At 44.7% G+C, this 130,382-nt stretch overlaps 1 protein-coding gene across 6 annotated transcripts; it reads right to left on the bottom strand.

Annotated features, from left to right (window-relative positions):
• Window positions 1–17,351: 17,351 nt before the first annotated feature.
• Window positions 17,352–128,756, bottom strand: KBTBD12 (kelch repeat and BTB domain containing 12). Of its 6 annotated transcripts, none has more exons than XM_040408586.1 (7): window positions 127,283–128,756; window positions 109,839–111,008; window positions 106,573–106,843; window positions 94,817–94,967; window positions 87,769–87,966; window positions 20,586–20,751; window positions 17,352–17,557 (listed from the first exon to the last, which is right to left on the bottom strand). In XM_040408586.1, exons 2-7 carry the CDS (start codon window positions 110,906–110,908, stop codon window positions 17,446–17,448), a joined length of 1,968 nt encoding a protein of 655 aa, XP_040264520.1. In that variant the 5' UTR covers window positions 110,909–111,008; window positions 127,283–128,756; the 3' UTR covers window positions 17,352–17,445. The 6 variants fall into 6 exon arrangements, with proteins under 6 accessions (XP_040264520.1, XP_040264521.1, XP_040264523.1 ...); XM_040408587.1 differs by having other exon boundaries at window positions 127,333–128,756; XM_040408589.1 differs by having other exon boundaries at window positions 127,383–128,756.
• Between the last annotated feature and the right edge of the window lie 1,626 nt (window positions 128,757–130,382).

Genomic DNA, 130,382 nt, shown 5'->3' with positions numbered 1-130,382 from the left:
ATCCGTCTGCCAGCCCCGTGCTCTGGTGAAATCTCGCGCCGTTCGGTATTCGGCGCAGGCGCAGCGAGGAAGCTGGCAGCTTGTGAGCGTCTTTCCCTCACCTCGCCTGCGCCGTTCAGCGCCAGAATTCACCAGAGCACAGGGGGGTTTGTATTAAAGGGGTTATCTGAGACTATAAACTGTCCCCCCCCCCCCCCATATTTCGGACCCCTCAAATTGAATATACTTACCCACGCCTAGTCCCCGCACCGCCGCTGCAGCTTCTCCCTGTGCGCGGATGAAAACATCTGGGGTCGGGCAGCTAATGGCATGCAGGGACGAGCCTCCCTAGCATCGCGGGTGACGCTAGGGAGGCTCGTCCCCGTCACCGCCTGCCATTGGCTGCTCATCCCCCGACACCGGATGTTTTCATCCGCGCACAGGGAGAAGCAGCGGCGGCGGTGAAGGAACCAGGAGTGGGGTAAGTATATTCATTGTGAGGGGCCTGGCATATGGGGGGGGGGCTTTTTCTACTCTTGGATAACCCCTTTAACGTTCTCTACATGATAAATGCCATTTGCTGAAGTAAGACAACCCCTTTAAGCGTTACTATAAATGATGGCGATGCCCACAAAAGGTATTATACTGCGCATGAACGGTCCGGGGTTTTCCCTGTGCATGTGCAAGATGTATGAATGTTTTCAGGTCACTATCAGTGATGGTCAGTTCGCAGTGTTCGCCAACGAACACATGCGGGCTGCCATCTTGACCCGTCCGGCGATGCACAGGTAAGCCCTTACCTGTGTCGGGAGCCGGTCTGAAATCAAATGCGATCACCGGGAGCAGGCAGTTCCGAGAACAGCCCGATGAAGGCACCCGGCGGCTGTTCTCGGAAGTGCCTGCTCCCGGTGACCGCATTTGATTTCAGACCGCATCCGCTCGCCAGCTCCATTAAACTGTATGGGACTGCAGGAAAAAAAACGAGGGCTGAACGGCCTCCAGCCCTTCTATAGAGACGAATGGAGCTGACACGTGCATGTGCGACCGCATTCACTCTGGGGACTTCGGGACGCATTTTTGTGGTCAGCGGTGGTCCCAGCAGTCGTATGCCCACTGATCAGATACTCTAATGTTTTTGTTAGGGGTAAATGCTGTACATGACCCTTTCCACCTCCAGTATTGCACACGGGTGGCATTCACACCAGCGGACTGTAGAAGTGAGATAACGTCAGCACACAGCGGCGCTTTCTTACCGCATAACCTTGGACCTTGATTCCTGCTCCTAGAGAATCTGTTTAGATCCTGTCCACTCGCCATACGCCGGATTGTTATCTACTTTTAAGAGCTGTTTTCATGGAAAATTAAATTGCAGCGCAGTAGCTTTTCCTTTTCCGTGTAAGCTACGACCATAGTGACAGCCGAAGTGCCACCAGTAGCTGCGGCATCAGAGTGACCTCCACAAATAATACGTGCCATAGCACTGGGACTATGTTCTTTGCTGCCAGTAGGTCCAAATATTCTGATCTAGCTAATTTACATGAATATATTGTAAGAAGGAATCATCGTGGATGGAAGGTACGTGTCACCGAGGTTCCTGGCCTCGGAGAAGTAAGAGCCGGTATTTTATGTGTCAGCGGCAGCTATTGCTAAGGGTGCATTCACATCACCGTTTAGCTTTCCGTTCTTCTGATCCGTCAAAAGAAGAGAGAGAGAAAAAAAATGGATCCTGTAAAAAATCGGATCCTGTTGCATCAGTAAGGGCTCATGCATACGACCGTATGCCCTCCGAGACATACAGTCCATGAGCGGCCCATATGTCCCGGAGCGGCATACATCGTGCGCACGGGAGCACACAGCATCATAGCTTACTATGATGCTGTGCGCATCAGGTCGCCCGCAGGGCTATTGTCCCGCACTCATAATATCATATGAGTGCGGGACAATAGTCCCAGGGGCGGGATGATGCGCACAGCATCATAGTAAGCTATGATGCTGTGTGCTCCCGTGCGCACGATGCATGCCGCTCCGGGACATATGGCGCGCTCACAGACCGTATGTCTCGGAGGGCATACGGTCGTGTTTAGGAGCCCTTATGCATAGGATCCATTTTTTTTACATATCCAGTAAAAAAAACGGATCCTGTTGCATCAGTTGTCATCCGTTTGAGCTATTGCCGTCTGAGATCCGTTTTTTTAGATGGAAACAAAAGTACTGCATGCAGTTTTTTCCCGTGTAAAAAACGGATCTCAGACAGAAATGGATTAAATGGATGACAACTGATGCAACAGGATCCGTTTTTTTTTTTACTGGATCCTGATTTTTTTTTCTCTCTTCTGACGGATCAGAAGAACGGAAAGCTAAACGGTGATGTGAATGCACCCTCACTGACACCTTGAGATTTAGCATGGCTGATCCTGGACGGCTCTTACTGGGAGTACTGGGTGGGTGACTACTCCCCATGTTCCAGGCTGGGTTTTGCTAGGCATAAAAACCAGCCAGCACTGCCAGGTGTGGAGGATTTACCTCCCTCAGTGGAGCTCAGGAGTCTGTGTGCTGTGAACTGAAGGCTGTGCTGGGATTTGAGGTTTGAGTCGGGCTTGAGGACTCAGGCCGGCGAACAGGCCGCCTATGGACTTGATGAGGCTGAACTGCTAACAGGGTGTGAATTAACACCCAAGAGAAAAGGTGACTTTTATTGTTTATGGACTTTCCTTGTGTGTGAACAAACACCAAGCCACCTGCGTTTTGTGATAAACCTTATCTGCACTTTGTTATACACCAATGTGTGAATAAATATCGCTGTTTGATTCAAGAACTGTGTACTTTGCCTCTATACTTCATCCGCTAGTCCTAACTACCAGAGCGAATCCCCACAATTGGTGGAGGATGCGGGCAAGCGCAGTGAGGCTGGCGTAAACGCCAAAATATTTTTGGGCACAGTTGTATGTCGTCAAACCAGTTGCTGCTACAACACGTGATGGCTTTGCAGACAGCAGGGGCAACCCCAAGCGTCTATGATGCCCGGAAAGCAGTTTGTGCAGCGATCCCTAAGATGACACCCGCAGACGACATCGAAACCTACCTGGCGATGTACGAGAAAGTGGCCACCAGGGAAAAGCTGCCCCGAGACCAGTGGGCTGAGGTCGTCGCTCCTTTCCTGGCATCAGAGTAACAGCAGGTGTATTTCGACTTGCCCCCCCCCCCCCAGGAGGCTCCCCCTATGGGCCGGACCCAGTTAATCTGCTGGCGGTGTTAGGAATTTGGCCACACAGGGCTGAGTGTTCTCATCGGGTTGAGCCCATGGACACTAATTGTGGTTACCGAAAATCGCTATATGCTAGGAAACTGTGTGCCACAGGTACCCCGGAGGCTCTAGACCACTTGTGCCAGGTGGAAGCGGAGGCGCTGCTGGACTCGGGGAGCTTGGTGACCCTGGTAAGGGCTACCCTGGTGCGGTCCGCTGAGTATACTGGCCGGAAAGTTGGGGTGATGTGCATTCATGGAGACTTGAAAGACTACCCCACCGCGCTGGTGTCTCTAACCACGGTGGCCGGCAGGTGGACCCACGAAGTGGCAGTCGCCACAAATCTCCACTATGAACTCATAATAGGGAGAGACTTTCCAGGTTTCCTTGCCCTATGGCCGGTTGTGAGAGTTAAGGATACCAATGAGACAGGAATAAGCCCAGGAAATTGGCCTTGTTCAGGGGGACGGCCAGAACCCTGGGAACCCAAAGCCAAAGGGCCAGCAGTAGGGGTGACCGCCACTTTGGTGGAAGAGGGGGAGACAACCCCGCGTAGGGTAATGGTGGGTAGACGTGGAGGAGTTGCCACCAGGTCCTGGGTTGGCAGACCTCAATGTCTCCAGGGAAAATTTCGGTACAGCCCAACGCCGAGACCCAACCCTATCCCGGGCCTAGGAGAATGTGCTAATACTTGATGGTGTACCCCAACAACCTGGGGCCAAGTCGATGTTTCCCCATTTTGTGGTCCACCAGAATATGCTATATCGGGTAAACCAGCTGCGGGGTGAACCTGTTGAACAGTTGGTGGTGCCCGGGGCCAATCGAAAACTCGTGTTAGAGTTAGCCCACTAACATGTTCTCGGGGGTCATCTGGGACTGCAGAAGACACAGGACCGGATACTACAACGGTTTTACTGGCCCAGTGTCTTTAGAGAGGTGGATGACTTTTGTAAGTCTTGCCTAACCTGCCAAACCACTAGCCCCCAGCACCTGTTCCGCAGTCCCTTAGTGCCCCTCCAGATTATTGAGGTACCATTTGAGAGAATCGTTATGGATCTCGTAGGCCCAGTACCAAAGTCCGCTAGGGGGCACCAACACATCTTGGTCGTCGTGGACTACGCCACTTGGTACCCGGAGGCGGTGCCAATGCAACATACATCGTCCAAACTCATAGCAAAAGAGTTAATGGAGATGTTTTCCCGAGTGGGGATACGTAAAGAGGTTCTGACTGACCAGGGGACTCCTTTTATGTCCAAGGTCATGCGGGAGCTCTGTAAGTTGCTGAATATCAAACAGAAACGGACATCGTTCCATCACCCGCAAACTGAGGGCCTAGTAGAAAGGCTTAATCAAACGTTAAAAACTATGTTAAAACGAATAGTAGCTAAGGATGGAAAGGACTGGGACCACCTTCTGCCCTATCTTTTGTTCGCAGTGCGAGAAGTCCCCCAGGCCTCTACTAGGTTTTCGCCCTTCGAACTACTATATGGCAGATATTTACATGGTCTGTTGGATATAGCCAAAGAGGCGTGGGAGAAACAACCCACACCATATAAAAGTGTTGTTGAATACGTCACCCAGATGCAGAAAAGTATGGAAACCGTGTTGCCGCTGGTAAAGGAACATATGGAGGAAGTTCAGCGAGCTCAAGTAAACTTCAAGGTACACCAGCCAGGGCAGTGGAAGCCGGAGCAGGTGTTCCATGTGAATTTACTCAAACCGTGGAAGGATAGGGAGACGAGTAATGACGATAGCCCGCGGCCGAGTTTTCTAGCGGGAGAGGTTCCGACCCCTAAGTCTGATGTAAGGAAAGCGGTTGCCACAGTGAAGATTGCTGACAGCCTCTCCTCTAAACAGTCTCAGGAGGCCAGGGAGTTAATCAGCAGGAACACGGACATGTTCTCAGACCTCCCTAGACGCACTTCCATAATCCAGCATGACATTGTCACTGAACCTCAGGCCAAAATCCGGTTGAAACCATACCGTGTACCCGAGGCTCGGCGACAGGCCATCTCTGAGGAAGTACAACTAATGCTGCAACTAGACGTCATCGAGGAGTCTAGAAGGTAGTGGGCAAGCCCTACTGATACCCAAACTGGACGGGACATTGCGGTTTTGTAATGATTTTCGAAAATTAAACGAGGTATCTAAGTTCGACACCTATCCCATGCCCCGGGTAGACGAGCTGATTGAGAGATTCGGACAAGCCCGGTATTTTTCTGTTTTGGACCTCACCAAAGGGTACTGGCAGGTACCCTTAACGGAGGCTGCCAAAGAGAACGGCCTTCATCACACCGGAAGGGCTGTACCAGTATAAGGTGTTACCCTTTGGTTTGCTTGGAGCCCCAGCCACTTTCCAAAGGCTAATGGATATTATGCTGGGCGATATTGTCATTCAGTACTGACTGGGAAAGTCCCCTACCCAAAGTGCAGGCTGTAGTGGACTCCCTTCGAAAAGCTGGACTAAACGCTAACCCCAAAAAATGTACGATAGGGTTAGAGAAGACTAAGTACCTGGGGCATGTCATCGGGCGCGATAAGAAATTGGCCCCGACATGTCACCACTAAACAAGTACAGTCGTTCCTAGGAATGGTGGGCTATTACATGAGATTTGTTCCCCACTTTGCCACTATTGCTGCGCCCTTGACAGAGCTCTTGAAGGGACAAAAATCAGTGATGGTTCGCTGGGATGAGTGGTCGGAAGAGGCTTTTTCCACTTTGAAGTCGGCCCTGTGCGGGTCACTGGTTTTGGTGGCGCCCGACTTCAATAGGGAGTTCGTGGTACAGACAGATGCCTCCGAAGTAGGTCTCGGTGCTGTACTCTCTCAGGAAGTCAACGGGGAGGAGCATCCCGTTGTCTTTTTAAGCCGCAAGCTCACCACCCGGTATAGTATAGTGGAGAGAGAGTGCCTGGCTATCAAGTGGGCACTCGAGTCTCTCCGCTACTATTTGTTGGGGAGAACTTTCCGCCTGGTGACCAACCACTCTCCTCTCAAGTAGAACAAAGGCGGGGGTATGTAAGAAGGTACCTGGAATCATCGTGGATGGAAGGTATGTGTCACCGAGGTTCCTGGCCTCGGTGAAGTAAGAACCAGTATTTTATGTGTCAGCAGCAGCTATTGCTAATTGACACCTTGAGATTTAGCATGGCTGTCATAGCTGATCCGAGACGGCTCTTACTGGGAGTAGTTAAAGTGCTGGGTGGGTGACTACTCTCATATTCCAGGACGGGTTTTGCCAGGCATAAAAACCAGCCAGCACTGCCAGGTGTGGTGGATCTACCTCCCTCTGACAGTGGAGCTCAGGAGTCTGTGTGCTGTGAACTGAGGGCTGTGCTGGGATTTGAGGTTTGAGCCGCTCTCAGCTGATTTGGGTATGACTGCAATCCTTGCAGATCACGTACACCCCTACATGCTGATTGTCTCCCCGGGAAAGATGGGATCTTCCAACAAGACTAGAAATATCCGTCAATGGTTGGAAGAACATCACCAAGACTTCCAAATACTATCCCGGCCCCCTAATTCCTCAGACCTGAACCCAACCCTTATATGATTCTGGGTTTGAAAAGTAAAAGGTTTTCCCATCAGTTTTTTTCTTGTGGGGCAAATAAAACCTTTTAAATTTCAAGCTATGTTCAGAAGTGGTTGCAATTTTCTACTGTGGATACGGTTGCAAAATTTTAGCAAAATCTGTATGTGATACAAACAGCGATTTTTGCACCGATTGCTGTGAATCTGCCATAAATCCTTCAGATTGGAAGACCCCTTTAACATAATTATTATTATATAATTATTCCATAGCGCTGTACATATGATAAGCGGTGCACATACATAATACAGACACTAAGCATAAACAAGACGAGTTACAAACTGGTACAGAAGGAGAGAGGGCCCTGCCCGCGAGGCTTACAATCTACATGGTATAGGAGAAGGACACAGTAGGTGCGGGTGAAGCTGGTCGTGGCGGTATGGAGGCAGCAGGGTCACTGGTTGTAGGCTTGTCTGAAGAGGTGGGTTTTCAGGTTTCTTTTGAAGGATTCCACTGTAGGTGAGAGTCTGATATGTTGGGGCAGCGAGTTCCAGAGTGTGGGGGAAGCGCGGGAGAAATCTTGTGGGAAGAGGTGATAACAGGAGAGGAGAGAAGGAGGTTTTGTGAGGATCGGAGAGTGCGTGTGGGGGTGTATCGGGAAAGTAGCTCAGAGATGTAGGGAGGGGACAGGTTATGGACGGCCTTGTATGTATTTGTTAGTACTTTGAAGTGAATTCGCTGGGCAATGGGGAGCCAGGGAAGGGATTGGCAGAGGGGAGAGGCAGAGGAGTAACAGGGTGAGAGGTGGATTAGTCGGGCAGCAGAGTTGAGTATACATTGGAGGGGTGCGAGAGTGCTAGATGGGAGGTCACAGAGGAGAGTGTTGCAGTAGTCCAGGCGGAAGATGATGAGGGCATGTACAAGCATTTTCGCAGATTCAAAGTTAAAGAAAGCGCGGATGCGGGAGATGTTTTTGAGTTGGAAGCGGTCGGAAGGAGAGGTCAGAATCCAAGGTCACTCCAAGGCAGCGGACTTGGTTGACCGGGGAGAGTGTGCAGCCATTGATCATGATAGATAGGTCTGTTGGGGGGTTGAGCAAGATGGGGGAAAGATGATGAGTTCTGTTTTATCCATGTTAAGTTTTAGAAAGCGAGAGGCGAAGAAGGAGGATATGGAAGATAGACATTGTGGGATTCTGGATAGTAAGGTGGTGTATCGTCAGCATAAAAGTGATACTGAAAGCCATGGGACTCTATGAGCTGTCCCAGGCCAAAAGTGTAGACAGAGAAGAGCAGGGGTCCTAGGACAGAGCCTCGCGGGACACCAACAGAGAGGGAATGAGACGAGGAGGTGGTGTGAGAGTGGGAGACGCAAAATGTCCGGTCTGTGAGGTATGATGTGATCCAGGAGAGGGCCAGGTCAGTGATACCAAGAGATGAGAGTCTATAACCGAAGGGAGTGTTCGACAGTGTCGAAGGCAGAGGACAGGTCAAGGAGAAGGTGGACAGAGTAATGTTTTTTGGTTTTGGCTGTTAGTAGGTCATTGGTGACTTTGGTGAGGGCAGTCTCAGTCGAGTGGTGGGGTCAGAAGCCAGATTGTAGGCGGTCAAAGAGGGAGCGGGAGGAGAGGTGAGAGGACATGATGGAGCTTCACCACAAAATAGCTTATTTTTTGGCTCATAAGACGCACCTCTGTTTACTAAAACAGGAAAGAGTTACTTTGTAACCATTACATAAATTAACCAATTACCGGTAATTAAACAGCGGTTAATAATGGAGGGAGATGGAAGCGAAGGCCAGTGGGGAATCGGTGGAAATTCCAGACTAATTATAACTGAGAGCAATTTGGAGGAATTCTCCTGGGAGGAGTTGGATGTTGGGGATGATGGTGAATGCAGCGACCTGTATTAATCACTCCCGTCTCATTAGAACAGCTGTAATGACATTACAAGGAGATGCATTATTTGCAGGGAGTTAATATTTAACATGCAATCTACAGCCCTTTGTGGGCGGGTTGCTATATACGGGTACCTCCTAGGGGGCGCTGTGTATGTGAAATGCATCTGTAAGTGGCATTGATTGTAGGAATGAATGGCAGCAACTAGATTGCAACCGACAATAGGTCCAACGCCATGCATGCTACTGCAGAGCTTTAGCCATGCTGCATCCGCATACATACAGTTGCAAGAAAAAGTATGTGAACCCTTTGGAATGATATGGATTTCTGCACAAATTGGTCATAAATGTGATCTGATCTTCATCTAAGTCACAACAATAGACAATCACAGTCTGCTTACACTAATAACACACAAAGAATTAAATGTTACCATGTTTTTATTGAACACACCATGTACACATTCACAGTGCAGGTGGAAAAAGTATGTGAACCCTTGGATTTAATAACTGGTTGAACCTCCTTTGGCAGCAATAACTTCAACCAAACGTTTCCTGTAGTTGCAGATCAGACGTGCACAACGATCAGGAGTAATTCTTGACCATTCCTCTTTACAGAACTGTTTCAGTTCAGCAATATTCTTGGGATGTCTGGTGTGAATCGCTTTCTTGAGGTCATGCCACAGCATCTCAATCGGGTTGAGGTCAGGACTCAGGACTCTGACTGGGCCACTCCAGAAGGCGTATTTTCTTATTTTCTTCTGATTAAGCCATTCTGTTGTTGATTTACTTCTATGCTTTGGGTCGTTGTCCTGTTGCAACACCCATCTTCTGTTGAGCTTCAGCTGGTGGACAGATGGCCTTAAGTTCTCCTGCAAAATATCTTGATAAACTCAAGTAATTCATTTTTCCTTCGATGATAGCCATCCGTCCAGGCCCTGACGCAGCAAAGTAGCCCCAAACCATGATGCCCCCACCACCATACTTCACAGTTGGGATGAGGTTTTGATGTTGGTGTGCTGTGCCTCTTTTTCTCCACACATAGTGTTGTGTGTTTCTTCTTCAACTCAACTTTGGTTTCATCTGTCCACAGAATATTTTGCCAGTACTGCTGTGGGACATCCAGGTGCTCTTGTTCAAACTGTAAACGTGCAGCAATGGGTTTTTTTGGACAGCAGTGGCTTCCTCTGTGGTATCCTCCCATGAAATCCATTCTTGTTTAGTGTTTTACGTATTGTAGATTCGCTAACAGGGATGTTAACATATGCCAGAGACTTTTGTAAGTCTTTAGCTGACACTCTAGGATTCTTCTTCACCCCATTGAGCAGTCTGCGCTCTTGCAGTCATCTTTACAGTACGGCCACTCCTAGGGAGAGTAGCAGTAGTGCTGAACTTTCTACATTTATAGACAATTTGTCTTACCGTGGACTGATGAACAGCAAGGCTATGGAGATACTTTTATAACCCTTTCCAGCTTTATGCAAGTCAACAATTCTTAATTGTAGGTCTTCTGAGAGCTCTTTTGTGCGAGGCATCATTCACATCAGGCAATGCTTCTTGTGAAAAGCAAACCCAGAACTGGTGTGTATTTTTTATAGGTCGCGATTTTACTACTTAAAAAGTCTAAGGCGTAACAATACGCCTTAGACTTTCCCTGCCTTTCATCAGCGCAGTGAGCGCTGTGAACGGCACAGGCAGCGCAGCGATGCTGCCTGTGCCTGAAATGACCAAGCAAGGAGCTTTATTGGTCGGATTGAGCGGGCAGCCGGACCATTCGGCACACCGCTCTGAAGTGAGGAGGAAGAGTCCTGCAGCGGTGCGAGATTCTCACCGGGTGGCGCCTGGCGGGGTAAGCGGTCTTGGGCTGTGGGTCACTTCCTCCATGTGCTGACTGCGTCCTCTCCAGTGAAGAATGTGCGCCCAAACTCCATAGCAACTAGATACCAACAAACTCCCCCCAGGGCACTATATGCCTGAGCATGCTTTCCCTGGTCGGATGAATAAAATGATCGGGTCCGTGCCAGGCCAGTCGGGCGCAGCGCATGTTGACATGGAGACTGGGGGGGCTGATGGTGATGTGTTGGGGTGGGCTATGAGTTTGGGCGCACGTTCTTCATTGGAGAGGACGCTGTGAGCACATGGAGAAAGTGACCCGCAGCCCGACCGTCCAGAACACGAAGTGAATGTGACTATTGCAAGACTTATGATTGGTGAGCACATTAAATGAATTTCTCATAATTAGACGGCACAATTTGTGATTGGTGCAATGTTATGTCTCCTGCTGGGATCTGAGAGGGCTTACATTTTTAGGGAGACTTCAGAAAAACCAAGGAGGGTTGGCAAATAGGTAATAGATTGTCCCAGATATACGGACAGCCATTTTGCCTCCATTAGGTCTCATGTACATGACTGTATCTATTTTGAGGTCTGCAAATCGCAGATCCACAAAATATGGACATCCGTGTGCTATCCACATCGCCATGCTGCAAAAGATAGAGCATCTCCTGTTCTGGCGGACCCACTTAAATCAGTGGGTCCGCAGGAAAATGCGGATTGCACACGGACCGCATCCGTGATTTGCGTACTGCAAAATGGATACAGTCGTGTGCTTCAGACCTTATAGTGAAAGCCACAGTGCTCATAGATGTAAAGTACAGAGACGCCAAGTGCACTATACTGTGCAGTAGTCCAATATACCGTGTAGAAGACCTATAACTGACTCCTGTGCATTCGTCCCAGACCGCCAGCCACTGCTCCCTGCCACAACCACCAGACGTCCCAGACCGCCAGCCACTGCTCCCGGCCACAACCACCAGACGTCCCAGACCGCCAGCCACTGCTCCCTGCCACAACCACCAGACGTCCCAGACCGCCAGCCCCTGCTCCCTGCCACAACCACCACAACAACGTCCCTGTTCAATTCTTATTGTGTTTTGCACAGTCTACCGCGCCGATCTCTACGTGACAGATTTGGTGCTTCAAGAAAGGTAGGGATTCAGTCTTCTAAGATAAATTTAAAAAAGGTCAAAATTAGCCATTTCTGCATGGAAGACCTTATAGAGGAGACTGGTAATGGTTTCCTTGCCGAAATAGCAACATCTTAACATTATTTAGGCCTGTGTATTATATATATGAATTACCGCAAATTACGTACTCCTCCTCGGCTAAAAATACTCCTCAAAAATGGTCAGAGGAGTATTTTTACTTTTCCGGAAAAAATGTAGCGCGACCTCTGACCTCCAATCTCATCTCATCGATTGGACTCCAGATGGCCGACACCTCACTCCAATTAGCTCTTGGAGATGTCATTAGTCCAGGGGTTCACATACTTTTTCCACCTGCACTGTGAATGTCTACATGGTGTGTTCAATAAAAACATGGTAACATTTAATTCTTTGTGTGTTATTAGTTTAAGCAGACTGTGATTGTCTATTGTTGTGACTTAGATGAAAATCAGATCACATTTTATGACCAATTTGTGCAGAAATCCATATCATTCCAAAGGGTTCACATACTTTTTCTTGCAACTGTATATCTCAATGGGACCATGGATAATAATAATAAAATCATATAAATATATAATATCTGCACCTCACTATATTGAGATGACAGCCAGGTGTCCAAGGCCTTTGTTTCATAATGGTTTAATCCTCCTCCAATGACGTCATTATCCCAAATAGGCTGCGCTCATATGTTGAATGGAGGGTGGTAAAAATGAATCCACCCAATATGTTGCAGAGACAGGGGACAGCCACTAGATGGCAGCACAACTTTACATTGCAGTCACTGTGCTGGCAGGGAAAACCTAGAATTGTACCTGCTGAGTATTATACCCGTCACTGACCATTTGATTCGGATTAGATTCCCCATTCGTCTGCAGTTTCTCTGATAGGTACCGGAACTTGCAAAACTTAAAGGGGTTATCCAATCCTATAAACTGCCCCCCCCCCCCCCCCCCATATGCCGGGCCCCTCACATTGAATATACTTAACCCGCTCCCTGTGCTGCTCCTGGTGAAGTATATTCAATGTGAGCGGCCCCGAATATGGGGATGGGGGGGGGGGCAGTTTATAGGATTGAATAACCCCTTTAACATTTAATTGATGTTTTAAAAAACACCACTACCGACCAGATGGACGGACGTCACTGCGTCACTTGCTGCTCCATTCTTCTATTCGCAGAGTATATAATTGATCAAGCCTAGTCCGTCCTTTTTGATTGCAGAGAGTTAAAGGGGGTCCCTGACCCTCTGCCTGGGCGACATCGGTCTTCTGCCTGGCTAAATGTTCGACCCTACGCACCTCATTCTTATGATCAGTGGGGGTCTCCGCAGTCATATCCCCACCAATCAGATAGTTATCTCCTATCCTGTGGCACTGTTTCAAGACCAAAAAGTAGGCATCTTTTCCCCCACCCCTTTAAGGGTACTTTCACACTAGCGTTTTTCTTTTCTGGCACTGAGTTCCGTCCTAGGGGCTCAAATCCGGAAAAGAACTGATCAGTTTTATCCCCATGCATTCTGAATGGAGAGTCAGTCCTTCAGGATGCATCAGGATGTCTTCAGTTCAGTCTTTTTGACTGATCAGGCTTTTCAGAAAAACGTAGCATGCAGTATTTTTACCTCCGGCCAAAAAGCCTGAACACTTTGACTGAACGCCGGATCAGGCCTTTTTCCCATTGACTTGCATTAACGCCGGATCTGGCGCTGTGTGTTCAGTCAAAACGGATCCGGCTTTTGCATGTTAAACCCGAAAAATGTGAAAAAAAAGTTAAAGTCCATAAATGGCGGATCCGTTTTTTCCAATGCATTTTTTCATTGTGATCAAAATCCTGATCAGGATTCAAATGTAGTCCGTTTTCACACGTTTTTCCGGATCCGGCGGGCAGTTCCGGTGTCTGAATTGAACGCCGGATTAAAACAACGCTAGTGTGAAAGTAGCCTAAAGAGGTTTTCCAGAAGTACAATATTGATGATGACCTGTTATCAATGTCTAGTTGGTGGGGGTCCGACTCCCAGCACACTTGCCGATCAGCTGTTTGGAGAGTCCGCAGCGGCCTCTTCCTAAGCCAGTCACATCCTATTCATTGGTCACATGGCCAAGTGATTTGGTCTGGGCTGCAATACCAAGCACAGCCACTATACGATGGACGGCGCTGTGTTTTGTTAGCTGCGCAGAGTCGGACCCCTCACTGATCCGATGTTCATGACCTATGCTGAGGACAGGTCATCAGTATTGTACTTCTGGACAACCCCTTTAAATTTAGCTCTTCACGTATTCCATGGCAGGTGATCTGACTTTGTCTGCAGGTTTTTAAAATTCTTGGTCCCCAGAAATAGTCCAGCCCCACGGGGCGAGCGCCTGAACTGTCACATTGATATTTTTGCCGTCACGTTAGCACATCCGCCATCATCGCGGCGGCATCCCACCAGGCTGCATCTGTGTCACTGTTTATGTGCAACAACAGAACCTATATTCTCCTCTCCTAATTACATAGCAGCAGCGTATGGAGAGTTTTCAAGAATCAACTGGCAAGACGCTTCTGTACCACGCACCCCGCCAAGAAGATCTGCGAGCTGTCATTATTCCACCGGCCAGTTAAAGGGAAAATGCTCCTTCAATGTAAGAAACGTGGATCGAGATTCTAAGAAACAAACGTGCAAATACAGATGGAGCAGGTTTTGTTGCACACATTCTGTTATTTTACACATAGGTGTGCCAACAGGGAGGCTTCGAAAACTATCTTTCTTTTTTTTAAGCGCAGGTTGTTTGGGATCTGGACTACAACAAATGCTGCTCCACCTGTACTGTTTTTTTTTTTTTCTGTTGCAAACCCATCCTCTAATGTTCTGTCTTATCTAGTTGAGGCTGTAACATGTTCACCATCAGTCTCCTGACACCACAACCAGGTGCGATATTGCTGGGCCCCTTCCAGAAGGTAATACAGTGGTGAGGTTCTCCAGTTCGGAGCCCCCCTCTTACCCCTGTGGCTGTAATATGGCCATATAAGACCAGACTCGGGGACATTTATAAGGGTAATATTACCAATGCACAGTTGTGTTCAAAATAATAGCAGTCAGACATCACTAACCTGATCAATCACTGTTTTCGGTAGAAATTATATTTCTACATGGCAAATAATTTACTAGCAGGTGTAGTAGAGTAATAGAAATCCAACAGTCATGACATGCATGCTACTGATTCTCTGTAATTCAATCACTAATTTAAAGGGGCATGTTCAAAATAATAGCAGTGTGAAGATCAATGAGTGAGGTCATTCATTCTTTGAAAAACAGGTGGCAATTATTGCCCTTAAGGCAGCACATGTCGTACCTGCCGGTTACAGCGCATTTCTCTCTGAAATTCTGAGGAAAGTGGGTCGTTCCAGACATTGTTCAGAAGAACAGCGTAACTTGATTAAAAAGTTGATTGGAGAGGGGAAAAGATATAAAGAAGAGCAGAAAATGATAGGCTGCTCAGCTAAAAGGATGGCAAATGCTTTAAAATGGCAACCAAAACCTGAAAGACGTGGAAGAAAGCGAAAAACTACCATTGGAAGAAAACGGATGGATAGAAGAATAGCCAAAATGGCAAGGACTCGGCCAACAATCAGCTCCAGGAAGATGAAAGAAGGTGTAAAGTTCCCTGTGAGTCCTGTTACAATGAGAAGACGCCAATGTGAAGCCGAGCGATCTGCAAGAAGCCCCCGCAAAGTCCCACTGCTGGAAACAAGACGTGTGCTGAAGAGCTTACAATCTGCCAAAGAGCACATTGACGGCCTGAAGAGACATTGTGTGGACTGATGGAAGTAAGATGGTTCTTTTTGGGTCTAGTGGCCGGAGACAGTTTGTCAGACGACCCCCAAACACTGAATCGAAGCCCCAGTGCACTGTGAAGACAGAGAAGCATGGTGGACAAGCATCATGAGATGGGGATGTGTCTCATACTACGGTGTTGGGCCTATTTATCACGGACCAGGGATCAGTGTGAACACATCAGAAGACGTGAAGAGGTCAGGCTGCCTTATGCTGAAGAGGAGATGCCCTTGAGATGGGTGTTCCAACAAGACAACGACCCCAAACACAGCAGTAAACGGGCAACATCTTGGTTCCAGACCAACAAGATTGACGTCATGGAGCGGCCGGCCCGATCCCCGGATCTTAATCCAATAGAAAACTTGTGGGGCGACATCAAAAATGCTGTTTCTGAGGCAAAACCAAGAAATAGAGAAGAACTGTGGGATGTCGTCCAATCATCCTGGGCCGGAATACCTGGTCACAGGGGCAGAAGGTGGTGACTCCGAGCAACACAGACGTCCAGCAGTTCTCACAGACAGCGGTTATACAACTAGATTCAGAGGAAAGAAAAGCTTCAGACATTTCTCAGTTTATATGGTGAGTGTTTGAGTTTGTAAAGAAGAAGACAAACACTGCTACTTTTTTTGAACAGTCTAATATTCACTTTTCTTCATTTTTATTTTTTTTAGAGGAACAACACAAATTTGATATATTTTTCTTCATGTTTTGATTTAGAATAGAATGTGTAGTGTTCCCAATGCATCTGTGTGGATGGAAATAAAAGCTATTAGAAGGATTTTTCAGCTTGAGATTTTTTAAACACACTGCTATTATTTTGAAAACAACTGTAAATCCTGAAAAAATGGGAACCACTATTGTCAGCCATGTTGGCTTTCATTAGAAGGCTTTGCTTTGACTTTACTCTCTTAGCTCCGAATCCTTCCCCAAAGATTAATTTTAATGATATGGTCACATCCGAGAAATGTGGTGCTGGCTATACTGGGGTGCAGAGTCCAAGTGATCCCCTAGTCTTCACCCTTAAAGGGGTTTTCCGAGACCTTATAACTGATGACCTATCCTCTGTATACGTCATCAGTATTTGATTGATGGGCATCCAACAATGCTCTACAATGTACGGTGCTGTGCTTGGCGGGGTCACGGGTGTCAGACCCCCACTGATCAGATACTGGAGGATAGGTCATCAGTTATGAGAGACCTGGAAAACCCTTTGAAAGGAGTTGTCTCATTTTAGGCATTGGTGACATGCCACAAATGTCAGATAGGAGGTGGGACCTGAACAGGACCCCCCGAAGTAAGTGGAGAGTGGATGTGCAAGTATAGCCGTAGAGCCGCCCTCCATTTATTTCTACGGGACTGCTGAAAATAGCCAAGCACTAGCTTGGCTATCTCCAGCAGTCCCATAGAAGTGATTGGAGTGGTGGCCGCGCATGCGCTGTGCGCTCTCCATTCTTTTTTTCGCTATCTCGGCTATTTTTAGAACGGTCATAAAAATGAATGGAGAGCATGCCGCGCACGCACCTCTGCTCGCTTCCAGAGACAGGTATGGTTCCCAGAGGTGTGACCCACACCTGACATTGATGGCATATCCTAGTGATATTGTTAGAGATGCTCTCAATCAGAGTTAAATGTATTTGCTCTACTGCTCCAAATTGTCTTAATCCTAGGATTTTACATGCATGAAATAGACAACACTGACACCAAGCGGGGTCAAAGAAGTTCTCATCTATTACAGGAAGACAAGCAGTATATATGTACATCAGAGGGGCATCCCCCCCGAGGCTCGTGGCATGGTTCCATTGGCTAGAATACATAAGCAAAGAAAGAGATAAGACTTAGCTTCTGCGCACTGTGTGCATTATTTTACAACCTCTTTAGTATGTGGATAATGAAAATATCTAGGGTACCAGCGCCATATTGTAATGGCTTCACAATAACAGCAGTGCAGCATACGTCATACACGACACATCAGTGAGGAGAGTCCTCTTAGATAGGCAAACCCTTTGTGCTTTGCTTCCAACTTGAATAAATAAGGCGTTGTCCGAGAGCTGAAGACAATGGGGACCATCTTGACTTCTGAAGAATGATATCCACATCTCTATCAATAAAATGAGACAAGCCCCACAAGGAGGTATGGATTTAGCTACAGGAAGATCCTGAAGGTCGCCGCTCCAAAATAGTTATGCCTTGGTATTAGTAGTGCTCAGGCTGTAGTCGGGAACAGAGCCAAGGGTTGTTACAAGGAGAGTGGTCAGGATGCAACAGACTCAAGGATGAGACAGGAGCCTGGACAAGGAATAAAGCTAAGGGTCAGGGCTTGGAGTAGAAGAACAAGTACTAGGCAGATAGACGCAATGGTGAGGCAGAAGCCATGTCCAGAAACTAAGCTGAGGTCAGGATCAGGAGAACCAGGAACAATAGCACAGGAAGACAGGGCAGGATGATGCCCCTTTAAATATGCCACCAGGCCCACCATCATCTTTGGGTGCATTTGCAATGTGAGGCTGCCATGCAGACAGAGTAGGAGAGCCAAGACCTAATCCAGAAGGACCGCGGCAGAAGAAGGGGGCTAGAGCGGCAGAGAAAGAAGCTTCTGGTTGCAGAAATTTGGCTCTAGACTTGGGTAACAGTGTCATTTCATAGGGACATAAGTGAGAGAGGAAGTAGCTGTCTTCTCATATGTGAGGGAGGAGGTAGCTGTCTTCTCATCTGTCAGGGAGGAGGTAGCTGTCTTCTCATCTGTCAGGGAGGAGGTAGCTGTCTTCTCATCTGTCAGGGAGGAGGTAGCTGTCTTCTCATCTGTCAGGGAGGAGGTAGCTGTCTTCTCATCTGTCAGGGAGGAGGTAGCTGTCTTCTCATCTGTCAGGGAGGAGGTAGCTGTCTTCTCATCTGTCAGGGAGGAGGTAGCTGTCTTCTCATCTGTCAGGGAGGAGGTAGCTGTCTTCTCATCTGTCAGGGAGGAGGTAGCTGTCTGCTCATCTGTCAGGGAGGAGGTAGCTGTCTTCTCATCTGTCAGGGAGGAGGTAGCTGTCTGCTCATCTGTCAGGGAGGAGGTAGCTGTCTTCTCATCTGTGAGGGAGGAGGTAGCTGTCTTCTCATCTGTGAGGGAGGAGGTAGCTGTCTTCTCATCTGTCAGGGAGGAGGTAGCTGTCTTCTCATCTGTCAGGGAGGAGGTAGCTGTCTTCTCATCTGTCAGGGAGGAGGTAGCTGTCTTCTCATTTGTGAGGGAGGAGGTAGCTGTCTTCTCATATGTGAGGGAGGAGGTAGCTGTCTTCTCATCTGTCAGGGAGGAGGTAGCTGTCTTCTCATCTGTCAGGGAGGAGGTAGCTGTCTTCTCATCTGTCAGGGAGGAGGTAGCTGTCTTCTCATCTGTCAGGGAGGAGGTAGCTGTCTTCTCATCTGTCAGGGAGGAGGTAGCTGTCTTCTCCTCTGTCAGGGAGGAGGTAGCTGTCTTCTCATCTGTCAGGGAGGAGGTAGCTGTCTTCTCATCTGTCAGAGAGGAGGTAGCTGTCTTCTCATTTGTGAGGGAGGAGGTAGCTGTCTTCTCATATGTGAGGGAGGAGGTAGCTGTCTTCTCATCTGTCAGGGAGGAGGTAGCTGTCTTCTCATCTGTCAGGGAGGAGGTAGCTGTCTTCTCATCTGTCAGGGAGGAGGTAGCTGTCTTCTCATCTGTCAGGGAGGAGGTAGCTGTCTTCTCCTCTGTCAGGGAGGAGGTAGCTGTCTTCTCATCTGTCAGGGAGGAGGTAGCTGGCATCCCCTCCTACTAAGATTTTAATAGAAATCAATAGAGTTGGCAGCCTGGGGTGTGAACATGAAGGTAAGACATGGGATTTATATCAAACACATGAAGCAGTTTTATTATCCGTTCTTTGGAAATACACTTTGTTGGGCTGAGTTTGACATCTGGATGATGACACACAGACAATAAGGGAACCTGTCATAAGGACATGTCTCCTCCATCTTACTGAATTGTCCTTGGGAAAATTCCAGCAGATGTTTCTACTTTGTATTAAATTACAGAACACAATGCTGTAATCACAATGTCCACATGATGTCACATCTGCGGTAGGAACCATGAATGAATGCAAGATGAATGACCGCCATGTGACTACTTAACTATCTGCCATCTGCACATGGGAAGACGTAGTTTTAGAGGAACTTAAACCAAAGCCTACTATTTCAGGAGAGGTGCCGTTATGTGTCTTCTCCTCCCTGTCTTTATATCCTTATAATATACTGTTTTTGATTGAGGAGTTCCAACGGGTGGTGTGAGTCTCGCAGGCAATGCCCCATGGGAAAACAGTATGCAAATTAGATCTTCTCCAGAAGGAAGAAACCTGTCTCTAGTGCTACCTGTTGGTACCGTAGCTATGTGAGATAATGCCTGATACATGATTAGGGATATTAGCCAAACCAGAGACACCACCTGTAGACAGATGTTTCGGGAGTTCTTGTCCCTCATCCATATAGAGCAAGGTACTGGTTGGGTAGATGCGATGCCTTTCACGGAGCTCTAGTGGGGTACTGGTTTTTATTGAGGAGATCCAGCAAGTGTATGGAGTCTTACAAGCAAAGCTTCGTGGAAAAAAGTATGCAAATGAGCTAAGAGGGGTGTATCTGTCGACAAGCTGTTGACAGCACCTGTAGCAAACAGCAGAATATTTTGCATGCAGGCTGCAATTCAGTACAAAGTTAAATAAGGCAAATTATTTGCAAAATTTTACGTAATTTGTAAATGGGTGTCAAACGTACATATTCAATCTAGCGTTATATAGGTTTTGCAAGCCATGTGGTATGTGCATACACCCTGGGGTCAGCCATAGATGTCTCACACAAAATAAAGAGAACCGTTTGATGGGCAGGGTGTAGCTATAGCGGGTCCAGAGGTAGCGGTTACATCCTGGCCCTGCTGCCTAAGAGGACAGTAACGCCCCTCTACCACATAAGAATACAATAGCACATGGCAGAAAAAATTCTGCATTAGTCTTCACAGCAATGGGTCACGCTCACTAGAAATTGCCATTGCTAAGAACACTACTCATGTGTCCTCCAGCAATCCTGCTACTTCTCCAAAACCAGAAGAAAGCCATCGCCCATAGAGAAGGCTTATCTGTATGAGATGTCACCTCTCCAGTAGGTCCCGTGGAGGAGGGAGCAGGTCTCGGGGGTTCAGTGTCGCAACCAGACAGACATCATAGGAGTCATGCATGGGGGCCCGGGTGCAGACTGTGTTCCATTGGTTTTCCCATGGGTCAAGCTCCAGAATCTCCTTTGTGATCACCTCGTGTCGATCTGTGATATAAATAAGAAGAACTTGTCTTATATGAAAAATGGGTCGAGGGGCATCAATATCTGACAATTACTATTAGCAGACGTTTTTTAAAGGGTAACTCCATCACACATGCATAATTCTTAGCTTTATCTTATCCCTGGTTTGTGACAACCATTCTGGCTCCTGATTTCTCAGCAGAGCCGTCAATCATCTTCAAGCCCCACCTCCTTGTGCCCTTTCTGGTCCTATACAGTGTGCCTATAGGTGACGTGTGTAGCTGTGTGCAGGCGTCTGGCGTAAGAAATTCAAGGCTCTGTTAGATGATGGGTGATGTAGCAGATGGGGGAGGTTGATCAGAAAAATCTCTGTAAAAGGGTCATCTAGTTACAACAACCTCTTTTGGGGAATACAAACAGTCCAAAGAAGTAGGTCCTTCATACCTCAGCAGGAGTGTCCTTTCTGCTGCAGCTCTTTCCCTATCGCAGCTCATCGGGCGTGCCTTTCCCTGAAGCTCTCTTCCTATCACTGTTCAGGGAGTGTGTCCTTTCTGCTACAGCTCTTTCCCTGTAACTGCCACAACTTCTAACAGTAGATATAGCTGGTGGCAGCTCTAGAATGGAATTGAGTACTTGCGACCACCTCAGGTGGACGTTCACATCACTATACAGATTAATCGCCAGGGGGCGCTGTTATAATTAAGTAAAGAGAATATCTCACAACTGGAGCATTTTTATAACAGACAGTAAATTACAAGAGTAACTAATTTTTAATGCTGAATTATATTGAAATAACATTTAATGGTGGCACAACCCCTTTGAGGGGCTTTTATCACCATAGGAGGTAAGGACACATTGCTAGGATATACCATCACTGATTAATCTGTTTATGGAACCGCCAGTCCACAATCCAGGGCCACCGGCCGTCTGCACTCCGTGCTGCAGATACGGACCCATTGACTTAAATGGGTCTGCAATCCGCAAGATATGACCGAAGATAGGACTTCTCCTGTCTTTTGCGGAGTGGAGGCATGGATCGAAAGCACTACGAAGCGCTTCCGTGGGCTTTCGGGTCCGTGCCTTACAGAAGATGTTCTACCTTTTGCCGGATGTTGCACGTGGACCTATTCAAGTCAATGGGTCCGCATCTGCAAATGGAGTGCACACGGCCAGTGCCCGTGCATTGCAGACCGCAGAGCAGGCACTGACCTATTACGCTCGTGTGTATGAGCACAAACGTAATTTCTTTCTGTGTCCGTCCCGTTTTTGTTTTTTTTTGCGGACCGTATGCGGAACTATTGATTTTAATGGGTCCGCAAAAGAAACGGAAGTTACTCTGTGTGCATTACGTTTCCTTATGTCCGTATTTACGTTCTGCAAAAAAAATAGAACATGTCCTATTATTGTCCGCATTATGGATAAGGATAGTACTGTTCTATTAGAGGACAGCTCTTCCATTCCGGGAAAATACAGAATGTACATAGACATCATCCGTGATTTTTGCAAATCCATTTTTTGCAGACCGCAAAATACATACGGTCATGTACATGAGCCCTTAAAGGGGTGGTTTCCGCTGTACAAAAAGTGGCTTCTTCTTCATTCTCAAGATCAATGGGGGTCCCAGAAGTAAACCCCCCCATTAATCATAACGTGATTATATATCGTACTAATATACCAACGCTTCTTAACATTCCGGGGGGTGGTGGGAGGATCGTAGAAATATGAAATTAATTAGAGTAATGTATCCCTTTAATTGACAAACAGCAGTAAGTTCCTATGTGACATGGATATCATCGCTTCTTAATAACACTGATAATAGTTACATTGTATCTGATGCCAGTGTCACTTTCTGCCTTCTGACCCTTAAACAGTCACCGTGTTTGTCATATACATAACTGAGCTATGGATAATTCCTTCTATTAAGAGTAGATTTACTTGGCAGGGAGCGGAGATGCTTTTCTCGGGAATGTGTAGGCAGATGTGCCCAGACATCCAGACAGGTGTGCTTATTACACGTGTTAAAAATAAAAAGAGAAAAATACATTTTAATTGCGCTAAGATTAGAATGTTCAATTTATATCAACTTACATCTCCAAATTACAGGTTCACATCGCTGCTTTATAGAGAGCACCGACTGCAGAAATACACAACCCACAATGCTGAACTACTGCTATCCGTGATGGAGAGGGCGATTTATAACCTAACAGGAAGACACCACAATCCTGTATATGCTATAGTATTCACATGCTTGTACATAGGAGCAGTATTATAGTAGTTATATTCTTGTACATAGAAGCAGTATTATAGTAGTTATATTCTTGTATATAGAAGCAGTATTATAGTAGTTATATTCTTGTACATAGGAGCAGTATTATAGTAGTTATATTCTTGTACATGGGGCAGTATTATAGTAGTTATATTCTTGTACATAGGAGGCAGTATTATAGTAGTTATATTCTTATACATAGGAGCAGTATTATAGTAGTTATATTCTTGTACATAGGAAGCAGTATTATAGTAGTTATATTCTTGTACATAGGAGCAGTATTATAGTAGTTATATTCTTGTACATAGGAAGCAGTATTATAGTAGTTATATTCTTCTACATAGGAGACAGTAGTATAGCAGTTATATTCTTGTACATAGGAGCAGTATTATAGTAGTTATATTCTTGTACATAGGAGCAGTATTATAGTAGTTATATTCTTGTACATAGGAGCAGTATTATAGTAGTTATATTCTTGTACACAGACACACCACGGATGGCGTCCATTTTTTTCACTGCAGACTGATAGGAGATTCTTTGGAAATGAATTTTCAGCTGAGCAACTTCACTGACTTACGGATGACACATGGATGGTAAAAACGGGCACACAGACCAACCACAGATCCTTTACGAACATCTTCATGGATGAAACACGTACGCTTTTTTTCACGGACGTGTCACTGACACGGAAATGTGTACGAGGCTTTAAGCAGTATCTTGACTTATCGGAAGGTTATTGTCACGGGGCGCCAAAGGCAGACCTGCTGCTTAGCTTCGGGAGCTAGGACCTGTGTTTGGCCTCGTTCCCAGGGCGGCTTTGCTAGCTGGGAAGCTCCCTGCTCCTAGGTCTGCCTTGAGCGCAGAGCTGATCACTCGGTGCTCGACTTGTCTGTCTGTCGGTCATGTGACGCTGGCCACGTCACATGACCCTTAGACCCTACTATAAATACAGGCAGCCTGCTGGCCACAAGTTGCCTGTTAATTCTAGGTTCCTGGCTATTTGTTGGACTACTGATTACTACCTGATCCTGTTCCCTGACGATCCTCTGCCTGCTCCTCCTGTACTGCGCATCCCTCCTGGTATTGTGACCTCGGCTCCCACCTGACTCCTCTTTGCGGACTCCTCTGTTTCTTCTCTACTCTCCTGGTATTTGACCCCGGCTTCTCCTGACCATTCTTTGCTTAACACTTTGTACTGTGTAGCTCTCTTGGTTCTGACCCGGTCCGTTCGCATTCCGTTATTTGTCTTGTCTGTCTCCCCAGCATGTATCCTAAGGGACTGCCGTCTAGTTGTCCCCTGTCATCAGGACTCGTTAGGCAAGTAGGCAGGGCCAGGGGTGAGGGTGGAGCGCAGTGGTCACTATCCTCCCCCCTGTGTGTAGTGTACGTGACCGTCACAGATTAACAGGCTGTAACCTAACCACTGTATCATGAATCCTCTGGTGACCCTGACTGACCATGTCTCTAACCTGACGCAGATGATGCAGGAGCTAGGTGAGAAACTCTGTTCTTTTGAGCTAGGACAAGGTACTTGCACTCCTCAGGCCTCCAGTCCACATTTAGAGCCCCAGATTAAGCTTCCTGAGCCCTTTTCTGGAGATCGGAAGAAGTTTCTTTCCTTTAAAGAAAATTGTAAACTTTTTTTCCGTTTGCGCCCCGTATCCTCTGGCCCCGAGAGTCAACGCGTGGGCATTGTCATTTCCCGTTTACAGGGTGAACCCCAGGACTGGGCATTTTCTTTACCTGCTGACGCCAGTTGTTTAACATCAGTGGAGGGTTTTTTCAGGCCCTGGGTACTAGGGATCGACCGATTATCGGTTTTACCGATATTATCGGCCGATATTCAGGATTTTGACAGTTATCGGTATCGGCATCTATTTTGATAACGTATTGGGAACACAGATTGCGCTGCTCTCGGCGCTCTCCGTGTTCCCTCAGCAGCACAGGGGAGAAGGAAGCAGTGTCTCCCTCCCCCTGTGATGCTGCTGCCGCTGCCGCCAATTAGAGGAGAGAGGACAAAAGAAGGGGAGGGGCTGTGGCCACCGCTCCACCAATGAAGATAAGTCTTTCATTAATTCATATACAGGAGGCGGGAGCTGGCTGCAGAATCACATAGCCGGCTCCCGACCTCTATGAGGGGTAGCTGCGATCTGCGGTAGTTAACCCCTTAGGTGTTGCGGATCGCAGCTACCGCTCATAGAGGTCGGGAGTCTGCTATGTGATTTTGCAGCCAGCTCCCGCCTCCTGTATATGAATTAATGAGAGATTTCTCTTCATTGGTGGTGCAGTGCGCCCCCCCAAGCCCCCCAGTATTAATCATTGGTGGCGCAGTGCGCCCCCCACCCCATCCCAGTATTAAAAACTTTGGTGGCGCAGTGCGCCCCCCACCCAAGCCCCCCCCCCCAGTATTAATCATTGGTGGCAGTGGCCACAGGATCCCCTCTCCCCTGCTCCTCCGATCGGAGCCCCAGCTGTGTAATCCTGGGGCTCCGATCGGTTACCATGGCAGCCAGGACGCTACTGAAGCCCTGGCTGCCATGGTAAGCTCCATGCTGCTGTGTGCACAAAGCACAGAGCAGCAGGGACAGTGTGAGATCCTACTCCTCTATCAGGGTGAATAGGACAAGAGTTCTAGTCCCTAAATGGGCTAAAAGTTAGTAAAAAAAAATAAAAAAATATTAAGTATAAATGAAAAAGAAAGATTTACAAAAAAAATAAAAAATACACGTTAACAATAAACATATTAATTTTCAGAATATTTGTGTAGGATTTATTTTTTTTTCAAAAATTAAAATTCCCAGAATATCGGTATAAATTATCGGCTATCGGCCTGAAAGTTCACAAATTATCGGTATCGGCCCTAAAAAATCAATATCGGTCGATCCCTACTGGGTACCCTGTATGATGAACCAGACAGGACACTGGTAGCCGAGACTGCTCTAAAGGTTCTGGTTCAGGGCGATCTACCTGCGTAGGAGTATTGCACCCAATTCAGAAGGTGGTGTGTTCCCTCAGGATGGAATGAACCAGCACTTAAGAGTCAGTTCAGGTCAGGTCTGTCTGATAACTTAAAGGATCTTCTAGTGAGTTATCAGCTTCCAGAGACTCTTGTAGTCCGACTTGACCGACGGGTTAGAGAGAGACGACAGGAACGACAGTTCTCTTCTAAGATGGTGGTCCAGCCTGAGGTCTATCCCAGAAACAACGCTGAGGTCTCTACCGAGGAACCCATGCAGGTCGGCATGACTCAAGGGAATCTGCGCCGCAGACGTGGAGTGTGTTTTTACTGCGGAGATCCTGACCATTGGATCAACCAGTGTCCTAAGAAGACCCTCTCCGTTAAGTCTCCCAAGGCAAGGCAACATAAAGACCAGGTACACCCTGATATTACAAAATGTAAGCTTTTGGTACCTATAACAATATCTCTGGGGGTTAATAAATGGCCGGGTAAGGCCTTTATTGACTCTGGTTCAGCGGCCAGCTTTATTGACTCTGAGTACGCCATTAGACTGGGTATTCCAATTTTTTCTCTTCCTACACCTATCCATGTCATTGCTATGGACGCCACTCCCCTGGTAGGTGGTATGGTGAGGTCATGTACCTGAGAGATTTCTTTAACCGTGGGGGTGTGCCACTCTGAGAAATGTTCCCTCTTAGTCCTGGAGAACCTACCGGCTGAGGTGGTACTAGGGTTGCCTTGGCTCCGATTACACAACCCCACTATTGATTGGTCCAGGGGGGAGTTGGTGAAATGGGGACCTAAGTGTGACTTGTGCTTGTCTGTGGTACAAGCTGGGGTCTCAGTAGAATCTGATATATTACCCACGGTCATTAGGGAATATTCTGATGTGTTCTCATCACCAACCCCGGAGGTTCTACCACCCCATAGACCTTATGATTGGTCCATAGAGTTAGTAGAAGGTGCCAGGTTTCCTAAGGGGCGTGTTTATAATCTAAGCCCGAACGCAAGGCCATGGATGATTATATTAAGGAAAGCCTCGGTAGGGGGCACATTAGACCTTCTGTCTCTCCTATGGGAGCGGGGTTTTTCTTCGTTAAGAAGGATGGTGGTCTTAGGCCTTGTATCGATTACCGGATATTGAATAAGATTACTATCCAGAATCGATACTCTCTCCCATTGATTCCGGATTTATTTAACCAGGTTCTTGGGGCAACCTGGTTTTCTAAGATTGACCTGAAAGGGGCATATAATCTAATCCGAATCAAGGAGGGAGACGAATGGAAGACTGTGTTCAATACTCCGGCAGGGCACTTTGAATATCAGGTTATGCCTTTTGGACTCGGCAATGCCCCAGCTGTGTTCCAAAACTTTATGAATGATATTCTTAGAGAGTTTTTAGGTAAATTTGTCATTGTCTATCTTGACGACATTTTGATATTTTCTCCTGATTTCAAATCTCATGTGTCTCATGTTAGACAAGTATTAGAGGTGTTGAGGGAGAATCAGCTATCCGCTAAACAAGAGAAATGTGTCTTTGGTGTACAGGAGATACTGTTTCTAGGGCATGTTCTGACTCCTCACGCTTTGAAGATGGATCCTGGTAAGGTACTAGCTATTAAGGAATGGGTAAGGCCTTCATCCTTAAAGGCCTTACAACGGTTCTTAGGTTTTGCCAATTACTACCGTAAGTTTATTAAGAATTCTTCAGTAATTGCTAAACCATTGACCGACCTTACTAAGAAAGAGGCGGATTTGGAGAACTGGTCTTCTGAGGCCATTACTTCGTTTGAAACACTAAAAAAGGCATTCAGTAGCGCTCCCATTCTGATCCAGTCAGATCAGGAGAGACCTTTTATTGTGGAGGTGGATGCGTCTGAGGAGAGCGCAGGAGCAGTCCTTTCACAAGGTCCTGCTAGTCTAACTAACCTGAGACCGTGTGCCTTCTTTTCCAGAAAATTTTCTTCCACCGAGAGAAACTACGACATAGGGAATCGGGAGTTGCTGGCCATTAAGTGGGCATTTGAGGAGTGGAGGCATTTTCTGGAGGGGGCAAGGCATTGTGTAACTGTTGTCACTGACCATAAGAACCTTATGTTTGTCGAATCTGCTAAGAGGTTGAATCCCCGTCAGGCTAGATGGGCACTGTTTTTTACTCGTTTTGAATTCTCCATTACTTTCAGGCCTGGAAGTAAAAATGTGAAGGCTGATGCATTATCTCGGAGCTTCCATGCTTTTCAGCCTACAGAGGCACCGCCTGAATCCATCCTACCAGCAAATATCTTCGTAGCAGCCTTAACCCAAGATATCTCGGCTCGCATTAAGGCTGAACAACATCTGGCACCGGCAACCACCCCAACAGATAAGTTGTTTGTCCCCATACAATTTCGTCTCCAGCTGTTTAGGTCAGTGTCATGATTCTGCCTTTTGTGGACATCCGGGTGTTGAGGGCACTAAGGATCTGGTTTCTAGATCTTATTGGTGGCCACTCTATTTAGGGATGTCAAGTCCTACGTGTCAGCCTGTGAAGTTTGTGCCAGGTCTAAGACACCTAGGACTCGCCCTGCTGGTAACCTACGACCCCTACCCATTCCCAGTAGACCCTGGTTCCATATCTCGATGGACTTTATTGCTGACCTGCCGCCGGCGGAGGGTAAGACTGTGGTTTGGGTAGTGGTCGATAGGTTTAGCAAGATGGTTCATTTCATTCCCCTGTCTAAACTTCCGAATGCTAAAACCCTGGCGTCTATTTTTGTGAGAGAGATTGTTCGTTTACATGGCATCCCGGAAAGTATTGTTTCTGACAGAGGTGTGCAGTTTGTGTCCAAATTCTGGAGGGCCTTCTGTCAAAGATGTAAAATTTTGTTGTCTTTTTCTTCCGCCTACCATCCTAGAGTAATGGGCAGACTGAACTCCTTAATCAGTCTGTGGAACAATTCCTGAGGTCGTATGTTGCTGATGACCAGCAATTATAGGTTAAATACCTTCCGTTGGCAGAATTTGCTTTGAATAACCGTGTCAATTCTTCTGCTGGGGTCTCCCCTTTCTTTTGTAACCATGGTTTTTATCCCCGTTTTCATTCTGGGTCGTCCGTCTCCTCTTCTAACCCTGAAGCGGATAAACTCTCCTCCGAACTGTGCACAGGAACCTAGAAAAGGCTCAAAGCTCCCAAAATCTCAAGGCCGATAGGAGACGTTCCAAGGGGGTGAACTTTCAGGTTGGGGATAAAGTATGGTTGTCCTCCAAGAATCTATCTCTCAAGATAGCTTCTAGAAAATTTGCTCCTCGTTTTATTGGACCGTATAAGATCACAGAGGTGATTAATCCGGTATCGTTGAAAGCCTCGCCTCCGCCGGTTCTTGTTAGTGATGCTGTCGAGTATGTGGTGTCTAAGATAGTGGATGTCAGGAGAGTGCGTAATTCCTTACAGTACCTGATTCACTGGAAGGGGTATGGACCCGAAGAGAGATCTTGGGTTCCTGCTAGGGAGGTTCATGCTCCTAGACTGGTTCAAAAATTTCATTAAGAACACCCTGAAAGGCCATTGCCTGAAGTCTTGAGTCCGGTGGCCCCTCGTAAAAGGGGGGGTACTGTCACGGGGCACCAAAGGCGCACTCGGTCTCCCATCAGCCGCAGACCTGCTGCTTAGCTTTGGGAGCGAGGATCTGTGTTTGGCCTCGTTCCCAGGGCGGCTTTGCTAGCTGGGAGGCTCCCTGCTCCTAGGTCTGCCTTGAGCGCCGAGCTGATCACTCGGTGCTTGACTTGTCTGTCTGTCGGTCATGTGACGCTGGCCACGTCACATGACCCTCAGACCCCACTATAAATACAGGCAGCCTGCTGGCCACAAGTTGCCTGTTAATTCTAGGTTCCTGGCTATTTGTTGGACTACTGATTACTCACCTGATCCTGTTCCCTGACGATCCTCTGCCTGCTCCTCCTGTACTGCGCATCCCTCCTGGTATTGTGACCTCGGCTCCCACCTGACTACTCTTTGCGGACTCCTCTGGTACTTCTCTACTCTCCTGGTATTTGACCCCGGCTTCACCTGACCATTCTTTGCTTAACCCTTTGTACTGCGTAGCTCTCTTGGTTCTGACCGGTCCGTTTACATTCCGTTATTTGTCTTGTCTGTCTTCCCAGCACGTATCCTAAGTTAGGCACTGCCGTCCAGTTGTCCCCTGTTATTAGGGCTTGCGAGGCAAGTAGGCAGGGCTAGGGGTGAGAGTGGAGCGCAGTGGTCACTAGCCTCCCCCCTGTGTGTAGTGTACGTGACCGTCACAGTTATTTCACTGTATTTTCCCTTTAGGAAGTCAGAGTCTTCCCTGGCAGCTGCGGCAATCTACAATGCACTCCCTACAGTACAGAGCTATAAGCCAGAATACATGGACAGCCTTGGACCACAGCTGCTGGATGTTTCATGGGATGTCGTCAGACCAAGGCTGGAGGTTAATTAATGCCTGTTCCTAGATATAAAAACCCCAACAGAGGAGGACGCATGCAAATTCCCACATGTTCCAATTCTTCTGAGAATCGGAAGCAAGGCTTGTAAACATAAACATACACGACTGTTAAATCCTGCAGGATTCGCAGATCAGTCCTTGATGTCCAACAAACAAGTAAATCTGCCTATACACCACCATCATTAGGAATGATCCTTCCAGAAAATCATGTCAGATGGAACTGCCCATTATAAAAATATAAATATAAAATAATAATTAAAAAAATAAAAAGTTTATGAACGATCTTATACTCGTACTTTGACCTTTAAAAAAAAAGTGCACTACAAATTCACGTAACCGTATTCTGAGGGTATGTTCACATGGTCGTAATAGCATGCTGGGAAAAAAAATAATTCCGTGTCAAAATTTCTTGTGTTCTCCCAGCTATTTTTTATGCGATTTTGAAATTTCTGCAACAAATCTGCCACATGTGAATAACCCTTAAGGGGCTGTCTAATGTGGGAAATCTATTTTTAAATACCATATTAAAGCCTGTACACAGACAGATCATTGATTCCTGTAGGATCTGTGTAATGCCTAATTTCACCTCTGGGGGCGCTGCAGGAAAATAAACACTTGCCAGTAGATAACAGATTATATCTGATTGCTGGAAGTGCCAGCAATTGAGCATCTTATATTCAGCTTATATCGTAGATCCCTTATAACATAAAACAGAGAACCTCTTTAAGGATTAATTATACCTTATTATATTCACATGAGACAGGCCCAGTGGCGTACCTTTAATGGAGGCAGACCACGCAACTGCTATGCTATGATGCTGAGCTCTTTCTTCTTTGCCCTGAAAACAGAACACTGCATTTGCATGCAGCAGCCACTAGGGGGAGCGCAATACAAAGAAGTGATTTTAGCTTCCATTCAAGTAAATAGTAACTGTATAAATTCCTATGCACTGAGCTCCCCTAGTGGTAGACATAAATTAAAATGTATTCCGTTTAAGGGCACTTTCACAATAGCGTTATTCTTTTCTGGTATAGAGTTCCGTCCTAGGGGCTCAATACCGGAAAGGAACTGATCAGGTTTATCCTAATGCATTCTGAATGGAGAGCAATCCGTTCAGGATGTCTTCAGTTCAGTCTTTTTAACTTTTGAGGACGGAGATAATACCGCAGCATGCTGCGGTTTTATCTCCGTCCAAAATTCCAGAACACATGCCGGATCCTGCATTTTTTCCCATTGAAATGCATTTATGCTGGATCCGGTCCCGAGTGTTTCGGCAAAACGGTTCCGGCATTCCGGTCTGCGCATGCTCAGACCGCAAAAAATGTGAAAAAAAAAAAATGTCGGACCCGTTTTCCGGATGACTCCGGAGAGACAGATCCAGCATTACAATGCATTTGTCATACTGATCAGGATCCTGATCCATCTGACAAATGCCATCAGTTTGCATACGTTTTGACGGATCCGGCGGGCATACGTATCCGGAATCCTCTGCCGCAAGTGTGAAAGTACCCTAAAAAAAGCCCTACATTTGTCAAGAATCTGGGGTGCGGTGCTTTGTATTGCCTCTGAGTGATTGTTGCAGCGTTTTGGCGAACTGAGTGGGACAGAGGAGCTCATACTAAGTTTTCCAGCGGACTCATGATGATATTGCCAGGGCTGGGAAGTGGACAGAATAAGAGGATGGGAGGAGTGGTGTTCCATTCTGATGGGTGCTGCCGCACTCCAGTGCCCATAAGTACAGCCCCCTGGGTGCTTTTCACCTAATTAGTATATTTATAAAAACGTGTTTTTCAGGGGCTACAAAATATTAATTGGCACATAAAGGTATATTTGTAAAAGACTATACAGGGAGTGCAGAATTATTAGGCAAATGAGTATTTTGACCACATCATCCTCTTTATGCATGTTGTCTTACTCCAAGCTGTATAGGCTCGAAAGCCTACTACCAATTAAGCATATTAGGTGATGCGCATCTCTGTAATGGGAAGGGGTGTGGTCTAATGACATCAACACCCTATATTAGGTGTGCATAATTATTAGGCAACTTCCTTTCCTTTGGCAAAATGGGTCAAAAGAAGGACTTGACAGGCTCAGAAAAGTCAAACATAGTGAGATATCTTGCAGAGGGATGCAGCACTCTTAAAATTGCAAAGCTTCTGAAGCGTGATCATCGAACAATCAAGCGTTTCATTCAAAATAGTCAACAGGGTCGCAAGAAGCGTGTGGAAAAACCAAGGCGCAAAATAACTGCCCATGAACTGAGAAAAGTCAAGCGTGCAGCTGCCAAGATGCCACTTGCCACCAGTTTGGCCATATTTTAGAGCTGCAACATCACCGGAGTGCCCAAAAGCACAAGGTGTGCAATACTCAGAGACATGGCCAAGGTAAGAAAGGCTGAAAGACGACCACCACTGAACAAGACACACAAGCTGAAACGTCAAGACTGGGCCAAGAAATATCTCAAGACTGATTTTTCTAAGGTTTTATGGACTGATGAAATGAGAGTGAGTCTTGATGGGCCAGATGGATGGGCCCGTGGCTGGATTGGTAAAGGGCAGAGAGCTCCAGTCCGACTCAGACGCCAGCAAGGTGGAGGTGGAGTACTGGTTTGGGCTGGTATCATCAAAGATGAGCTTGTGGGGCCTTTTCGGGTTGAGGATGGAGTCAAGCTCAACTCCCAGTCCTACTGCCAGTTTCTGGAAGACACCTTCTTCAAGCAGTGGTACAGGAAGAAGTCTGCATCCTTCAAGAAAAACATGATTTTCATGCAGGACAATGCTCCATCACACGCGTCCAAGTACTCCACAGCGTGGCTGGCAAGAAAGGGTATAAAAGAAGAAAATCTAATGACATGGCCTCCTTGTTCACCTGATCTGAACCCCATTGAGAACCTGTGGTCCATCATCAAATGTGAGATTTACAAGGAGGGAAAACAGTACACCTCTCTGAACAGTGTCTGGGAGGCTGTGGTTGCTGCTGCACGCAATGTTGATGGTGAACAGATCAAAACACTGACAGAATCCATGGATGGCAGGCTTTTGAGTGTCCTTGCAAAGAAAGGTGGCTATATTGGTCACTGATTTGTTTTTGTTTTGTTTTTGAATGTCAGAAATGTATATTTGTGAATGTTGAGATGTTATATTGGTTTCACTGGTAAAAATAAATAATTGAAATGGGTATATATTTGTTTTTTGTTAAGTTGCCTAATAATTATGCACAGTAATAGTCACCTGCACACACAGATATCCCCCTAAAATAGATAAAACTAAAAACAAACTAAACTACTTCCAAAAATATTCAGCTTTGATATTAATGAGTTTTTTGGGTTCATTGAGAACATGGTTGTTGTTCAATAATAAAATTAATCCTCAAAAATACAACTTGCCTAATAATTCTGCACTCCCTGTAGGAGAGCTAGGCCACCATACAAACAGTTACAAATGGTCCCAGTCAGGGGCGGATTGGCTATAGACGTTACAGGGAAATTTCCCGGTGGGCCGATGCCCAGGGAGCCGCCTGGGCCCTCCTCACGGCCGACCAGTCGACGTTTTCGGGGATGTATATTGTGCTGCTGGCATTTTTTGTGATGGACTGTGGTATTTGGCTCTGTTGAGGTGGTATAAGGCTCCATTCACACGTCCACAACGTGTTTTGCAGATACACGGAGCCGCAGATCCGCAAAACACGGAAAGCGGCAATGTGCGTTCTGCATTTTGCCGGCACTAATAGAATATGCCTGTTCTTGTCCGCAATTGCGGACAAGAATAGAACATGTTCTATTTTTTGGCGGAACGGAAGTGCGGATCCGCAATTTCGTGTCTGGGCAGCACATCGTGCTGCCCCATAGAAATTAATGAGTCCACAATTCCGTTCCGCAAAATGCAGAACGAAATTGCGGACGTGTGAATGGAGCCTAATGTGCCGCAATATGGTATTGCTGGCCCTGCCTTCTATCAATTTGGAGCCGACTACAAAACGGGGTCACTTTTAGTATTTTTTTCCAGGGCCAATTTAAGTTCCCAGTCCGCCCATAGTCCCAGTTGGTGACACGATAAGAAATGGTGTGGATTCACTCTAATGACGGTAACGCACATTTCTTCTGGAGGGGCGAGACGTATTTCTATTTTTTACATCACTAATTCAATACTAAGTAAACACGAGGAGGAGAAGATGTCAAACATTGAGCTCAGCAGCTCGATGCTCGGCATGATTTGTTATAGTCGGTGTTGTTTTTGCTTGATCTCCTTGTATACAGTATAACTTTTAGACCATTTCCTTCTGGTGGAGTCGGCCATGTTTATGAGCGTTGAGGAAGTCTGCACTGTAAGCACTGAGGGCCACATGTTACACACTATTGATGACCTATCCTCAGGACAGATGATGGCAGCATCTCCAGATGTTCCTTTTTATTCTTCGTACTTGCAGGAATGTGTACAAACAGAGCAAAAATGCAACGTTTCGGCTACAAATTTGTCAAGCATAACAACAAGTGATAGATCACAGACCTACATAGTGCGTATATATGTCTGTGATCTATCACTTGTTGTTATGCTACTTTGTAGCTGAAACGTTGCATTTTTGCTCTGTTTGTACACATTCCTGCATGTACGAAGAATAAAAAGGAACATCTGGAGATGCTGCCATCATCTGTTGTTTGATTACTAATCTATGTGCTGCTGTGGATCTGCGGCCGTGGTTTGGCTGTTGCATTCCGGAAAGGTCGATTAGGCCCGTCAGGGCTGCTCTTCACTAGTTTTTTTTTGCTATCCTCAGGATAGGTCATCAATATCAGATCGGTTGGGGTCTGACACCCGCCACCCCGCCAATCAGCTGTTTGAGCAGACGGCGCGTGCAGTGTGCACATGCCGCCTCCCTTCTCTCTGTCTATGGTCTGTGCCATGGACCTCATCGGTGAACAGGAAGGGAGGCTGCATCTGCGCACTGTGCGCGCCGTCTCCTCATACATCTGATTGGCGGGGGTGGCAGGTGTCGGATCCCCGCCGATCTGATATTGATCACCTATCCTGAGGATAGGTCATCAATAGTAAAAGGCTGGGCAACCCCTTTAAGGTTGGAAAAAGACAAAATTCTATCAAGTCCAATCTGTAATCCTGCTATATTGATCCAGGGGAAGGCAAAAAAAAAAACCCTATGAGGGAAAAGAATCCCCCCCCCCCCCCCCTCATGATGTGGCAATCAGAACACATTCCTGGATCAATGTCTATCTTCCTTTTAAGGAAGGGGTGAGCCAAAGGGAAAGGGTGTGTAGAACATGATTTCTATACATTGTCAGAAGCCTCAATGTTATTTTCAAGTAAAAAGTCATCTAAACCTTCTCTGACGCATCTCCTGTATTTGCTGTGACCGCTCCGGCTGCTATTCCGGAGATTCACCGCTCTTACTGTAAGGAATGCTTCTCGCCTCTTACTACTGATTCTTTTTTTCCCCAGGTGTAGGGACTGTTTTTTTTAGGGGATTCAACTCATAATAGCTACTCTCGATATTTTTTATATGGTCCGTTTATGTATTTATACAGGTTAATAATGTCCCTCTGAGAAAACCCCCTTAAAGGAGTCCTCCTGGTTATTTCTCCAGTAATAGTGTCACTCTTGTATATGGGTTTGCCTTAGAGCGCTGGGGTCCTAGGTTCGAATCCGACCAAGAGTTTTTATGTTCTCCCCGTGTTTGCGTGGGGTTCTCCGGTTTCCTCCCACACAGACTGATAGGAAACTTAGATTGTGAGCCCCATTGGGGACAGTGTGATGCTAATGTCTGCGCTGCGGAATATGTCACATAAAATAAATAAACTCTGCAGCTCAGCCCAATTCACTCCCTCTCCATTCGGCTCTATGGGACTGCCTGAGATAGCAGAGGGCTTGTACTCTGGTGTCTCCGGCAGTCACACAGAGTTGGATGGAGAAGCAGATGCGCATGCGTGGGGAGGTCCCTATTCTTGTGATCGGTGGAGGCCCCAACGGTCGGCCCCTGACAGTCAGACACTTATCCACAATCCACTAATGGGACGACCCCTTTAAATGTGGAAAAGTTGCAATACCTCACACGCCCTACAGACAAGAGTGGCGCTGTTTCTGGGAAAAAGAAGCAGAATCTTATCCTGGACAACCCCTTTAGAGGGATTTTGTACTGATGGTCACTAAGACCCCCACAATGCCTACAATTAAGGGACCGCAGGACACTCTCTGACACCTCCAATCAGTTGCTTTGCCTGATGCTGCCTAAACTCATGCAGTCTATGTCATAGTTACATCTGTTTCCAGGAAAGTTGAGTGACAACCAATGTCCACAGCACTGCTTCAGCATGAGTAGCCACCTAACTTTCCCTGACTCCAGAACAGCTCGGGAGGATGCAAAGCTTAAAGGGTTTCTGTCATCAGAAAAATGGGTATTAAGCTGGCTGACATTAGCGATGTGCTAATGTCAGCTGAACAGAACTATATCAGTCCCATGTCACTAAGTGCCGCCGTTATTTAGAAAAACGAACTTTTATAATATGCAAATGAGCCTCTAGGAGCGGGGGGGGGGGAGCGTTGCACCTGCTCCTAGAGGCTCCATTCGCTTACCTCTTTCTACGCCCTTCTACACTTGATTGTCAGGGCCAGCGTAGCATTGGTCTATTGTCTGCCGGGGAAATCTCGTGCCTGCGCTGTCCCGTTCAGTATTTGGCGCAGGCGCAGTGAGGGAAGGACGTTTGCCGATAGCTGGCTTCCTCACTGCGCCTGCGCTGAATACGTCGCAGTGAGGAAGCCGGCTGCCGGCGAACGTCCTTCCCCCACTGTGCCTGCGCCGAATACTGAACGGGACGGCGCAGGCGTGAGATTTCCCCGGCAGACAGGAGACCAAAGCTGGCCTGGCCCTGTCAATCATGCGTAGAAGGGCGTAGAAAGAGGTGAGCGAACGGAGCCTCTAGGAGCAGGTGAAGTGCCCCCCCCCCCCCGCTCCTAGAGGCTCTTTTGCATATTATAAAAGTTAGTTTTTCTAAATAACGGCGGCACTTAGTGACATGGGACTAATATAGTTCTGTTCAGCTGACATTAGCACATCACTAGTGTCAGCCAGCTTAATACCCATTTTTCTGATGACAGAAACCCTTTAAGTTTTGCATCCTCCCGAGCTGTTCTGGAGTCAGGGAAAGTTGACGCCCCCCCCCCCCATAGGACTTAAAATAGACACCTACAGTATTCAGTATATGTACAGTATATTGATAAGAAATAGTTAGTTGGTAAAAGTTGACAGATATGGACGACTAAGAAATTTTATGTACTGCTGCCCCTTAACAAAAGCCTCCCATGTTGGAGGCCAGAGTCGGTGGCTGGAAGCCTGTGATACTATTGACTGTAGGAGTGATACAATAAGATACAATGTATCAAGACACTGACTCTCATCTCTGTCAATGAGAACAGAATGGTGCTTTGTAAATTCCATACGTTTCATCTTTGTGTAGTAATTCATCTCTATATTCAGCCCAGTGTCAGCAGGTATCTTGCCGGCCTCTTTATGTCACCATGAATTGCCGAGGACCCGAGAAGCAGGGCATGCTGGGAGCACCTGAGCTCCCTATTATGCCTTTTGTTTTCTTATCAAAACTTATGCCTCATTTGTAGCTCATTGTTCTTTGCAGAAGGAAACTCATTCAGGAGGAGCGTGAATGGTAAAATGACCTCTATTCAGTGGCAAATATAGAGGTTATTTTAACAGTTATATCTGATGAAAGTCTCCAATAAAGTGAGACACAATAACAGCAGGCACGAGAATATAAAACGCCGCTGTCACTTGTCTGTGGTGTGAAAAGGAGGCAATGGTGACAGTAAATACGACCATTAGAAAATGCACTATATTTATCCTCATAATGCACCACAATCCAGAAAGAACAGCTCCTACAGATTACTTTGTATGTTAAATCATGTGACTAACCTTCAACGTCATTTGTCACCATTTATATCACCTCGATACAACACTTATTCTTAGATGTATCATCGGGTAAACTGCTGTATTCTACTTTCTACAATTTTATATTTATTTATTTATTTATGCACTTATATAGCGCTACTATATTCTGCAGAGCTTTAAAGACATTAGCATCCAACGGTCCCCAATGGGGCTCACAATCTAAGGTCCTGATCAGTATGTCTTTGGAGTGTGGGAGGAAACTGGAAAACCTGGAGGAAACCCACACAAACACGGGGAGAACATACAAACTTCATATAAAGATTTTAGTCACTGTGTACATACATTACATTACTTATCCTATATTGATCCTGAGTTACATTCTGTATTATACTCTAGAGCTGCACTCACTATTCTGCTGGTGCAGTCACTGTGTACATACATTACTTCTCCTGTACTGATCCTGGGTTACATCCTGTATTATACTCCAGAGCTGCACTCACTATTCTGCTGGTGCAGTCACTGTGTACATACATTACTTATCCTGTACTGATCCTGAGTTACATCCTGTATTATACTACAGAGCTGCACTCACTATTCTGCTGGTGGAGTCACTGTGTACATACATTACTTATCCTGTACTGATCCTGAGTTACATCCTATATTATACTCCAGAGCTGCACTCACTATTCTGCTGGTGCAGTCACTGTGTACATACATGACTTATCCTGTACTGATCCTGAGTTACATCCTGTGTTATACTCCAGAGCTGCACTCACTATTCTGCTGGTGCAGTCACTGTGTACATACATTACTTCTCCTGTACTGATCCTGAGTTACATCCTGTATTATACTCCAGAGCTGCACTTACTATTCTGCTGGTGCAGTCACTGTGTATATACATTACATTACTTATCCTGTACTGATCCTGAGTTATATCCTGTATTATACTCCAGAGCTGCACTCACTATTCTGCTGGTGCAGTCACTGTGTACATACATTACTTCTCCTGTACTGATCCTGAGTTACATCCTGTATTATACTCCAGAGCTGCACTCACTATTCTGCTGGTGCAGTCACTGTGTACATACATTACTTCTCCTGTACTGATCCTGAGTTACATCCTGTATTATACTCCAGAGCTGCACTCACTATTCTGCTGGTGCATTCACTGTGTACATACATTACTTCTCCTGTACTGATCCTGAGTTACATCCTGTATTATACTCCAGAGCTGCACTCACTATTCTGCTGGTGCAGTCACTGTGTACATACATTACTTCTCCTGTACTGATCCTGAGTTACATCCTGTATTATACTCCAGAGCTGCACTCACTATTCTGCTGGTGGAGTCACTGTGTACATACATTACTTTTCCTGTACTGATCCTGAGATACATCCTGTATTATACTCCAGAGCTGCACTCACTATTCTGCTGATGCAGTCACTGCGTACATACATTACTTTTCCTGTACTGATCCTGAGTTACATCCTGTATTATACTCCAGAGCTGCACTCATTGTTCTGCTGATAAATGTACTGTGAACATTAAGATCACTGCACAGTGCCTGTTGTACACTGAGTGCAGAATTATTAGGCAAATGAGTATTTTGACCACATCATCCTCTTTATGCATGTTGTCTTACTCCAAGCTGTATAGGCTCGAAAGCCTACTACCAATTAAGCATATTAGGTGATGTGCATCTCTGTAATGAGAAGCGGTGTGGTCTAATGACATCAACACCCTATATTAGGTGTGCATAATTATTAGGCAACTTCCTTTCCTTTGGCAAAATGGGTCAAAAGAAGGACTTGACAGGCTCAGAAAAGTCAAAAATAGTGAGATATCTTGCAGAGGGATGCAGCACTCTTAAAATTGCAAAGCTTCTGAAGCGTGATCATCGAACAATCAAGCGTTTCATTCAAAATAGTCAACAGGGTCGCAAGAAGCGTGTGGAAAAACCAAGGCGCAAAATAACTGCCCATGAACTGAGAAAGGTCAAGCGTGCAGCTGCCAAGATGCCACTTGCCACCAGTTTGGCCATATTTCAGAGCTGCAACATCACTGGAGGGCCCAAAAGCACAAGGTGTGCAATACTCAGAGACATGGCCAAGGTAAGAAAGGCTGAAAGACGACCACCACTGAACAAGACACACAAGCTGAAACGTCAAGACTGGGCCAAGAAATATCTCAAGACTGATTTTTCTAAGGTTTTATGGACTGATGAAATGAGAGTGAGTCTTGATGGGCCAGATGGATGGGCCCGTGGCTGGATTGGTAAAGGGCAGAGAGCTCCAGTCCGACTCAGACGCCAGCAAGGTGGAGGTGGAGAACTGGTTTGGGCTGGTATCATCAAAGATGAGCTTGTGGGGCCTTTTCGGGTTGAGGATGGAGTCAAGCTCAACTCCCAGTCCTACTGCCAGTTTCTGGAAGACACCTTCTTCAAGCAGTGGTACAGGAAGAAGTCTGCATCCTTCAAGAAAAACATGATTTTCATGCAGGACAATGCTCCATCACACGCGTCCAAGTACTCCACAGCGTGGCTGGCAAGAAAGGGTATAAAAGAATAAAATCTAATGACATGGCCTCCTTGTTCACCTGATCTGAACCCCATTGAGAACCTGTGGTCCATCATCAAATGTGAGATTTACAAGGAGGGAAAACAGTACACCTCACTGAACAGTGTCTGGGAGGCTGTGGTTGCTGCTGCACGCAATGTTGATGGTGAACAGATCAAAACACTGACAGAATCCATGGATGGCAGGCTTTTGAGTGTCCTTGCAAAGAAAGGTGGCTATATTGGTCACTGATTTGTTTTTGTTTTGTTTTTGAATGTCAGAAATGTATATTTGTGAATGTTGAGATGTAATATTGGTTTCACTGGTAAAAATAAATAATTGAAATGGGTATATATTTGTTTTTTTGTTAAGTTGCCTAATAATTATGCACAGTAATAGTCACCTGCACACACAGATATCCCCCTAAAATAGCTAAAACTAAAAACAAACTAAAAACTACTCCCAAAAATATTCAGCTTTGATATTAATGAGTTTTTTAGGTTCATTGAGAACATGGTTGTTGTTCAATAATAAAATTAATCCTCAAAAATACAACTTGCCTAATAATTCTGCACTCCCTGTAAAGTGGGAAGCCCACAAGTCTCCTTAGTGCATACATTGAACCTGCAATGAGTGCGGGGAGATTTCAGTTCTGAAGCATGCAGGATATAATACAACTTGTATTGCAGTGTTATGCCTCATTCACACGTCTGCGTTTTGGTCAGTGATTTCGAGCCAAAACCAGGTGCGGATCTTTCCCTTATATCTTATGTCTGTGGAGGCTCCAATCCTGGCTTTGGCTCACAATCACTGATGGAAATCACTGACTGAACACTGACGTGTGGATGAGGCTCTGGGCCGCTTTATGTTTGATCAGTGGTTTCCAATAATGATTGTGAACCTGAACCAGAGATAAGGTATAAAGGATAGATTAGCATTTGTTCTGTGTATCTGACCCACATCTGGTTTTGGCTCACAATAAGGCCTTATGCACACAACCGTATGTATTTTGCGGTCCGTAAACATACGGATGACATCCGTGTGCTGGCCCTTCATAGAACAGTCCTATCCTTGTCCGTATTGCGGACAATAATAGGACATGTTCTATTTTTTTGCGGAACGGAAATACGGACACACAGAAACGGAATGCACACAGAGTAAGGGTCCATTCACACGCCCGTAACATGTTTTGCGGATCCATGGATCCGCGGATCCGCAAAACATGGACACGGCATTACGCGTTCCGCATTTTGCAGACCGCACATCGCCGGCACTAATAGAATATGCCTATTCTTGTCCGCAATTGCGGACAAGAATAGGACATGGAGGTTAAAAGGGGTGGTAATGGTGAGGTGCTACTAACTTGAATTGAGGACACCCTGCCTCAATCAACAAAGTAGATTGATAATAAATGGAGTAAGCGAGCACTCACACTATGGCATCAACTATATATGTTTATTATTATAGATATAAGATATAAAAAAGGACTGCAATTGATCAGCCAAAATCCTAGAATAGTAGCAGCATATATACAGGAAACCGCAGTATAAATTAGTAGCAGCAATATGATATTACAATGATAGCAGCATATAGAAACTGTCTGGATAGAGTCAATAGTGATCGGTAGGATGATAAAAATATAAAAATAATGTGTAGAAGAGAACAATGAAATCAAAAAATTGTGAGAAGTGTCCAACAAAAATGCATAAAGTCTATGACTCTCTTGGTCATTAATATCCAGAATCTTCTGATAACGTGCAATAGGTGAGACGCTCCAAAAATAATAGAACAAAAAATTGTGTGTCGAACTTAGGGCTCTTGATAATTAGCTATACGCCAATAGATGCTGGGTTTTGCTTCCTTCCGTATCTAATAGATACAACCGCTGATAGCAAATCGTCCCAATGAGTGTTGGGTATATAAAACCTGTAACTCCTCGTTTCACAATATGCTTATATAAGTTCATCTAGGTATTCAATGTAGCAATTCATCCAGTGTATTCCAAATGTAGCTGGTAGTGGAATATCGCAGTGGTAATAGATACAAGAGATCTGTGCCGTCTCACTTAACAATGCGCTTGTGTGAAGAATGTATCATAGACACAACACCTTCATCTAAATGTTCCAATTGTCTCAGATATTGAGCCAAACGATAAAGTCACTTTACCTCCTGTTAGTTATATCAGAAGGGGCTGTTGGTGGGGTGTCCCGGGAGACGAGCTGAAGACGCCTCGCTCCTCGTGTCCTCCGTCGACCGCACCAGGTATCGCGATACTTCAGGTGAGACTTCCGCTTGGTAAGCGTAATCGCCTTAGTAATGAGTGATGATAGTTGGAACAAATGAATTCAATATTTGGATGGTATGAACTTTAAAATTGCATGGCCATGCATATAGAGCTCTTTATAACGGAGGCATTTGTCGAAGTGTCCAATATACCAGACGCGTTTCGAGATGATTCCACATCCCTTCCTCAGTGGTCAAACCTGGAACTTCAAACCTCCCGCTTTTAAATCCTTTAAGCTCCTCCATAAACTGTGGTCACTGGATTAAAATGCGATTTTGTTGCGTTTTTTTTCTTTTAGATGCGTTTTTTTGTGTAATCCATAGATCACACTGCGGTACATGACTGTATGTAATAAAAATGCGATCTAATGTTTAGAACCACACAGATACCATATAATCAGTATACAACTAAAATGATATAAAATAGACAATCTAAAATCAATATAGGGGATTTGACTTGTTTATATTGTTTATCCTTTTTTAACTACATCTTAGCAATATTTTATATCATTTTAGTTGTATACCGATTATGTGTGGTTCTAAACATCAGATCGAATTTTTATTACATACAGTCATGTACCGCAGTGTGATCTATGGATTACACAAAAAAAAACGCATCTAAAAGAAAAAAAAACGCAACAAAATCGCATTAAAGCGAAAGTTTGTAATTACAATCCAATCTTGGATTTTAATCCAGTGACCACAGTTTATGGAGGACCTTAAAGGATTTAAAAGAAGGAGGTTTGAAGTTCCAGGTATGACCACTGAGGAAGGGATGTGGAATCATCTCTGGTATATTGGACACTTCGACAAATACCTCCGTTATAAAGAGCTCTATATGCATAGCCATGCAATTTTAAAGTTCATACCATCCGAATATTGAATTCATTTGTTCCAACTATCATCACTCATTACTAAGGCGATTACGCTTACCAAGCGGAAGTCTCACCTGAAGTATCGCGATACCTGGTGCGGTCGATGGAGGACACGAGGAGTGAGGCGTCGTGGCGTCTTCAGCTCGCCTCCCGGGACACCCCACCAACAGCCCCTTCTGATATAACTAACAGGAGGAACTTATATAAGCATATTGTGAAACGAGGAGTTACAGGTTTTATATACCCAACACTCATTGGGACGATTTGCTATCAACGGTTGTATCTATTAGATACGGAAGGAAGCAAAACCCAGCATCTATTGGCGTATAGCTAATTATCAAGAGCCCTAAGTTCGACACACAATTTATTGCTCTATTATTTTTGGAGCGTCTCACCTATTGCACGTTATCAGAAGATTCTGGATATTAATGACCAAGAGAGTCATAGACTTTATGCATTTTTGTTGGACACTTCTCACAATTTTTTGATTTCATTGTTCTCTTCTACACATTATTTTTATATCACCTATTTTTATATTTTTATCATCCTACCGATCACTATTGACTCTATCCAGACAGTTTCTATATGCTGCTATCATTGTAATATCATATTGCTGCTACTAATTTATACTGCGGTTTCCTGTATATATGCTGCTACTATTCTAGGATTTTGGCTGATCAATTGCAGTCCTTTTTTATATCTTATATCTTATATTTTATACCTATAATAATAAACTTATATAGTTGATGCCATAGTGTGAGTGTCAAGAATAACACATGTTCTATTTTTTTCGGGAACGGAATTGCGGACCCGGAAGTGCGGGTCCACAATTCCGTATCCGGGCAGCACATCATAAAAATGAATGGGTCTGCAATTCTGTTCAGCAATATGCGGAACGAAATTGCGAACGTGTGAATGGGGCCTAAGGCCTTTTTCACACAACCTTTTTTTTTTTTCTGTTTACGGGCCGTTTTTTGTGTTCCGTATACGGTCGAGTCAATGGGTCCGCAAAAAAAACGGAACACATACGGAAATGCATCCGTATCCGTTCCGTTTTTGCAGAACCATCTGTTGAAAATGTTATGCCCAGCCCAATTTTTTCTATGTAATTACTGTATGCTGTATATGCCATACGGAAAAACGGAACAGAAACGGAAACCAGAAAACGGAAAAACGGATCCATGAAAAATGGACCGTAAAACAATGAAAAAGCCATAGGTCGTGTTGTGAAAGAGGCCTAACTTCCATTTTTTTGCGGACCCGTTGAAATGAATGGTTCCGCATATGGTCCGCAAAAAAAACGGAATGGACACGGAAAGAAAATACGTTTGTGTGCATGATCCTAACTGATGGAAATCACTGATCAAACACTGACTGTGTGAAAGCGACCTCACATTGGATGACATAAACATTGCCACCCGCCCTATAGATTGTGCCATACGGCGCCCTTCACTGCTGGCATGGGATTACACACCGGAAAGGTTAACCCCGTACTGCTCGCGGCTTGCAGGTTGCATCATCGATCTCTTGTTTCGGTCCGTCATTGGCATTGATTTCTCCCCAGAGACTGAACGAGTAAAGCACGGAAGGTCCCCAGGGAATTTAATTGTGCACTGAAGCGAGTACATAATTACCTGCAAAGCTATTACTACGCCTGGATTGTGAGCAAAACAACCGAGCCCGCTGCTGGCCAAGTAACCCCTCCCTGGCCAGACCACCAGCACCCACAAATACCACCGCAATCACCAGCATGTAGGGCATGCTACTGGAGCAAAACATTTATATTTTTTATTTTAACCCAATAAGTTCTGGATGGGGTATAAGTTATATCATCAAGGTTGTTTGTAGTTTGTTAGGAATTAAAAAGACACAGTTTATTTTTTTCCGATATAGCGCCGCTCTAGTCTGTAGGCTGTGAATGGTATTGCAGCTCAGTGCATTCACTTGGATCAGTCTGAACTGCAATACCAGACACGGCACATTGACAAGGGTGGTGCTGTTCCTAGATAGAAATATAGGGGGGGGGGGGATACTGCTAACAATTGTGTGTATGGACGCACTATAGAGCCCATATATATGTGTGTATCCTGACAGTATTATTTTCACTGGTGTGAATGGGAACCATTTCTCTGTGTGCTTGTTGTAGACTAAAAGATGATTCACACGGCGGTGCTCATTCCAGGAAACACGGCCTGTGTGTCGGCTGCACCTCCTGGACCGATCCTGGCTCCCCTGACGTGAACTGACTGCATTATAGTCATTTACAATGCAGTCAGTTGCTATCTGAACATGAGTCCATCGCACTGTACTCACAATATCGTGTGAGTACAGTACAATAGACGCGCCATCAGATAGGAACTGACGTAACATAAATCACTATGATGCAATCAGTTCGGAGCCACAGTTGGTCCAGGAGATGCGGCCGACACACAGGTCGTGTTTTCTGGACTGAGCACAGTCATGTGAATCAGTCCTTATGCAGGAAGCAGAGATGCAAGAAAGAGCAGCCTGAAAGTAGAGAGTCTGCATGTCTATAACTAAGGGTCCATTCACACGTCCGAGAGTGCCGCACATCGTCGGCACTCTCATAGAAAATGCCTTTTCTTGTCTGCAATGGCGGACAAGAATAGGACATGTTCTATTTTTTTGCAAATGTGTATGCGGACAACACATTCCGGCCCCATTTAAAATGAATGGGTCCACACCTGTTCCACAAAATTGCGGAACGGATGCGGACCCATTTTGAGGACGTGTGAATGGACCCTAAATGATGACTGCTGTCACTCCCTGGCAGTTATATTCTTGTACATAGGAGGCAGTATTATAGTAGTTATATTCTTGTACATAGGAGCAGTATTATAGTAGTTATATTCTTGTACATAGGAGCAGTATTATAGTAGTTATATTCCTGTACATAGGAGCAGTATTATAGTAGTTATATTCTTGTACATAGGAGCAGTATTATAGTAGTTATATTCCTGTACATAGGAGGCAGTATTATAGTAGTAATATTCTTGTACATAGGAGGCAGTATTAAAGTAGTTATATTCCTGTACATAGGAGCAGTATTATAGTAGTTATATTCTTGTACATAGGAGGCAGTATTAAAGTAGTTATATTCTTGTACATAGGAGCAGTATTATAGTGGTTATATTCTTGTACATAGGAGGCAGTATTATATTAGTAATATTCTTGTACATAGGAGGCAGTATTATAGTAGTTATATTCTTGTACATAGGAGGCAGTATTATAGTAGTTATATTCTTGTACATAGGAGGCAGTATTATAGTAGTTATATTCTTGTACATAGGAGCAGTATTATAGTAGTTATAATCTTGTACATAGGAGGCAGTATTATAGTAGTTATATTCTTGTACATAGGAGCAGTATTATAGTAGTTATATTCTTGTACATAGGAGCAGTATTATAGTAGTTATATTCTTGTACATAGGAGCAGTATTATAGTAGTTATATTCTTGTACATAGGAGCAGTATTATAGTAGTAATATTCTTGTACATAGGAGCAGTATAATAGTAGTTATATTCTTGTACATAGGAGCAGTATTATAGTAGTTATATTCTTGTACATAGGAGGCAGTATTATAGTAGTTATATTCTTGTACATAGGAGCAGTATTATAGTAGTTATATTCTTGTACATAGGGGCAGTATTATAGTAGTTATATTCTTGTACATAGGAGCAGTATTATAGTAGTTATATTCTTGTACATAGGGGCAGTATTATAGTGGTAATATTCTTGTACATAGGAGCAGTATTATATTAGTAATATTCTTGTACATAGGAGCAGTATTATACACTGCTCAAAAAAATAAAGGGAACACAAAAATAACACATCCTAGATCTGAGTTAATTAAATATTCTTCTGAAATACTTTGTTCTTTACATAGTTGAATGTGCTGACAACAAAATCATACAAAAATAAAAAAATGGAAATCAAATTTTTCAACCCATGGAGGTCTGGATTTGAAGTCACACTCAAAATTAAAGTGGAAAAACACACTACAGGCTGATCCAACTTTGATGTCCTTAAAACAAGTCAAAATGAGGCTCAGTAGTGTGTGTGGCCTCCACGTGCCTGTATGACCTCCCTACAACGCCTGTGCATGCTCCTGATGAGGTGGCGGACGGTCTCCTGAGGGATCTCCTCCCAGACCTGGACTAAAGCATCTGCCAACTCCTGGACAGTCTGTGGTGCAACGTGACGTTGGTGGATAGAGCGAGACATGATGTCCCATATGTGCTCAATTGGATTCAGGTCTGGGGAACGGGCGGGCCAGTCCATAGCATCAATGCCTTCGTCTTGCAGGAACTGCTGACACACTCCAGCCACATGAGGTCTAGCATTGTCTTGCATTAGGAGGAACCCAGGGCCAACCGCACCAGCATATGGTCTCACAAGGGGTCTGAGGATCTCATCTCGGTACCTAATGGCAGTCAGGCTACCTCTGGCGAGCACATGGAGGGCTGTGCGGCCCTCCAAAGAAATGCCACCCCACACCATTACTGAACCAATGCCAAACCGGTCATGCTGGAGGATGTTGCAGGCAGCAGAACGTTCTCCACGGCGTCTCAAGACTCTGTCACGTCTGTCACATGTGCTCAGTGTGAACCTGCTTTCATCTGTGAAGAGCACAGGGCGCCAGTGGCGAATTTGCCAATCTTGGTGTTCTCTGGCAAATGCCAAACGTCCTGCACGGTGTTGGGCTGTAAGCACAACCCCCACCTGTGGACGTTGGGCCCTCATATCACCCTCATGGAGTCTGTTTCTGACCGTTTGAGCAGACACATGCACATTTGTGGCCTGCTGGAGGTCATTTTGCAGGGCTCTGGCAGTGCTCCTCCTGTTCCTCCTTGCACAAAGGCGGAGGTAGCGGTCCTGCTGCTGGGTTGTTGCCCTCCTACAGCCTCCTCCACGTCTCCTGATGTACTGGCCTGCCTCCTGGTAGCGCCTCCATGCTCTGGACACTACGCTGACAGACACAGCAAACCTTCTTGCCACAGCTCGCATTGATGTGCCATCCTGGTTAAGCTGCACTGTAACGGTCACGTCCACACACACACAGGGGGAAGGATAGTGACCACTGCGCTCCACCCTCACCTCTGGCCCTGCCTACTTGCCTCACGAGTCCTGATGACAGGGGACAACTGGACGACAGTCCCTAACTTAGGATACGTGCAGGGAAGACAGACAAGACAAAATACGGAACATGAACGGACCGGGTCAGAACCAAGAGAGCTACGCAGTACAAAGGGTTAAGCAAAGAATGGTCAGGAGAAGCCGGGGTCATAAATACCAGGAGAGTAGAGAAGTACAAGAGGAGTCCAAAGAGAGTAGTCAGGTGGGAGCCGAGGTCACAATACCAGGACGGAGGCACAGTACAGGAGGAGCAGGCAAAGGATCGTCAGGGAACGGAATCAGGTGAGTATTCAGTAGTCCAGCAAATAGCCAGGAACCTAGAAATTAACAGGCAACCTGTGACTAGCAGGCTGCCTGTATTTATAGTGGGTAGTGAGGGTCATGTGACGTGGCCAGTGTCACATGACCGACAGACCAACCAGTTGAGCACCGAGTGATCAGCTCGGCGCTCAAGGCAGACTTAGGAGCAGGGAGCCACCCAGCAGTAAAGCCGCCCTGGGAATGAGGTCAAACACAGATCCTCATTCCTAAAGCTAAGCAACAGGTCTGCGGGTAATGGGGGACCGAGTGCACCTTCAGAACCCCGTTACATGCTCTACCTGAGCCACTTGTGTGGGTTGTAGACTCCGTCTCATGCTACCACTAGAGTGAAAGCACCGCCAGCATTCAAAAGTGACCAAAACATCAGCTAGGAAGCATAGGAACTGAGAAGTGGTCTGTGGTCACCACCTGCAGAACCACTCTTTTATTGGGGGTGTCTTGCTAATTGCCTATAATTTCCACCTGTTGTCTATCCCATTTGCACAACAGCATGTGAAATTGATTGTCACTCAGTGTTGCTTCCTAAGTGGACAGTTTGATTTCACAGAAGTGCGATTGACTTGGAGTTACATTGTGTTGTTTAAGTGTTCCCTTTATTTTTTTGAGCAGTGTAGTAGTTATAATCTTGTACATAGAAGCAGTATTATAGTAGTTATATTCTTGTACATAGGAGGCAGTATTATAGTAGTTATATTCTTGTACATAGGAGCAGTATTATAATAGTTATATTCCTGTACATAGGAGCAGTATTATAGTAGTTATATTCCTGTACATAGGAGCAGTATTATAGTAGTTATATTCTTGTACATAGGAGCAGTATTATAGTAGTTATATTTTTGTACATAGGAGCAGTATTATAGTAGTTATATTCTTGTACATAGGAGCAGTATTATAGTAGTTATATTCTTGTACATAGGAGCAGTATTATAGTAGCTATATTCTTGTACATAGGAGGCAGTATTATAGTAGTTATATTCTTGTACATAGGAGCAGTATTATAGTAGTTATATTCTCGTACATAGGAGCAGTATTATAGTAGTTATATTCTTGTACATAGGAGGCAGTATTATAGTAGTTATATTCTTGTACATAGGAGGCAGTATTATAGTAGTTATATTCTTGTACATAGGAGGCAGTATTATAGTAGTTATATTCTTGTACATAGGAGGCAGTATTATAGTAGTTATATTCTTGTACATAGGAGCAGTATTATAGTAGTTATATTCTTGTACATAGGAGCAGTATTATAGTAGTTATATTCTTGTACATAGGAACAGTATTATAGTAGTTATATTCTTGTACATAGGAGCAGTATTATAGTAGTTATATTCTTGTACATAGGAGCAGTATTATAGTAGTTATATTCTTGTACATAGGAGGCAGTATTATAGTGGTTATATTCTTGTACATAGGAGGCAGTATTATAGTAGTTATATTCTTGTACATAGGAGCAGTATTATAGTAGTTATATTCTTGTACATAGGAGCAGTATTATAGTAGTTATATTCTTGTACATAGGAGCAGTATTATAGTAGTTATATTTTTGTACATAGGAGGCAGTATTATAGTGGTTATATTCTTGTACATAGGAGGTAGTGTTATAGTAGTTATATTATTGTATTATTCTTTTTACCCTGTGATTTGGGAATATTTGCTTAAGAATTGGGTTTACTATCACCTCTGGATGAACTTATTCTTTAAACGGTTTCTATGTCCTAAACCTGCCGCCTCCTGGAGTTCATAGTCCTTGTTGCTCTGTTTGTGTACATATATGCTTCTCCTTGCAGTTGAATGATGGCTGGAAACGCTGATGTGACTGTTCTTATGTTTTCCAGCTGTTATAATTTCAGCCTTTCCTGTTTCTAGCAATGGACGGATGGGCTGAGGCGTCTCTGTATAATTCCTGCAGTAAATTGCTATGTCTCCAAGACTATGTCTCCTGGCTGACATCCTTCTCTGTTCCTCTGAGAGATCAATCCTATAATGCCGTAATCTATAATAACCTCTCAAGGTCATTGTGATTGCTTTACTGCCACCTAAGTGAGCATGCCACCACCATCAAGATGATAGAGGCTATGAAAGTAGGTAAAAGGTTACACCAACGAAAAAAAGCTCTTGGTATGTGAGCAGCTTATCCGGCTCTCCGCCAAGGCTTACAGAAGGCTTGGTCTCACAATCATATACATCTATAGGCATGCGGTTTATAACCCAGGATTACATAAATACTGCATTATTGGGATTAGCATGGAGTGGATCGATTCATCAAAAATTCTCAAATGATGTAAAACAGGCTCTAAAGTCAAAAACATCTCCCCAAACAAACTAAACCCTCAAGTTCTCCATATAGAAAGCTTCAGTTCAGCCATTTGTTATTTACTAAAGTTGGGTGGCAACAAATGTAACCACTTTATTGGGAGTCTCCATCCAGTTTTCCCCATACTCCTACCTTGTAATTTAGAGATATATTCCCTGCTGCTGTGTCACTATATGACTGGGTACATTGCTTGTTCAGGACCCTAGAAAACTTTGCATATGACTACTGGTTGTCACCCGCCAGTGATTGGCTGATCAGGGATCTCAGACATTTCTTGTGTGTCGAGACAGGTGCGGGAAGCATTGCAGAAACCAATGGTGACCCAGGAAGCATTGGAAAGGGGTCAGAGGAGAATCGTTGAGAGTATCTACGAATATTCTTTCATTTTTTGTTTATCCCGCTCTAAGGCATTTTTTCACAAACAACCCCTTTAAAGCCAGATCAAGGCTTATATTGGTCTATAGCAAAATATCATGTGGAGAGAAATGCTCAGGTTAGAGATATTATTTTCCAGGTTTAGAAGGATTGGCAGCAATGCAATAATGCTCCTTCACACAATGCAGTCCCCTATTAATACCACCATACAGCGTTCCAATAAAGCGACCATATAATGTATGCATACCACCACATAATGCTCTGCCAAACTGTGCTCACATAATGCCATTATATAATGCCTGAATACCACCATATAATTATCCAACAATATGACCATACATTTCTATGATAATGCTACCTAAGGGCACTTTCACACTAGCGTTTTTCTTTTCCGGCGCTGAGTTCCGTCCTAGGGGCTCAAATCCGGAAAAGAACTGATCAGTTTTATCCTAATAAATTCTGAATGGAGAGTAATCCGTTCAGGATGCATCAGGACGTCTTCAGTTCAGTTTTTTTGACTGATCAGGCTTTTCAGAAAAATGCAGCATGTTGTATTTTTACCTCTGGCCAAAAATCCTGAACACTTTGACTGAACGCCGGATCCGGTCTTTTTCCCATTGAATTGCATTAACGCCGGATCCGGCGCTGTGTGTTCAGTCAAACCGGATCCGGCTTTTGCATGTTAAACGCGAAAAATGTGAAAAAAAAGTTAAAGTCCATAAATGGCGGATCCTTTTTTTCCAATGCATTTTTTCATTGTGATCAAAATCCTGATCAGGATTTAAATGTAATCAGTTTTCACACGTTTTTTCCGGATCCGGCTGGCAGTTCCGGTGTCGGAATTGAACGCCGGATTAAAACAACGCTAGTGTGAAAGTAGCCTAATAATGCTTTTATAGTATCACCATATAATGCTAAATTATGTTACCTTACTGTGATCAGATAATACCAACATATATCATGCCTAAAGGATACCAGCATATAATTCTTAATTATACCACATACTGTGATCAATTTATACCACCATATAATGCCTAAATAATACCACCATATAACACTCCAATAATATCATCATATAAGAGTCCAATAATAGCACTATATAATTCCTGAATACCACTATATAATGCTCAATAATACCACTATACTGTGTTCTGATGCCACCATATAATGTCTGAATAACACAATGCAGTGACTTGAAAAAGCATTTATACTCCTTGAACTTTTCCACATTTTTTTTCACCTTTACGCCCTCAAACTTAAATGTATTTTATAGGGATTTTATGTGATAGACAATCACAAAGTAGCAAGTATGTGTGAAGTGAAAAGAAAATGATACATGGTTTTCAACATTTTTAATAAATAGAAAGTGTGGCGTGCATTTGTATTCAGCCCCCTTTACTCTGATACCCCTAAATAAAATCCAGTGTGACCAATTGCCTTCAGAGGTCATCTAATTAGTAAATAGTGTCCACCTGTGTGTAATTTTTTCTCAGTATTAATACAGCTGTTCTGTGAAGGCCTCAGAGGTTTGTTAGAGAACATTAGATCATGAAAACCAAGGAACACACCAGACAGGTCAAGGATAAAGTTGTGGAGAAGTGTAAATCAGGGTTAGGTTATAAAAAAATTTCCCAAGCTCTGAACATCTCATGGAGCAATATTCAATCCATCATCCGAAAATGGAAGGAGTATAGCACAACTGAAAACCTACCAAGATATGGCCGTCCACCTAAACTGACAGTCCAAGCAAGGAGAGCACTAATTAGAGAAGCAGCCAAGAGGCCCGTGGTCACTCTGGAGGAGCTGCAGAGATCCACAGCTCAGGTGGGAGAATCTCTCCACAGTACAACTATTAGTCGTGTACTCCATAAATCTGGCCTTTGTGGAAGAGTGACAAGAAGAAAGCCATTTTAGAAAGCAAGCCATAGGAATTCCTGTTTGCAATTTTCCACAAGCCATGTAGGGGACAAAGCGAACATCTAGAAGAAGGTGCTCTGGTCAAATGAGACCAAAGTTGATGTCTGGCGGAAAACTAACTCTGCACATCACCCTGAACACACTGTCCCTACCACCATGAAGCATAGTGGTGGCAGCATCATGCTGTGGAGGCTTTTCTTCAACACGGACAGAGAAGCTGGTCAGAGTTGATGGGAAGATGGATGGAACTAAATACAGGATAATCTTAGAGGAAAACCTAGTAGAGGCTGCAAAAGACTTAAGACTTGAGTGGAGATTCACCTTCCAGCAGGACAACAATTCTAAACATACAGCCAGAGCTACAATGGAATGGTTTAGAACAGGGATGCTAAACCTGCGGCCCTCCAGCTGTTGCAAACGACTCCCAGCATGCTGGAAGTTGTAGTTTTGCAACAGCTGGGGGGACTCAGGTTGGGCATCCCTGATTTAGATCATAGCATATTCATGTGTTAGAACGGCACAGTCAACATAGACCTAAATCCTATCGAGAATCTGTAGCAAGACTTGAAAATTGCTGTTCACAGATGGCCTCCCCATCCAATCTGACTGAGCGCAAGCTATTTTACAAAGAAGAATGGTCAAAAATGTCAGCCACTTGATGCACAAAGCTGGTAGAGACATTACCCCAAAAGACGGAGCTGTAATGCAGCGAACGGTGGTCCTACATCAAGTACTGACTTAGGGGGCCACACTTTCCAGATTTTTATTTATTGAACATTTTGAAAACCATGTGTCATTTTTTTTTCATTTCGCACATACTTGTTAATCCCACAATCTAGCACCTTAATAATGCCACCATACAGTTCCTCAATAATATTCTCATATGATGCCCTAATAATGGCATTATGCAGAGCTAAATTAGTCTGGGTTCACATCACGTTTTATGCCACTGTTTGACGTATACATTAGTTAAAAAAAAGTATACAAAAACGCAGCATACCATGTTCTGGTATCCTGCACAGTCCAGCAAAAATAAAATAAAAAAAGTACGTTTTTTTTATACAAAGGAACTTTATGGTGAACGGATGCCACTGTATGGAATCAGTCTGAGGCATTCGTTCAATGTACACGTTTTTTTGTATACGTTAAACGGATGGGAAAAACGTGATGTGAACCCAGCCTTAAAACATTTAATGCCCTAATAATACCACCATACAGTGCTGACCTTCTACCATGATCCTGATGAGATTTTTCACTCTGCACACTCTATAGTTACTTCAACAGGTCCCCTATAAATGGTGAAGGGGTCCGCGGTTTTCCCCTTTGCTTCTCTTATAATCTGGCCCTGTGAGATATACTCATGGATAAACTACTGATCACATTGGCACAATCTCCGGTCAACTCATCAAAGGGTTGTGCCGCCCCTTTAATACTTGCTGGTTGGGTATAGTAAAAATACCAAAAAAATTGCCTTTTGGTTCTATTTAATAATGTACAAGGAGATATATAACACATTGAGAACAGGAAAAGGCCTTGACATTGGGAAACCTGGAACGGCTTCCCCGACTGACAGTGACAAATGGAGGCTATAAAATGAGGAGGTGCCACCCTGCAAATCATTCTCGGAGGATATAGCCGGGACTTTACGTCTGCAATATTATCATAGACAGTCCTATGACAGCTCAAACAATATCAGCGGAGAGAGTGAGGGCAGATACAATGTAGCCACATAGCTCTGCCTGCACCCCATAATTGTTCTGGCAGGTCACCACATCATGCCCACATTTAGTGCCCTGTAAAGACCTGTCCTGGGGGCTAAAAATTTAAAGGGCCACTCATACGGTATATAGATACAAGCAGCATCCCTGTATAAAGTATGGGGAAGGGGACTTAAAGAACATTTCCAGGTGCCCCATACACTTCAGTGACACACATAGCATGGCTGACTATAATTACACAAGTAGTATAGGGAGGGAGTTCTCGTTAAACTCAAAGTGATAGGTGGCCATGCCCCTTTTCCCATCCATAATCCCGCCCACTATGCCCATATATGGCTCGTCAAGCTAAAAGTGGCAACACGCCCCTTTCATTGCCCATAACCCCGCCCACTCTGACCATAACCCCGCCCCAAACCATGCTTAATTTCCACCCATTCAATAACCCTTTTATTCTTTTAGATCTTATAATGTGTCAGTAATTAAATTAAGTTTTAAAATGTTTAAAATAAAATGATATTAAAGCTTGTATTAAGCGTTTATTAACCGCTTATTAAGTTATTATAAATATTGGCAATAGCTATTTTGTCCGTCTATCTAACTATCTATCTATAGGACCTTCGATGATGTCATCGCAGGTCCTAGGTACATTTCTATCTAGCCCAAATCTAACGTTTTAATAGATAGAATATTTAACTATCTATCTATCTATCTATCACCTATCTATCTAATCTATCTATCTATTAGCTAAACTGGACCTTTGACCCCCTTTCCCCAGCCCATAACCCGCCCACACCTCCCAAAAACCCTCCCAGCCCCGCCCAAAGCTGATGTCACGGCAGGTCCTGTTAGATCTGATATGACGTCAGTAATTCAATTAAGTTTTAATATCTTTAAAAATAAAAATGCTATTAAAAACTGTATGAATCTATTAAAAGCTTAACAAAGTCTTACAATCTTTAATAATAAAATCATTAAAAACAGACTATGACAAAGTACCCAACTTTCCTGGGATCGACTATCTAGTTTCTAACGATGCTGGGTATGTTTGGACATGTCCTAAGACATTATTTAAGAGCGGCGAAATCATTTTGTATCGTTAGGGAAATTAGCTTCGTTACGAAATTATGTTTAATAAAAAGCAAAAGCGTACGTGATTTAAGCAAAATGTCTTTATTTACGACGCATCACGGTACATTTTTCAATAATGCAGTAGGATAGGCACGTTTGTGCTAATTACAGCAACATATACATCATTGTTTCATGCGCTTTTGTTACAAAGGAGCGTACAACACGGTCATTTTTTCCCGGACACATCTAATATCTTTAAAAATAAAATGATATTAAGGTTCTATCCTAACTATCCTTAATTTTGACAGTTTAAAAGAACTTGTGTTGGATTACTCGCGCAATTCCGATCCCGAGACGCGGAAAACAATAACTATAGAGCAAGTCGGCATTTTCAGAAATAGGAAGCCTTGGGACATAGAGACAAGAACATTACTTAAAACGCAAAAGTGCAGCTACACAAAGAAATGGCTGACGACGGACTTTACGACGTTACTTTTCAGCTATTAAACATGACCGCGCAATTTCAACACCCGTTTTCTTGTATTTTAGCTAACCCGTTTGTTTACAAATATTAGGTTTATCGAGGGAATACCGCAAAATTTTACAGGCGATGACCTATTCCAGATTTTCCGGCGACTTAATGTGTGCAAAAAGAAGCTCTAAAATGTGATATTTCGCATCTCGACGGTTATTCTTGGTAGCGTCGCCGCTCCTGTAAAGATGTCGAACAGGATCTGATGTAATTGGAATCTTTTAAAAGCGTTGGTCAAAACAAAACCGACGGTCCGAAAATCAGCTATTGGCGAGATTGTTCTCAATATCCTTAAAGGAAAGCTACCTCTTAGGCTGCGTTCACACGGGCGAGATTTCCGCGCGGGTGCAATGCGGTAGGTGAACGTATTGCACCCGCACTGAATCCCGACCCATTCATTTCAATGGGGCTGTTCAGATGAGCGATGATTTTCCTGCATCACTTGTGCGTTGCGTGAAAATCGCAGCATGCTCTATATTCTGCGTTTTTCACGCAACGCAGGCCCCATAGAAGTAAATGTGGTGTGCGTGAAAATCGCAAGCATCTGCAAGCAAGTGCAGATGCGGTGTGATTTTCACGCATGGTTGCTAGGTGACAGTCTATTCACTGTATTATTTTCCCTTATAACATGGTTATAAGGGAAAATAATAGCATTCTGAAAACAGAATGCTTAGTAGGTGATCAATTGAGGGTTAAAAAAAATGAAATAATTAACTCACCTTCTCCTCTTGATCGCGTAGTTACCGGTCTCTTCTTTACTTCTTTAATGATGAGCTGTGGGCTAAAGGACCTGTGGTGACGTCAGATCACATGCTCCAATCACATGGTCCACAACCATGTTATAAGGAAAGATAATAACATCTACACAACACCTAACCCAAACCTGATGTAACGGGGTTCCGAAGGTGCACTCAGTCCCCCATTAGCCGCATACCTGCTGCTTAGCTTCGGGAACGAGGATCTGTGTTTTACCTCGTTCCGGGGGCGGCTTTACTAGCTGGGTGGCTCCCTGCTCCTAAGTCTGCCTTGAGCGCCGAGCTGATCACTCGGTGCTCGACTGGTTGGTCTGTCGGTCATGTGACGCTAGCCACGTCACATGACCCTCACTCCCCACTATAAATACAGGCAGCCTGCTGGCCACAGGTTGCCTGTTAATTTAGGTTCCACCTGTGATTTGGTCTTTCCTGGCGTACTTACCTCCTGCTGAATTCCTGACGATCCTCTGCCTGCTCCTTGTGTACTTTGCTGCTCTCCTGGTATTCTGACCCCGGCCTCCTCCTGACGATCCTCTGCTGACTCCTTTGGTACTTCACGTCTCTCCTGGTATTTATGACCCCGGCTTCTCCTGACAATTCTGTGTTTGCTCCATTTGTACTTTGTAGCTTTCCTGGTATTGACTCGGTCCGTTCACGTCCTGTTGTTTGTCTGTCTGTCATCCCTGCACTTATTCCAAGTTAGGGATTGCCGTCCAGTTGTCCCCTGTCATTAGGACTCGCAAGGCAAGTAGGCAGGGCCAGGGATAAGGGTGGAGCGCAGTGGTCACTTCCCTCCCCCCTGTGTGTGTGTGTACGCGACCGTTACACCTGAACTTCTGTGAAGAAGTTCGGGTCTGGGTATTACAGTCGGTTTTTTATCACGCGCGTGCAAAACACATTGCACCCGCCCGATAAAAACTGAACATCGGAACGCAATGGCAGTCAAAACTGACTGCAATTGCGTTCCTACTCGTGCGGGTTTGCCGCAATACACCGGGACGCATCCGGACCTAATCCGGACACGCTCGTGTGAACCCAGCCTAAGAGAGCGGCAAAAAAATATACTAAAAGGAGGCGCAAGGCTATAAAGAAATTACGCAATAAAAGCCACCCTATTAAAGACAAGAAGCGCATTGTGAACCAGAGCGGCGGTTTTATAGGATCGCTGCTCGGCTTTGCAATACCTTTAATCACTAGCTTGATAGCTAATAGAGTCGGCGGGTCATAATGGAGTATGTAGGGAAAATGTTCCTGGTTTCCAAACACGAGCTGGACCACCTAAAAAAAAACATCCGTAGAAACATCAGACATATGCCAAACCCTTACGCAGCGTTTAGACGCCAAAATTAGTGAAATACTACACAGAAATTACCTTTCAGATGATGAAAAAATTAAGAGATACACTAATGTGTTACAGAGATACTTGACGCTCAACAAACAGGCCGGTAAAGAAATGTCAACCTTTACTTTGATTACGCAGCCGCAATCCGATCAGCAACGATTGACAAAAGACGCTTCTAGCGGAGACGATGTTAGAGATACTTGACAATGTTAATATAAGGTATAGGAAAAATGCTGAACTTTTGTTGAACAAACTGCAACGATCGGGTAACAAGCCGTACTGGAACGCTAGGGGTGAATTAATTTTCAAAGATCAAGTTATACCAGGATCCAACATCATCGACCTGAATCGCATCGCGACGCAGAGCCGCGGTTTGCTTAAGACTAAAACGCCTCGCGGGTGGGACTTCTTCATGGAAACCATTGCCGAACTAAATGTGCCCTCAGCTGTGATCGGTAATACAAGACCGAGAGAACTTTACAATAATTTAAAAAGGGGGTCACCCGACGAAGCTTTTGAAGCGGTTCGTACCCCTATTAGTCAGCAGCCGTTCATAACAACAACACCGTTTTATTACCTAAAAAGAGACCACCGAGTTTGTTACAGACGTCTTGGTTAACGTTGTAACTTTTACTTTGAATGTATTTGTACATAGCGCCTGATAATGTTTTATATAAAATGACTTTTAAAAAAAAATAGAAATGTAGTCCATTTTTCTTTTTTACAATAAATACACTATCTTGATTAAATAAAATTGCATAAACCGTGATCCAATTACGTCTGATACTGTTCGACATATTTACAGGAGCGGCGACGCTACCAAGAATAACCGTCGAGATGCGAAATATCACATTTTAGAGCTTCTTTTTGCACAAATAAGCCGCTGGAGGATCTGGCCGGAACAAACCGGTTCTTAGCCCTAGTTCCTCGGGCGAATTAGCTCTTAAATCTACGAGTAAATATCTGTAAGGCGCGTGTGTAGCATCTTCAAAAGCTTAAACGTGTTTTACCGGGGTACATTTGCCAAGCCTGTAATTTATCACGAGGGTTTATAAAAGGACCATGTATTTAGTGTTTCAATTTATGGTCCGGCTTTTCTTACCCTGACAAAAAACATTTTGAACGAGATACATGATGATCAAATTTCTGTGGTGCACGTATTTGGTGAAAGCGTTTTGTATTTCAAGATTTTCGCAAGTCGCCTCCATAATATCATCAACAACCGCCAAATTTACCTTGTCCTGCGGGAATAGGTCATCGTCTGTAAAATTATGCGGTATTCCCTCGATAAACCTAATATTTGTAAACAAACAAGATAGCTAAAATACAAGAAAACGGGTGTTGAAATTGCGCGGTCATGTTTAATAGCCGAAAAGTAACGTTGTAAAGTCCGTCGTCAGCCGTCTCTTTGTGTAGCCGCACTTTTGCGTTTCACGTAACGTTCTTATCTCTATGTCCCAACGCTTCCCATTTCTGAAAATGCCGACTTGCTCTATAGTTATTGTTTTCCGCGTCTCGGGATCGGAATTGCGCGAGTAATCCAACACAAGTTCTTTTAAACTGTCATAATTAAGGATAGTTAGGATAGAACCTTAATATCATTTTATTTTTAAAGATATTAGATGTGTCCGGGAAAAAATAACCGTGTTGTACGCTCCTTTGTAACAAAAGCGCATGAAACAATGATGTATATGTTGCTGTAATTACGCACAAACGTGCCTATCCTACTGCATTATTGAAAAATGTACCGCGATGCGTTGTAAATAAAGACATTTTGCTTAAATCACGTACGCTTTCGCTTTTTATTAAACATAATTTCGTAACGAAGCAAATTTCCCTAACGATACAAAATGATTTTGCCGCTCTTAAATAATGTCTTAGAACATGTCCAAACATACCCAGCATCGTTAGAAACTAGATAGTCGAGTTGGGTACTTTGTCATAGTCTGTTTTTAATGATTTTATTATTAAAGATTGTAAGACTTTGTTAAGCTTTTAATAGATTCATACAGATTTTAATAGCATTTTTATTTTTAAAGATATTAAAACTTAATTGAATTACTGACGTCATATCAGATCTAACAGGACCTGCCGTGACATCAGCTTTGGGCGGGGCTGGGAGGGTTTGTGGGAGATATGGGCGGGTTATGGGCTGGGGAAAGGGGGTCAAAGGTCCTTTAGCTAATAGATAGATAGATAGATAGATAGATAGATAAAAATGGAAGATGGAAGACGCAGCACACTAACAGTCGGGTGCAAAATCAGGCCAATACGAACCGGCACCAAGGTCCCTTTCAATAGAGAAAATTCAAAAAGCCAGCAGCCCTCCAGTAAAGTCAAAAAATCAACGTGGTTTATACACCCAGTCAGTGGCGTAGGGCTCACCATAGCAACCATAGCAGTGGCTATGGGGCCCTACGCCACTGGGGGCCCGTCCGGGCCGCCTTCTGTTGATTTTTATTATATTTTTTTTTACATACACACTACACACAGGCAGCCAGGCCCGAGCCGCGGCTCGGGCCTGGCTGGGGAGGAGTCAGGACTGGAGCAGGGCGCACGCAGGGCCGGGCCGACACAGTGGCTGGGGAGGCTCCAGCCAGGCCACTGAGTAACTCAGAAGATCCGATGGTATATTCTAACCCCCAGGCGTTCCCATGGTGACGGGGACGCTTGCCTGGGGGTTAGAATATACCATCGGATCTGAGTTTTCACTAGCTCAGTTAGATCGTAAAAACTCAAATCCGATGGTATATTCTAACCCCCAGGCGTTCCCATGGTGACAGGGACGCTTGCCTGGGGGTTAGAATATACAGGGCCACGCCGCTCACAGCAGTATATTTATAAACTAATCAGTAACTACTTTAACTTTAATCATTGCTCATTGCTGATCTCTTTACTTGGATTATTTGGATATCTTACTCTGTCTTAGCTCCGGTAACAGCAGGCAGTGCGGGCGGGCGGCGCTCACTCCCACTAGGCGGCGCAGGCGCGTGACGTCAGTGAGTGCGCGCCGCCCCCCCGCACTGCCTGCTGATACCGGAGCTAAGACAGAGTAAGATATCCAAATAATCCAAGTAAAGAGATCAGCAATGAGCAATGATTAAAGTTAAAGTAGTTACTGATTAGTTTATAAATGTACTGCTGTGAGCGTCGGGGGAGGGGGATCTGTGGATGGCACTGTAGGGGGATCTGTGGATGGCACTGTTTAGGGGGGATCTGTGGATGGCACTGTTTAGGGGGGATCTGTGGATGGCACTGTTTAGGGGGGATCTGTGGATGGCACTGTTTAGGGGGAATCTGTGGATGGCACTATTTAGGGGGAATCTGTGGATGGCACTGTTTAGGGGAGGGGGGATCTGTGGATTGCACTGTTTAGGGGAGGGGGGATCTGTGGATGGCACTGTTTAGGGGAGGGGGATCTGTGGATGGCACTGTTTAGGGGAGGGGGATCTGTGGATGGCACGGGGGGGCCCATAAATTTTTTTGCTATGGGGCCCATGCATTTCTAGCTACGCCCCTGCACCCAGTGTCAAACAGCAGCGACGTTTTAACCGCTTGTTGCGGTCTTTCTTAAGCTATGTGAATATGTGTTACTACAGCAGTATATAAAGGTGTACCAATTAATTGCATAAAATATCCAATTGAAATAAAAACTATCACAATTCATAGGAGCTATGTTTAAATGAATACATACTCATCAGCATCAATGTGAAATTACATATAATACAAATAAAGTGACAGTGCTTCGAGCAAAAATACATAATACATGACAAAAGTACATGATCAAATATAATTGATAATTAAAAATTAATAATTAAAAATACAAGTGTTCCCAATGTTTGGTGTTGATTAAAAACTTACAAAACCAGTTGGTAAACTGTGTCAGCCGAGCATCACGGTCTCGAGAGTGTCCACATTCAGTTAGTGCGCATGCGCGAGATCGCTAGATCCCGCGATATCCCAGGCGCAAAGGAACTCTATGGAAACCTCATCAAAGATGGCCAAATCTAAGGATACTTACATGTGCGCATGTCTGAGCAATGGTTGCCACCCAGAACAAGGTAAAAGATCACTAATGCACACAGGATCACAGCGACTGACATCGAATCTAGACTGTGTCAACAGTCAACGATTCACTAATGGTAGGTGGTGGAGACTCCGCCATGGGTCCCCAGGTCTCCCCAACATACCGCACCTCACATGGGCATGACAGTAGGTAGACCACGTGGGACGAGTCACACGTCAAGTATTGAGCAATCTTGATTGTTTTATTTGTCACTGGATTAAGGAAGGAGTCCCCCTTGAGCATGAGGCAACAATTCACACAGTGGTAGCATGGATAGCAACCAGTCCGTGTGGAGCCACAAAGTGACCTCACCGTGGTCCTGTTGCTGCCAACATTAGACCTGACTAATCTATCACCCAAATTCCGCCCCCTACGGTAGGAAAAAAGTGGGGGTGTCCAAAACTCCGGGAAACTGTTCCCAATAATCTTCCAATGTTTTCTGATGACAGACGCAATTTGCGGACTGTCAGCAGAATACTGTGAGATAAAAGGAATGCGTGGGGCTACTGTAGTTTCATTGCAGGGAGTCTGCGCCTGGTTATTATCAACCCGCACCCTGCTCTCTGCAATGAGTTTCTTGGGATACCCTCGAACTGCAAACTTCTTGCTCATTTCCATAAAACGTACTCCCTATAACAGTGATGACCTGACTGCTGACCCGGTCGGTTTTGACTGTGAGACATTTCCAATCCTGCGTTTTATATTAGTTTACTTTGATCACTTTGGGTGTTTACAGCGTGAAGGAAGTTGGGGGGGACGCTTGGCTAACTGTCACGAGGGTATCAAGAGCCACGTCTGACTCCGTTATACCCGGGGTCAGGAGGTCGCAGCGGGTGGCTGCGCGCTCTATATCTAAAGATCACGTTGTTTCTTAGTGATTGTTTTCTGTGTTTGCCTTGCTATCCTTTTTGTCTCAATCAGGGATCCGTAGCTTCTCCTCCTCAGCTGTTTCTTGTCTGCCACTCCCAACCTCCTTATATTCTCCCCTCACTCTTCTCTAGTTGCCAGTTATAGAGCTTCCTGCCTGGACATCTATACTGACCCACTGGAGTTGTGAATCCTGGTTGTCGTTCCAGAGTGCTACCCTCCGGATCCCTGTTGGGCTTCTTGTTGTCTCCTGTTGTCGCCCACCTGGGACTATATGTTGAGTTTGTATTGTCTGTCCTTCCCTTGGTGTTTTCCTTTAGAGCTAGTGGTGCGGACTAGTGTTCCCACCGCCCTGTTCACTATCTGGGGCTAAGCTTAGGGAAAGCCAGGGCTTTAGGCACGTGATCGGCGTACGGGTGAGGAACCCGTCTAGGGACGTCAGGGCAGCCAGGTGCCAGCCGCTAGGTGAGTCAGGGGTCACCACCTTCCCTCTCACTTGGGCAGGGCCTTCCTTGTTCCCTCCCTCTGTGTCACGTATGTGATAGTCACGCCGACCGTGATATTATAACTGGCCTTTACTTTTTGAGAAAAAAAAAAAAAAAAAAATTCTTTTTGTTGTTTTTTTTTTTTCTCTACTTAGGGCTCTTTCACACCTGCGTTGTTGTGTTCCGGCATAGAGTTCCGTCGTCGGGGCTCTATGCCGGAAGAATCCTGATCAGGATTATCCTAATGCATTCTGAATGGAGAGAAATCCGTTCAGGATGCATCAGGATGTCTTCAGTTCCGGAACGGAACGTTTTTTGGCCGGAGAAAATACCGCAGCATGCTGCGCTTTTTGCTCCGGCCAAAAATCCGGAACACTTGCCGCAAGGCCGGATCCGGAATTAATGCCCATTGAAAGGCATTGATCCGGATCCGGCCTTAAGCTAAACGTCGTTTCGGCGCATTGCCGCATCCGACATTTAGCTTTTTCAGAGTGGTTACCATGGCTGCCGGGACGCTAAAGTCCTGGCAGCCATGGTAAAGTGTAGTGGGGAGCGGGGAGCAGTGTACTTACCGTCCGTGCGGCTCCCCGGGCGCTCCAGAGTGACGTCAGGGCGCCCCAAGCGCATGGATCATGTGATCACATGGATCACGTCATCCATGCGCATGGGGCGCTCTGACGTCATTCTGGAGCGCCCGGGGAGCCGCACGGACTGTAAGTATACCGCTCCCCCGCTCCCCACTACTACTATGGCAACCAGGACTTTAATCGCGTCCTGGGTGCCATAGTAACACTGAACGCATTTGGAAGACGGTTCCGTCTTCAAATGCTTTCAGTACACTTGCGTTTTTCCGGATCCGGAGTGTAATTCCGGCAAGTGGAGTACACGCCGGATCCGGACAACGCAAGTGTGAAAGAGGCCTTAGAATCCAATATGGATCCTATTGCTGCCTTGGCAAAACAGCTTCAAAGCCTGTCTTTGGAGGTGGCAGGATTGAAGGCGTCTGTCCTCCAACAACAGCAGCAAATGCAGCAGACCGCACCCCCAGCGGTTGCTATGGGTAACCAGGTTGTTACAGAACCCAAGGTTGTTCTTCCTGACAGATTTTCTGGGGGAAGGGACAAATTTGCGACGTTCCGTGAGGCCTGCAAATTATACTTTAAGTTGCGCCCTTACTCCTCAGGTAATGAAGAACAGCGGGTTGGGATTGTCATTTCCCTGCTTCAGGGGGACCCACAATCCTGGGCGTTCTCGTTACCCCCTGGTTCCCAGGCTCTCCGGTCAGTGGAGGGATTTTTTGGGGCTTTGGGTCTCATATATGATGACCCTGACCGAGTCGCCCTAGCTGAGTCGAAGTTACGGAGACTCCTACAGGGAGATCGGTCAGCAGAGGAATATTGCTCAGAGTTCCGTAGGTGGGCTACGGATACTCAGTGGAACGACCCGGCTCTCAGGAGTCAGTTCTGCTCTGGGTTATCTGAAAGGGTTAAGGATGCACTGGCGCTGTATGAGACCCCCCTTTCCCTTGATGCTGTTATGTCCCTCTCTATCAGAATAGATAGGCGTCTTAGGGAGAGATCGAAAATTCCTGAGCAATTGGTTACCTCTCCCAAACAACAATTAGTCTGTACTGACTTAGATGAGCCTATGCAGCTAGGCGGAACTTCTCGTCAGGTCCGTCCTCCTGAGGTTCGCCGTAGGGGGGGGGCTTGTTTTTTCTGTGGGGGGAAGGGTCATTTCATTAATGTCTGTCCCTCCTTTCTCAAAAACAAAAGACCGTCGGAAAACTACTAACCCCAGGCTGTGCGGAGGATGTCAGCCGGGGGGTATACGTTTCCTCCATACGAACATCTCAATTTGTGTTTTTGGTGTTAAGACGGAGTCTATTTCTGTTTTTCTAGACAGTGGAGCAGGGGTAAATTTGATAGATGCCCATTTTGCCCGCACTATTGGTTTGTCTCTCTGTACGCTGCAGAGACCTATTCCCGTATTCGCTATAGATTCTGCTCCTCTGTCTCAGAGAAACCTCACCCACATTGTTCATAATTTACACCTTCGGGTAGGGGACCACCATAATGAGTGTCTTTCATGTTACGTTCTGGAGGGCCTTCCCTCTCCTGTGGTATTGGGTCTTCCCTGGTTGGTAGCGCACAATCCAGTGGTGGATTGGCAGGCCAGGGAGATATTGGAGTGGAGTGAGCATTGCAGAGAGAATTGCTTAAATAACAATTGCTTAATCGCCTCCATAGCTTCCCTACCTACATTTATTTCGGACTTTGAGGACGTTTTTTCTGAAAAGGGTTGTCAGAAGCTACCACCTCATCGTCCTTATGATTGCCCGGTTAACCTGATTCCCGGTGCAAAATTACCCAAGTCCAGGTTGTATAATCTTTCGGGTCCCGAGAGACAAGCCATGAAAGATTATATCTCCGAGAGTCTGGCTAAGGGACACATCAGACCCTCTTCTTCACCCGTGGCTGCAGGGTTTTTCTTTGTTAAAAAGAAAGATGGGGGCCTGCGTCCTTGCCTAGATTTCCGTGAGCTAAACCAGATAACCATCCGAGACCCATACCCTCTTCCTCTCATTCCTGACCTGTTTAATCAGATTGCGGGTGCTAGGTGGTTCTCCAAACTTGATCTTAGGGGGGCCTACAATCTGATTCGTATCAGGGAAGGGGATGAGTGGAAGACAGCTTTTAACACCCCTGAGGGGCATTATGAAAATCTAGTTATGCCTTTCGGTCTGACCAATGCCCCCGCTGTCTTCCAACATTTCGTTAATGATATTTTTAGTCATCTCATCGGCAGGTTTGTAGTCATATACCTAGATGATATCTTAATTTATTCGGCTGATCTGAAATCACATGAGGTGCATGTCAGGCAAGTACTGCAGGTCCTACGGACGAATAAATTATATGCGAAAATTGAAAAATGTGTCTTCGCCGTTCAGGAAATACAGTTCCTGGGATATCTATTATCTGCTTCAGGTTTCCGTATGGATCCTGGGAAGGTCCAGGCAATTTTAGATTGGGATCTTCCTGAGAACCTTAAAGCCCTACAACGGTTTTTGGGTTTCGCAAATTTCTATAGAAAGTTCATTAAAAATTATTCAGTGATCGTTAAACCCCTTACCGACATGACTAGGAAGGGGACTGATTTTTCTAAATGGTCTGACGCCGCTAAAAATGCATTTTCCTCTCTAAAGGAGAGGTTTACCTCGGCACCTGTTCTAATTCAACCTGATGTCTCTCAGCCTTTTATTGTTGAGGTAGATGCGTCAGAGGTAGGAGTGGGGGCTGTATTGTCTCAGGGTCCGTCTCCTGGCAAATGGCGCCCTTGCGCTTTCTTTTCCAAAAAATTATCTTCTGCAGAGAAGAACTATGATGTTGGAAATAGGGAACTGTTGGCGATTAAGCTGGCGCTTGAAGAGTGGCGTCACTTCTTAGAGGGAGCAATCCACCCCTTCACGGTGATTACGGATCACAAAAACCTTCTGTACCTAGAATCGGCTAAGCGTCTCACCCCTAGACAAGCTAGGTGGTCGCTATTCTTTACCAGATTTAACTTTGTAATCACCTATCGTCCTGGGGCAAAAAATACCAAGGCAGACGCGTTATCTCGTAGTTTCCCTGGAGGGGGTAATGCTAGTGATCCGGTACCTATTTTACAAAGAGGAGTGGTTGTCTCTGCTGTACACTCTGTTCTAGAGGGAAAGGTGTTAGAGGTCCAGGGGGACGCCCGGCCTCTTGCCCCTCAGAGAAATTGTTTGTACCGTTAAACCTGCGTCTTGAATTATTAAAAGAACATCATAATTCACAAGGTTGCGTCAGGATGTAATAGATTTCGTGTCTACTTGCTCTACTTGTGCACGCGCGAAAGTCTCTCATACACGTCCAGCAGGGTCTTTATTGCCTCTTTTTATCCCCAATAGGCCATGGACACATCTGTCTATGGATTTCATCACTGACTTACCGTTGTCTGCGGGTAAAACAGTTATTTTGGTAGTAGTAGACAGGTTTAGCAAAATGGTACACTTTATTGCGCTACCCGCACTTCCTAATGCTAAAACTCTTGCTCAGGTGTTTATCAGTGAAATCGTGAAGCTTCACGGGGTCCCTTCCGATGTGGTTTCGGATCGGGGAACCCAGTTTATTTCTAAGTTTTGGAAAGCTTTTTGTTCCCGTTTGGGGGTACACTTGTCCTTTTCCTCAGCTTTCCATCCTCAGTCGAATGGACAGACTGAGCGTACCAACCAAAACCTAGAAACATATTTAAGGTGTTTTGTGTCTGAAAACCAAGAGTTGTGGTCCTCATATTTACCGTTAACTGAGTTTGCCATAAATAATCATTATCAGGAGTCCACTGGCAAGTCACCATTCCTTGGTGCATACGGTTTTCATCCCCAATTTTGTACTTTCAAAGAGGGGGGGTCTTCTGGTGTTCCCGAAGAGGAAAGGTTTTCTTCATCTCTTTCTTCGGTATGGCAGAAGGTGCAAGTTAACTTGAAAAAGATGAGTGGTAAATATAAATGCATGGCCGATAAGAAACGGTCGCCAGGTCCGGACCTAGGGGTGAATGACTATGTGTGGTTGTCTACTAGGAATATTAAGTTGAAGGTTCCCTCTTGGAAACTGGGCCCTAGGTTCATTGGTCCTTATAAAATAGTAGCCGTCATTAACCCTGTGGCTTTTCGCCTGGAGCTACCTCAGACTTTTAAGATCCATAACGTCTTCCATAAATCGTTACTCAAGAAGTATGTTCCACCTCTAGAACCATCACCGCTGCCACCTCCTCCTGTTATTGTGGATGGTAATCTGGAGTTTCAAATAGCCAGAATTGTTGATTCTCGTCGGGTCCGCCGCTCTCTTCAGTATCTGGTGCATTGGAGGGGTTACGGTCCCGAGGAAAGAATGTGGGTTCCAGCGTCAGAGGTAAACGCCAACAGGTTAATTCAGGCTTTCCATGCCTCTCATCCGGAGAGACCTGGTCCTGAGTGTCCGGAGGCCCCTCGTGAAAGGGGGGGTACTGTCACGAGGGTATCAAGAGCCACGTCTGACTCCGTTATACCCGGGGTCAGGAGGTCGCAGCGGGTGGCTGCGCGCTCTATATCTAAAGATCACGTTGTTTCTTAGTGATTGTTTTCTGTGTTTGCCTTGCTATCCTTTTTGTCTCAATCAGGGATCCGTAGCTTCTCCTCCTCAGCTGTTTCTTGTCTGCCACTCCCAACCTCCTTATATTCTCCCCTCACTCTTCTCTAGTTGCCAGTTATAGAGCTTCCTGCCTGGACATCTATACTGACCCACTGGAGTTGTGAATCCTGGTTGTCGTTCCAGAGTGCTTCCCTCCGGATCCCTGTTGGGCTTCTTGTTGTCTCCTGTTGTCGCCCACCTGGGACTATATGTTGAGTTTGTATTGTCTGTCCTTCCCTTGGTGTTTTCCTTTAGAGCTAGTGGTGCGGACTAGTGTTCCCACCGCCCTGTTCACTATCTAGGGCTCAGCTTAGGGAAAGCCAGGGCTTTAGGCACGTGATCGGCGTACGGGTGAGGAACCCGTCTAGGGACGTCAGGGCAGCCAGGTGCCAGTCGCTAGGTGAGTCAGGGGTCACCACCTTCCCTCTCACTTGGGCAGGGCCTTCCTTGTTCCCTCCCTCTGTGTCACGTATGTGATAGTCACGCCGACCGTGATGCTAACTGAATGTGGACGCTCTCGAGACCCGTGATGCTCGGCTGGCACAGTTTACCAACTGGTTTTGTAAGTTTTTAATCAACACCACACATTGGGAACACTTGTATTTTTAATTATCAATTTTTAATTATCAATTATATTTGATCATGTACTTTTGTCATGTATTATGTATTTTTGCACGAAGCACTGTCACTTTATTTGTATTATATGTCATTTCACATTGATGCTGATGAGTATGTATTCATTTAAACATAGCTCCTATGAATTGTGATACGGTAGTTTTTATTTCAATTGGATATTTTATGTAATTAATTGGTACACCTTTATATACTGCTGTTGTAACACATGTTCACATAGCTTGAGAAAGACCGCAACAAGCGGTTGAAACGTCGCTGCTGTTTGACACTGGGTGAATAAACCACGTTGATTTTTTGACTTTACTAGAGGGCTGCTGGCTTTTTTGAATTTTTTCTAGATAAATAGATAGATTTTTTTTTTATCTATTGAAACGTTAGATTTGGGCTACATAGAAATGTACCTAGGACCTGCGATGACATCATCAAAGGTCCTATAGATTGATAGTTAGATAGACGGATCAAATAGCTATTGCCAATATTTATAATAACTTAATTAGCGGTTAATACACGCTTAATATCATTTTATTTTAAACATATTAAAACTTAATAAAATTACTAATGCGTTATAAGATCTAAAAGAATAAAAGGGTGATTGAATGGGCAGCAATTAGACGTCGTTTGGGGCGGGTCTGTGGGCGGGGTTATGGGCGGGGGAGCGGGGTTTTGGGCTAGGAAAGGGGCATGTCGACCTGCCACTTTTAGCTTCACGAACCATATATGGGCATAGTGGGCGGGATTATGGGTGGGAAAAGGGGCATGGCTATCCATCACTTTGAGTTTGACGAGAACTCCATTCCCTATACTACTTACACGCATTATATAATTTTGTAAACTGAAATTACTGACTTTTTATCTAGATCCTCCTACCGCCCTGTATACTGCAGCATGGCAGGAGTGCCAGAACTAATACACAGGCAGAAAGGCAGGAGAGATAGAGAGAGAGAGACATATATAATAATGCATTTATTTGCCCCCCTTCAGGCTGTATAAAGATCTGCACGTCTGACAACCTAATCTGGACAGTCATAGGAAAAGTTACATGCTTGGACATAGGAGCAGTATTATAGTAGTTATATTCTTGTACATAGGGGGCGGTATTATAGTAGTTATATTCTTGTACATAGGAGCAGTATTATAGTAGTTATATTCTTATACATAGGAGGCAGTATTATAGTAGTTATATTCTTATACATAGGAGGCAGTATTATAGTAGTTATATTCTTGTACATAGGGGCAGTATTATAGTAGTTATATTCTTGTACATAGGAGGCAGTATTATAGTAGTTATATTCTTATACATAGGAGGCAGTATTATAGTAGTTATATTCTTATACATAGGAGGCAGTATTATAGTAGTTATATTCTTGTACATAGGAGCAGTATTATAGTAGTTATATTCTTGTACATAGGAGGCAGTATTATAGTAGTTATATTCTTAACCATATTTCTTTTTATTGAAAGAAAAAGCAGAGGCTAACCGCCCATACATGACTACATCACAGTGACAAGGAATCACAATATGAGTCCCACATTTACATCATGCATAGACATCATATACAATCACATTTATCAAACTTAAAATAAAATTCAGTCAAGGGCTGGGAGACAAAGGGGGGGAACACACAAGAGGGGAAGGAACGGGGAGAACAGGGAAATGGGAGATTCTGCTCTGCTAAGCAAAGTTTCTGTATGTTTTCCATGGAGACCATAGTTTTAAGAAGCGGGAACGTGAGTTAGTTTCCCAGTGTGCCAGCTCCTCAAAACGGTAGATCTGGTCTACCTTGTCTATCCACATTAGGGTAGTCGGGGGAGAGTCAATTTTCCATAGAAAAGGAATAAGCAGCTTAGCTGCCGTGAGCAACATGGTCGGGAGGTTATCCTTAGCAGGGGTGAGGGTTGTATTGGGGCACCATAACAAAATAAGTTTAGCATCCAGAACTATCCTAGAATTGCAAATTTGGTTGATCAATGGCTCAATTGATTTCCAAAATGTCTGGATTTTCCGACAGGACCACCAAATATGCGACAGGGAACCAATTTCCAAGCCGCATCTCCAACAAGCTTCTGGAACTTCCGGGTTCAACTTGTGTAAGAACTCAGGCGTCTTATACAATCTACTGAGTAGTTTGAAAGAGTTCTCCTGAATCCTCACACAGCGGTTAAAGCCATGTGAATGTGCCAAAATAAAGGCTCTTTCCGGCTCCGTGAGGCACAAAGAGAGCTCCCTCTCCCAGGAGGTCAGAAAACGGAGCTCCGGGGGGAGTGAGGAGAGTATTTCTTTATACATCTGAGACAGCGGTCTAGTGGCGGGTTTAGTGGCCATGACCTTCTTCTCAAGCCAAGATAAAGAGCTATTAACAGGAAGGGACCTAACACCCCCTGTAATATCTCTCTTAAAGTCAGCCAGAAGGAAAAAAGGCGCAGTCTTGACCTCGGGGAGGCCCAGCAACAAATCCAAATTCAAGCTGCCATCCGGTAAGAGGACATCCCGCAGAAATTTGCCAGCGAGCCTAGACCAAATACCGGAGGGGCTTAAGATGGATGGATGGAGGTAGTTTTGTAGCAGTTGCAGTGGCATACCTGGGTTAGGAAAGTTGAATGTTTGAGATTGGACCATTTTAGACCACTCTACCAGCATACCCTTCCAGACCAGGGAGGATGCATAATGGTTAGCCGAAAAGGCTCGGACACCCCACAGGGTGAGCTGATCTTGGTCAGTGAGCAGCGCCGACTCCAGGCGAGAGCAAGGGGAGTTGGATTGACGAGACATAGTTGCTACGCATCTACAAAGTTGTACTGCAGTATAATAAACTTTAACATCTGGCATCCCAAAGCCTCCGAGCTTCTTATCCCTAGTGAGGACTGAATAGGCAATACGAGGAGATTTGCCATTCCAGAGGAAGCGTGTGAACACCCGGTGGACTTCTGTGAAATATGAGTTTGATAGCCAAATAGGGAGGGCCTGTAGCAGATATAGGAATTTGGGGAGGATAAAGGTTTTAAGGTAATTTTTCCTACCAACCCAAGATACGAAAGGTAGTTTCAAAGTCTGGAGGTGGGTACGAACTGACTGAAGCAGCGGCGTGTAATTGAGTGAGGCCAACTCATGGATATTGGCCGATATACGTGTCCCTAGGAACGTAATGTCCCTGGATGCCCAAACAAATGGAGTATCGCGTTTAAGCGTATTAATCACAGCTTGGGAGCATGAAATATTAAGTGCCATAGACTTCCCATAATTAATTTTAAAATTAGATACGAACCCAAAGTCCTCAAATATATTCAATAACTTAGGTAAGGCCTCTCTGGGGTTAGATATTATAACCAAAAGGTCGTCCGCAAACGCTGCAGTAACATGGGTGCCGGCGCCCACTTGGAGGCCCTTTATATCTGGTTCCGCCCTGATCTTGCACAGAAGAGTCTCCATCACCAATACAAATAATGCCGGAGACAGGGGGCACCCCTGCCTTGTCCCATTAGTGATGCGAAATGGAGGGGACAACGTACCATTAACTTTGACCACGGCAGAGGGGGCCGGGTATAAGGTGTAAATGGCAGCAATAAACTGATCAGAAAGACCAAACCTCGCCAGGGCCCGAGACATAAACTGCCAGCTGACCCTGTCGAAGGCCTTCTCCGCATCAGTGCTCACCAACACTAAAGGTTTCACAGATTTCTTAGCCCTGTGAATAAGGTGAAGAAGCCGAATCGTGTTTTCCGACCCCTGTCTGCCGTGGACAAAGCCCACTTGCTCTCCATGGACAATGTCGGGAAGTACATCCTGAAGTCTGGTAGCTAAGATTTTCGCCCACCACTTCACATCAGTATTGAGCAAGGAGATCGGCCTATAATTACTGCAGCAAGTCGGGTCCTTATTCTCCTTATGTAAGACTGTGATGTGTGCCATTAAGGAATGAGGGGCAAGGGAGCCTCCAGAGAGGAGGTAATTGCACAAATTCTTAAAACGGGGGATTAAGATATCCTGGAAGGATTTGTAGTAAATAATGGGAAAACCATCCGGGCCCGGGCTTTTACCCGAGGGGATGGACCTGAGCACCTTATGGATTTCAGAGTCAGTAACCGGTCTAGTTAAGTGGGCCGCTTTTGTTTGGGATATGGAAGGAAGGTCTAAAGACTGTAGAAATTTGTCCGTGGCGTCTGAGAGGACACCAGGGGTGGCCCCGTTGGGGGGAGGTAGATTATACAGAGCCTCATAAAAGGCGCAGAAAGCCTTGGCGATATCAGGGGTGGATTTATGCACCTTCCCGTTAGGGTCTTTAATAGAGGAAACAAAGGAGTCAGAGAATTGCTTCTTAACTATGGCTGACATCAGTCCGTTACCTCTATTTCCATGGGCGTAGGCCTTAAACCTAGAACGCAGTACCAGCTTTGCCGAAGTGACATTTAGCATATTTTTTAGATGTGTCCTAGCTTCCGTGAGTTCTGCAAGGGTATGAAGGGCCTGTGATTCCTTGTGCGAGGATTCAAGGCGGGCAATTTTTGTCAATAGAGCATCTAAAGCCTGCGTCCTCTGTTTTTTCACATAAGCCCCTAAGGCAATGAGTTCCCCCCTTAACACTACCTTATGAGATTCCCATAATATGGAAGGGGAGGGAGGGGAGTCGGGTGCATCATTTAGCGTAAAAAACTCAGAGATGGAGGCTTTAATCTTAGAAGCGTGAACGGGGTCCAAAATCAAAGTGTCATTTAGACGCCATAGACGTTCCTTTTTCTGTGGGCCAGACAGGGAAAAGTGGATGATAACAGGAGCGTGGTCAGAAAGTGTAATGGGACCTATACGAGCTCCGGAGACATTACGCAGATGTGACTCAGAGAGGAATAAGTAATCTAACCTGTGAAAGGAAGCTTTGGCATGGGAATAATAGGAAAAATCCCGGCCGTTGGGGTTTAGTGAGCGCCATACATCTAAGACCTTCAATTTCTTCAGAGAGATTTTCAACCGTCTCAGGAGCCTATAAGAAACAGAAGGTCTGCCTGTGGAGGTATCAATGGCAGGGTCTAGGGCCACATTGAAATCACCCCCCAGAACAAGCAATCCCTCTGTGAACGAGGAAAGAAGGTTTAAGGTTTGAACGAGCCATGGGACTTGGCCTCTATTAGGGGCATACAAATTGGCAAAAGTCACAGGAGACTCACCTAAAACACCTTTCACAAAGAGGTATCTGCCCTCTGGGTCCACAGCAGTAGCAGAGTGTTTGAAGGGGAGGCTTCTGTGCACAGCCACACTAACCCCCCTGCTGGCGGTGCTATAGGTACTGTGGAACCATTGGGCAAACTTCCTAGGGGGAAGGTTGGGAACCTTGCCCGATTTAAAGTGAGTCTCCTGTAAGAAAGCCACTGAAACTTTGTCCCTCAAAAGGAGGGAGAGAGTCTGGGACCTTTTGCATGGCTCGTTCAAACCATGTACATTTAAAGAAGCAACTACAATAGATGCCATTGCATTAGTAAATCACACAGATGCCTACACAGAATAACCATGGAAATGCTTAGTAGCGCACAGTGGTTCAGAGCAGAGAAAGGGAAGGTAGAAAGAAGGGATAGACAAAACACAACAAAATAATAAAACAGTGAAAAAACAAACCGGTAATAAACTAGCACAGAAAACATGAGATCTGTAGAGAAGTAAATGCTTCACTTATCGTCAGCTCAGACAGGGTTGAGCTGGCGAGGGGGCAAGTAAAGCACCTTGCGGTCTCTAACAATGGACCAACAAAAATATGTCCAGCACAGGGATCTTGCCGGTCCTTGCCCTGCATAGGGGTAGCGATACCTGCAGCAACAGGAGCAATGTCCAGAAAAAACAAAGGAAAGTTTCCTTATCGTCCTGTTGTGTGAAACAGATCAGTGGACATAGAACAGCAGAAGAGGAAAACTCCTCATAGGTCGTCATGCGTTTAGGAAATGGCGATCAGGTGGGGCTCTTATCCATCCTGCCCCTTCCCAGACGGTCAGACTTTCCAGCCGACACCTTCTGCCAGTTAGCAACACGAGGTGGAGCTGGTAGGGGGCCATCCTGGTCGGCCGGGAGCCATGAAGGAATGTCAACAGGGGGTACCCCAAGCGCTTCCCAGACAGAGGCCAGATCCTGAGGAGAACGAACGGTAAGTAATTTACCATTTCTGGAAATCGCCAACCCGAAAGGGTACAACCAACGGAAAGGAATCGCTGATTTCTTCAAGACATCCAGAAGAGGCCGCAACAGGCGCCGTTTGGCCAAAGTAGACGGAGCCAGGTCTTGAAACATCTGGATCGGTGCATGTTCGTACTCCAAGGCTTCCGATTCCCGCTGTTTCTGTAGGAGGGCCGCAGTGTCGACAAAGCTCAGTAAGCCACAGATCACATCCCGCGGTGGTTCCTGCGGCTTTGGTCTAGGGCGTAGTGCCCTGTGTATACGCTCGATCACTATTCCGGCCGCCCTCTCTGCGCCCAGTAGGTTTGAAAATATTTTGCGCGCAATTGACGGCAAGGCCTCTACCGCATGCGATTCCGGTAGGCCCCGTATGCGGATATTCCGCCTGCGACTGCGGTTCTCCTGGTCTTCTAGTTTCAGGAATGCTTCATTCAATAAGGCCTTGTGGGCCGCTAACACGTCTGCGGCTTTACTTTCGTACGCCATGATGTCTTCTTGAGCAGACTCCAGGGAAACGACTCTCTGGCCTAAATGTTTCAAGTCGTCTTTAATGTCAGATAAGCCTTGCTTGAGAGGTGAGAGAGCTGAATCTAGGACTCTCTTAAGGGTCCGTTCAGAAAGCGGTGGGTCGCGTGGACGTCTGTCTGAAATATCAGAGCCACTTCCCGCGTCCGAGAGGTCTCCTGCATCGGAGTCGTGGGTAATGGATGCCGCCATGTTAGGGCCTCTCTGCACAGCGAGCCTCTGAGTTTTCCTGAGGAACTTTTCCATTTCTGGCTGCTTGGAGTGTAGTGGGGTCGTCTCTGAACTGCCTCTAGACTTGTCCTTGCCAGTCTTCCCCATATTAGTGCAAATTATAGCTTAATTTAGGGCAAATGAGCCGGAATGCTGGAGGAGCTCAAGCTCGTGCGGCCATTCAGCAGCGTGGCTAGGCTCCGCCATAGTAGTTATATTCTTGTACATAGGAGCAGTATTATAGTAGTTATATTCTTGTACATAGGAGCAGTCTTATAGTAGTTATATTCTTGTACATAGGAGCAGTATTATAGTAGTTATAGTCTTGTATACAGGAGCAGTATTATAGTAGTTATATTCTTGTACATAGGAGGCAGTATTATAGTAGTTATATTCTTGTACATAGGAGGCAGTATTATAGTAGTTATATTCTTATACATAGGAGCAGTATTATAGTAGTTATATTCTTGTACATAGGAGCAGTATTATAGTAGTTATATTCCTGTACATAGCAGCAGTATTATAGTAGTTATATTCTTGTACATAGGAGCAGTATTATAGTAGTTATATTCTTGTACATAGGGGCAGTATTATAGTAGTTATATTCTTGTACATAGGAGGCAGTATTATAGTAGTTATATTCTTGTACATAGGAGCAGTATTATAGTAGTTATATTCTTGTATATAGGGGGCAGTATTATAGTAGTTATATTCTTGTACAAAGGAGCAGTATTATAGTAGTTATATTCCTGTACATAGGAGCAGTATTATAGTAGTTATATTCTTGTACATAGGAGGCAGTATTATAGTAGTTATATTCCTGTACATAGGAGCAGTATTATAGTAGTTATATTCTTGTACATAGGAAGCAGTATTATAGTAGTTATATACTTGTACATAGGAGCAGTATTATAGTAGTTATATTCTTGTACATAGAAGCAGTATTATAGTAGTTATATTCTTGTACATAGGAAGCAGTATTATAGTAGTTATATACTTGTACATAAGAGCAGTATTATAGTAGTTATATACTTGTACATAGGAGCAGTATTATAGTAGTTATATTCTTGTACATAGGAGCAGTATTATAGTAGTTATATTCTTGTACATAGGAGCAGTATTATAGTAGTTATATTCTTGTACATAGGAGCAGTATTATAGTAGTTATAATCTTGTATATAGGAGCAGTATTATAGTAGTTATATTCCTGTACATAGTAGAAGCATTATAGTAGTTATAATCTTGTATATAGGAGCAGTATTGTTGTAGTTATATGCTTGATTATATTCTAGACGATTGTGGAGGAAGTTGAGTGAGTGCAGACAGGGACATATAAATTATTAAGAGGTTTGGAACATCTCAATTAGGAAGAAAATCTGTATCCGCAGAGTTTATTTACATTGGAGAAGATTCATTAGACAGATGTCTTGCTGACTGTCAGCATTATAGAAGTCCGTACTCCTGGCAGTCATCAATTAAACCTACCTTACAGGCTTAAAGGAAAACAGCACTTTTTTTAGTTTTTATACACCATGTTATAGTTAATATCTATATAAGATGTTAATTAACTAAAATACTTTGCTTTACTTATTTTTATATTATGCCTTATACTCCAGTCAGATCCAGAGCAACAACCAGAAGTTTGGGAACTCTTCACACGGATCGACAATTGAAACGGTCATCGGTAACCAGCGTTACTAGTAATGCTCGTTAGCAATGATCTTTCGGTTTAAATGCACCGCCGATTACCCGATGAACGAGCAAAATGCTTCCCAGTCGCAGTTTGTGCTGTGTAAACACGATCTGCTGCCGGGAACAACGAGACAGTATGGGGAAGAGTGATGGCATTAGTGATTGCTCCTTCCCATACACTGGAGGAGATCGCTGCATGTAAATGCACCGTTCTCCTTCACTAGCGACCAGCAGATTGTCAAGGTGAACGCTTCCTTCCCGACAATCTGTTAGATTGTAGGGACCCTAATAACAGTTCAGATATATTCACACCCCTATTTTATGCTGTAACCCCTACAGCCAGATGTTACATTGTACTTCAGCTTTTTGAATGCTGCTCTGGAGGTGACTGGAGTACAAAACAATATCTTCTATATGTAGATTTATATTGATAAAAGTAGTAAAAAAAAAAAGATAATTGGATTTGGATAAGTGTATCCTTGTTACAAACTCGAGGAAATCTAACTTTAACAGAGTTAACTATAAAATTTGCGCACAGGAGGAGGAGGAGCAAAAACAAAAATTACCACGGGAGTTTGAGTAGTGAATGATGTTGTAATTTCTCATGGCAGATTCCTATTAAATTTAATCCGCCCTCATACATTGCGTCTGGTAACGACTTAGATCTCAGTAACGTTCCTTTGTCTAATTCACATAATGGCTTCTTTGACATGTTGAGAAGGAGATTAACCCCCGGTAGTCCTACACAGACCCTTTCTCATGTTATAATTGGTACTTGGCCCATACACAGAAAAGAGGGGGCCCCCCTGGTACATACCACCACAACCAACAAGGAGGACTGTTTGCTCGCCGGCCCCCTTTTCTTGTAGAAGAAATAGGATAAAATGAGCCCCAGATTGGATCCCCCCTTCCAGGTTTGAAATAATTTTAGAGCCTGTTGAGATTTCGGCTTGCCCACACCACTCGCAAAGACTGTCATTTTTGTTCTATTTAAACAGTGTGAACACTTTTGCAACCACATTTTTTGCTCCAGTCTAAGAAATCTCTATGCTCTTACACAAGTGTATGTATCCATGGCAACAGACTACAAACAAATGTGTGTAGTCTGAGCCTGCAAGTCATAGGCTGCTCTGCTTAGAGACTGTCCTTCACACATCTACACTACATCTCCCAGCATGCAAACATGCTTGGCTGTTCTTCTAACTCCCATAGAAGTGAATAGAGCATTCTGGGAGTTGTAGTTTCAGAACACCTGGAGAACTGATCCTTTCAGTAGAAGATACACATGCCTGCAGCATCAGACTACAACGGGTTTGTAACCATAGAGGCATGTAGGTCTGTAGAGGAGCTGTATGCTCAAAACGGTAGGAGATTTTTAATCTTTTAAATGCCCTGAAGTAAAAATATATATATATTTTTTTTTTTTTTGCAAAAGTATACATATCTCTTAAATATGACATCGGAGAATTGTAGAATTGGTTAAAAAAGCTGGCGGCCTGCTTTCCGATGGAGTGGAGTCATAAGTGAGTATAAGGCCTCCTGCACTCGACCGTATGGCTTTTTCAGTGTTTTGCAGTCTGTTTTTCATGGATCCGTTGTTCCGTTTTTTTGTTTCTCTTCTGTTTCCGTTTCCCCGTTTCATTTTTCCGTATGGCATATACAGTATACAATAATTGGGCTGGGCATCAAATTTTTAATAGATGGTTCCGCAAAAACGGAACGGATACTGGAAGACATTCCGTATGTGTTCCGTTTTCTTTTTTGCCGACCCATTGACTTGAATAGAGCCACGGAATGTGATTTGCGGGCAATAATAGGACAGGTTCTATCTTTCAACGGAACGGAAAAACGGAAATGCGGAAACGGAATGCATATGGAGTACATTCCTTTATTTTGCGGAACCATTGAAAGGAATGGTTCCGTATACGGACTGTATACGGAACGCAAAAAACGGCCAGTAAACGGAAAAAAAAAACGTGTGCAGGAGGCCTAATTCAGATTTTATTTAATGTGATAGATGTATTGGGATCAGGCTGTTCCCTTCTTGAAGATATCTTGAAGAAGGAAGTGGTCTATATAGTGATAATGATAGAATGGGCGGCGCTACGAAGACCTCTGAATCTTCTAATTAGTATTTGCGCAGGTGTATTTCACGAATGCCAGCCTGGCCGAAATGTAAAATGACCGCATAGGTCAACCAATGATAAACTAAAAAAAAAAAAAGTCATTGGGTCATTGCATATTGTGGGTGGAGTTACCCTTTAACACCATCACCGTCGAACCACCTGCAGAACTGGGCTCATATCACACGTGCACAATTATATATATAATTTTCTGTCGAATACCCTGATGTATTTCTCTCCGGACAATCCTCCAGACATGATGATCATAGCGAAGGGATTAGACTCTAATTTTATCAGCGCGCGCAGGATCAGCAGCGCAGACTTAATCCCTTTCAAAGAGGTGAAGCCACATAACAGAATTTCGGGGAAGGATTATTAAAGGTCAAATAAAACTAAAGCAAAAGGAACAGGATGATTGTCCATTACGGTGATTAATAATTGAATATAAACTGAGAGTGAGTGTAGTAGTCATCATCCATTTTTAATACCGTAATACAAAAGGTTATGATTTACTTAAAGGGACAGGATTAACCTCTTCTGGACGCAGCGATTGAGGGCTTGTTTTTTTTATTGGCGCCATTTGCCTACAATGCAGTGGGAAGCTGGAAAAAAAACTTCAAAAATAAAACGCGATTCCGTCATATTTATTATAGGTTTCATTTTTGCAGCATTTCCTAAGCAGTATAACTGGTCTGTTACCTTCATTCTCCGGGTGAGTACGGTTACAGCAAAGCCGCATGTTTATAGTTTTAATACTTGTGAAAAATAAAAACTTTGAAATAAAATAATGTTTTCTTAGCATCACCGTTCTGACCCTCATAAAACATTTTTGTATTTACGTCTATTTTTTTTTTTTTTTTGCAGGACGACCTGTAGTTTTTATTGATACCATTTTGCAGTGTGTGTTTCATCACTTTTTTTATTACTTTTTTGGGGAGGTGAAACAACCAAAAAACAGCAAATCATCCCTTTTCAGACTTAATAGGATGGAAGATTAGTACGGCCATTTACCACCTCATCCCTTTTCCCATTAACAACACACGGAGACCTGTGGCCGTAGCGGCCCATTTATTAACAGAATAACCATCATAACATTTTCTTTGCATAAAACTTACATATATCTGAACCATGTTCCAACGTCATAACCCCCTGATAATGAGGGATCCTGGAAGGCAAGCCCGTCACATTAATCCTCCAGTTGAAGTTTAACCTTACCCTTGGCCGCACTCACCGACCCAAGGGCACCAAACATAAACATCATGCCCCTGCAGGCCTTCTAGCCCAAACAGGAGCCCCCATCCTTCAACGCACCAAACCTCTTAAGATGCACACCCCCAAAGAGTCATGCAACTCTTCCAAATAGTTTTGCCTCCCAGAATCCCCCTTCTACCTGCCTCCCGCTACGACAAGCCTCCCCTCCCAGAATAAACAATACAAATTAAGGGCGGGTGGGCGGGAACTTTCAACCTATCTCCCGCTTAATTAACTAACTCCGCCCCTAACTCCTTTAAATACTTTCCGCCAACCTCCACTGCCCCACCCTCTGCTCCACCAATCCCTACCTATATCCCTTCCTTTAATCTATTTAACCCTTTACCTGCCTACAACTTCCCCCTAAGTCAATACGCCATTCCGCTATGGCTGCACCCCGCTCCATCGCTCTTCTTTATTTTCTGTTACGCCGATCATCGTATGGGTAAAATACTTTTATACAGTGGTCCATCAAGATACAATGGCCTCAGGATACAATATTTTTAACTGACAATGGTCTCTCATGGACCATTGAAAGTTGAAACAAGACTCAGATCCAGCCAATCAACGTGGCCATTTCTCTGGTAGAACACCTGTATTGGTGTCTAGTAGCTTCTCTTCCAGTACAGTGTGGTACTGCATGTCCTATACTGCCCTCTGTCTGTGCCAGGATGAGCTGCTCCTTTGGATGTCAGGTGTGACCAGCTCCTTTTTTTTTTCCGGGTGCACTGTGTACTGTGAGGGACCCTGAAGAAGCACCTTTCGTCATCATAGAATGTGATTTACAGCTTCCAACTTCTATTCCTGAGTCTTATAGGTAAGGAAATTCTATCTTAGTTATCTGCTTATTTTTCCTAAATCATCATTTTTTTCCCCACCATATTTTAGGATACCATTTTGGGGCTTTGGAACCAATTACCAGTTTTCCATAGAGTTATGGACTCAAGCTGCAATGGTTTCAACATACAATGGTCCTCCTGAAACCAAACAATATTGTAACTTGAAGGACCAGTATATTTTAATAGTTTGGGCATTTTGGGATGCGGCAGTACTAATGATGTTTGTTATTTTTAGTGTTTATTTTTATTTGTAAAAGGGGGTGATTTGCATTTTTATCTATTTTTATAGTTTCATATATATATATATATATATATTTTTTTTACATTTTCCTTTTACATTTATTTGTAGTCCCCCTTGAGGACTTTTAGGCCTCTTTCACACGAGCGTGTCCGGATAAGGTCCAGATGCGTTGCAGCAAACCGACGCGATTAGGTACCCAATTGCAGTCAGTTTTGACTGCGATTGCGTTCCGTTCAGTTTTTATCGCGCGGGTGCAATGCGTTTTGCACGCGCGTGATAAAAAACTGAATGTGGTACCCAGACCCGAACTTCTTCACAGAAGTTCAGGTTTGGGTTCAAGGTTGCGTAGATTGTATTATTTCCCCTTATAACATGGTTATAAGGGAAAATAATAGCATTCTGAATCCAGAATGCATAGTACAATAGCGCTGGAGGGGTTAAAAAAAATAAAATTTTAGCTCACCTTAATCCACTTGTTCGCGCAGCCGGCATCTCTTCGGTCTTTTTCTTTGAGGAATAGGACCTTTGATGACGTCACTGCGCTCATCACATGGTCCATCACATGATCTTTTTTACCATGGTGATGGATCATGTGATGAGCGTAGTGACATCATCAAAGGTCCTATTCCTCAAAGAAGAAGACAGAAGAGATGCCAGGCTGCGCGAACAAGTGGATTAAGGTGAGTTAAATAATTTTTTTAATTTTTTTAACCCCTCCAGCCCTATTGTACTATGCAATCTGTATTCAGAATGCTATTATTCTCCCTTATCACCATGTTATAAGGGAAAATAATAATGATCGGGTCCCCATCCCGATCGTCTTCTAGCAACCGTGCGTGAAAATCGCAAAGCATCAGCACTTGCTTGCGGATGCTTGCGATTTTCACGCAGCCCCATTCACTTCTATGGGGTCTGCGTTGCGTGAAAAACACACAATATAGAACATGCTGCGATTTTCACGTAACGCAAAAGTGATGCGTGAAAATCACCGCTCATGTGCACAGCCCTATAGAAATGAATGGGTCCGGATTCAGTGCGGGTGCAATGCGTTCACCTGACGCATTGCACCCGCGCAGAAATCTCGCCCGTGTGAAAGAGGCCTTAGGGTGCATGCACATGTTCAGGATTCATGTGCGGAGAATCTGCACTGAAATCCGCAGGTGTTCGCAGGCAAATCCGTGCGGTCAATCAGCATCAATTGGTGCGGATTTGCATGCGGATTTTACTAAGTTAACTTTACTAAGTTACTAAGATAAAATCCGGTCATGAAAAATAAAATAAATTTACATGCTGTGCATTTTAAAATCCGCACCGAAGGTCATAATCCGCACGAAAAAAATCAGTATCATGTGCATTGAGAGTTTTAAATTCTCATAGAATACAATGTACATGACCTACGGTGCGGATTTTCCGCACACAAATCCGCACGGAAAATCCACACGCAATCCTGATCGTGTGCATTTAGCCTAACATGTGATCGTCTGGTTTCTTTTCTTATAGACTGCAATGATTTACCATTGCAGTCTATCGGAAAATCACTACCTTCCTATCAAGTCCTGCCACAGGCAGGGCCTGATAGAAACTTTCTTGTGGCAGGGCTCAGAGCTTTTAGAAGGCCTGATGCTGCCATAGCAACAAAACAATTCTGGCAATCTCGCCAGGTGGGAGCTGTTCGGACTCGTGGAGTGCAGCACTCCCAATATTTGACTGCCTCGATGTCATGGTCACACTTGACCACGGCATCTGAGTAGTTAAAAGTCCGTAATCTCTGATCATGGACTCTTCCTCTGGGTGTCTACTGTGTAAAACAGCAGGCTCTGAGCTCAGCTCCTGAGCAGGCGCCATCTTTAAAGTCCAGATTTCTCCCATTCGAAAGGGATTAATACCAACTTTAATAAATAGTTCTGCTATTCAACTTTGATTATAAAGCTCCTACTGTTTTGTGTATACTACGCAGACGTATATGTTTCATGGGTACAGACTACAAACAAACCCTGTATAGTCTCATCCCACCGTCATACTCTGTTCATTCTGCCCCCTCATCTTTTACTCCTGCTGTCATACTCTTCCATCTGCCCTTCTTTTACTGTCTATAGGTTACCATGAAGAGCACACGACAGCAAGGTCAGACTACGCACATGGGTGGACAGTAGTCTGTTACCATGGACACACACAGGTCTGCATAGCAGCTGTATACACAAAATGGAAAAAAAGAATTGCATTGGTGCAATAACAAAAGGTTGCAAAAGTGTTCACGCCCTGCAAATACTACTTTGGAGCTGTTTACTCAAACGGGAAGAAAATTTGTAGTCAAGACTATGTAAAACGTAGCTCCATTTTTTATTTTAAACATTGAAGCAATTTTTTAAAAATGTTGCTTAAGTCTTAATGGGATAATGCTCATGTAGCTGCAATGATCTGGTGATTGTCTCCGGACGACCCCACGGAACAAGTCAGCGTCAACGCTACATAAATTGCATACGAAATATCAAAATTACCACAGGATTGTGAAAGTGGATGACCCGGCAACAAAAGTTCAGCCATTCACAACGGAACAATGGACCTGCCGCTCACAACAGGGTCTTTGGTTTCGCAGAAGAAAGGCTCTGAGATTATTATTCCAGAGCGTTTTCGGAAGATAACTTTCCCGTTGTCTCCATCTCAAGGCAAGTTTCTGGTTTTTCAAAGAAATCCCCAAGATCTACTCCATGGAGGCTCCGCGGCTTGCACCAATTGCTCTGTACTTAAAGGGGAAGTCCACCTTAAATTATTGCTTCTGACATTCCAATGAACACGGCTGTTATTCGTGGAGTTCTGACTTTAGATTCCTGCTGACTGTACAGAGGTCTGGTTATATTTCTGTCCCTAAAAATATCCTACAAAGTTCTTATGAACCAATGGAAAGTTAGCGTAAGCACTATGCTACAATAGAGTTGTGACCTCCATTGTCACGTTACTTGGAAATAAAAGAAAAAACTAATTGCGTATCCTATTTTATACTCGGGAGCAGCACGGTTTTATTTCTCTGTGATTTGTATGTGGAGTTCCCCTTTAAAAAGACTTTATCCATTCTAGACTATGTAAAAAACAAAACAAAAAAAAAACACAATTTGCATGTCTCCGCCCAATATCCTTCATGGGATTGTTCACTTTACCATTTTGATATATTAATCTTAAATAGGTTCATAATTCGGTGCTGATTCATTTCTTTATAGTGAATGAAGCTCCATTTTTCTGATACAGAGCTCCAAAGCCCCAGCTTAGATATAGATTTAAAGGGGTTGTTAAAGTTTTTTTTAAATTGATGACCTATCCTCAGGATAGGTCTAGAATATCTGATTGGGGAGGTTCTGATTCTCGGCACCCCAGCAGATCAGCTGTTTAAAGAGTCCGTGGCACTCCGGTGGGCACCTCAGCCTCTTCCTAGGCCAGTGATGTTACGTCCATCGGTCACATGGCCTAGATGCAGCTCAGTCCCATTCAAGTCAATGGGCCTGGGTTGCAGTACCAAGCACAGCCACTATACAATAGACGGTGCTGTGTTTGGTAAGCTGTAAGGAGGCCACAGTGCACACCGCAGCTTCCTCAAACAACTGATTGGACCCCCTTAGATCTGATATCGATGACCTATCCTAAAGATAGGTGATCAATATCAAAATCTCGGAAAAATCCCTTCAAAGATAACATGCTGAATACCTTCACCCACCACTAGGGGGAGCTCAGGAGCAGACTGCATACTATTTATACATTGAAATCAGTAATAACACAGTGAGTGACTGCAGTGAGCTCCCGAGCTCCCCCTAGTGGTGGCTGAAGAAATGCTAAACTTCTTTTTGCTTTTTGTGAATGTAGAACATTTTGCACTCCTAATCCAAAAATTAGAGCTCTGACTGCTATGAAGATATATATGAATTTATGACATGATGATACAAGTTGTGCCTGTGATGTTATAAATCTGATACCTCCTCCACGAAACCCTCCGCAAACATACAGCTTCCCATCCACGGCTCCGGCACTGCTGCCGTTACTTCTCAGGCCGAGGAGCGGGTAAGGCATAGCCGGACCTTCTCTCCAGAAATCCCCATCCACGTTATAAATCTCCACCGCATCAAGAGACTTTCGGGCCTGTCCTTTGTCGGGTCCAAAGCAGCCGATGCCACCTGCAAGAGAACCAGTGTATTAGCTAATATAAAGGATGGCGCCCCTCCTTCACCATGGCAACCAATCATTAAAAAAAAGCATCTCTGAAAGATGAAAGGCTGGGATATGATTGGTGGCAATAGGCACACAGCTCCATATAAATTCTGAGATTTAGCGACCAAAAATCCTGTAAAATGGGATGAAGCTTCATCTCAACCAAAATCCTTAAAAGAGTTTTCCAATATAAGAAAAATGGCTGCCGTTCGTGGTTCATATCCGGTATTGCAGCTTAGCTCCACTAAAGTAAATGCAGCTAAGCTGTAGTACCACGCACAACCTCTGGATAGGGGTGGCACTGTTTGTGGTAAAAAGTAGCCATGTTTTTGGAATTCTGGACACCCCCTTTAACTCCTGTATAGCATTTTTACATACAGTACAGACCCAAAGTTTAGACACACCTTCTCATTCAAAGAGTTTTCTTTATTTTCATGACTATGAAAATTGTAGATTCACACTGAAGGCATCAAAACTATGAATTAACACATGTGGAATTATATACATAACAAACAAGTGTGAAACAACGGAAAATATGTCATATTCTAGGTTCTTCAAAGTAGCCACCTTTTGCTTTGATTACTGCTTTGCACACTCTTGGCATTCTCTTGATGAGCTTCAAGAGGTAGTCCCCTGAAATGGTTTTCACTTCACAGGTGTGCCCTGTCAGGTTTAATAAGTGGGATTTCTTGCCTTATAAATGGGGTTGGGACCATCAGTGGCGTTGAGGAGAAGTCAGGTGGATACACAGCTGATAGTCCTACTGAATAGACTGTTAGAATTTGTATTATGGCAAGAAAAAAGCAGCTAAGTAAAGAAAAACGAGTGAGCTAAGTAAAGAAAAACGAGTGGCCATCATTACTTTAAGAAATGAAGGTCAGTCAGCCGAAAAATTGGGAAAACTTTGAAAGTAAGGGCTATTTGACCATGAAGGAGAGTGATGGGGTGCTGCGCCAGATGACCTGGCCTCCACAGTCACCGGACCTGAACCCAATCGAGATGGTTTGGGGTGAGCTGGACCGCAGAGTGAAGGCAAAAGGGCCAACAAGTGCTAAGCATCTCTGGGAACTCCTTCAAGACTGTTGGAAGACCATTTCAGGGGACTACCTCTTGAAGCTCATCAAGAGAATGCCAAGAGTGTGCAAAGCAGTAATCAAAGCAAAAGGTGGCTACTTTGAAGAACCTAGAATATGACATATTTTCAGTTGTTTCACACTTGTTTGTTATGTATATAATTCCACATGTGTTAATTCATAGTTTTGATGCCTTCATAGTCATGAAAATAAAGAAAACTCTTTGAATGAGAAGGTGTGTCCAAACTTTTGGTCTGTACTGTATATTTATATAGGTGGTATTATTTTATAAAAGATTCTTTACAGGTAATAAACTTTTAATATTTAGTGACATCGGTAAATAATGGGGGTGGGACTGTGACAACCTCCTCTTCCTTGCTTCCTTTAACATACATGCTAACAGTCACTATTTTGGCACAGCAGTTCTATGAAGGGGAGCTTAAATCTCCAAATTTGGGGAATTTAAAGGCTGTGGACACTTTTGGGGGCTTTTTTCTGTTATTGCATTGCACTCATTTTGAGCTAAAAATCATCTTTTCAATTGGCCTTTATTAAAAATTGTGAGCCCTTTGAGATTCTCTAGTAGCAGGCTCTGTATTTTTACCGTGTTCCATCAGGCAGCTCAGCTGAAGGCTCCCAATCTCTGATCTCCTAAACACTCATTATAGCTCAGTTCTTATCTTACTGATAAGAATATGTCTTAGGCCTGTATTACACGAACAGAATATCTGACCAATATCTGTCCAATCAGACCAATAGTTGGTGTGTATAACAAAAGATCTGTGTGTGTAAACGGCCATCTGACCAATGATTGGTCAGAAAATCTGTCAGATAATCTGTTGGTGTAATACAGGCCTTAAATAAGTGTTTATCCCCTTTTAGTAATTTAGAGATAAGGGTTATTAGATGACCGGACACAGCTAGAAAAACTATTAACCCTTTGTGTCAAAACGGCTCAATATTTTTAATAAAGACCAATAGAAAAAAAGAATTTTAGCCCAAAATTAGTAAAATGCAATCAATCATAAAAAAGTTGCCCCCAAAGGTTTACGAAGCCTTTAAATGTTAGTAATTAAAGGATAAACACCAAGAATAATGGTTTTAAACACTTTTGGTTTTACACCCCAAGACTAGAAGTGACATATACAGTATACTGAATATACCAGATTCGTGTTGGATTGAGTTACCCTTAGGCCTCTTGCACACGAATGTGCCGTGTTTTGCGGTCCACAAATGGCGGATCTGCAAAACACGGATGCTGCCCGTGTGCCTTCCGCAATTTGCGGAATGGAATTGACGGCCCATTATAGAAATGCCTATTGGACAAGAATATGACATAATTAAAAATTTTTGCAGGGCCACGGACCGGAGCAACGGACGCAGACAGTACACAGAGTGCTGTACGCATCTTTTTCAGCCCTATTGAAGTGAATGGGTCCGCACCCGAGCCGCAGAAAATGCGGCTCAGATGCGGAACCAAACCACAGTCGTGTGCAAGAGGCCTTAAAGGGGGTTCTCCAGGAAAAGAGACTTTTTATCTAATGCCCGCAGCCTGTCTCTGTAAATAGAAGATTCATACTTACCTTCTCCCCGCCGCTTCTTCCTCTGCGCTAGCTCCCACATGTCCACCTTACGGTCCTTGGACTAACATCTGGCGGTGTATGGTCACATGCTCCAACACAGCCAAAACCTGGCTTCAGCTGTGACGTGGCCACAAGCGGCACATCGTTTATTGGCTGCAGTGGAGCATGTGACCATGCCCATGCACCGCCAGATGTAAACAGTCCGGGGGATCGGAACATGGACATGCGGGAGCCAGCACGGAGGACTGGAGCGGCGGGGAGCAGGTAAGTATAAATCTTCTATTTACAGAGGCAGGCTGTATTCCCGGAAGTTAGAAACAGCGCCATTTTTGTCCATGGGCTCTTTCTCGTATTGCACCCACGACTCATCCTGTTGAAGAACACTACAACCTGCTTCTCCTCAGGCTTAAACATCTGATAACAGGGAGCAATAGCACAACAGACGGAAGTCTGTCTAAAACAAAAGCAGTCTTTTTTTGCCTGTAGCAACCAATCACAGCTCAGCTTTCATTTTGTTTCCTCCTCTGTAAAATTGTTGCCCATAGCAACCAATCACAGCACAGCTTTCATTTTGTTTTCTGCTCTTGAAAAATGAAAGCTGCGCTTTGATTGGTTGCTATGGCCAACAGTTTTCAGGAGCAGAATACAAAATGAAAGCTGCGCTGTGATTGGTTGCTAGGGGCAATATGGAGTTTTTCTTTTATCCAGACTCATTAGCCTGTCCCTATACATTTAGTGCCCGTTTATTAGGTCAGACTGCAGTTACTGAGGTAATGTCGCTGAGTTTGCTCGGACGCTTTGAAGCTCTCGACCCCACCTCGGTCCTCATGGCCGTCCTTTTACAGGCCAGAATAGTTTTTCAGCTGGGTGTACTAAAAATAACGCCATTGTCCGCATAATGAGAGGGACGATTGAGAGGCACTTGTATGGGCCCCAGAATCCGAGGCACCAAGTATAAAGACGCCTCACATGCCAACTCCCTGACCCCCGGGCCTCTTCACTTTATTTACTCGTCGCCGAACAAAACACATTGAGTTTTCTAAAGGTCTCGTAAAAGCGGAGGGGCAAAACAGCAAAAAACTGCAAATTCTCATGACATTTCTATAAACTTACATAAAACCCCATTGTTTTCTGCGCCGCAATCCATAAATAAAATAGTGAAAGGCGCCTATTGATGGAGAAATCCTCTTACGCGAGGCCGGACGGATCAAAGCGTCCTTGTCCGCTACCCCCTCATTTCCTTCATCCAGGATGCCGAAACAGACGAGTACATTTTTTTGCTTTCCTTTTTCTTTTTTTATAAAACTTCTGGTCCTCAAATAGACTCAATTACAACACAATTGTCTTCACGATGCGAAAATCAGGCCCGCGCTCTTGTTTTTCGGGGGTTTCTTTTTTAGAATCCTTCTTCTGGGAAAACGGAATTGATCCTCGTAGCGGATGGGGTTTTATTATAAATAGAAAATGCGAGACGAGATTGGAGGAAGGCAGCATGGCGTCTTGTAGAGTCAGAAGAGTTGTCAGAGGGTCCGGTGGCCCCATGATAAGGGGATGGGGGGGGGGGTCTGGGATGACGCTCGGGGGTTATGAGGGGATTGTCAGGGGCCCATATGCCTTCAATAGCTTGTTTGGTCATCTCTCCTGATTCCTCCTATACACATGCATGCTTGGCGGAGCGCCTGTGTAATTTTTACACCTGTGGAGGCACCCTGACCGATAAGTTGTCTTAACCCATTGAGAACTGAGCCTTTTTGCATTTTTGATTTTTCCTCCCCACGTTCCAATTGCCATAACTTTTTAACTTTCCCCTTCAGATATATGAGGGCTTATTTTTTGCGGGACAAGATGCATTTTTTAATGACACCATTTAATTTACCGTGTCTTGTAAAACGGCTTGTCCACCCTTTAGCACCATTTTAATCTAAAGAGTTCCAAAATTCAGCTCTGATTACGGTCATTTCTTAGCATATCTTTCTGACAGTCGGAATTCCATTTTTATAATACAAAGCAACAAATCCTCTGCTCAGATATAGACATAAACTATAACATACTCGCTGCCTGTATCCGCCACTAGAAGGAGCTCATGAACTTCATAAGAAACCAGTATACAGTGAGCTCCCCCTAGTGGTGGCTGTGTTATATTTTTATTGTTTTTCTATGCAGAGAGATTCAGAGCTCTGTATCAGAAAAAGGGGAGCTCCGACCGCTATAAAGATATATTAAGAAACTAATCACCACAGAAATTTGAACCTGAAACTCACATGATGATCAAAAGCGGAGATTCACTTGAAGTCCCCCGGCTGAGTGTTCGTCTTTATCCTTCTCACAAGGAGAAGCTCATGTTGAATTCAGCTCTGTCAGGACCTTGCCTGGCAGAACATTCTTCGCTTTGCACTTGACTCGGAGGCGCAGCGATGCATGACACGAGCAGCGCTGCCTCTGTATAGTGTTAATGGCTTCGGAGGAGTAAATGTGACTTAGCGGCTATTTATACACAGGCCGGGGTTCAAGGAAGTATAGCGCCAGGGTGTGTAATTATCGGAGCCATCACTAAACGGAATCATTTTTTGTAAATAATTTAAATGTTATCTGCTGCTGTGAAAAAGTAGAACTTTCCTTGCAGACATAATCTCCTGCTTGAGGCGTCTCGGAATGAGAGGGGATGAGAGAAGAATACAATAGGGATGTCCTGGATTAGAAAAACGTGGCTGCTTTGTTTTCCAAACAGCTCCACACCTGTCCACAGGTCATAAGCGGTATTGCGGTTCAGCCCCCTTCCAGGGCATGTTTTAGCAGATTTTCACCTATGAAACTGGCTGACCCTGCTTTCACACTTGCGTTGTTGTTTTCCGGTATTGAGATCCAGCAGAGGATCTCAATACCGGAAATTATTTTTTCCATTTAGTCCTCATGCATTCTGAATGAAGAGAGATCCGTCCAGGATGCATCAGGATGTCTTCTGTTCCTGCAGCATTCCGTTTTGTGACCGGACGCAAAACCGCTGCAAGCTGCAGTATTGTGTCTGGTCCTAAAAACGGAAAACAATGGATCTGGCACTGAAAACAATGTAAGTCACTGGTGTCGGGTCAGTTTGTTTAGGAGCCTAAAAAAATGTATCTGTCACCCATTGACTTTCAATCTATTTAGTGACAGATCCGCTTTTCTCCGTTTTGATTTCACACAACCGCATCCTAAAGGAACGGATGCATCCTGATGTGCAAAGTCAAAACGGATCCCTTTAAATTCGGTATTGAGATCCTCTGCCGGTATCTCAATACCGAAATTAACGACGCAAGTATGAAAGTAGATTTACGTGTGCGCTTGGCAGCTGAAGGCGTCTGTGTTGGTCCCATGTTCATATGTGCCCGCATTCCTGAGAAAAATGAGGTTTTAATATATGCAAATGAGCCTCTAGGAGCAACGGGGGAGTTACCATTACACCTAGAGACTCTACTCTCTCTGCAACTGCACTTTGATTGACAAGGCCAGGTGTGATGACGTTCACGCTGCCTGGTCCTGTTAATCAAAAGCAACGACCCCGATGCTCCTGCATATATTAAAACATCCTTTTTCTCAGCAATGCGGGCACATATGAACATGGGACCAACACAGACGCCTTCTGCCAAGTGCACATGTAACAGGTCAGCCGGTGTCATAGGGACAAAACTGCTGACAGATGCCCTTGATGGTGGCTGAACCGCAATACTGCTTATGAGCTGTGGAGAGCTGTGGTGCTGTGTTTAAGAAAAACGGAACCGTGCTTTTTTTAGTCTTGCAAAGCCCTTACTCGTGTACATACAATTAGTGCTTAGCAGGGGAGAACCAAGCCATGCCCAAGGGTGTTAGCCTAGTCAAGGACCTTCACCTTCCTGAAAGTGTCATGGGAGTCGATTCATTTACATTCAGCTGGGAGCATTTGACCCTCAGGTGGTCTTTAAAGGGGGGGGGGGGGGGGGGTGTCCACATTAGACAATCCCAGGTATATGGAAGTAATAGAAGGGGCCTCCTGCTTCGGCCTCGTCTCCAGTAGCCAGCATGAAGCCTGTGGTGGCCTGGGCACTTGTCTTTGCACCTAAACTGAGGCTGTGGGCCCCTGCTGGTCATGGGCCCTTGGGCACCACCCAGACGATCAGCTAGCCACCCGCTCTTCATGCACTTACCCAAGACAAAGATTTCACCATTAACCACAGCGACGCTGAATCGATACTTGGAATAGTTCATTGGCGCCAGCGGTTTCCATTTATCAGTGACTGGGTCGTACTGCAACATTCTGTTACTCAATCGATCGGGTTCATCATCTGGGCGATCCATCTGGGTGTATTAATATATAAATGGTATATGTTACTATATATCAATACTGCAGGGATGATTAGTCTGGAATTACAGTTACTTTCACCTGTCATCATTGTTCCCCAGGCATGTGGCCCTTTAGCTGCTGGCACCATTGTGCACCAGGTTCAGAAACTCATGGCTGGTACTTAGCTTCTCGGTCAGGTTCCGAGACGTATAACTAACAGTATAGCTGAGGTCCTTTCCTACTCGGAGGATGTAAAGATGACACTTGTGAAACACCAAAAATGGCAAAAACTGGACAAGCAGAGAATGCTGGGAGATTTCAGCTCTTAAGACAGAAAAATTGTGAATGCGTCGCTGAAGTATAATACAGGCCGTAACTCAGTTAAAGGGGTTGTGTCACTTCGGCATATGGCATTAATGATGTAGAAAGTTAATACAAGACACTTACTAATGTATTGTGATTGTCCATATTGCCTCCTTTGCTGGCTGGATTCATTTTTGGATCGCATTATACACTGCCATTAGTGGTGGTCGTGCTTGCACATTATAGAAAAAAGTTCCAGTCTCTCTGGTGGCTGGGACTGTAGGAGCACACATAGGCATGCATGCACAGCAACTCCCGTTCTGGCCCCCTCGTATCTGCGCTGCAGCGGTGGCCGCAACTCCTGGAAACGAGCAGTGTATAATGTGATGGAAAATGAATCCAGCCAGCAAAGGAAGCAATATGGAGAATCACAATAGATTAGTAAGTGCCTTGTATTAACTTTCTCTACATAATAAATGCTATTTGCTGAAGCGAGACAACCCCTTAACGATGTGTAATGAAATGTATGTACACAGTGACTGCACCAGCAGAATAGTGAGTGCAGCTCTGGAGTATAATACAGGATGTAACTCAGGATCAGTACAGGATAAGTAATGTATGTACACAGTGACTGCACCAGCAGATTAGTGAGTGCAGCTCTGGAGTATAATACAGGATGTAACTCAGGATCAGTACAGGATAAGTAATGTATGTACACAGTGACTGCACCAGCAGAATAGTGAGTGCAGCTCTGGAGTATAATACAGGATGTAACTCAGGATCAGTACAGGATAAGTAATGTATGTACACAGTGACTGCACCAGCAGATTAGTGAGTGCAGCTCTGGAGTATAATACAGGATGTAACTCAGGATCAGTACAGGATAAGTAATGTATGTACACAGTGACTGCACCAGCAGAATAGTGAGTGCAGCTCTGGAGTATAATACAGGATGTAACTCAGGATCAGTACAGGATAAGTAATGTAATGTATGTACACAGGTGACTGCACCAGCAGAATAGTGAGTGCAGCTCTGGAGTATAACACAGGATGTAACTCAGGATCAGTACAGGATAAGTAATGTATGTACACAGTGACTGCACCAGCAGAATAGTGAGTGCAGCTCTGGAGTATAATACAGGATGTAACTCAGGATCAGTACAGGATAAGTAATGTAATGTAATGTATGTACACAGGTGACTGCACCAGCAGAATAGTTAGTGCAGCTCTGGAGTATAATACAGGATGTAATACAGGATCAGTACAGGATAAGTAATGTATGTACACAGTGACTCCACCAGCAGAATAGTGAGTGCAGCTCTGGAGTATAATACAGGATGTAATACAGGATCAGTACAGGATAAGTAATGTATGTACACAGTGACTGCACCAGCAGAATAGTGAGTGCAGCTCTGGAGTATAACACAGGATGTAACTCAGTATACCTCAGAATAAGGCTACATGCACACGACTGTTGTTTTGGTCCGCATCCGAGCCACAGTTTTTGCGGCTTGGATGCGGACCCATTCATTTCAATGGGGCAGCAAAAGATGCGGACGGCACTGTGTGTGCTGTCCGCATCCGTTGCTCCGTTCCGTGATCCGCAAAAAAAATATAACCGTTATATTAATGGCTGTCCGTGCCGTTCCGCAATTTGCGGAACGGCACGGACAGCCATCAGTGTTTTGCGGTTCCGAAATTAGCAGAATATAGAACATGCTGCGATTTTCACGCAACGCACAAGTGATGCGTGAAAATCACCGCTCATGTGCACAGCCCCATTGAAGTGAATGGGTCCGGATTCAATGCGGGTGCAATGCGTTCACCTCACGCATTGCACCCGCGCGGGAAAACTCGCCCGTGTGAAAGGGGCCTAAGGAACCCCCTGCAGCCCACACGTCTGCCGCTGACGCTATTGTTATACTAATTTCGTTTTGTCATTTACCTTTCAGCCTCGAATAGTCATTTCTACATGATGGAAATCATTTTCATCGTTTTCCAAACAAAACATGTTCTACTAATTTGAAAAGTAGCAGGCGAAGCGCACCAGGCTGACGAAGCCGCGCCGGAGCTGGTAAGCTGTGCCTTCCTTCCTGCCATCAGTTTTGAGTACCGACTGACAAAAGCAGAATGTCTAATATTAATGCCAGTCTTGGTTCATCAATAAACGCCCACCTGCAATGAATGTGATGGAAACCCCTTCCATTCTGCCCCCTCTGCCTCTTACGGTTTGGGCAGTGAGTAACTGGTGAGAGCCAGAGCTGTGCAGGGGTAAGAGTGGCACCCAGTCCCGGGTTCCATAGGGGCCCAAAGGCCCCTCTGCCACATAAGACAGTGGGACATGGAAGGTGGGGGCCTGTTGCAGATTTTTCATTTGGGCATCTCCAGCTCATTATCTGGAGTTGCCTGTATGGCTGAAGGCTTAGCTACATGTTCCCTTGAGGGTGCGGATGGTCCAGTGCCCACAGGCGGCTCCTCACACAGCCCTGCTCTGAGTTGCCTCTGGCATGTAAAGATTGGGCAGACTTTGTCGCCTTGTATTTTTTCGCTCTATATAAATAACTCCGCTCTCCTGGCGAGCTGTCACTTTATTATAATGCATTAACTCCGTCCGTGCCAGAAGCTTGTATGAAAAAACTCCTGACGTAGTCGGTTTTTAGAAATTTTGAAGACATTCCTTTGAGATTCTGTCTTATCATCTACCTCTCACATTGGTCGGCGTCGGCGGCATACTCGGGCAAATGCAGAGGCCCACTGCTCCTTTTGGGGCCCACTGCCACTGGCATAGCTATAGGGGTCGCAGTGGCGACTGGGCGTCTAAGCCAGGGGGCCATTGGCACTGGTGTTTTTCACTTTATAAGACGCAATACGCCTTATAAAGCGAATACTAGTGAGCACTTCCATTATGGAAGCGCTCACTAGTCTGCGAGATGCGGGCGAGGGAAGCGCTGCGAGCAGACCAGACCCCAAAATGTGTTCTATCCCCAAAGCAGACCCCCTTCCATCCACTTTTTGGTCCCCTTTACTTCTGGGTGCTTCTGTTTAGAACATCCTGGTGATGGACGGCCTTAGGGCTATGTGTACTGGGATGACCCAAAGGGTAAGAGCACCGCTGAGCGATGAACTGGTTTAATGGTGGGATCGTGCTTATGCTCAGCATCTAATCTGAAGAAGCCGAGCGGCAGCATAAATCTGAGTCCCTCATGAAATGAAAGATGACTACCTCAGGCTCCAAACGACAATGCAGTTGAGATCATACAGAAGCTACTAACGAAGCCATATAATAAGCTGGTCATATACTGCCAAGAACGCGTCCTCTGCATACAGTCTATACTGTATCAGGGCCGTCTTTAATATTGATTGGACCATGGGTAAGAATTTACTTGGGCCCCCTGGATCCTGCCTTCCCATACCCTAGTATGCAATCACGCCCTCCACCACAACACACAGACAAAAAATGTGCAGTGTGTGAGTATATCATAGCCAACCCACTGCTTTCCCATAGGGAAGCATTGGGAGGCTATTGCGCATGCGTGGCTTCATAGACATGCTTTGAATCAATGCCTTTCTATGAGAATTATTTAGCGTGAATGACAGTGTGGAACTAGGAAGCACCTCTAGTGGCCGTCTGATGAGTGGCCGTCTGATGAGTGGCCACTAGACGTGTTCCTTGGCAGTAATGTAAATACGGCCTTTTTTTCTGAAAAGGCAGTGTTTACATTACGAAGCTTGCAGAGACATGCTATAGACACCAGAACTACGACGTTTACCTGTTGTGGTTCCGGTGACTGTAGTGTCCTTAATATAGAGGGGAAAAAAGAATCACCACAAAAGTATCAAATAAAATTGCAGTATCATTATTCAAAAAATTAAAAAAGCACAACTTCTGACATAGTATTTTGCAGATTACTTTTTTTTTACAATGTGCAGATAGTACTGTACTACTAACCCCTCCATCCCCCCCCTTCTCCAACCACCCAGCACCCTAAGGCGTCGTTCACATCACCGCTAGGTTTTCCGTTATATTTGTAATCCGTTCAAAATAACGGAAAGCCAACAGACACTAACGGAAAGCATATTTTCTGTCTTTTTAACGGACTGATCAAACTGATCCGTTTAAAAAACGGACACAATGCATCAGTTCGCTACCCGTTATGTTCCCGTTATTCATTGTTTTCGTTTTTTTCAAATTTCATTTGAGCATTTTCAGAAAAAATAACCGGAACAGAAAAACGGATTGCATAACGGATCACATACAAAGCAATCCGTTACAATCTGCCACTCATTGACTTTGATGCAAAACAAAACGGATCTGTCACAAATCAGTTATTTTAGACGGGAGCAACAGTCCTGCATGTAGGATTTTATTTTGACGTCTAAAATAACGTGAAGCTGACGGAAAGGAGCCAAACAGAGTGTAACTGACACTTTATCACCTCCATAGAAGTAAATGGGATTTACAACGGGTCCGTTTATTTGCGTTTTATTCATCCTCTGAATGGATGAATAGAACAGAAATCCAAGCGGTGATGTGAACGAGCCCTTACTCACTTAAAACGATATATTTATATAATATAGTTTACAGTGAATTATTGTAAATACTTACAGTTCTGAAGACTCCAGCGGCTCAGGATCAGTGCTCTGGGCAGCTGGGCTCAGGCTGGAAGTGGGCACCGCTCTGCAGTTCAGGAGGGAGACCGGGGCTCGGCTCACCCTAGCGTTGTAGTGCCTCCACGTGACGTCACGGCGCGCAGCGTATGCAAAGGCCAGGGGAGGTTGGGAAGAGGAGCAAGCAAGTACCGTATTTTTGCCCTATAAGATGCACCAGCCCAAGACACACCTAGGTTTTAGAGGGGGACAATAAGAAAAACATTTTTTTCATGACACCTCAGGTCAGTCCACCAATGTTAATAAGACCCCAATAAGACCTCAGATCAGACCCCAATGTGAATGACCCCCAATCAGACCTCAGATAAGAGCCCCATGCGTCTCATCAGCCCCCATATGCCTCATATCAGCCCCATATGCCTCATATCAGCCCCCATATGCCTCATATCAGCCCCCATATGCCTCATATCAGCCCCCATATCAGCCCCCATATGCCTCATATCAGCCCCCATATCGGCCCCTATATGCCTCATATAAGCCCCATATGCCTCATATCAGCCCCCATATGCCTCTCTTCAGCCCCCATATGCCTCTCTTCAACCCACAGCCCCATATGCCTCTGTTCAGCCTCCCAGCGCCTCCATCAGCCTCATATAAAGTAAAATAAAATAAAAACACTTACCTTTCCTGCTCCGGACGCCGCCGCTCCTCATCGCCTGTGCTCGGTCTTCCTCCTCTTCAGTCTGCTGTGTTGTGAACAGACGCGCACACCGTGAGGTCACAGCGCGACCTCACATCTGCGCAGCCTTCACAGCGGAGAGCCAAGGACCAGGAAGAGGTGAGTATAGAGCTTTCACCGCTTACCGGTCCTCCGGGTTAGTCCTTCACTTTGCGAGCAATGCCGCTCGCATAGTGAAGGATAGGATCGGGACATGGAGTAGGCAATTGTGGGCAGTGGCCAGCAGGGCTCAAGAGGCAGTTGCCTTGGGCCCCCCAGAAGCAACAGGCCCCGGGGCAGCTGCCCCTTTTGCCCCGCGTTAAAGACGGCCCTGTACTGTATATGCTGAGTGATACACAAGGTAGGGTCTGTTTTCAGCTGCTAAGTCTCAGTTGTGAGCTTCCTGCAGATCTGCTTTCTTTTACCGTTCACAGGGTGTGATTTACAGGTTCTGTCACCTTGAGGAGACTTGTGTCCTCTCAACAGCTCTGTCCATTGTCTTACACAAACACCAGGAGAATATTATAAGCAGTGGGGTGGGAGTCACAATAGCAGGCAACCCCTATAAAAATATCATTCCAAGTTCTTTTTTCTGCCAGTCATTGGTCCAACAGCTAGTGTTCTTCCCTACAGTGCCCCCGCAGGAAGAAATCCCATGCTAATATATATATATATTGTGGGGTTTCGCTCTGGTAGATAGGGTAAGCGGGCGCAGTACAGAGGCAAAATACAAGTTCTTAACTCAAAACGTCAGTGTTTATTCACACTTGAGGCAATTGCACAAAACAGCACGTAACTTTGCAGTCTTGGTGTTAATTCACACACAATGGAAAGTTGATATAACACAAGTCACCTTGCTGGCAGTTCTGCCTCCAGTAGTCCACAGCAGGCTTTAGGGGGCCTGTTTCCCCAGCGTGCGGCTCTCAGCCCTCCAGCACGGCACAAAGCCTCAGATCCCAAAAACAGAGAGAGCTCTCTGCTGAGCCCAGCTGCCTATTTAAGGACAGCCATGTGCTGCCAAAACCCGGACCGGCACCTAAACTCTGGTCCGTTATTTGACCTCACCTGGCTGGAAACCAGCCCAGCCGCACATGCTGGGAGGAAAATACCTGCCTTGCCAGACACAACCCCTCACTGTGTCACAATATACAGTCCTGATCAAAAGTTTAAGACCATTTGAAAAATGGCAAAAAATCCTATTTAGCATGGCTGGATCTTAACAAGGTTCCAAGTAGAGCTTCAACATGCAACAAGAAGAAATGGGAGGGAGACAAAACATTTTTTTGAGCATTCAATTTAATGAAAACAACGAATAAACTGAAACAGGCTGTTTTTCAGCTGATCAAAAGTTTAGGACCACACCTCCAAAAAATACTAAACCCCCCAAAACAGAAATCCAACTTCCAAACATGAACTCAGTAATGAGTAGCTCCGCGTTATTGTTTATCACTTCAAAAATTTGTTTCGGCATGCTTGATGCAAGCTTTTCCATGAGGTGAGTGGGAACATTTCTCCAACTGGTGAAGACGGCCGCACGAAGGCCATCTACTGTCTGGAACTGTTGTCCATTTTTGTAAACTTCCCTTGCCATCCATCCCCAAAGGTTCTCAATTGGATTTAGATCAGGGGAACACGCAGGATGGGCCAAAAGAATGATGTTATTCTCCTGGAAGAAGTCCCTTGTCCTGCGGGCATTGTGTACTGTAGCGTTGTCCTGTTGAAAAACCCAGTCGTCACCACACAGACGAGGGCCCTCAGCCATGAGGAATGCTCTCTGCAACATCTGGACATAGCCAGCGGCCGTTTGACTCCCCTGCACTTCCTGAAGCTCCATTGTTCCACTGAAGGAAAAAGCCCCCCAGACCATTATGGCGCCCCCTCCACTGTGGCGCGTAGAAAACATCTCAGGTGGGACCTGCTTGTCATGCCAGTAACGTTGGAAACCATCAGGACCATCAAGGTTAAATTTTTTCTCATCAGAGAATAAAACTTTCTTCCACCTTTGAATGTCCCATGTTCGGTGCTCTCTTGCAAAGTCCAAACGAGCAGTTCTGTGGCGTTCAAGGAGACGAGGTCTTTGAAGACGTTTTTTGTTTTTGAAGCCCTTCAGTCTCAGATGCCGTCTGATGGTTATGGGGCTGCAGTCAGCACCAGTAAGGGCCTTAATTTGGGTCGAGGATCGTCCAGTGTCTTGACGGACAGCCAATTGGATCCTCCGGCTCAGTGCTGATGAAATTTTTTTGGGTCTTCCACTTGACTTTTTAGTTTCATAACCCTCAGGATTACTTAAGAAATTCCAAATGACTGTCTTCCTGCGTCCCACCTCAGCAGCGATGGCGTGCTGTGAGAGACCCTGCTTATGCAGTTCAACAACCCGACCACGTTCAAAAAGGCAGAGTTTTTTTGCCTTTGCGCAACGTGTGACTACCTGACAGGAAATGACAATGAATCCACATCTTTGCACAGATTTGGCCTTTTAAAGGCATGTGGTCCTAAAATTTTGATCACTCGAAAAACAGCCTGTTTCAGTTTATTTGTTGTTTTCATTAAATTGAATGCTCAAGAAATGTTTTGTCTCACTCCCATTTCTTCTTGTTGCATGTTGAAGCTCTAATGTTGAACCTTGTTAAGATCCAGCCATGCTAAATAGGATTTTTTTGGCCATTTTTCAAGTGGTCTTAAACTTTTGATCAGGACTGTATATATCTATATATATATATATATATATATATATATATATATATATACAGTTGCAAGAAAAAGTATGTGAACCCTTTGGAATGATATGGATTTCTGCACAAATTGGTCATAAAATGTGATCTGATCTTCATCTAAGTCACAACAATAGACAATCACAGTCTGCTTAAACTAATAACACACAAATAATTAAATGTTACCATGTTTTTATTGAACACACCATGTACACATTCACAGTGAAGATGGAAAAAGTATGTGAACCCTTGGATTTAATAACTGGTTAAACCTTCTTTGGCAGCAATAACTTCAACCAAACGTTTCCTGTAGTTGCAGATCAGACGTGCACAACGGTCAGGAGTAATTCTTGACCATTCCTCTTTACAGAACTGTTTCAGTTCAGCAATATTCTTGGGATGTCTGGTGTGAATCGCTTTCTTGAGGTCATGCTACAGCATCTCAATCGGGTTGAGGTCAGGACTCTGACTGGGCCACTCCAGAAGGCGTATTTTCTTCTGTTTAAGCCATTCTGTTGTTGATTTACTTCTATGCTTTGGGTCGTTGTCCTGTTGCAACACCCATCTTCTGTTGAGCTTCAGCTGGTGGACAGATGGCCTTAAGTTCTCCTGCAAAATGTCTTGGTAAACTTGGGAATTCATTTTTCCTTCGATGATAGCAATCCATCCAGGCCTTGACGCAACAAAGCAGCCCCAAACATGATGCCCCCACCGCCATACTTCACAGTTGGGATGAGGTTTTGATGTTGGTGTGCTGTGCCTCTTTTTCTCCACACATAATGTTGTGTGTTTCTTCCAAACAACTCAACTTTGGTTTCATCTGTCCATAGAATATTTTGCCAGTACTGCTGTGGAACTTCCAGGTGCTCTTGTGCAAACTGTAAACGTGCAGCAATGTTTTTTTTGGACAGCAGCGGCTTCCTCTGTGGTGTCCTCCCATGAAATCCATTCTTGTTTAGTGTTTTACATATCGTAGATTCGCTAACAGGGATGTTAGCATATGCCAGAGACTTTTGTAAGTCTTTAGCTGACACTCTAGGATTCTTCTTCACCTCATTGAGCAATCTGCGTTGTGCTCTTGCAGTCATCTTTACAGGACGGTCACCCCTAGGGAGAGTAGCAGCAGTGCTGAACTTTCTCCATTTATAGACAATTTGTGGACTGATGAACAGCAAGGCTTTTGGAGATACTTTTATAACCCTTTCCAGCTTTATGCAAGTCAACAATTCTTAATTGTAGGTCTTCTGAGAGCTCTTTTGTGCGAGGCATCATTCACACAAGGCAGTGCTTCTAGTGAAAAGCAAACCTAGAACTGGTGTGTGTTTTTTATAGGGCAGGGCAGCTGTAACCAACACCTCCAATCTCATCTCATTGATTGGACTCCAGTTGGCTGACACCTCAGTCCAATTAGCTCTTGGAGATGTCATTAGTCTAGGGGTTCACATACTTTTTCCACCTGCACTGTGAATGTTTACATGGTGTGTTCAATAAAAACATGGTAACATTTAATTCTTTGTGTGTTATTAGTTTGAGCAGACTGTGATTGTCTATTGTTGTGACTTAGATGAAGATCAGATCACATTTTATGACCAATTTGTGCAGAAATCCATATCATTCCAAAGGGTTCACATACTTTTTCTTGCAACTGTATATATATATATATATATATATATATATATATATACAGTGCTGCACATAATTATTCATACCCCAGGCAAATTTTGACTTAACCTTCAACCAGAAAATAATTTTTTAAGGGGAAATGACATAGGTGTCTCCCAAAAGATAATAAGACGATGTACAAGAGGCATTATTGTGGAAAAAACCCCATTTCTCAGCTTTTATTTGCATTTGAGCAAAAAGTGTCCAGTCCAAAATTATTCATACCCTTCTCAATAATCAATAGAAAAGCCTTTATTGGCTATTACTACAATCAAACGCTTCCTATAATTGCAGACCAGCTTTTTGCATTTCTCCACAGGTATTTTTGCCCATTCATCTTTAGCAATGAGCTCCACATCTTTCAGGTTGGAGGGTCTTCTTGCCATCACCCTGATCTTTAGCTCCCTCCACAGATTCTCAATTGGATTCAAGTCTGGACTCTGGCTGGGCCACTCCAAAACGTTAATATTGTTGTCTGCTAACCATTTCTTCAGCACTTTTGCTGTGTGTTTTGGGTCATTGTCATGCTGAAATGTCCACTGGTGCCCAAGGCCAAGTTCCTCTGCAGACTGCATGATGTTGTCGTTGAGAATCCTCATGTATTGCTCTTTTTTCATGGTGCCGTTTACTGTGATTAGGTTCCCTGGTCCATTGGTTGAAAAACACCCCCAAAGCATTAGGTTCCCACCACCATGTTTGACAGTGGGGATGGTGTTCTTTGGGTTGAAGGCTTCTCCATTTTTATGCCAAATGAAGGAAACATCATTGTGACCAAACAATTCAATTTTTGTTTCATCTGACCATAACACAGAAGACCAGAAGTCTTCTTCTTTGTCCAGATGAGCTTTTGCAAAGGCCAAGCGAGCTTTTGTGTGCCTTATCTGGAGAAGTGACGTCCTCCTTGGTCTGCATCCGTGGAACCCAGCAGTGTGCAGTGTCCGTTGGATTGTCTGCCTTGAGACATTGCCACCAGCAGAGCCCAGATTCACCAGGGTGGCCTTGGTGGTGATCCTTGGATTCATTTTCACCTCTCTAACTATCCTCCTGGCAGCACAGGTGTCACTTTTGGCTTCCGACCACGTCCTCGGAGATTTTCTACAGTGCGGAACATCTTGTATTTTTTGCTCAAATGTAAATAAAAGATGAGAAATGTTTTTTTTTCCACAATAATGCCTCTTGTACATCGTCTTATTATCTTTTGGGAGACACCTATGTCATTTCTCGTCAAAAAATTACTTGCTGATTGAAAAAAATAAACTTTTAGTCAAAATTTGCCAGGGTTATGAATAATTATGGGCAGCACTGTATATATATAAATAGAAAAAGGGCAGCACTCCAAAAAATAAAATGGAATAACTTTTATTCACCCATGTGGTACAGCAACGTTTCAGCTTGAGAAAGGCTCTGTTGTTGAGCTGAAACGTCGCTGTACCACATGAGTGAATAAAAGTTATTCCATTGAATTTTTTGGAGTGCTGCCATTTTTCTATTTATATTTTGGGTAATTGCTTATTCCCCTTGGGTCTGGCACCCGTTGTTATTACTTTTTGTCAGTGCTGCCTTGTTTTCATTATTTATATATATATATATATATATATTCTTTAAGGTTTCACTAACCTGTGGTGTCCATCCACCCATCACATAGAGCTTATTGTTGAGAGTAACCACTTTATGGCAAGCCAACGGAAGGGGTAGCGGTGCCACGCTCCTCCAGGTGTCCTTATCTGCCAGGTATTTTTCCACACAGTTGGTAACGACATATTGGTTTTTCAGCTTCATTTGACCTCCAATCAGGTAGAGTTCATTTTGAACACCGCCCAAAGCATACAGCTCCCGGTGCTCGGCGGTGCAAAGCTTTTCCCAGCAGTAGTTGCCTCGGTTGTGGTACCTGGTAAACAAGAAGGTTGCAAAAAATATCATAACGTTCATGCAGGTGAATTCATCACATATTTAATGATGATAATACTGTTTTTATTTTTACCCAACTTTGCCAGACTCCTTGACAGAGTCTTTGCTGCATAACTAGGCAGATATGTTACTCAAGAGCCTTGGAAAGCTAGGAGACACCTCTTATGGGTGCAGCAATGGTGACCATGTTGGAGGCAATGTTGATAACCATATTGGAAATGGTGGTGGTGACCATTTTGGAAGCAGTGATGTTGACCATGTTGGAAGCAATGATGGTGACCATATTGGAAGAAATGATGGTGAACACATTGGAAGCAGTGATGGTTAATATATTCCAAACAATGGTGGTTACTATATTGCAAAAATTCGACTGTTACTAAAATGGAAGCAAAGATGGTGGCTATACTGAAAGCAATGATTGTGACCATTTTGGAAGCAAGTGTGGTGACCATATTGGAAGAAATGATGTGACTATATTGAAAGCAGTCATGGTGATTATATTGGAAACAGTGATGGTGACCATATTGTAAGAAATGATGGTGACCACATTGTAAACAGTGATGGTGTCATACCGGTGACAGGTATTAGAAGGTCTGAAAGATTATCTGCACATTAGTGATCTGACAGCCTCTTTTGGTTTTGGTTTCACTTTGTCTGTGTGTTTCTGGTATGTCCACACCTCCTGTTCAGGTGTGGATCGTGTGACCTTTACCTCCCCCTATTTAGTCTGACTTTACCCATCACTCCTTGCTCTGGATAGCTTCATTTGGTTTTTGGAAGAGCTGGAGTGTGGTTCTAGTTGAAGTCCTGTTCATCCATCATCCATCAGCCTCAGAAGTTAAAGTGTTCCGCTTGTTGTATTTTGTATTCCCCCCCATCTTTGTTGTTTACTAGGCCTCAGCGAGACGCTGGTTCCTTCACCAGGGAAGGAGCGGGTTGTCTCTGCCCTGTCGTTACCATTAGGGCATCCGAGGGCCACCAGGGTTTTCTAGGTTCCTGTGTATGGGCATCTCTACCATCGAGAGGTGCCCATACGGATAGGCGTTAAGGCCAGGAGCAGGGTTTTATAGGTGGTGACGCTTTTCCTTCCCTAGCAGTGAGGCCTAGTGTCTTTTCCCTTCCTTCTTGTTGTCTTTTGGTGTTCTCCCCTACTACATCCGTGACATATGGTGACCATACTGGAAACAGTGATGGTGACCATATTAGAAGCAATAATGGTGACCATTTTGGAAACCGTGATGGTGACCATATTGAAAGAAATCATGGTGACCACATTGTAAACAGTGATGTTGACTATACTGGAAACAGTGATGGTGACCATACTGGAAACAATGACGGTGACCATACTGGAAACAGTGACCATATTGGAAGCAAAGTTGGTAACCATATTGTAAACAATAAAGGGGTCCATATTGGAAGCAATGGTGGTAACGATATTTGAAGCAGTGATGGTGACCATCTATCTGTCTTCCTGTTATTTAAGTGAACTTTTACAGTAGATCCAGACAAAACTAGCTAATTCTCATGTGTAAAATGAGAAGATGGAAGAAATAATTGTCTTCAGCCTATTTTGAGCAAAAAATAAAAATTAATAATAATAAACCTATTCCTTAAGGAGTCGCTACCATCACTGGATATTATTTATGATGCTCTTTATTTTTAGTGTTGAGCCTCAGCAAATAACTTCACTTGTTCCTCTAATGCCGCTATTTTGCTTGCTTAGTGCTCCCTTGTGTCTTGCTAAGATACTGTAGTTCCCATTTAGTCATTCAACATCCTTAACTCAACGTCCTTTCATTCTCTCATCATTGGAGCATCTAATAATAATGAACCCTAATTAATAGAATGCTAGAGAAGACATCCCAGCTGGAATCCAGCCAGAGGAACATCTGCAGGGAGTCTGTATGTTCTCCTCATGACCAGCTCCTGCTTCATCCTTTGTAGGAGAGATGGGCCAAGTAACCCTCAGGTATCAATGCTTATGCCTTTGTTTGTGGTACGTATAGAAAGGAGAGCCCAGTGTAGCTTAAAAAGACCCAGTGAAAACGGCGCCTCTTGAAAACAACTTCTAACTAGGCAGAATGGTAATTTTGAGCATCACTGTGGCGAAAATAACCTCGCCACTGGGTTTTGGAGGGGCCTGGTTGCCAGCCTCTTGCCCTATGATTATGGGCCCTCTCATCAGCCCATGCAAAACTTAAACCCAATGGCGATTTGACTGTGTTTGTGGCATCTGAGCACTCAGATCCAAGCCATATGGGGATATGTGGGGTTTTGAGGTGTGTGACAGAACCATCTGTCTGTGGAATTGTAGTGTATGTTATGTGAGGGTACCCAGATAGCTCATTTTATTGTATTCATGTTGTCTGAGTGCCATTCACCTAATAATATGCACTCAGACTTGAGCTATCTGGGGATATGTTAAATGTCTGTGGTTACTGTAAGGGTTGTGAAATTGTATGTTTAAATGGTGATTTCTGTCCTGTTGTCCCCACATGTGTATTGGCGATTTCCCTTTGTCCTGAGAGATAATTGAATTACTCCTCGGGTGTCTCCAGGGCAGAGAGGAGGAAACCATGATGCATTGTGGGGATGTATTGTGTCTGTGTATCCTCAATTTCTGCATATCTGTCCTGTGTCACAGTCTTCCATCTGGTCCCCTAGGGGAGTGTACACCAGATGGGGACCTGCATAAATACGGGCGGGTAGCCCTCAATAAAGTGTTCCTGTTTTACACTCAACATAGAGCCTCGTCTCATGTGTGTAGGAATTGCTATACGTGTATACTCTCCTGGCTATCACTCCTAGCTCTTGTAAGAGCTGTTCCTGTTCCTGGTTCCTGTGGTGGTATCGGTGTCGAGCGGAGTGCTTGGAGTCCTCGGGAGGCACTGGGAGCATTTATCAACGGAGGTACCCGGTCGGGGTGCCAGGAGATCCGTTACAATCACATTGGCAAACAATTGGATTTTACTGACCTGCAGATCTCTATACAGCTATTCTTTTGCCTGGACAACCTCACAGCCGTTGCTTCACCAGCCAATATGATATCATTGTTTTCAGTCACCACACCCGTCAACACCGAGCCCAGCACCTCTCCTTGTTTTGGAGATGGCATATAACACATTTTCCCTGTTGCAGGAGCATAGCAGAAACTGGCATCTCCATAACTTCCATATTTTGACCTGATGCCTGAGGCGTTATTGCCAAGACAGAGGAGAAGATTTGTGGTCTCCATTCCATAACGGAGACTTAGAGAGACTTGAGTAGATTTCTCAATGGTTTCTAGGGCCTGTTCAACCATGTCGTAGCACTGGGCATTACACAAGAGGATGGTGTTCCTCTTCCTAGCTTCTCGAAGGAAAGATGGGCTCACAAGAAGTAATCTGACTTGTTTCAAGAGATCAATAAGGTGTTGGGATCTTAAATTCTTGTCATAGTTCACCCATCTTAGAACTAGGTCTAGGATGCTCTCTTCTCGAGAAACATTGAGGTCATCGGACATGATCATTGCCATCAACTGCTGAAAATCAACTTCTAGTATCTCCTCATGGAGGCCAACCTCACTAAAGTGTTGATGTAAGTATTTCTTGGACCTTTCTTCTAAGTCATCTGCACTTATTTGCTTGGCAAAGTAGAAGATCCCAATGCAGTTTGATGCATCCATATGGTCCATCATGTAAGCCTGGCACATCTTGAAGACATCATCCACCTGCATGAAATAGGCAGCGGTGGCCACTCCTTGGACGGTTTGGTTGTTGATAGAGAGTTGTGACGTGTACATGTATTCCAAGATGATTGAGACACTTTCAGCAGTGATGTCATGGAGAGTCACTTCCGTTTGGTTACATTCCACCAAACCACATGTGAACATGGCCTTAAAATATGGACTAAATGACGCCAACACCACCCGATGACATGGAAATTTCTGTCCCTCAGCAACCAGGACTATGTCAATGAGCTCCGCTGAAGCACGCATCCTGTTGATATGTTCCAATAGTTTATTGCTATGTTGGTGTTTGCTTCTGATATCAAAGTCCATCTCCATGATTAGAAATGGTGGAGTCGGACAATAGTTACGTTTCGAAAGGTAAAGATTTCAACCAGCTCAAAATTACTTCTAGGCTGAGATGATCCGAAGTCGTGAACTAGAATCATGAATAAAATAAAATGTAAAAATTACATGTGTGCCCAATTAAAGGATAAAGGATCTACATATCATTATCTATCAATTATCTCATATCTATCATCTCCTTAGGTAGAGATCTTTGTTGCCGCCCTTACATTCTCCTTTAAAATGTTTTTTTACATCTTAGATTTCATTGTTCCCTCAATAATCATAAGGCATCCAAAACATGATGCCCTCTTCCCTAGCCCCAAACCATGGCACCCCACCACTAGACCCTAAACATGATGCCAACTGCACCAGCTCCAAACTGTGATGCCCACTCCCTCAGCCCCAAACCGTGATGCTCCTTCCACTATGCGGTGCTTTTTTTCCTCCAAATACCAGAGGAAGGTGCTGATGTCTAAAACACTAAAAATAACATTGCTGCTTATCTTAAGTGTGCCTATGACTACATGAATGTTCCACAATGTTTCTTGGAAAAAGTTCCATGGACAATTGAGGCAAAAATGTAACTTTTTTTATAGCACAAAGGCTGAATACTATGTTTAGAGGAAACACATGTTTGCACACAAATGCAAAAAACTCATCCAAACCATAAAGAAGCATCATGGTTTTGAGCTTGTGGAGGTAGCATCATGGTTTGGGGCTGGTGGAGGGAGCATCATGGTTTGGGGCTGGTGGAGGGAGCATCATAGTTTGGGGCTGGTGGAAGGAAGAATCATGGTTTGTAGCTTGTGGAGGAAGCATCATAGTTTGGGACTGGTGGAGAGAGCATCATGGTTTGGAGCTTGTGGAGGGAGCATCCTGGTTTGGGGCTGGTGGAGGGAGCATCATGGTTTGTGGCTGGTGGAGGGAGCATCATGGTTTGTGGCTGGTGGAGGGAACATCATGGTTTGTGGCTGGTGGAGGGAACATCATGGTTTGGGGCTGGTGGAAGGAAGAATCATGGTTTGGGGCTGGTGGAGGGTGCATCATGGTTTGGGGCTGGTGGAGGGAGCATCATGGTTTGGGGCTGGTGGAAGGAAGAATCATGGTTTGTAGCTTGTGGAGGGAGCATCATAGTTTGGGACTGGTGGAGAGAGCATCGTGGTTTGGAGCTTGTGGAGGGAGCATCCTGGTTGGGGGCTGGTGGAGGGAGCATCAGGGTTTGTGGCTGGTGGAGGGAGCATCAGGGTTTGTGGCTGGTGGAGGGAGCATCATGGTTTGTGGCTGGTGGAGGGAACATCATGGTTTGTGGCTGGTGGAGGGAACATCATGGTTTGGGGCTGGTGGAAGGAAGAATCATGGTTTGGAGCTTGTGGAGGTAGCATCATGGTTTGGGGCTGGTGGAGGGTGCATCATGGTTTGGGGCTGGTGGAGGGAGCATCATGGTTTGGGGCTAGTGGAAGGAAGAATCATGGTTTGTAGCTTGTGGAGGGAGCATCATAGTTTGGGACTGGTGGAGAGAGCATCGTGGTTTGGAGCTTGTGGAGGGAGCATCCTGGTTTGGGGCTGGTGGAGGGAGCATCCTGGTTTGGGGCTGGTGGAGGGAGCATCATGGTTTGGGGCTGGTGGAGGGAGCATCATGGTTTGTGGCTGGTGGAGGGAGCATCATGGTTTGGGGCTGGTGGAAGGAAGAATCATGGTTTGTAGCTTGTGGAGGGAGCATCATAGTTTGGGACTGGTGGAGAGAGCATCATGGTTTGGAGCTTGTGGAGGGAGCATCCTGGTTTGGGGCTGGTGGAGGGAGCATCATGGTTTGGGGCTGGTGGAGGGAGGATCATGGTTTGGGGCTGGTGGAGGGAGCATCATGGTTTGTGGCTGGTGGAGGGAGCATCATGGTTTGTGGCTGGTGGAGGGAACATCATGGTTTTTGGGCTGGTGGAAGGAAGAATCATGGTTTGGAGCTTATGAAGGGAGCATCATGGTTTGGGGCTGATGGAGGGAGCATCATGGTTTGGGGCTGGTGGAGGGAGCATCATGGTTTGGGGCTAGTGGAAGGAAGAATCATGGTTTGGAGCTTGTGGAGCGAGCATCATAGTTTGGGACTGGTGGAGGGGGCATCGTGGTTTGGGGCTGGTGGAGGGAGCATCATAGTTTGGGGCTGGTGGAGGGAGCATCGTGGTTTGGGGCTGGTGGAAGGAAGAATCATGGTTTGTAGCTTGTGGAGGGAGCATCATAGTTTGGGACTGGTGGAGAGAGCATCGTGGTTTGGAGCTTGTGGTGGGAGCATCCTGGTTTGGGGCTGGTGGAGGGAGCATCAGGGTTTGTGGCTGGTGGAGGGAGCATCAGGGTTTGTGGCTGGTGGAGGGAGCATCATGGTTTGTGGCTGGTGGAGGGAACATCATGGTTTGGGGCTGGTGGAAGGAAGAATCATGGTTTGGAGCTTGTGGAGGTAGCATCATGGTTTGGGGCTGGTGGAGGGTGCATCATGGTTTGGGGCTGGTGGAGGGAGCATCATGGTTTGGGGCTGGTGGAAGGAAGAATCATGGTTTGTAGCTTGTGGATGGAGCATCATAGTTTGGGACTGGTGGAGAGAGCATCGTGGTTTGGAGCTTGTGGAGGGAGCATCCTGGTTTGGGGCTGGAGGAGGGAGCATCATGGTTTGTGGCTGCTGGAGGGAACATCATGGTTTGGGGCTGGTGGAGGGAGCATCATGGTTTGTGGCTGGTGGAGGGAGCATCATGGTTTGGGGCTGGTGGAAGGAAGAATCATGGTTTGTAGCTTGTGGAGGGAGCATCATAGTTTGGGACTGGTGGAGAGAGCATCATGGTTTGGAGCTTGTGGAGGGAGCATCCTGGTTTGGGGCTGGTGGAGGGAGCATCCTGGTTTGGGGCTGGTGGAGGGAGCATCATGGTTTGGGGCTGGTGGAGGGAGCATCATGGTTTGGGGCTGGTGGAGGGAGCATCATGGTTTGTGGCTGGTGGAGGGAGCATCATGGTTTGTGGCTGGTGGAGGGAACATCATGGTTTGGGGCTGGTGGAAGGAAGAATCATGGTTTGGAGCTTATGAAGGGAGCATCATGGTTTGGGGCTGATGGAGGGAGCATCATGGTTTGGGGCTGGTGGAGGGAGCATCATGGTTTGGGGCTAGTGGAAGGAAGAATCATGGTTTGGAGCTTGTGGAGCGAGCATCATAGTTTGGGACTGGTGGAGGGGGCATCGTGGTTTGGGGCTGGTGGAGGGAGCATCATAGTTTGGGGCTGGTGGAGGGAGCATCGTGGTTTGGGGCTGCTTTGATGCCTTACAGCCTCGACGTCTTGTGATAATTGAGGAAACAATGAATTCTAAGGTGTATAAAAACATTTTACAGGAGAAGGTAAGAGTGATGCAGCAAGACAATGACCTAAAGCAAAACAACTAAGTCAACTAGAAAATGATTAATAAAGACGTTTTGTGTTTTGTCTCATATATACAGTGGCATGCAAAGTTTGGGCAACCCTGGCTAAAATTACTGTAACTGTGAACATCTACAGTATCTATCTATCTATCTATCTATCTATCTATCTATCTATCTACCTATCTATCCTTCTACCTTCTAACTATCTATATCTATCTACAGTATCTATCCATCCATCAATCAATCTATCTCATATCTATCTGTCTGTCTTTCTACTGTATCTGTCTAGTGTTGAACACTGCGGGTATACCAATAAGGACAATCTAACATGTCTGACATGTCTAACATTCCCTCTGTGTATCTATGGCCAACCTAACACTGATCTTTTTCTTATGCTCTGAAATCTGCAATAACATATGGCAACCGGCTAATAAACCCATCACAGTTTTCACCACCTAACTAATTCTCACGAGAGATGATTATTTTTTCACATTTTGACAGTGCACCCGGGCGGATCGCGCAGAGATGTTTCTTTTGCTCCCTCTTTGTTTTTATCTTATAATTGCTATAACGCTGCACTTATGTTTCAGGAATAGATGAATACTGTGGTTTTAATGAGTCTCCACAGTCATCCTCTCCGCCTATCGAGATAAAAGGACAGAATGTGCAGTTATAGATATTAGTGATGTGGATGGTACAATTCTAATTAAGGGGTAAATATTAAAGTAAACAGTGACAGATACTTTGTTGCATATACCCGTGAGCCATGCCAGCCAATCACGTGAGCCTAGAGGAGTCACCTGACATTCATGCTGCACTAAATACTTAGATACCCTGTTTCCTTGCCCCACGATTGACACTTGGGGTGACTATTAAGTGGTTGCAGTGAAGCCCACCACTTCAGCTTGTTTTGCTTGGCAAGTTTCATACTTTCATTAGTAGTTTTAAGATCTCTGGTTGCTGTCTGTGAATGAAAACAGTATTGTTTGTTTCTGAATTTGTACACATCTAATACTTTTCACAGCTGAGTGCTTGTTACAGTTATATCTAGTCTAAACAATCCTCTGTGGCTTCCAATCTAATGCCATCAGCTAAAGGTTCAGAACTGTAGATGGATACATTTTGCCTGCACTGATACATTGTAGCAAACTATCAGGACAGGAGAGAGATGATGCATTTAGCTCCCAGTTGAATTGTCTTGACTGGATTCAATTGTAGCTAACCCTCTGCACTGGTTTAGAGGGAAGCAAGGAATGGTCTTACAGTCAGGTCCATAAATATTGGGACATCGACACAATTCTGACATTTTTGGCTCTATACACCACCACAATGGATTTGAAATGAAACGAACAAGATGTGCTTTATCTGCAGACTGTCAGCTTTCATTTGAGGGTATTTACATCCAAATCAGGTGAACGGTGCAGGAATTACAACAGTTTGCATATGTGCCTCCCACTTGTTAAGGGACCAAAAGTAACAGGACAATTGGCTTCTCAGCTGTTCCATGGCCAGGTGTGTGTTATTCCCTCATTATCCCAATTACAATGAGCAGATAAAAGGTCCAGAGGTCATTTCCAGTCTGATATTTGCATTTGGAATCTGTTGCTGTCAACTCTCAAGATGAGATCCAAAGAGCTGTCACTATCAGTGAAGGAAGCCATCATTAGGCTGAAAAAACACAACAAACCCATCAGAGAGATAGCAAAAACATTAGGCCTGGCCAAAACAACTGCTTGGAACATTCTTAAAAAGATGGAACGCACCGGTGAGCTCAGCAACACCAAAAGACCCGGAAGACCACGGAAAACAACTGTGGTGGATGACCGAAGAATTCTTTCCCTGGTGAAGAAAACCCCCTTCACAACAGTTGGCCAGATCAAGAACACTCTCCAGGAGGTAGGTGTATGTGTGTCAAAGTCAACAATCAAGAGAAGACTTCACCAGAGTGAATACAGAGGGTTCACCACAAGATGTAAACCATTGGTGAGCCTCAAAAACAGGAAGGCCAGATTAGAGTTTGCCAAACGAGATCTAAAAAAGCCTTCACAGTTCTGGAACAACATCCTATGGACAGATGAGACCAAGATCAACTTGTACCAGAGTGATGGGAAGAGAAGAGTATGGAGAAGGAAAGGAGCTGCTCATGATCCTAAGCATACCACCTCATCAGTGAAGCATGGTGGTGGTAGTGTCATGGCGTGGGCATGTATGGCTGCCAATGGAACTGCTTCTCTTGTATTTATTGATGATGTGACTGCTGACAAAAGCAGCAGGATGAATTCTGAAGTGTTTCGGGCAATATTATCTGCTCATATTCAGCCCAATGCTTCAGAACTCATTGGACGGCGCTTCACAGTGCAGATGGACAATGACCCAAAGCATACTGCAAAAGCAACCAGAGAGTTTTTTAAGGGAATGAAGTGGAATGTTCTGCACTGGCCAAGACAATCCCCTGACCTGAATCCGATTGAGCTGCATTTCACTTGCTGAAGACAAAACTGAAGGGAAAATGCCCCAAGAACGAGCAGGAACTGAAGACAGTTACAGTAGAGGCCTGGCAGAGCATCACCAGGGATGAAACCCAGCGTCTGGTGATGTCTGTGCGTTCCAGACTTCAGGCTGTAATTGACTGCAAAGGATTTGCAACCAAGTATTAAAAAGTGAAAGTTTGATTTAGGATTACTATTCTGTCCCATTACTTTTGGTCCCTTGACAAGTGGGAGGCACATATACAAACTGTTGTAATTCCTGCACCGTTCACCTGATTTGGATGTAAACACCCTCAAATTAAAGCTGACAGTCTGCAGGTAAAGCACATCTTGTTATTTTAATTTCAAATCTACTGTGGTGGTGTATAGAGCCAAAAATGTTACATTTGTTTCCATGTCCCAATATTTATGGACCTGACTGTATTTGCTAAAAAACTGCAGATATATAAATGGAATAAAATTGAAACACAAAATGCATTATCAGGTTACAAAGTTTTTCATTATACAGTGTTTATTTACATCAGAATGGAAATACCCTTTAATTTATGACTGGTTGGGTTCCAAAATGACGCCATGATCTGCAGGAGCCTGTTCCACAATAAGGAAGATATTATGTTCCATAGAAACTTTGGTCAGGTACATGGTGAGACTGTATACACGATGTGAATGTCATGCAGAAGTTACACCCATGGAGTTACCCAATATGCTGGTTTCAATAAAGCATGACACAACAGCCGCTCATGTAAATGCATATACTGTATTCTGAAAAGCTTATTGCTCCCTTTTTCTGGCATGCACACAACCGTATGTAATTTGCACAAAAATACAGATACCGTCTGTGTTGCATCCTAATTTTTTGCAGAACCATTGACTTCATTTTGAAGGCAGGTATAGGACATGTTCTATCTTTTTGTGGAAGAGACATCTGTATCAGGGGCGTAGCTATAGGGGAAGCAAGAGAAGCGGCTGCTTTGGGGCCCGAGCTCAGAAGGGGCTTACCCAGGATGAGGGCTAAAAGATTTTATTGTCAGGACCCCCTCAACAATATTATAAAAATGACATTATATACAGAGAAACTGTAGGAAACGGACAGAGCGGCTGCTGGGCCTGGTCTAAGAGAGCGATTCTGACTAGCCACAGAAGTGGGGGTTGCAAAGAAGTTGCTTGTGGAGGGGGGGGGCATTAAAAAATTTGCTGTGGGGCCCAGTCATGTCTAGCTACGCCACTGATCTGTACGTCTGTTCCACAAACAAGATATGTGTTCAAAATGAGGACCATGGAGTCCTGATTTTGTCAATTGGTCCACACAAAAAATATGGATGGCATACGGGGCCGCATCCATATTCTTCAGACTGAAAAACAGACATGGTTGTGTGCATGAGGCCTTAAAGGGGCTTTCCTCAGCATAGATTATGAATATCTGATTGCTGGGGGTCTGACTCCCAGCACCAACACTGATCACCTGTTGGAAGAGGCTGGTAGAACTGCGGCCTCTTCCTCAACCTTTGACATCACATCCGTCGGTCACACGACCTTTCTGTAGCTCAATCCCATTCAAGAGAATGGATTGAGCTGCAATACTCTTTACAGCCATTATACAATGTACGGCGCTGTGCTTAGTATACTACAAATAAGCCATCTGAGTGCTGTGGTCCCTTCCAATAGTTGATCGACGGGGCTAAGGATAAGCCATCTGTATTTAATTCCCAGGGGGGAAAAAAATTGCAAAAATTCTGGAGTCTTGAAGCCACCACTAGGGGGGGCTAATTGCATCTGGATTTATACAGCTAGAATTGAACTCATTGGCAGCTATCCCTGTCTGTATTAGTCTCCCCCTTGTGGTGGCTGCAGGTAGGGAAGCAGCAGGAACCCCTTTCACCACTGGCCCTGTAGCAAAAAGATATCTCCCAAGAAAGAGAACCAACTCACTATTGGAAGTGGCTTCCTATGATTTAAGATCCAACTTTCCAACAAGCCTTGGGTTTGATAAGGAATATAGCCAGACCAGATATCCATCCTAAGATGGCTGTTTCGGGGTGCTTGCCCCTCATCAGTACAGAGTAGGATTCTGGCTGGCTCAGTGCAATGCCTTGGAAGAGGCTATTTCAGGGTGCGACCTGTCCTATATGGAGACTTAATGGAAGTACTCCATGGTATGGAGCCAGAATCCTACTCTGCACTGATGAGGAGCAGGCACCCTGAAACAGCTGTCTACGGGTGGATATCTGACTGGCCTATATTTCCTTGTCAAATCCCAAGGCTTCTTGGAAAAGTTGGATCTTGATTCATAGGGAGCCGCTTCCTATAGGTGGCGCTGGCGAGATGGTTCTCTTTTTTTTTGGAGCATTTCCCATAAGTCTTCATACCATGGAGTACTTCCAGTAAGTCTCCCTACAGGACTGGTCTCTTTAAGGAGATTCTGCCTAAAAGGAAGGATTAGAAATTTCTCAGCACAGAGTAAAGATTTCAGGGTCACCTTACAAGAAACAGGTTGATCGAGAAAATAAATCTCTGTGTGCACAACAGGTAGGAGGGAAGCACAAACATATCCCTTACTGGCTATACTTTAGCTGTCCCCCACTTCAAGTGGCAAAGAAATGTCTCAAGACAAAAGGAACTCAAAGGGTTCACCTGAGACACGCGTTTCAGTCGCAGGCTAAATCTATCTCAGTGACCTGTGTAAGGGTTTCACTCTTGCAACAGATTCTTACTCGGTCCTCTACGAAAGGGTTGATCTCTTCGATATATAGGAATCTTTTTGTAAAGCCTATAGGAGAGGGATCACTCCCGGTGAGGAGGATGTCGGCCCTATTTCAGATGAACAATGGAATGAGATACTAGCACTGACGCCGCAACTATCGGTATGTGAGGAACATTGCATGTGTCAATTGTATACAGAACCCCATCCTTCCTGTTTAAAATTGGGGTTAGAGTGGACGCCTCCTGCCCACGGTGTGGACGGGGACCTGCGTCTAAGACATATGTTTTGGGAGTGCGATGGGGTGATAAAAAGTATTAAAGATGCATACCGAATTGAAGTGCCAGTTAGTCCTAGAGCCTGTCTACTGGGGGTGGTGAACGTTGCGAGCCATGTACAACATCTATTATTTTAAGCCCGGAAGGTGATAGCTCAGTACTGTATTCGTCCACAGCCTCCCTCGGTAGCTGAATTCCTTAATAGGATGAATGATATACTCCGTCTTGAAAGGGGGGTGTATGTAAAGAGGAAGTGTGAAGCCAAATGTACGGCAATATGGGATAAGTGGCTCTCCGCGGGGGCCGAGTCCTCCTCCCCTGGGCCTGTCTAGACTTCCCTTGCGTTGGTGGGGGGCCGACCGGGCTGAGTGACTGGACAGCTGTATTTGCTTAGGAGTTGGTTATGACAGGTTGGACTGAAGATTGATTCAGGAGCCCTGACTCAGTGGTTAGGTAGGGTTATGGACAGGCCCTACATACATAGGATGGATAAGATATTACTGACTGTCAGATGATAAGTATGCAGAACTTTGTTACAAATGGCGGACCATGGGGGGGATTGGTCGTTTTTTTTTTTTGTGGGGGGCTGACTTAACGGCTCTGTATGTCATTTCTATGACTTGCTACAATTATTATTTGTAAAGAAGGATTTCCTATTGTTTGTACAATTTTGAAAAAGCTGTTTAATAAAAAATATCTGATTTAAAAAATTTGCATGGAAGAATAAATACTGGATTCTAAAAGCTACCAGCACTGAGAGGGGTTGTATACTGCTTCAGGATTTAGGAGCATAACTATGGGGGTTGCAGAGGTAGCAGTTGCACCCAGGTGGCGGTGTCTAAAGGGACCCAATGGTGCAATGTCTTAGAAAAGGAGAAAGTATAATAAATTGTACATGGATGGGGGGATGCATGAGATTTCACATCTCCACCCGGGAGTGTCCAGTTACACCTCTAGCACCTCTAACTGGATATCGGGGTGTTACACAGTGGGAGAGCCCCAAGCTCCCTGTCCGCCTTACTAATACCCAGTCTAGCCCAGTTGGGCAATTGGGATGTAGCACTCCCCCATTTTCTGGTTAACCCTTTATAGGCATCTTGTAGTCACCCTCTTTCAAAAGTGCAGCTACGCCATAAATGATACAGTAGCTTCATCAGCCCTGAAGGGGTTGTGTCATTTCAGACATTGGGGGCATAGTGCTAGAATATGTCATCATTGTCGGATAGGTGCGGGTCCCACCTCTAGAATTCACTCCTATCTCTAGGACGGGGCCCTCGTAGTGAAGGAAAAGCATACCGCGCATGTGCCCGTTTGGCTATTTCTGACAGTCCCATAGTGGCGAATGGAGTGGTGGGCGCTTGCGCAGTGCGCTCTCTATTCACCGTTATGGGACTTCCGAAAATATTTCAGTACGCTCGCTCATCTATTTTTGGAACTCCCATACCAATGAACGCAGTGGACCCAGAAGTGGGGCATGCACCTATCTGACATGGATGGCATATTTTAGAGATATGTCATCAATGTCTGAGATGAGCCAACCCCTTTAAATTATTGAGGAATTAGGAAATCGGATACCTAGCAATCCCCTAATATACTTTATTCAGTCCATTTTTAGTAATAAGCTTACAGGGCTATAGAGAACTCAAGGTCTTTTCCCAGAAGCGTAACTACGTTACTACAACGTGCAGAGAGTGCGGGCCCGGGAGCCTGAGGGGCCCATAGGAGGAGACCAGTACTATAAATGGAGCATAGGTGGGGTCCTGTTAATGATTTTGCATTCTTGTTTACGTTCAGTGGCTAACCTAATACTTCTCATGGCTGAGGGTTTGCTACAATGATAACCAGTCTAGCGAAACATCCTGCATTCCAAACTGATACATTGTGGCAAACTATCACAAGGATTTGTTCTGCTGCTGCTATATAAACACAGAGGCTACAATTGTAGCAAACTAGTTAAATCTCCATCCATAATCTCCATATGCTGCTCCTGGTCCCCGCACCGCCGCTGCTGCTTCTCCTTGTGTGCAGATGAAAACATCCGGTGTCGGGTGTGGGAGCAGCCAATGGCAGGCGGTGACAGGGACGAGCCTCCCAAGCGCCATCCGCGATGCTAGGGAGGCTCGTCACCGCCTGCCATTGGCTGCTCTTCCTCTCTGACATCGGATGTTTTGCTCATGGGGAGAAGCAGCAGTGGCGGTGCGGGGACCAGGAGCAACCAAACAATCATTACCTCATTCTCAGCTAACAAGGGTGGAACGGATTGTCTCCAATCCCTCCACAAGGGAGAAAAGAATGAACAAGATGACATTGAAGTTTGTACAGAGGGGATATCCAGAATATTTAGCCCGACAGGAAAATACATCCACAAGGATCAATAAGACACAAACTACTACTTTTAAAAGGGTACCATGCATTTTGACCTACCATCCACTTGCACCCAAGATACCGAATACTATACGACAATGAGGCACATTCTTTCTCGTGCATATCCCGACATTCAAGAGTTTCAGAACCCACCTCTGACTTGTTATAAACGATCAAAAAACATTAGAGACCAGCTTGTCCGAGCGGGCATTGGTCCCCTCTCTAAGGTTCCCCACCAAAGGTTTCTAACTTCTCCTAAATTGGGCACCTTCCCCTGTGCCCAATGCTCCAGTGTAATCAAGGGCAACACGATTACATATCCACATTCAGGTACAAAATACTCCATCTTTCACACGGGCGAGTTTTCCGCGTGGGTGCAATGCGTGAGGTGAACCGGACCCATTCATTTCTATGGGGCTGTGCACATGAGCAGCGATTCCCACGCATCACTTGTGCGTTGCGTGAAAATCGCAGCATGCACTATATTGTGCGTTTTTCACGCAACGCAGGCCCCATAGAAGTGAATGGGGCTGCGTGAAAATCGCAAGCAAGTGCGGATGCGGTGCGATTTTCACGCATGTTTGCTAGGATGAAAGTCTATTCACTGTATTATTTTCGCTTATAACATGGTTATAAGGGAAAATAATAGTATTCTTTAATACAGAATGCTTAGTAAAATTAAAAAATAAATTAACTCACCTCCTCCAATTGATCGCGTAGCTGCTGGTCTCCTGTTCTTTCTTCAGGACCTGTCAAAGGACCTGTGGTGACGTCACTGAGCTCATCACATGGTCCATCACCATGGTGATGGATCATGTGATGGACCATGTGATGAGCTCAGTGACGTCACCACAGGTCCTTTGACAGGTCCTGAAGAAAGAACAGGAGACCAGCAGCTACGCGATCAATTGGAGGAGGTGAGTTAATTTTTTTTTTTATTTAACCCTCAATTGACCTTCTACTAAGCATTCTGTATTAAAGAATGCTATTATTTTCCTTTAAAACCATGTTCTTCTGTGAAGAAGTCCGGGTTCGGGTCTGGATATCAAACATGTCGATTTTTCTCCCGCGCGTGCAAAACGCATTAAAACGCTTTGCACTTGCGGGGAAAAATCGCGCTTGTTCCCGCAACACCCGTGTGAAACCAGGCTTTAGGGATATTTCACATGTGACTCAACCCATGTTGTCTATCTCATCAAATGCTCCTGCAGACTTATTTATATCGGTGAAACAACTCAACATATAAGAGATTTCCAAACATAAATCTGCCATCAGGACAAACCAATTACTGTTACCAATTCCTGCTCATTTCAAAGAATGTAATCACCAGATTTCTTCTCTGCGATTCCAAGTTTTGGAACAAGTCCCTATCCCACGGAGGGGCGGAAATCGGACATTATTATTAAAACAACGTGAATCTTTCTGGGTACATTATCATCTAAGGGACTAAACAGGGAATGCGACTTCCTCTGTAATATTTAATGGACTTTATGAACTATGAGATTTCCCCGGGAGCGTTTTGTTGTAACACTGATCATCGTTTTCCCATTATTTTACTCTCATGTTTGTCTAACATATCTGACACACCATTCTTTTTATTTCAGATTCGGTAACCTGGACTATGTCCTTAGTGATCTAGACTCCATGGGTGAGACCCCCCCCCCCCCCCCCCCTTTTCCCTATCCACCATCCCCCATCCCAATTCCTTCTCTTCATATTATATATTTTTCCACATTATTCAATCTTACTTACTAATTATTATGAGTCCAGTGTAATTACATTTTATCAGCCTTGCCCCTACTAATTTCTATTGTCAAACATTGTCATACACTGTCTATTTTATTCCCTATTTATTCCTCGTCAGGATAATCACTAGTCACAGCCCATTCATGCACTTATCACCACAACTACAATTTAACTCTTCCTGTTCCTATATTTTACTAGTTATTTCCTTTTCCTTCCACTATATCTCTTACAGCAGTTAACCCTCCCTATCATGCATCATTGCTTGTGTACATTTGTATACTATGCCCTCGTTAGCTCCACTATGCGCTGCGCACATGCGCGCGCTCCTCCCGACTGTGTGACGTCAGAGGCACGCAGCGTCACCTCCGAGGAGACGCTACATTTCAGCCTTTAAGAGAAGGCGGCACACCTGAACTGGCGTCCGCTTCCAGAGCTCAGCGCTCTCACTGAGGCCACAGGTAATGTACCTTTCATGTCCTCTCCGTATCACTCTGCATCATTGTCTCCTTCTATAGGCCTCTACCATGCCTCCCTCCTCTCATTCATACTACCCCTTACATATACAGTACAGACCAAAAGTTTGGACACACCTTCTCATTCAAAGAGTTTTCTTTATTTTCATGAATATGAAGGCATCAAAACTATGAATTAACACATGTGGAATTATATACATAACAAACAAGTGTGAAACAACTGAAAATATGTCATATTCTAGGTTCTTCAAAGTAGCCACCTTTTGCTTTGATTACTGCTTTGCACACTCTTGGCATTCTCTTGATGAGCTTCAAGAGGTAGTCCCCTGAAATGGTCTTCCAACAGTCTTGAAGGAGTTCCCAGAGATGCTTAGCACTTGTTGGCCCTTTTGCCTTCACTCTGCGGTCCAGCTCACCCCAAACCATCTCGATTGGGTTCAGGTCCGGTGACTGTGGAGGCCAGGTCATCTGGCGCAGCACCCCATCACTCTCCTTCATGGTCAAATAGCCCTTACTTTCAAAGTTTTCCCAATTTGTCGGCTGACTGACTGACCTTCATTTCTTAAAGTAATGATGGCCACTCGTTTTTCTTTACTTAGCTGCTTTTTTCTTGCCATAATACAAATTCTAACAGACTATTCAGTAGGACTATCAGCTGTGTATCCACCTGACTTCTCCTCAACGCAACTGATGGTCCCAACCCCATTTATAAGGCAAGAAATCCCACTTATTAAACCTGACAGGGCACACCTGTGAAGTGAAAAACATTTCAGGGGACTCCCTCTTGAAGCTCATCAAGAGAATGACAAGAGTGTGCAAAGCAGTAATCAAAGCAAAAGGTGGCTACTTTGAAGAACCTAGAATATGACATATTTTCAGTTGTTTCACACTTGTTTGTTATGTATATAATTCCACATGTGTTAATTCATAGTTTTGATGCCTTCAGTGTGAATCTACAATTTTCATAGTCATGAAAATAAAGAAAACTCTTTGAATGAGAAGGTGTGTCCAAACTTTTGGTCTGTACTGTACCTTATTGCCTTATATGTGTCCACACACCTACCACGTGTGTTTATAAGTCTGTATTGTTTGCATACATTGTGTACTCAGGTATTCTCTACTTTTAACTACCTTTACTTTGAACCATATTGCTTGGACACAGAGTGACCTATGTTTGTTTATTCAGTCTATATTTATGCTCAAATCTTCCCATATATATAGAAACGGCATTTACTAGCTTTCTCTACATATTTAGTTATATTTAAGCTATCAATACTTTTATCCAGGATACCTTCTAAGAGATTGTCTACATTCTTGTCCGATCCCTTGATAAAGGTGGCTTCTCGACCGAAACGTTGGGGTTTCGTTTATGGCCTGCTATATGTATGCTTTCTCTGGATGGAACGAAATGATGAAAACTAAACGTTATGCGGGTGCAATGCGTGATGAGAACGCATTGCTCCCGCACGGAATCCGGACCCATTCATTTCAATGGAGCTGTGTGCATGTGCGTTGGTTTTCACACATCACTTGTTTTTTTTTATGTCTAATACTGATGACCTATCCTTACCAGAACTTACCAAGCACAGCGCCGTCCATTGTATAGTGGCTGTTCTTGCTATTGCAGCTCAGTTACATTCACTTGAATGGGACTGAGCTGCACCTGAGCCATGTGACCGATGAACATGACGTCTCTGGCCTAGGAAGAGGCTGCGATGCTCACGAAGCCCCGCAGCCTCGTCATACAACTGATCGACAGGGGTGCCAGGAGTTGGACCCCCACCAATCTGATGATCAGTATTAAACACTTGGAAAACCTATTTAATTCTGGGATTGCCATAGTGACAGCCTATCCTTAGGGGGACCCAGAGCATCTTAAGTTCTCCACTTTTGCAGTTATTTTGTAATGTATTGTTACATTTTTGAATATAGATTTGTGTAAATGGGGGTTTCCATGAGATTCAGTTTTTTTCTGAGATCTATCTGTGCTTAAGACGGAAAACAGTTGATCCCCACTGGTAGGTTAAGGCATCAGGAGCCTCAGCACTGTCACTTTATGGCTTTGTATTGTGTGTATCCAATCTACACCAGTAATAAACCTAATGCACAGAGATCCTGCAGTCATAAATCTCGACCCAAACAGGGGAAGCACAACAAGCAGCGGTCCCAGCGGTCAGGACTAATCTGACAGAGCGTTTACACTCCGCGCAATCTGCGGAAATGAGCCTCCTGAGGTATCCGTATTCGAGTCTCTTTATCCACATCCCACAGTAATAAGACAATTTGAACAGTTGCTCATTTCTCAACCTGGGCAGCATCGGAAAAGCAGCGGTGAGGTCCCCCAGTGATCACAGGAATGAAGGTCCCCAGCTCCTCGTCTATGGGACTATCAGAGAGAGATGGCTGGGCGCCATCCCCAGCAGTCCCATAGAAGTGAATGGAGGGGTGGTCATGCATGCACTACTGCTCCAATCACAGGAGGACTAAGGGACCACTCTCCTCCTGATCAGGATTCAGACCCCCAGCAATCAGAGACTTATTCCCAGTACATGCTGGCTTTTTGTGAAACTGTCTCGTCGCAGTCACAGTGCAACACCATTGACTATCAATACAAAAAATGTTACGTGACTGTCCCTGTGTAGCCCTAGCCTTACTCCGCATGTACATCTGCTGCAATACTCCTTCTGTACCTGTGCTGCATTACTCCTAATGTACTTATTGCTCATGTACCTGTGCTGCATTACTCCTAATGTACTTATTGCTCATGTACCTTGTGCTGCATAACTCCTCATGTACCTGTACCTCTGCTGCAATACTCCTAATGTACCTCTGCTGCAATACTCCTAATGTACCTGTGCTAAATTACTCCTCATGTACCTGTGCTGCAATACTCCTCATGTACCTGTGCTGCAATACTCCTCATGTACCTGTGCTGCATTACTCCTCATGTACCTCTGCTGCATTACCCCTCATGTACCTCTGCTGCATTACTCCTCATGTACCTCTGCTGCAATACTCCTCATGTACCTCTGCTGCAATACTCCTCATGTACCTCTGCTGCATTACTCCTCATGTACCTCTGCTGCGGGTGTCGCTTCATTTGGGGCCTGTTGGATCTGCCTTTTCCTCTCTTGCTCCAGATATGGAAGCCTCCCGGAGCCAAAGCTGCGATATAAATAGACCGTGACAAGGGAGAGGAACGGAAGATGTCACAAGGCTGGTAACCTCTCTGCATTCGAAGACGTCTCTCATGTGACAGCTCCCAGCCATCATCTCATCAGGGTTCAGATGGCAAAATGAATGGAGGACGAGGATAAAAAACTTTACGCAAGCAATTTTATAGAAGCAGCGACCTCAAAACATTTGAGGGAAGAATATTGTCTAAGGATCTCCATGGCTGGCCTTGTGGGCTGTTCCCCATATGCAGTGGTTAGTACCTACCAAAAGTGGTCCAAGAAAGGACAACCTGTTATAGGGTCATGGGCAGCCACGGCTCATTGAAGTGTGTGGGGAATGAAGGCTTGCCTGTCTGGTCCGGTCCCACAATTTACTGCACAAATTGCTGACAACTTTCCTGCTTTCTGTGATAGAAAGGTGTCAGGACACAGGGGACATCACAGCTTACCCCAGTGCCCATGCTAACCCCTGTCCACCCCCTGGAACTGGACCATGTAGCAATGAGGTGGCTTGGTCTCAGAATCAGGTTACATCACGTGGAAGGCCAGGTGCGTGTGCGTCTCTTACCTGGGGAAGCGATGGCACCAGGTGCGCTATGGGAAGAAGACGGCCTTGTCTGATTTATCACATTACATCATGTGGACGGATGGGTGTGTATGCATCACTTATCCGGGGAAGTGATGGCACCAGGTGCCCTATTTGAGGAAGACAAGCCAATGGAGGCAATGTGAAGCTCTGGACAATGTTCTGCTGGAAACCTTGAGTCCTGGCATGTGGATGATATGAACCACCTACCTAACCATTGCACAGACAAGAACCCCCCCTTCATGGCAGCGGTGCTCCCTAATAGCAGTGGCCTCTTTCAGTGAAGAAGGCCCTGACCACACTGCAAATACTGTCCAGGAATGAGAAACATGACAGAGATCAAGGTGATGACTTGTCTCCAGATTCACTGGATCTCAATCTGTTCGTCATCTGCGGGATCCAAGGAGGCTGAACCGAGAAACTTACAGGATTTGCTGATAACGTCTCGTGGTAGATACAAAGCTCTAAATCCTCTGCATAGACTTAGAGCAGGGGTGCACAGCCTGCCGCCCAGGGGCCACATGCGTTCCTTAATACTATTCTGTGCGGCCCCCAACCATATAGTAACGGACATGTATGTCTATGTCTTGTGGCTCCTCACATGTATCTTTCATGTATGCTCCCATTAGATGGGAGTACTAGGAGTGTAACTACACATTTATGGTGTATACTGTATGTTTATAAATTGTATTTCAGTTGGTAATGCTCCTTTAAGTTTTATTTTTGGTTCAGGCTGACAATGTGGCCCCCAACCAGAAAAGATTGTGCACCCCTGACATAGAGCTAAATGATAAAATTCTGAAATTCTGCTTCCTGCAGTCACCACTAGGGGGAGCTTACTGCGTGCTGGGTATACATAGAACTCATGTATGCATGACAGCTCCCTCTAGTGGCCATTTTTTTACTTATCTGTATATTTTATGTTTGAAGGAGGAAATACGCTCTAATTGAGACACCTGTTTGATACAATATATAAAAACAGACAATTTTACTTTTTTTTCTGGTCCATTTTTGACTTCAGTAAAGCTCGGCTTGCCAATATTTGTCTGGAAATAATGAACAACCCTTTTAGACTTCAGCTCAAGACGACAAGGCTAAGATAACAAGATGATGAATGACGGAAGAGTTTATAAAACCCCGACATTCAGCTGCAGAACCGATAACATAAACTACATAGCATTCCTTCATCTGCAAAGATCAACACGTCCCGTACAAAATAAAAATAATTTACAGAGCTTAATCGTAGGTTAAGACACTGTCCATTTCACTACATGTTCTTGGCCTTTTCATGCTTTTTACACTTACAGTATGGTTCCTTTTCACTCATATATGGAAACCATCAACAAGCAGGGTAACGTATTTATGAGTTAATAAGGGTATTAAGATGTTAATGGGTCAATCAGCCCTCCAATCCACTCCCTTTAGGACTCGGTTAATCATTCAAGGTATTAGATACAGACTATAAGAATAATAGATCCGTCAACAGCAGCTTGTTGACGGTTTCCGGTAATAAATGATAATTTACTTTTTGTTTCTACAATGAAAAATACCCTTTAAAAGTGAATGGAAACACAAAAAGAAAAGTGTATTATTAAGATGTCGGAGTTGATATTTGATTAAAATACATTAATTAGAGTTGAAGTTTCACATGACAAAAGTCTTATTCACTGCAGCAAGTAATCTGGGACATAACTGAATGTGTCTGTATGAACCTTGGCAGAACAGATTTTGGATATGGGCCAATCACAAAGCTTCATTCATGTGAATCTGGTCGGCAGTTCCGGAAGGGTTGGTTGCCATGGTTACAATGACTTTTTGACTTTGTTCTGTTGGTGACATCACCGTGCTAGACCGTTATAGCTGCAGGGTGGAAACAGTTAAACATTAACTGTAATTATGTTGCCAACACTTTAAGAATACCCCCATATACATTCCTGGTAAATATCAATCCGGGAGTCGTCCTGCACAGTGATTGACTGCCAGGAAGAGTTGACAGAGGGAGAAGGGGGGCCAGGTGACAGAAAAAAATGTCCAATAACAGCAAATATGGCCAACAGTAATAGCTGTCAGGCCCAATAAATTGTGAACAGGAGAACTTCAGACCATAACATGATTTTATGTATGAGGCTGTCTCCATGGTAACAGACTACAAACAAACCCTGTGTAGTCTGATCTTGCAGTCATAATGCCATTGATCTGCCCACCAAATGTACGTGCTTACTGTGTTCTGGATCTTTCTGAAGATTACCCAGTGCATAATAAGAA

This window comes from Bufo bufo, chromosome 9 (assembly GCF_905171765.1).
Source record: "Bufo bufo chromosome 9, aBufBuf1.1, whole genome shotgun sequence".
Classification (NCBI taxonomy): Eukaryota; Metazoa; Chordata; class Amphibia; order Anura; family Bufonidae; genus Bufo; species Bufo bufo.
This window is presented reverse-complemented; position numbering and strand designations above follow the sequence as displayed.

Excerpts from the sequence above, each read along its gene's own strand:
- KBTBD12 (XM_040408586.1), bottom strand. The coding sequence starts at position 110,908 with ATGGAGATGGACTTTGATATCAGAAGCAAACACCAACATAGCAATAAA. Across the intron at positions 20,752-87,768 it reads CGGAGGGTTTCGTGGAGGAG|ATCGACACGAGGTGATCACA; the intron begins GTATCAGATTTA and ends TTTATATCACAG. Across the intron at positions 17,558-20,585 it reads CCACGGGACCTACTGGAGAG|AGATGTGGATATCATTCTTC; the intron begins GTGACATCTCAT and ends TTTTATTGATAG.